This window comes from Numida meleagris, chromosome 1, assembly GCF_002078875.1.
Source record: "Numida meleagris isolate 19003 breed g44 Domestic line chromosome 1, NumMel1.0, whole genome shotgun sequence".
Classification (NCBI taxonomy): domain Eukaryota; kingdom Metazoa; phylum Chordata; class Aves; order Galliformes; family Numididae; genus Numida; species Numida meleagris.
Genome location: NC_034409.1, coordinates 172,231,628 through 172,375,806, shown reverse-complemented (window position 1 = coordinate 172,375,806; position 144,179 = coordinate 172,231,628). Strand labels below are relative to the sequence as shown.

The 144,179-nt window shown below is 37.8% G+C and overlaps 2 protein-coding genes and 1 long non-coding RNA gene across 9 annotated transcripts in view; 1 reads left to right on the top strand and 2 right to left on the bottom strand.

Moving 5' to 3' along the window:
* N4BP2L2 (NEDD4 binding protein 2 like 2) overlaps positions 1 to 20,392 on the bottom strand; it is a 45,143-nt gene extending 24,751 nt beyond the window's left edge. For 3 of the 4 annotated variants that reach the window (XR_002432961.1, XM_021378258.1, XM_021378274.1), the window contains exons 1-5: positions 20,217 to 20,392; positions 16,250 to 17,670; positions 7,477 to 7,601; positions 3,102 to 3,190; positions 2,654 to 2,730 (exon numbers count right to left, since the gene is read on the bottom strand). Coding sequence is in view for 3 of the 4 variants with exons in the window: in XM_021378258.1 (XP_021233933.1) it covers positions 2,654 to 2,730; positions 3,102 to 3,190; positions 7,477 to 7,601; positions 16,250 to 17,670; positions 20,217 to 20,366 (1,862 nt within the window). In the remaining variant the exon portion in view is untranslated. The remainder of the gene's footprint in view (positions 1 to 2,653; positions 2,731 to 3,101; positions 3,191 to 7,476; positions 7,602 to 16,249; positions 17,671 to 20,216) is intronic. The other variant, XM_021378281.1, reaches the window with a different exon arrangement.
* LOC110388668 lies at positions 26,740 to 28,907 on the bottom strand. Its single transcript, XR_002432947.1, has 3 exons — positions 28,826 to 28,907; positions 27,268 to 27,335; positions 26,740 to 27,187 (listed from the first exon to the last, which is right to left on the bottom strand). It is a non-coding gene; the product is annotated as an uncharacterized LOC110388668 (long non-coding RNA).
* On the top strand, positions 29,084 to 134,593 carry PDS5B (PDS5 cohesin associated factor B). 4 transcript variants are annotated; one of them, XM_021378147.1, is made up of 35 exons: positions 29,084 to 29,164; positions 52,755 to 52,880; positions 55,707 to 55,910; positions 60,394 to 60,480; positions 60,570 to 60,667; positions 61,730 to 61,856; positions 68,526 to 68,606; positions 70,352 to 70,492; positions 79,084 to 79,199; positions 80,873 to 80,967; positions 83,032 to 83,177; positions 84,103 to 84,254; positions 86,124 to 86,237; positions 87,737 to 87,818; positions 92,154 to 92,202; positions 93,535 to 93,674; positions 93,753 to 93,868; positions 95,571 to 95,676; positions 97,067 to 97,227; positions 97,856 to 97,979; positions 98,911 to 99,069; positions 100,279 to 100,347; positions 104,821 to 104,957; positions 111,100 to 111,223; positions 114,076 to 114,280; positions 118,674 to 118,788; positions 119,152 to 119,284; positions 120,559 to 120,678; positions 120,983 to 121,045; positions 123,207 to 123,352; positions 125,276 to 125,381; positions 129,092 to 129,534; positions 129,630 to 129,731; positions 132,007 to 132,148; positions 132,782 to 134,593. In XM_021378147.1, the coding sequence occupies exons 2-35, from the start codon at positions 52,773 to 52,775 to the stop codon at positions 132,815 to 132,817; spliced, it is 4,347 nt and encodes a 1,448-aa protein (XP_021233822.1). In that variant the 5' UTR covers positions 29,084 to 29,164; positions 52,755 to 52,772; the 3' UTR covers positions 132,818 to 134,593. The 4 variants fall into 4 exon arrangements, with proteins under 4 accessions (XP_021233822.1, XP_021233832.1, XP_021233813.1 ...); XM_021378157.1 differs by lacking the exon at positions 29,084 to 29,164 and adding an exon at positions 30,419 to 30,551 and having other exon boundaries at positions 125,276 to 125,375; XM_021378138.1 differs by lacking the exon at positions 29,084 to 29,164 and adding an exon at positions 30,419 to 30,551.

Genomic DNA, 144,179 nt, shown 5'->3' with positions numbered 1-144,179 from the left:
TACTGCCTTAAAAAAATCAGCACAAAGTTGAATGAAATCAATACCAAATTGCAGTTCTATGATCATACTGAAGGAAAAATGAACATATTTAATGTGTTTGCATTTCACTTCTGTGTGTATATTCAGCAGGTAAATTTTAAATTAAGAAAATAACTTCTGTCCCTAAATACTGCTTAGACGGGACACCTGTTATTTCCCAGATGTCTGAATGGTGTAGACCACTCTGGCCTCGCGGCTGGCAACCCTGCACTCAGCAGGGGGTTTGAAACACGATGATCTTTGAGGTCCTTTTCAACCCAGGCCATTCTATGATTCTATGAATCAAACGTAACACTTTTTGTTGTTGTTGTTTATGTTCTGCTTCCTACTCAGAAATCATAAAAACTTCCCGAAGGAAGGTAATGTTTTTTTGTCCAATGCTAAATAAGCACTTAAACATCTCTCTTCTACCAATGCACCACTTGTTTGCTCCGATTTGCAGTTTTCTGAATTTCCTAAAAATGACATCTGGAAGGATGAAACCCTTTACATAAAAAGGTCTAAATACCATGTAACATGCCTTGAGCACTGCTACAAGACACACACGTGTGAAGTCAAGATGTTTTCACAAGTTATGTGCAGAAAACTAAAGTAAAAGCAAAAATCACACACAAATGAATCTAAAGACGATATGTACCTCATCAACATGCTGGAGGAAAAAAAGACACTGAAAACACATTTGTCATGTTCTTGACATCAGGAATTCACCTACTGTTGACTTAAGTCTTTTTTTCCTTTCAGTAAGGTTTTTCACAGATTCCTTAAACACTAAGCCATGGCAGAAACAAGTCAATACAGATGTTATCTAGAAGTACACAAGTCTTCTAGAATATCGGCGTATTCTAGCACTGAATAAAAGTTACTAACAATCTCAATCAGACAGTGCCACAAAAAAAAAAAAAAAGAGAGAGAGAAAAAGGAAAAGAAAAAAAGAAGGAAGGGAAAAAAAAAAAGAAAGAAGGATATATCCAAAATACTTAGGCTAGGTAAAGTACAAGCTAGTGTGGTTTTATTCCAAACAGTAGAAACAAAAAGTGAAAACTTAGTGATCCTGTTTAGGAGGGAATTAGACTTCAGACAATTAATAGGGTCTCTGAATTCGTTACTAGGATAGTATTTACCCAGGTAATGCACAAAATGTTGAGCTCAAAATTCATAACGGGAAACCCCCAAACTACAATAACTTCTCTCTGTAATCTATTTCCTAAACACACTAATAGGGAAACAACAACACAAACCTCCAAAACAGAACCCCGCATCACCACTTTCAAAAAACAAAAACTCCCAAAACTCTCAAAAAACAAAATTTGCTGACCATGCAATTCTCTTCAAATACATAAAGCAACTGGATTGGCTAAAAAGGTTCCAGAAAACTCATATAGACAGGTAAAATCACTTCATAGTTCAAGGGCTTTCTTTTCATTTTGTTAATGATAAAAACTTTGGTATTACAATTAACGACTGGACAATAAAATCCACTGGTAACAACAACGTTTCATTTTTTGTTTTTACTTTGTTACCTAGTCAGATCATGAGAAAACACACATTTTCCTGGAAAATTCTAGTATGTCTCATGCAAAGGAAATCTCACACTGAACATCTTAGAAACATCTGACTACTAGAGCAGCTTCCTTCCTAACTCGGCAGTGCTGTATCATAAACTAGAAAAATTTGCTAGAACTCATCCCAAAGAGAGATGACTCCATCTCTAAGAATAAATCAGTGGTAGCTTAGGACCAAAAGAATAGTATTTTAGAAGATTTACTAAGAACACACAATAAAGTCTCAGTCAGTAATATAGGTATTACACACACACGCTTGGTGTTTTGTAGGGGCTATTTTACAAAGCTGAAGCAATGATAAACCAAGTCAGCTGCAGGCAAATAAAATTACGAACAGTAAGAGAACACGAAAATATTAAATTGCATTTCAAACACTGAAAGTCCCCTAAGTTGGGTTGGTACCTCTCAGATTCCTAAAGAAGATCTGCCTGAGACAAAAGAGAAATTAACCAAGAATAATAAACAGCTTTTGAGGCACTCTCATCATCAACAGGTCCGACAACTTATGTCCAAAATTACTACTCTATGTTAGATCCTCTGAAGACTGGGAATGGTTTTACAAAATCCTGAGACAGAATAACCTAAAACACAAACTTCCTTTTTAACCTTTACTGATTAGGAAGGTACTACTGTTCCCTGACAACGAGACATCTAAAGAAAGCAGACATAAGGCACTTCTATTGATGCATTCTTACTACAATGTATAATTTCCTTTTACCTTCTATTTATTGTCTGTTTTGTAGCAACAAATTTCCCAGGATAACTTAAATTTTTCATTACAATAGAAGCACTTTCTACAATAGTTAATCACTGTTTAATTCACTTCCAAGAAAGTTTTAATATTGACTTCTAGGATCAACAAGACAAGATTTTGATATCCACATATGACTAATGTATCTCAAAGTGCATATTTTAAACAAATAGTTAAATTATATGCTCAGTATAAGATATTGGATAAAATATAAACTTCCTATACATATATATTTTCATGGGCAAATATGTTTATTGCTTTCTATATATAAGTACAATGATTTATGTAATATAAACCTTACTTTTCTAGTTCTTCAGGATCAAATTTCCACCAAGTATCTGGCTCACGGAATTCCACTCTGTATCCCTTTTCTAGAGCCTGTAGCAAGCAAAGAAAAATGTCTCATATGAGTAGCATTATTATATAAAATATAAACAGTAATGACCATAACAAGAAGTTCACGGACCACTACAATAACAGATGTAGTTAACTATACATTGGTAGTATGCTGAATTTCACTTGCCCCGAACGTGTCTTAGCTTTTACTCCAGGCTAAGCAGATTAGATCAGGTCCGTCCTAAAACTGTTCTGGACTACTGCCATACCATTTACTGATTCTATCAATATGCGGTCTCTCTTCAGAAACTCGAGTAAGGTAGATGTTTCTGCACACAGCAGACCAGTTTACTGCATATGAAGGTGAACTCTCAGAGCTGCAACAGATGGTATAATTGCACAATAAAACCTACCACTTCCACATATGGTTTCATCTCCCAGGCTTGAGTATTAGTGTTGTCTATTATAACTGGAGATTTTCCCTGCTCCATCGCCTGTTTGGCTGCAACAAAAGAAACTGCATGTAAATAAGCAATTCAAATAAAATGATGCACACAAGAAAGTTTTTGCATTAATCTAGTCTGATTGAAACACACGGTTCTGTGAGAAGTAGAGATGGAAACTGAAAGTAGAATGAGCAAATAGGTAGGAGAAATGAAGCAAGGAACATAATAAAACCAAGGTAGTGATGAATTGATACAAAGGGTTAAATGGGAAGCACTGAAGCAATACAACTAAGCTGCTGAAAGTACGTGTCTTGTTGAGCATTAACAAAGAGAATCCTGGCACGAAACCATATTCAGGTTCCAGCTTTACCAGCAGCACGTGGTACATTCATAACCGGAATCTATGGCTAGGTAGTGCAGTCATTCAACAAAATGTTAAGAAATACATAATCTTCATGCAAAGACATCCAAAATATTAGTGAGATCCATTAAAAAAATTATTCTATTGTGTCCAGACCTGTTGAGGTTTAACATGGCAAACAGCTAAATACCACACAGCCTTTCACCCACTGTCCCCAGTCCCAGTGGGACAGAGGAGAGAAATGAAAAAAGAGCCAGAACTCATAGGTTGAGATAAAAACTGTTTACTAAAACAGAAAAGAAGAGAGAAATAATAGTAATGATAATAATATATATAGGTATACATATACAAAACAAGCGCTGTGCAACACAGCTGCTCACTACACATGACCAATGCCCAGCCAATCCCTGAGCAGTGGCTGCCTCCCCAGCCAGCTCCCCTTAGCGTTACAGTTTCCTCACACTATGTCATGTAGTAGGGAATATCCCTTTGGTTGGTTTAGGTCAGCTGCTCTGGCTGTGTCCCCTCCCAGTCCCTTGTGACTCTCAGCCCCCTCACTGGCAGGACAGTACAAGAAGCTGAATAATGAAAACATTCTTAGCTCTGTGCAGCATTGCTCAGCAATAACTTGAACATCAGTGCGTAACCAGCAGTTTTTCTCCTGAAGCCAAAACACAGCACCACACCAGCCGCTGCAGAGAAAATCAATTCTGTCCTAGCTGCAACCAAGGCAAAATCTAACCCTGAGCTTGAGATCAGGCATTCATTCCTCTGAATCCCTTATCTCCCACAGTCAGTCCAGAAAGCATTCTGAGAGGACTGCTAACTCATGTTACCAGGATTTGTCCCTGGAAAAAAAAAAAAAAAAGTATGCTTAAAAAGGGAGCTGTACAACATAACTAAAACAAATGACTATGACAACCAGCTTCTGCATAATGGTATATAGGAGACTTAGCCAAGCAATTTAAAAACTCAAGTACTATAATCATATCAGCTTGACATCTTACACCTACTTCAGAGAAACTAGGATACCAATTAAGCTATTCTTACCAGAAGTGCAGAAAGAACTCCTAGAAAAAGAGTACCTACAGAGGGTACTGAAGTATCTCACTATTGTGACAAACGTCCTACCTTAATTTTCATTGTTTCAATTTCCTTCACCTTCTAGATTTGAAAAGAAGGCCTCTATCACCTTTTGTGGAAAGGGACACTACATCTTCAGAAAAGGACTGTTTCGTGAACTAGGTTCTTTTTGCAGCCTGAAACTAAGCCAGAGGGAGAAGCAGATCTCTAACTTCAGATTCATGCATTAGGTTCCTCAGTGCCTCTAACAATTACTCTAAAGCATCTTACAATCAAAGTAAGACCTCTGTCAAATCCATAAAACACAAGAATAATTCTTTTGCTGTTTAAAGAAGTATTGAAAAGATGAATTCAATTTAAAAAAAAATCAACTGCTCTGGTACTACACGTTGAAAAAAAAAAAAAAGATTAACTTTTATTTAGTTCTAAGCAGTATTAACAATGTGAGCCACAAACATGTCAGGAATTCCACATTTCAAAGATCTTGCAAGACAAAGAGAAGAATTCAGTCTACCTTTCAAAACACATAAAAAGGGCACAAGAAATAAAAAATGCACCATGGCTTCAAAGTAAAACCCTGAACCTTAGGAAATGCATGATCCAAGGCTGGCTGCGTAGTAATTATTGGACATATGCATTATCATATTGCATTTAACACATGTCTTTGTGCACTATTTCCTCCCCTACCTCTTTCAGCACATGGACTTGTTCCGAAGTTGGATTAGGAGTATGTATCAGATCATCAGCATGACTCAAGCAATCCCCTTTCTTGAGATAATTGTAAGACAAACACTGAGTAAGCCAGGATGACTGTAAATGAAGGAGGACCATCTTTTGGTGAATGTTCTCGAACATTCCAAATGGCCACTACTTTGCCTGATCTTCATTTTCTAGCTGTCAGTTTCAAAAGCCGCAGATATTATTTACAGAAGTGATATGAACTCATACGAGGACAGTGAAAATTTATTTCAAATATGTAAAGTTCTATTACTACTACATTTCCTGAAGAGAACGTTTAAATTGCTAAGTCCGGCATCCAAAATAGCAAGTTAGTTTAACAACTGTGCCTCAGCTTGCCAATAAAAAAAATTCAGAATATAATACCACTAGTGCTCGCAGGGAACTTAATATGATGAACTAGATGACAGAACTGAAATATCTGCAACTCAAAATATGAAGAATAGTGTTGTGAAAGCATTCCCAGGAGAATTAATAATGTCTTGCTAAACAGAATCAAAACCAGTATATATTAACTGACAAGAGAGATCCACAATGAGTACTGGGGATTATTAAGTATATATATACACATCTGTTGTATATGTGCTCATTCAACAAACACTGTTCAGTCTGTACACTGAACGAAGCAAGTATCCAAAGGAAGAAAAAACCAACAAAGTTGTTGTAGAGAACTAGGGATTTATCCTGATTAAATCAATCCATAAAACAAGAAGAAACTAAAGGAAAAGAGGCTGGGAAGCAACCATGTAGATGGAAGGAAGAAAAAAACCTACGTTCTAATGGAGCGCTAAGAATCAGTGGAGAAAGCCATGAAAACTGAACAATATACTGCTCTGGCTTCATTAACCTTGCACAAGTGACAGATTGACATGACAGCCTGGCAGAAGCAAGGGAAAAATCCTGAAAGATGACATTCAGGAAAGATTAATAAAAAGTACAAAGATTAAAGGGAATAGTCAATTTGCCAATGAAGATAACAGGGCCAAAATTTACAAAAGCTTGTGAAGAAAGATTGTATTGAAGTCACAATGGCAAATTAATTCCAGCATTTGCTGTATTTGTGCACTTGATCCTACAACCTATGAATTAAATGCATATGTGCTTTGTTATCAAGGATATGTAATTCACTGTCTTCTAAACATTCAAGAGTTTTAAATCCTGTTCATCTAAATCCCTCATGCAGTCAGTCTATCTTATCAGCTTTTCTGCTCCCCAGACAATTGGCAGCTTCCTCTGAAATACTTCTTATTGCTGCAATGCAATGTCAAAAGTGCTTCTTACAAGTTTTACAATTCCAATAATTGCTAGAAAAAAAATTCTTCACTGTTCATTTGTAACTTTTCCTCAGTGCATCATAAATTTTTTATTAGAGTGAGGATGGAAGAAAAAGGGAGAATATTTGTACTATCCTGCAGATTTTTTTTCCTTTGGTGCTCCATAGCTTTTGATGCAAAGAAGGATTCGTTCCTCTTACACATGAAGGAAGCTTCTGTTTAATCTCTCTGCTGCAATGTCTTAATCTGCATGCACAGGCATAAGAGTTGCTCAGTTTGTCCCATCCTTGGAGCAGATCAAAAATGTACAGATTCTCAGAAAACTACTAGAGAAAGGGCAAGAATCAGCCTGTCTCCTACCCTTCTTACCTCAGGTACCTACTTCTCTACCAGTTAAATTCAATCCTTGACTGCCAGGTGTAATAAGTCCTATTAAAGTGTTAACCTACAGAAGAAAACTAAAGCTTTCCTCAGAAAAACTCTTCCATGAATCTTGGATGAACCTCAGATCAGGAAAGTCTCTGGAAAAAATAAGACACTGCTGATGCCAGCAAAAAACGTTCAATTCCAACATAAGGATGCTAGTCTCAAATGTAACAAATCAGCAGGTCATAGCACAGAGAAGAGAGATTTTGTCCTCAGAATTTGCATCTTCTGCAATTTCAAAATCTAATATAAGTTTATACAGATTAAAATATAACAAACATTTAAAATACAAATACTTACGTATACTCTGACAGTTTTATTTATATATGCACACACCTACACTTATACACACACATTCATGCTCCATCTCATACATACCATTAGCACATGCATGTTACGCTGTACTTCTATTTCCTAAATAGAAGAGTAATTTAATAGAATTTCTTTTATGCATTCAAACCTCTCTTCTGGTTCCAGTCATGGGCATCACCCAGCTGAGCAGCATTATACGTATATCCATCTTGCTGACGGAAGTAATCATCGGTGCTGAGTACAATGCCATCACGACTACAACCAAGCAGAACACTATTGAAAAAAGGGAAATGCAAAATATTACAAGATTTATTTTTCATATTAAACCCCTCCAAAAAACAATATATCTAAAATAAATTTGTGCCCTACTTCTGAGATTCTTGCGAACTTCAAACTGGTTTATACTGGAAACAAATAAATATACTATTAATTCCAATTCAAATTAAAGCAGTACCTTCCCCCCTCTCTACTCCTATATTTGTTGTTTCTCCAACTTAAAAGAAGTTTGTCGCCATCTACTTCATGGCTCTGTCACAATAGGTTCTAAGCACCTCATGGTCATTTATTGTATTCATTAACATTTCCCAAGTCAATTCTTATCTGTAATTATCTCTAGGAACCAATGCGATCACGGGATCTGGATATAACTGAGAAATGAACTGCATGCTTAAACCGTTCTTCTAACCACTGCTCATGCTACCTGCACATACAATATGCGTTGAATAGGAATAGTAAAAGAAAACTTCTAATGCTTACAGCAATTCTAATATTTTCAGGGGAAAATATAAGATCACAATAAAATTTCAGGATTTTCATACTAATGAAAGTCAGGATTACAAAGGAGTATACCCATTCCTCCAATATCCTATACTTTTGATATTCCATTTCTATGTCATCTGCCCCAATCCAGGCCACACAATCTTACTCACACCCACCTTCTCATCAACTCCGGCACTCACTGCATCTACAAGTTACTCAGAAAAAAAGTGATCCTTTTCTCTCTTTTTTTTTTTTTTTTTTTCCCTGTGTCAATTATCAGAAACTTTAGCATTTGTGCTTATTCAAGTGAAGGCCCAAAAAGATGATACAAGAAAAGCAGTCAAGGGAGATCAATACAGACCTCCTCTAGCAGAGCAGCAGTGAGCTGCTTACAGGGATAACCACATCCTGTAGAATTGCAGTTCCAGTCTAATAGGTGACAAGAAATTTAAGATACAGATTTTAATCGTTGTCATTCACACTTCAGGGTTAACAAGGTGATAGGAAAAGCATGTGTTTTACTATTCCTGCATGTATTAAACTTCAAATCGGGAGAAGAACAATCACTTCTTGAACCATTTAAATCACTTGATTAAAGTGGGTTAGCTTGGCTTCCTGAGGAAATGCCATTTTATGGTGACTTTCAACAGAGCATGAGTTTGATGGGTGAAATGAAAGGGGAAGAAATGATCAGACAAATCAAAACCAAACAGTAAGCAACTGAATAAAATGCAGAGATCCAAATTAGAATCCAAAAAGGTAAGAAAGTAAAACGGATTGCAGTGTGAGTTTTACATTTACCCAGTTTTTTAGGCCTGTCATTTCTAAGCAGCACAGATATCTTACCAGAAGTTTATTTCATTTGTGGATCAGAATAACCTAACATTAAAAATTACAGCAGGAAGTTAGATGAGAACAACCTCAACATAAAGAACAGAAGACACTGGGGAAATCCAACCACAGCAAAAAGGAAATCTCAGAAGAAAGTGGTTGTAAAGTTTACTGTTAATATGCTTACTTTTATTCTGTTTTATAATATTTCATATTATTGGTAATGCTTCTGATTATTATATTAGTTACGGCAACGACTAATACTATTACTTATATTACTTACTGCAATGAGTGATGAAAGAATATTGCACAAATCCATTAAACTTTTCTAGAATTCTATATTTGCATTGTCGTGAAATGCAGTACTTAAACCACTGAGAGGCATAACTGAGCTAATTTTTGGAGTTAACTAAAATTCATGCTCAGTATTGCCCAGAAACTCCAACAAATACCTGTGAATCAGAGAAATCAATGACAGCAAAGTTGCAGGGGGGAGTTACCCCCTGGTTGATCCGCAATATCAGAACTCCTTACACACGATCGAATCCACATTAATCCAACCCAGTGAGTAATCTCTATTCTGTCAAACACAAACCGTATTTTCAGAAAATCCTTGGAAACTGGTGTTTAAAGGAAAATCCTATGAAATGGAGATAATCCTCCTTGAAGTCAGATCTACAGTCCAACCCCCATGACTGTTTTTGTTTTCTATAGTGTATTCAAATTTATAAAAATAGCCAGTCATTGCCACAGAGCATCTATACTCCATTGAAACTCTTGGATTCCATTGCCCAATGGAAATTTAGGCAACTACTCAGACTCAAAAACAGGCACTGTACCCAAAGGCTACAAAAAGTAAACTGCACCAGCAGTATGTGTGATGCACTGCTGTTGAGGTGCCAGGAACAAAGGAGAGCTGGCCAAATCCCAAACAACCTAAGGCAACAAATGTACATTAGTTCTAAGTTACCGAGCTTTCCCATAAATAGCTGCAGGGAGCGCTACTTAAGTTTAATTCCCACACAAGGAATTTGCTATGTATTGCCACATCATCAACAACAGACCTTGTAGAGCTCAGAGTTTAAAGACTGTGAATGGCCCAACGTTACATCAGTTAAAGCTAGACATCTTCTTTAAAAACTCAGCTGGAAAAAAATAAATCCAGTTTTACCAATCATCAACAACAAAAAAACTATAAAAAACTTTAGCATAATAATTATTTATATTCCTACACAATTACTGTCCTACAATTAAGTTGTTGTTTATTCTCACCTTTAAAGCACAGAGATTTACAACAATAAAAATAAAATTACTGGGGAACAGAAGAAACTACGAGTAATGCATCTGTGAAGTAACATGATCAAAGATGCCTACAAGCTGTTTTTTCCCTTTTTGCTCTTTCTCTCTTTTCCAGCATACAAGGTAACCTCCAAGTAAAGACCAGTGCTATTTCACAAAGCAGAGTACGATACGACAAAATTACAGGCACTTTGTTGGACATCATTCGATCATTATTTTTGTTTGAGTCTTTGTTTTTAGTAGGATGTGTATTTCACTGGTAGGAGAGCACAAATAAAGCAAATCAAACGGCACCAGTAAATCATACAGCACAGAAAACAGCACTCTTTTTTCATACCAATTCCTGTTTCGTATAAAATATTTAACAGGAACGTGCATTCACTAAGTTACCTTGCCAGGATTTCACACATGGCCCAATTTCCTTATTTTCAGTATTCTATATTTTCCAGCTAATGCTCAGAACAACTGGAACCACCCTCTGCACTCACTTTTTGTGTGCTGAATCCATTTGCATGTATATTAGAGCGTAAGAAAAATCTTCCTCAATAACAGAGATAAGAACTAATAAATGGGACCTGATTCTTCTACTAGCTGAGCAGTGCGAACACAGGCACCCACTGCAGCTCTCAGGAGCCTGGCTATCAGGTTTGTGTGGGGATAAATATGAACTGGTGAATGAACACACAGCAACTAATGGGGCACTCATCTGTATTTTGATTTGCAGAAACTGTTTAGAGTTCTGTAAAATAATTCATTTACTCAAATTCTTCTGTTGTATTTTCTAAACCACAACAGTCCTAGCAATAAAGAAACACTACAAGGAGCCGGGAATCTTGCAAATCCATCAACAGAGTTTATTCTTGAAATATTTTATAACTATTCCTCAATGCTCCAAACACACCACAATTTATGAACCTACGTAACCAGTATAACAGATTTAATACACTAAACTATGTTTACAAGAATAATCCTGAAACTGCATAACCGGGAAGGCAGACTGACTACCAGAGATGCCAGGGTAACGGAATCTTTACCTCAAATCCAACACACAGACCATCTCCAAGTAATGACTTTATGAACTAGAGCTTCAACTATTATGACAATGTTCATAGTCCATTTCATAACTATGGCATTAAGTCATAAGATAACACTTTAGAAGTCTGACAATTGCCTCTTTCAGAATCTGTGGTATTTAAACTTCTAAAATCTTGAACATCAACTTCATAAGGAATCATTTACAAATTTCTAAGATGTATTTGGAAATAAAATTTATCCTAGGCTCACGAACTCAGACAGAAACAACAAAGTACACCTATGCAAAGAATGAATCATTACTATCTAATCACACAGAGATGACTCCACTGCTGTGAAGTGGGGAAGAAAAAAACAAGGAAGAGAAATAATTCTCTAACAGGCAAGTCAAATTACAGATCAGTAAGCATCACCATGTGCACATGCCTGACACGAATAGCAGTATTAACCAACCACTGCAACCCAGCTCTTTTTCACCCTATCCATTCCCTGCAATTGAGCATTCACCTCTGAACCTAACAGGACAGTGTCAATGAAGCAGATATAAAAATTACAGCAGCTCACTTACTTTTTTTAGACATGCTAGTTGATCTAATGGAAGCTATCATTCCTACACACAAAACTCATCTGGAAGTTCAAGTGCTCACATTAACTAGTCAGCAAACCAACGCGTATTTTTTTCCAGCATATGCATATCCGCATACACCCACAAAGCTGCTTTAAATTTATTTTTTTAAAACAGTTCCACACTCTGCATTCCAGTTAGCCTACTTTGATGAATAACTTTACAGTTAAGATGTCTTAAAATCTAACAAATTATTAAAAATAGCTAACTTATCATACAGACAAGAAAAAAACCAGACTGTAATTAAATAGTTTTTAAAGATCTGTAGTACTACTGAGCTACGTAAATGATACTTTTAACACTGTTACAGGCAGTATGTTTAAAGAAACACATAATTAGAAACAAAAGCACAAAAATATTTCTACATTCAGCTATAAATACTTATTTAACTCCCAAGACTCAGAAGTTCTTCACTCCAGGAGCAGTATTCTCTTTCTGGAGTACTCTCCTATATACAGGCCTAATAACAGATTTAATTTCAAATGTATTTCGTAAATGATGCCAATATTAGTTTTTTCAAACTCATTAAGCTCACTTTTATACAAATTCATGTTGATATATTTATAGAGGAATGGAAAATTGGAATTGCTGCCAAGTTCATTTGCAAAGTATCTTAAAAATCAAAGTTTTTTTTTTTTTAACTTTTTCCAATGGCATTTACATTCTAAAATCACATTACCAAGTACTTAAAATTATAGCATGTTTTTGCTACCTGAGCTAAAGATACCATCACTGGGTATCTACCTGGGCAAAATGGTACAGAAAATTTCTAGCTAACTTGTAAAATCACATCCAAAGCAAAGGAAAAAAAAGCATTTTCCAAGCTTTTCTCTGAAGTGCTTTGGATTAAGGAAGCGTTATGTGGCAAAGTACATGCATCTGTTTTTTTTCTTCTACCTTCCCCCCCACACACACACCTCTGCCCAAACTGCAGGACTTTAAAACATCACACGCGCAGAAAATAGAAGTAAAAAGCACTCGTTTTTGTACAAAGCAGAGCAGAAAAAGCAAAGATTCCCACTGCAATAAGTCTACTCCTGAACAAAGCAATTCTGCAGTTGAAGCAATCTGGATCAGCACCAACACTGCATTATGAGAATGCATTTCTCCCAGCACAACCTTAAGAACAGCAAGAGAACAAGAAAACTGGCCTAAAATAGGAAGGACATAGGAAGCACAGTGGTACAAACTGGAATAAGCAACTTACAGCTGTCACCAGAGGAAATAGGGACAAGGCAAAAGAGCTAAGTGCAACAAAGAAATCAGTACAATGAACCTGGGAATGAGACCACACCAGCAGCAGACACTGGGACAAGGTGATCCCAGGGAGAAAAGAGAGGAAGATCAAAGCAAGAAATCCACTCAGAATTTTAGGGCAGAAGCAGAGATATTATACTGTGACTGACTATGCATGTAATAAATCAATGAGATCATGGGAGATCTCCAGTGACCAGGAAAAGGTTAATGCTATGCCTCAATTATTTTGAGGCATAGCATTATTATTATTATTATTTTATTATACTCAATATACTTGAGATGAATAAAGACAAGGGAACTAGGCTGCTCAACCTCACCTAACCTCAGCTTCCAGAAATATCAGAGTGCATCATGTTGGAATCTATTTCCAAACATGTGAAGGAAATTAAGGTTGTTAGGAAGTCAAGGTGGGTTTGCAACAGACAAATCATGGTTCAGTGGCCAGACCAGACTGTGATGAAACAACTGGCTTTGTGGATGAGGTCAGAGCAATGAACGTGATATTCTTTGAATGTGGTAAGGCTTCTGAAATTTCCAATCAGTACCTGCAGAGTAGCAGGGCTGACAGCAAAATCAAGTCTGTGGGCATCTTCACTATTAACCTGGATGATGATGCAGAAAACTTGCAAGATGACACCACACTGGTAGCGAAGACAGACATACTAAACATTAAGGCTTAGTATCCTGGAGGATACAGAGAAATTTGAGCACTGGGCTAAGTGAAGCTCAGCATGGAAAAACGCCAAGCTCTCCATCTGGTGCAAAAGAAACCTATGCATTAGTACAGAATGAAAAGTAACTGGTTGAGCAACCCAGCTGAAAAGATCTACGGATTACAAGTGAATTTCAAACTGAAGATGAACCAATGGTGTACTCTCATCAAAAGAAGAGTAAACCACATGCTACTTTTTTATTAGGGAAAAAGTGGTCAATGGAAGATATCATCTCCCCTCTGTCTCTTGTTTGGCACTGTGTCCAGTTCAGGGCTTCCTGGTTCAAAAGGTATGCTGAAAAACAAGGAAGGGTTGACCAGATGGCATATGACCTACAAACACAAGAGAACCTTTGAGAAAATACACTACTTGGAAGTTTTCAAGATCAGGCTACAAAAAACATGACTGATTTGATCCAATGATGGTGACATTCTTGCTCCAAGCAGAAGGATGGACCAGGTGACCTCCAGAAGTCTCTTCCAAGAAACAAGTCTTTGATGCCAAGCATGTGGGATGACAAAGTCAAAACAAAACACAGACTTCATTAGAAGATTAAGAACAGATGTGACAAGTTTGGGAGCAGGAGGAAATGTGTCTGTACTTACAAATCCACAGTTTGCACAAAAATGCAGACTGGAATTCAAGATTCCTGAGTCTCAATACTGCTTTGCTGTCATTAAATACTTGGGAAACTCACAAGATGCAACTCACTCCCTTCTACTCTTGATCCATAGAGACCATGTCAGTTTTGTGCTTTTCCTATACAGTCATTTTGCTAGCACAAGCAGTAGAGGTTTGTCTGGAGTTCCTAAAGGTGCCCAGACTACCAAGATATCATGGGTACTAATGACAACACAAGGCTACAGTGTCATTACTTGTCCTAGTCTGCACTGCAGAACTCTATGATCTTATATAATTCCGTTTTTCAGTTTCTTCCCTCAGCCCATCCTACCCCTTGAGTACCTGAGACCCCGGAATACGATTTTGTAGAAAGTAACAATTGAAACCAAGCTCTGAACATACAAAATTGCATATAGCTGAATACAATGACAACCAAGTCCCACACAGTTCAAATTCTACGCTCAAATTCAGTGACTATGATTGACCTTGATCTCATAGCGCCTACTTTCCCATCTGTTAAATGAAATTAGTAATTCATCTGACAAGTAGAAGATGAAAAAGCATGAATACAGATTCATAAAAAACTTAAGATACTTAGGATCTTTTAGATAATATGACTGTCATACTTGGAGAAAGACTAAAATGCCATTCACCACAGAAAATATGGGAAAGATAATATTAAATAGTTTCATATTTAAAACTATCCTATTTCTGCACTGAATGAAACAGTATTTTTCCACTTTTTATTACTTTCTACATTGCTTTCATATACTTTATAAACTATTGTAATAATACCCACGTATGAACACTCAGCTTCAAAAATGTAGGTTTGCAAAACAGAACAATCAGTAACTAGAAAATGAGAGTTAAAATATGTGAGTTAGAAATTTCTAGTAGATATTCTTCTATGATAGGGTCCCCTAAATACTAGGAAAAACCAAAAAAGAAAACACACACAATAATGCTACTCCTTCATACAAAAACAAAACAACAAGAAAGAACATAATCACAGAATCTATTTAATAGTCTACTAACATACAAGAGAACATAACCACAAACGAAGCTCAATCAGTAAACACTAATATAGTAACTTCTTTTGTGTGCAAAAGAAACATGTTCTCATTTACTACAGACAGTGCCTTTGTTCTTTATCAGCCTATACACTTTTTACAGTAGGCAAAAAAAAGGTGGAAATCCAAGCTGGAGTTCATATTTGCCTTTAACTCTGTTGGAAACTTCAACAAGTATATTTATAAGGGAAAATAAAACCTTTCTTGTGTGTTCACAAATAAAAAAAAAGGTACAGACATCAGTATGAAAAAAATGAACCGGATTACGCAGTTTCACCAATACACAGAAAAAGATTACATGTTTTCAGAGAAGCAAAATTCTTCTAATGGTCTTTGAAGTTTTTTGCATTACCATAAAAAACTACTACTGCTGCTAGATTTTACCAAAAAATTTTTTTAGACAAAGAAATTTGAGAATAAAAGACCATCACATGCTAGTGCATATGAGAGTTTCAGAATAAGTCACAGAACATTTTAAAATTAACATAAATCAGCTTCTGTTCATCAAAATTCTTACTAATGGAGACAAAAAACAAGCCATCTGATTCTAATATTTACTGTCAGATGTCTTTGCTAAATAAAAAGGACTGCATTTTAATAGCCTAATTTACAAATACCACATCTTGCCAAGTGCTCGCTAATAAACTTTGCAAAAAATTCTTTTTTTTTTTTTTTTGGCCAAGTAAGCTTCCCAAGCTTTAAGTTTTTACTTACCGAGAAAGTGTTGACTTCCCAGAACCAGGTAGGCCTCTTAAGATTATGAGCACTTTCTGTGAACAATCAAACCTCTCCTCAGGTGGGGAAGAAAATCTGTGCATTCCTTCTGCACTGTAAGCTTTTGGTTCTTCCCAATACTCTTCTCTGGTTTCACAGAAACCATTACTTTGGAGTCCACTCTGATCATTATTTCCATTTCTGAAGACCTGAGTACTATGGAAATCAGTATGACCAACAATACTGCTACTCGGATCATGCAATGGACCACGACAGTTGATATCACGATTTCCATGGTAACCATAGCAATTTTCATAAGAAAGTTCATCATTCTGAGAAGGAAAAGCATTTGTTTTTTGCTGTGGGGAATTAAGTATCTGAAAACATGACTGATGGTTCAGTCTAGGAGGAGGAGGCCCCTGAGGTACTATGAAAGACTCCCCTGACTGCCAGGCAGGTCTGAATTCAGGCACAGAATAACTAGACTCCATTTGTCCATTAAAGGCATTTTCAGTTTTCCAGCCACTTGTTTCCATGACAAACTGCTGCTCATTGCTTATTTTCTGACTTCCCTGATCCCCAGAGAAATACTGTTCATTCTCATAAAATGGTTGTGGGCTGTTCAGCAACACACATTGATAATCCTCTTGTGATGTCTGACTGCAGTTATACAGAGAATATTGTTCCTGAGAAGTTTCAGTTTCTTTTTCCTGAAGCATATTTAAATTTTCACTTTCCAGCTGGTGAATTTCTTTGTAGAACTGGTCCAGTTCATCATCCATTCCTGATACAGCAGAAGAAATAGCTTGCACCTTTTTTGTCTCAGTTCCTCTAGTTCTATTTTCATGCATTCCATCTCCCACGCTGTGTTGATACTCATCACAGCTCCCAGACTGCTCCTGCTCATTACTTTCGGCAGGCTTGTAAATCGGTCCAATAAATTCTTTGCTTGTAATAAACTCTTCATCCGACTCATTTCTATTTACTGAGAATGCTTTACAACTATTATTAGTATTATCTTCATTGACATCATTTGTAGTAAGAGGATCTTTCTCTTCTTCATCTTTAGCGTCATTTATTGATACAAATGGAGGACTTATGTTCTGCACAATCACTGAATCAACTGCCTGACTAAATTCTAGATTACCTTCTGGAAGCACTTCATTAGCTGTTCCCAAGACATTCACAGGTATTTTCTCTTGCTTCTGCACTTCATATTCCCCTTCATTATCTGAAACGCACACCGGTATCAAATCATTAGATGCTCTGTCAGGGCCCCCTTCTTCTTGAATGCCTTGGTTGCCACAGTCAGAGAGCTTCTCAAAAGCCCCTTCTGTTGACTTCATCTTTTTAGAACATGGTTCAGCTGTGATTTCATCCTGACACTCCAAGAGCCTTATTCTACTTTCAGCATGAAGCATCTTTGGAAAAAAAAAAAAAAAAAAAGATTAATACATTATCAGCACAAACAATTTTAAAGCAAAGTAAAAAAAAATCAAGTTACTGAGGCCTGTGATGTGCACCTTCAGACTTTCCACTGTCACACTGAACGTGAAGTATTCACTGAGAAGAAGAAAAGCAGGCATAGCAACTTCATTTAAACATCTTTACATGAGAAACACATTAGTGCTGAACCAGTCTTGGAGTCACGTTTTGCATCTTAATTTACAAATCACGCTTGCTTCGTATGAATTTTATATTTGAAAAATAAATTACATCAACAACTTCATTTCTGCACTGACCTCTGTTAATCTGCTAAGTGTTGCAGATCTCTATGACTGGATAATCACGTGCCAAATTTCAAAGCACAAACTAATGCCTGACATCACTACTGCGATGACCAACAAAAATGCAAATACTTCAGACACCAGGATTATTTTCTGTGACAGGAACTGAACTCAGCTAATTCATTTAACACCAATAAAACAGATACCAGGTGACATTTCTAATTTGGTACTGTTTAAATAAGGCTTAAAATTAAATTCACAATCTGACATTATGCTTCTGGTTACGCAACAACTGAAGACCATTGTTAGGTACCAAAAAACACTCAGATGTATATTTTTAAAAATAAATGGAAAAGGTAATCTCAGCACCAAATGAATTACAATCTAAGAACGAGCCAGTAAGTTCCAGAAAGACAGACAGACAGAGGGAGAGCAATTAAAAACAAAGTCAGATAGTGCTGATCAGCGTGACATGCAGTCATCCCATTGCCCCATCCACCACCCATACTTCGCTTTTCCTTTGTGCTATAAAAGTCTATATAAAATGCAATGAAAAGCAATAGTCATCATGTAACAAATTAAGTGCCAAGTAGTATACTTAGCAAGCCCTCCAGTATAACAAATGCAGTATTAAATGAGAAAGTAAGTATTTACCCTACTAGAGAATTTATTCTACTACTCTCTGTCAACTGTGGAATATTCCAACTTTCTAAGAATTAATATTAATCAAATGTTACATGCTCATCATCTCAGACAAGAAACAACTTCTTTTCTCCGTCTGAAGAGGATTTGTAGGTAACATCAGAGGAAGATTTGCAAGAAATATTCATCACTTCAACCTCAGATGTAAAACTGACAGGGTGTTTATCTGGCCACTTTCTCACCTACTGTACAAAGTAAAAAAGAGAGTCCGAAAGTGCTTAAGCCAAGGAGATTTAACTGTTTCTATTTGATTTTGATAATTGGAAGATAGCACTGTTGCCAGAGGGTGGAAAAACAAAGCCATGCATGACAATACTTCCGTGGAATTACTGGAATGCTGCTCTGGGTACCATACTCTCTCCTCTCAAGATACACACATTGCTTTTCACATATCTCCTGCTGCTCAGTTCCTCCTTTTTGCAAATCAGAAAGCAAGCATGATATATATCTCTATCCCCCAACTACTCAAAAATGTTACTTTATCTCCACTCAAAAACAGCGCAACCTGCTGCAAGGAACCTGCTTTAGCAGGGGTGTTGGACTCAATGATCTCCAGAGCTCCTTCTGATCCCTACAATTCTGTGAAAAGTTGCTTTATCCTCATTTCTATATTCATGTCTCCTGTGGGATGTGGCTTAAGCAAAGCATACACATATTTTCATGAGGAATGAAAGGAGCATGTGAGCTACCTGCTGCATGAGAATTTCTCTCATGATGGAGGATACTGCTCTGTGGCCGTCCCACACAAGGAATACTCTCTTTCTAATCTTCAGCAGGCTAGTTCAGAAATCCTTAGGGAAGGAGAATTGCACGTGAAAACATTTCCACCTGCACTCTCAGGTAGGACAGAGCATGCATATATTGAGAAAGTGCAATCTGTGTAACAGTCTTGCCTTTTGAATGGGACAGAATAGAACCACAGATTATCCTGAGTTGGAAGGGCCCCACAAGGACCGTTGAGTCCAGCTCCTGGCTCCACGCAGGAATACCCAAAAACCAGACCATATATCCGAGTGCATCGCCTAAACACTCCCTGAACTCCAGCAGCTTAAGGTCATGACCACTGCCCTGGGAAGCCTGACAGCTCCGTGGCACTGCGGTGAAGATATGGTCGGAGGCGCCGAACCTGAGCCGCACACACGATCCCCTTTGGCAGTGCTTGCAACACCATGTCACCGCTTTAACCTGCCAAACGTCTCCAGCCAGTAACTGACGGCCTTAAGCTCCACGTCTAAATTCACAAACGGAAAAAGAGGACACATGTGGCAGAAGCTGAAGATTAGGGGAAAGCCCGGATCTGCCTGTTTGGGCACGGAGGAGACAACGCTCCGGGCCCTCCACGCTCAGGGACGCAGCGCAGGGCCGGGCCGGGCCGAGAGCGGCAGCGCTCGGGAGGCGAGGGGTGCACCCGCCAGCCAACTACACGCTTCCCTCAGCCCGATCTCACAGCCCCAGCAGCCGGCTCCTAGCTCCCGCGCCCACCTCCCCCCCACTGACCCCTCTCTCCCCCTCAGCCGCATACGGGTGAGGAAACCAACCTCAAGACACGAACGCCCACCAACCCGTCTTCCGCCGCCCCGGCGAGCAGCGCACCCTCGGCCGCCGGTGGGGGAGGGGAGTGGAAGGCGAACCCTGGCTCTCAAAATGGCGCCGGCGCCGCCTCCCCCACTCCCTTCACCGCGGCTCATTCTGGGGCTTGTAGTTCCGTCTCGCAGAGCGTAGGACTACATACATCTCACAGGATGCCCTCGGCGGAGGCTGGGGGTGGAGTCGTTGCTCAGCGGGCGGCGAACAGGAGGGCGGTGTCGCGGGCAGGAGGCGTCGCGGGCTCGCGCCTGAGGGGCTCGCGCCTGAGGGGCTCGCGCCTGAGGGGCTCGCGCCTGAGGGGCTCGCGCCGCGAGCCCCGGCGTGAGGGGAGGCGTGGTGCTCTGGGTCGGTTGCTGTGTGCTGGTGGAGTGACGTTAGGGTTGTCTTTTTACACCCTGTTCCTTCTCCGTGGGGAAGAATTCTCAAAGCCAACGCGGAGCAGTGGATTTTAGGCTGTTTGTTTGTTTTAATTCTCAGTGTGTGAGTAGATGATGGGCTCCGAGCAGTCAGAGCAGCGAGGGCAGGAGATGTCACCATGCCTTCCCAGCTCTGGCTGCACTGCCCTAAAATGGGCAAGTTCGTATTTATATCAAAACATCTAGTGTTTATTCCTGGAAAAAGAAAAAAAACAACTCAGCTACCCCAGGCATAGGGCAAAATTCTTGAATGCTAAAATCTTAGCATCAGTGCTACAGTAGTTGTGTAGGTACCACCTACGTGTTACCAGATGTGGGAAATCTGCGTGCAGCTTCTTGTGAGGAACAAGGGTGGCAGGGCCTTTTCACACCATTCCAGGCTGGAAAAGCATTGTGTGAATTCCTGTGGAAACCGGGAGCAGTTCTATGTTTGGACGTGGTCTTGCTTGTGGCACTGGGGCCTGAGTTTTGTTCCATATTTTGGACAAAAGAGTCAAGAAGACAAATTCTAAAGCTACTTTGAATTAAAGAGAAATTCAGAAGGGATCTCGTCATTTCTACCATGGGATGTTCTTTCAGGAAAGGAAATAGGAAATATCACAAAGAAAAACTGAGAGAAAAAACTGACCTTGGTTACTAAAAAAATGTATAGGTGCAGCATATACAAAGGAGCATGTTATTGCTGTTAGGTGGACTATTTCTAACACAAGTATTTTTGGAAATACTAGGACCTGCATTGCTATATTCTTCTACGCTTTGTATGAGATTATAAAAAAAATAGTTGAGTAGTCCTAAATTTTGGTATTCAAAAAGATTTTGCAACCAAGATTACACAGAATAAGAGTGTCCTTTGACCTTTTGAAGATTGTGCCTGTAGATCCAAGCTCTCAAGCACTTCATGGTGTGTATCTAGTAATTGTCTCAGATGTATTTCATTTGGGGAGTTCTCCCAGTACTCATGTATGTATGTATGTATGTGTTTCCCTGATGATATTACAGCTGCTACAGATCTCAGACTCCTGGATGCTTTCCTGTGCAACCTGCTGTAGGGAACCTGCTTTAGCGGAGAGTTGGACTCAATGATCTCCAGAAATCCCTTCCAACCCCCTACGCCTCTGTGATTCTATGATCTCATAGGGGAAGATGTTATACTTACTTCAGACAAAGCTACAAATGATTCTCTTAGAATTCTGAAGTGCTCTAGATTATTAAAGATCTTCCATCAGAAACATCAGCAGGAGAAGCTGATAGGGGGTTAAAAGTACTGTGCAACTACCTGATCTGTTCAGAACTAACCAGAAGTTCCTTGACATTTATGCCATCATCTTAGTACTAGTTGTTGAAATGTTAGCTTTAAGTGATCTAATAGAAAAGTGAAAAGGGAAAATTCCACATAATATAATTTGGTTTTCCGAGTCTTGTAAGTTTGGGTTGATTTGAGCATTATAGATAGCGTCATTATTTGTACATATAAGGGAAGTGAATAAAGTTCTGTGGGGAAAAAAAATCTGACATTATGTAACTTGAATGTTTAAATTTGTAAATGGAGCATTTTCTCAGAGCAGTTTTTGCATTTTGTTTCTTTAATTAGGAAGATAAGAAGGCAACTGTCTATTTTGGAGGACATCTTGATTACCAGTTATCATGGTTTACCAGTATTACTGGTAGTTTAGATCCATGGCACAGATCACCAAAGTATGTAGTTGCAGTAAAGAGGCTGCTTTCTTCTGTCTGGGTTCAATTTCATGTTATGTAGAAAAACATGTCTTAGAGTGCAATTTCAAGTTACGACTAAATTATGCTAACAGCTACTCTCAGAAGAGGTGCTCCTGCTACTCCCTTCCCATACACAGGCTTGTCTATGTGCTGTTCTGCCTCCTGAAGTGTATTAGCTTCTCTTGTTTGACCACAGAGGGCCACAGTGCTCCTGTGTTGGCTCATCACTGGTGGCTCAAGTCTGTCCAGTGCTGGGGAAGGAATAGGAACACATAACTGGAGAGGGTATTGGGGACCCCTTCCAGCAGCATTCAGTTGTTGAATCAGTTTCACTGTGTTGCTTCATGGATTACTAACTAATGTGACACCCCCAGCACTTCCTTCTAACTGTTGTACTTCAGTAGTGCTACCTGCTGTGACTCCACCTCTTGTGTTAATTTCCAATTTAATCTTGCTTCTCACCTGTTTCTCATTAATCATTTGCACCACATAGTGCTGTGTTACTTCCATCTACCAATGCTGGTCTTTTTTTCCCTTCCCTCCCTTTCTGTTTCATTCAGATTCTTATTCTGTTTTGTGTCACTTTCCTGTGAAAGACTAATGCACTGACTTTATCTTCTCCTGCAAGTCTGAAATGTGGCACCACAGTGGCATCCAGTTGCCAAGGGAAAACTAAAGAAAAAAAATGTACTCAGTTTCTCATCTCCCAGGTGGAGTCAGTCTGCACAGGCAGTGAGACTAGCATGGACGCCTTTAAGTCTTTCCAGACACTGTGTAATGGTCAAGTTTGCATATACTGCAATGGCAGTGGGAATATTCTTCAGACTAGACTAATTTCCAGTTCCTGTTCCATTAAAGGAAGAGCACTAGGTATCTTTAATAAAAAGACATTATACCTTTTGTGTAAGGAAAGACTTCCCTTTAATTTGTTTCTATGAATATTTTAGATAAAACTTCCCAAAATAATTAAGCATAAAGAAAGTGGCTGGCATGAAAAATACTAGTCTAAAAATTAAATGTTGGCACAACAACAAATTTCTGTTTTCTACCCTTTAATAGAAAAGATTAGACAATTTTAAGACAGGACAATCAGACTCAATCTCCAATAACAAGGAAAAAAATAAAGAGAAATACCCCAAAGGCTCTACTTGATTTTTACAGCTAAGGGTTAATACAGAATGATAGCTCAGTCATTTAAATCTTTTGGCATGATCTTGTTATCAGACTTAGCAGAGTCCTCTTTTTTCTTCTCATAACACTATTTTTCTATTAATCACATTTTAATAAGACGTGCATTTGAGTTCAAGTTAACTACTTACAGATATATTTGCCTCTTTCTAAAGAACCTTGCACTTCGCTACAAATTTTCAGAAAAAGCGAGGCTTCAAGATTATTTAGGAAACAGTCTTGCATGAGTCTTTGAATTTAAATCAATCTATAGAGAAATTCTGGTGGACATTAAGGGAATTGGCTTACTCAACAATCTAGAAATATTTTTCATCAAACAGTTTTCTGAAACACTTATATGGCAAACTATACTGATCTGTGAGTATCAGATCAGAGTTTGAGTAGAAATCCAGGAATAGTTTTTGGCTTATTAATTTCCACCAGTAAAGTGTTTTTAATTTTCAAATTTCAACTTGAGAATTAACACAGGAATTCTGTTTTACAGTTTTGATAATGCCCTAGCTGTTTACCCACTGTCTGTAGGAGACAGGAGTACTTTCTGATGCATGTAACATTCCAATAAGTGATGTTTAAGCCATGGACTGGCTAGTATCTATTTTCACTATGATACAAGTAGTTTGTCATTGAATGTTGTTATTTGGTTTCCTTCTAGGTTAAGATGAGCCCTTTTGGACATAAGGAACACTGGAGGAAAAAAGAAAAAGGAATATCTCATTAGTTTATTATGGAGATTCTTACAATCTTTGATTTAATATGTTTTTGTGTTTGTTTTTTTTTTTAAGCTGAAATCTGCAAGATACATTTTTCTTGACAGTAGAATACTTGTTCTGCGAGTTAGATCTCAAGCACTATAGAAAAACAGAACTAGAAGAACTGTGAGTTTTAGCTCTTGTTTCAAAGGACAGTGCTTTAGAAAACATAACAACTGCTGGCCTGTGGCAAAGCTGAGCTTATAAGTTGTGAAATGTTAGGAGAAAGCAGGCCAAGAAAAACATGCTTCCAAACAATTTATATGCATCAAAGTAGAGTAAGAAGAGTTTCTGGGAAGAGACACTTAAGATGAAGATCCAGGCACTGCTTAGGGTACAAGCCTATATAAATAGCATCTCAAATTAAATAAAAATTGGAGGAAATTGAGTATAATGCTTTCAGTGGGCTTAAATTTAGTGGGACATTAAAAGAGGTAGTTTTCAATAGTGGGCAGACAGTGGAATGGTAAAAGGAAAATGTGTGAGTAGGAAAAAATGAGCATTGTTCATAGCAGAATATATATAAGTATTTAATGCTTAATACATTAGTCACTCATGGGAGAAGAACAGATGATAAAATACTATAGAAATGTAGTGCAAAATATTTATGATGTTGATATCCCCACTGTTTTGTAGAATATGTGCTCGTTTTAACTACTCAGTTGTTACTTGAAATTACTTTTATTTGAATACTTGAGGTTTAACAACTGAAATTTTTACCTTTCAGATACAACTTACAGTAAAAGCGTTTACCTCTTGAATATTTACCTCATTTTGTCATACTGAAAGCATTGCTTAAGAATATTTAGGTTATGGACTCTCCCACTTCCCATCCTACATCTCAATTAAGTGTGGAAAGCGTTTAAATCAATTAAAGGTATCTCAGAGGAGAAACTAATTTAATTCACTGACAAACTGAGCTATCACCAGGGAAAGAAAGACTGCTGGTATAGACTCCCAAAATACTAATTCTCTATTGTTAGCAAGGCATTAAGAGAAGAATATATATATATATATATATATATATATTTCTGACTACTGTGGGTTTTTAGGTACTGTCTGTAAGGGCTGATATTAGTTGAAAGCATACATTGTATGAATAGTTGGAATGATCAGTCGTCAGCAAAAAGATTCCATGACGTTTAGTAACAAAACGAAGTTAAGCCACATTTTGTTTTACAAAACAAACAACATCGATAAATAGAGCAACAACAAAAACAACACACTGGTATTAGAAGCCTTAAAGGTTTGTGTATTAATTCTATCACACAGCAAGATGATTAGATTGTTTCACTAAAGCAGAAAAGACGCACTAGTTGGTACAAAAATAAAGCACAATCAAATTCTGACTGCAGTAAAGAGACAGATTCTGTTGGGAACATTAACAATCTAAACGACGTTTTCCACCTGTGTAGTGTAACATGAAACATTTTATTGCCCTCTTTCCAAACATGTCTTTAGAATCCCATCTGAAGAAGAGAGGTCATCGATAAAAATATATCTGCAGTTGAGTTGAGGTGACATGTTTAGGGAGGCTGTAGTAGCTACTATTTTAATAGAAAGACTTCCTTTAAGTCATTTAATCTTAATAGTGCATCACTATAGGTGTAAACTACCGTTACATGAGAAAGAGATGGTGTGAAATGCTTGTGCAGTCATCGTCCTGATAAGTAACATCTCACCTCTACTTTTTTTTTTTTAAATAATAAAATATCACAGACAAATTTCCAACTCTTGTATTTTTATTGGAAAAACAACAAGAGAGATGCAGATAAATCTTTTGGGTAGTCAGACTAGTTAGCATTAATATTAAAGTATTGCTTACTAAACTTCAGAATTAGTACTGCATATTTGTTAAAGATACCTACTCTTATTCAGCTTTTTGAGTTTTGTTTACAAGAGACAATGTTGGCAACAGAACTCACAGACAGTGTGAGTCTAGAATTCCAGTCATCTTAAGTCACTGTTTCCATGTGGCTTACTTAAGACACATGAGATACTAAAATTAGTTGCAAAGTAACGTATGTTCATAGTAATTTCAGTTATTCAATTCAAGAACTGAGAGTAAATGAGCGTTTTTTTTTTCTCTTTGAAACAAATCACTACACTTGCAAGTAGAAAGAGTATATAGACATTAACTCTCCCTCCTACATGGCAAAAACCTTACTGATGCAAAGGGCTTAGTACAAAAACGGAATGTAACCTATTTGAATTGTTTTTCTATTAAAATATTTTGATGCAATCGCTCGAGAGTTGTAGGAGAGAAACAGAAGGGAAAGGTGGCTATGCCTGTGCTGGAAACAAAAGTATCCTTTTTACAAATCTGCTACATTCAGAAAGAGAGTTCAGATAAGCACAATAAAAATGGGGGGGGGGGGGGGGGGGCGAACCCACCTCTAATGTTAGAAAGAGACGTTTAAAATGTCAGTTGGCTTCCATTCAAATTCTCTGTTAGTTCTGCTGGCCCTTTTTCAGACTGGTGATATCTGCATGGAGGGATTTGCTCAACAGTTACTCTGAAGCAATCTGTAGATATGGAAGTTGATAGAACAATTAACTTTTTGCTGTCAAAAGCAGGAGCTCTTGTGTAGCTCCCTCCCTTCTGAAAAAGAATAATAACAATAAAGAAGATTTTTCTCTCTCCATTTTTTCCCCCTTATTATTGTGTCAAGCAATTTTAATATTTCACTGTGACGAATGAGGAGGGATTGTTGAGGTCTACAGAATCGAGTCATTCTAGGGCTGAGTTCCTTGCAACTTTCCTTCATCCCACAGTGGCATGCTGTGCTGAGGTGACTTGAAAGTCTATGCCATTTCTCAGCTGTCAGCTTTCTTCACAAGACCTCCATAGTCCTGTAGGAATAAATTACAGATCTTCATTAAACAAAGCTATGACTGGTTAAGTAGTGCTCGCCTATTCTGTTCTGAAATACCTTTGAAATTGGAATGTCTTCAATGCTCTTCTCTAGTTCAAGTTAATGAGTGAAGGCAATGGAGGGACCTAAAGGCAAAAGTACAGAGATTCACATGTGAGTATGGCTCAGTATTACTATGAGGTAATAGGTATGAGACTCAGTAAAAATGTTTGGTCAATCTTCTGATGGTGATGTTACATTGACAGTTGTTGCTTCTACTCCTATTCACACTGAAAGCCCAATACAAAAAAAAGGGAGGGAGGGAGGGGGATGGCCCAAAGGGGTTTGGGTTTTGATTGTAAGAAGACAGTGCAACACAATCAAATTGTACAGTTGAGGAAGGCTCTGCTTAAGGTAAATGCAGAGTATGGTTCTTGGCCCAGTGCACAGTGGGCTTTGGGAATCTGCTGCCTAAGGAGGCTGGAAAATATGCAGCATCAGCAGGGGGAGAAAGGTAAACAACAGGTCCATAGAGAGGTTCTAAAGGGAATAGATGAGTATATGCCATCCATGCACAAAACAGAGATGTAACATCTCTATTACAGCAACTCTGGATGCTAGAGGTGCACAATGGACAGAGAGTAAGCAAATCTCCCTACATAGTATCTCCTTTGCTGTTATTCTTGTTTTATGCAGGGGAATATGACTATCTCAAATTGTGCATTTAAGTTCCTGCATTTGAAAAAAATGCAGGGATAGTCGAACTGGAAATGCAAGGCATCAGCCAGAGAGGCTCTGGGAGTGCTATGTTGCTGATCATTGTGCCACTGCTGCTTATCAAATTATGGACAAGAAAGACTACTGTTCTGAACCAGAAGGGCATCTTCATGCATATTTTTGTAACTAAGGCACAGAGTGGCCCTAGTCATTGTACTCTGCAGTTTTTTCGTACCGTGTTTTTACAGACAGTTGTGAGAAGAGTATTTGCTCTGAAGGATGGTCTTTGGGATTTCCTTCGTCATCCCTTGAACACCATAATGTGAACAGTACCTTCAACAGGCACACGCTGTGTAGAAGATCTAGTCCTGAGAGCTGTGTGGTGCTGGCTTTCTGTATGTCATGCAGTAAGCAAAACACCTGCTTTGCACAGGTATTTTTAATCTGCCTCAAGTTTGTGTAACATCATACATTTACCCTTACTTTTGTCTGCACTTTCACGTAGTGGCAAACCAGTAAAAGCAAGCCTGCTACCAGTCATACCTGTGATGTGTGACATTCCAGATTGTATATTAGGAAAAAAATCTCAGAAAGAGTGGTGAGGCACTGGCACAGGCTGCCTGGGGAGGTGGTGGAGTCACCGTCCCTGGAGGTGCTCAAGAACTTAGTGGATGTAGCTCTGAGGGACACGGTTAGAGGGCATGGTGCGGTGGGCTGGTGGTTGGACTAGATGACCTTAGAGGTCCCCTCCAACCTTAACGATTCTATGATTCTGACTGTGGGAGAGACTGAGCCCAGCCTCAGGAACACACCGCGCGCTCGTGCAGGTTGCACAGGGTAGCAGTTTTATTTTTGAACTGCACCAAAAGAGGACCGAGTTCTCGTTTTATCCTCCTTCAGGTCGAGTATCGGTCCATACCGCTTTCCAAAAGCACTTTCCGAAGAGCTCCCCGTGCGACAAGCCCAGCTACGTGACAGGAGGAGCACGGAAGAACCTCCTCCCTCGGGCTGCCCGCGCTGCCTCCCGTGCCCGAACCGCGGCCTCGCGGCGCCTCCTGACGGCCCAACGGCCGCGGCACGGCCGCTGTCACCTCCCTGCGCGAACCGGCCCCGGCGCGGCGGGACGAGGCTGAGGGTCGGCGGAGCGGTGTCGGACGGGCTCCCCCGTGAGGGCTGAGAGCGGTACTGCCGCTGAGAGGAGGGAGCCCGGAGCGGAACGGAACGCGCTGCTGGCGGCGGAGTCCCGGTTCTAACAGAAGTAAGAGAGCTAAGAAAGGAGGAAGGAGGCATTTTCTCCAGAAGGCTGCGTTCCGAATGTTAAAGGGGTCGGGATGAAGGCCATACCGTGGCTGGGGAGAGGCCTTTCTGAGCGTGTTACCCCTCCGAGCACTCAGCCCCAGACATCCTGATGGATTGGAGCGTGAGGCGCTGCCCTAAACCCTTCCACATTAAAAATGTCTGCAAACAGAGTGTGGCAGCACAATGGCTGCTTCCAAAGCCAGACACGCTCCTCCATGATTTCAGTGGTCATATGAAAGTTTAGCTCTTCTGGTTTGTGCAAGTGCTGCAGTTAGCAGTCAGTCCCGGCAGGGCCGACAGCCTCTGTCGGGTGATGAGGATGTTAGCTTAAAATGTAAATGAAAAAAAGCCAAGCTGATGACAGTGCGCTGCCCTGGTCAGAAGCTCCAGGGAGCTTAGTTAAGGACTTAGAACACCAGTTAGAGCACCTCAGGGGCAGCAATCCTTAAACATCGGTACCGCACAGCAGACACAGCCCCAGGCCGGTCCCAGTGGCTCTGCTGAGTGCAGCATTCCCGGTTTTGGGATCGGAACACTTTCAGCACTTCTGCTTTCTCCCTGAGCGTCATTCATAAGTGCAGCACTTCATCCGTAGCAGCGGGGAGAACTGTATCACTGTTGGGTTCACGTTTTTCTGTCAGGGCTCCTGTGAAGCTCTTGTGCTCGCTGAAGCCAAACCAAAGGGTTTGGTGAGAGGTGCCGCTGCTTGTTCTGCTCTTTCCCCACAGTGAAAGGACTTGGAAAATACTGATTTCACTAATTTTCATATTACACAGCGATCACCAAATGATGGCTCATCGCAGCCAGCGGAGCTCTCTCCGTTGGGGCCGTGGCTCCATCCCTGCCCGCGGTGCCCCCGTGAGCGCTGCTCCGCCGACCTCAGGGCCCTGGAAATCTCGGGCCGGTTTCCCAAACGCCACTCGCCCGCCTTTAGGCGGGATTCCCGAGCGCCGTGTTGACCGCCTTCGAGGAATCGCCTCGGGCGGCAGAACGGGGCCGGAGCTTCCCCGCTGCCTTCTCCTGCAGGCGGAGCGCGGCGGGGCCGGGGCTGCTCGGCGCGCGCGGGCCGGCGGAGTGGCGGCGGCGGCACCGGCCGGCAGGGGGCGCTGCTGCCCCGCCGCTGCCCGGCTCTGGGCCCGCTCGCTTCCCCCGCGGTTCCATTGGAGCAGCCGGAGACAAGTTGGCGCCATTTTGAAGCCGACAGGGGGACCGGGGCGAGCTGCGGAAGGGGAGGGGGTTAGAGGCGATTGGCTGCGGCGACGGCGGCAGCTCCTCTCCGAGCCCGGAGCAGCGGCAGCGCGGAGCGGACCCGCCTGGGACCAGCGAGGAGAGGCGGTTGCGGCGGGGTAAGGAGCTCGGCTCGGCGGCCGCGCGCACCCCCCACCCCTCCACCGCTCCATTTTCCCTTCTCCGCGGCGGGGGCGGGGGGCGGCAGCTCGGACCGCTCCGCGGGCAGCGCCTGAGGAGGAGCGGGGCGAGGGCTCCCCGCGGCCGAGCCCCCCCATCCCCCTCAGCCCTCCGCGGGGCCGCTCCCCTCCCCCCTTCCCCGTGGCCGCCGTCGCAAATTAAATTTGCCGCCCCATTTCTACCCCCCTCCCCCCCAACCCTCGGGGCGCGGCGGGGCCCTGCGGGGAGGGGGGGGGGGTGACCTTGGCCGGTGTGCCCTGGGGCCCGGGGTCGCCCTCCGGTTCCCCCCACGCCCGCCCCGGGTGACCCGACGGGGGATGGCGGCGGGAGGCCGGCTGTCCCCTCCCTGCCCCTCGTCTCCCGCCCGGGCTGCGCCCGCGGCTCCGGGGCTCGGCGAAGAGCACCCCCCCCCCCGGCTCTTCGGGTCCCCCTCGCCGCCCTCCTCAGCCGCGCGGACCTCGGCTCGGTGGGCACCTACTTGTGCCAGCCCGGTTCTTTCATGCTGGCTGGCTTTTTTTTCCTTTTTTTTTTTTTTTCTTCCTTTTCCCTCCCCCTTTGCATCAAGCTCTGTTAGAAAGCAGTCGAGAGGGAAGTGTGTGTGTGTGTATGGGAGGGGGTTGGCGCTGGCTGTGAGGTGAAAAACTATGAATTTTACATCGGAATCGCCAGATGGAGAATGGTTAATTTATAGGTTGTGCATTGTTTACGTTGAGAGCCTCTGGTCAGGAATCTAGGTCTGTAACTTCATCCCGCTGCAAATAAATCACTATGTCTTCTTCAAAACAAATCAACAATTAATGATGGTGAACAATCCTGGGGGATTGAACTGCAGCGGACCCGCTCCTCCAGAGCTGGGTTTGGCTGTGCGAGCCTTCTCCTGACTTTTCGCTGCCTTCCTGCACGAGCGCTGAGGGCTGCGATTGCCCGGCTAGGCGGTGCTGCCTGCCTTAGCACAACTGCCCAAGTATGTTCGTGTTGCTCTTTGTTTTGTGCTCGACGGGTAGGTGCCGGGCTGTAATTGATTTCTCTTTGCGGGAAATGGAATAGAAGGGGTGATTAACATTCGAGTGGCTTTATAGCTGAAAACGGCTGTCAAATCGCATTGTGGGAAGGGGATAAGATGACATGCATTCCTAAAGGTTTTCCCCCTTTCAAACTATAGGAATACTTTTGTTTTTAGTTGATAGAAATTTTACTTAGTCCCTCTTGAATGCCATATAGATGTACTGTAAGTGCTATATACTTGTGTGAAAAGACATGAAGCAGCAGAATTTATGTTTAGATTACCCTAAAAGAAAGCGGAGAGTGATCGACAGCTCAGGACAGTTTAACTGAGATGTGCGCATCACCTCCATGTGAAAGCATGCGCTGCTGGAGGAAGTAGTTTGGTACTTGTGTGACATCTTGTGTCTGCGTTTGAAGCAGGGTTGTACTTCACTGTGATGTAGGGGGTGATTTCATTTTGTTCTAAGTTCTTATGCATTATTAATTGTCTATGTTTTTCTTGCATTCTCTGTGCTACCTATACAGGCTAGTAGTTTTTGGCGTAACAGCTAAGTAAATTAAAGTGGGAAGTTGTATGTCTATAGCACTTGTACGCTGCTGAATTGTTTTAATGTGTGCCGTATAACTATTGGCTTTGGAGTGTATCTAGCAGGCTTACTTATGGACTTATATTGAGCAAGTCAGCTAAATCGTTATTTAGGTGTAAATAAAGATATTAAAAAAAAAAAAAAAGTTACTGCTAGCATTCAGGAAGGTATTGCCATGAGATGTGGGCATGACAGTGGGCATTATCCAATTCTGGCTTTGAGCAGGAAGCTGTGTTACCTCCTGTAGATCAAAAGAGATGCTTTTTCTTTTGAGATAAGTTGCTCTCTACCAGGCTCTCAAATTATACTTTTCTTTCCTCTCTCGTTCTTTCTTCAGATGCGCAGTTTATATTCATACAGAACAGTAAAAGTTTGTATGAGCATTTCTAGGAGTCTCTTAGTAAGGGATCTTCATTTAAAAGTTGTTGGAGTAAATGGATGCTTCTTTTTGAAGTGTGTGTTTGGAAGAGGTGATACAGGCTACTTGTTGAACATGGATAGGTGGCAGGGGGACAGTGAAAGAGAAATTGTGGAGCTGAGCAGTAAAAGCATGTAAGGTGGAAAATAAAGGAAAATATGATACAAATGGAAGTAATTATTTTTCCCTACCAATTTCATTCAAATTTCCTTTTACTTGAATGTTACTTAGAGGAAGGTATGTATTTGAGCTTTCTTTGTATAGTCTTTTTTCCTTTCCTTCAGACAAATTCCTTTATTAGAACCAAACGATAGCGCTTGGTGTCTGGTACCAACAAGTGGTAGGACAGTGTATCATACTTCCAACAAGTTGTTAAAGTAGTGGTGTTCTCACTTTTAGCGTGAAATACTGATATCGCAAGCTGAAAGAATCCTCAGAAAGACTGAGAGATATTGGAGGCTTTCAGTTGGCTGTGGATCTAGCTGGTAAGGGAGAACTGAGGAAGCCCACTGCTTTTTTAAAAAACTTGAGTGTCACTGTGCTTGGTGGGGAAGTGTTGGGTTGGCTTACCCTGTTTTGTAGTATTCTCTGGTCTAGTTGAACAGCACTGAACAGCATTCTCTGGAAGGAATCATGTGCAAGCTTTTGAAGAACTGCAAAACATATGCTTTAAGCAAAACAGTAAAACCAAAGCAAAACTTCTTTGCTATCGTCTGAAAGTTGAAACTGTACGTATGTAAGCCAAGTACCTATTGCTCTTCCACTGATGATATCTTCAGTTGAATATAGTATCCTAGAAAACCAGACTATCTATTTTGTTTATTCTTAGTTCTGATACATAAAATACATCAGAAGGGAAGTGTGTAAATGGAAATAAACTTAGCAGGTTGGTGGTTTATTTAAAAAAAGAACACTTTAGATTCCATAATACAATGCTATTAATGTGAATAATTACCATGATGCATCTAACTTGAAACAATTCAATGAAACACAACTAATACTTTAACACTGATTCTTAATAAGGGTGGAGAAGTAAACTTCATAGATTATTACTGTCTCTCTCTGCACATACGGCTTTCCAACTTTCTCTGAAGTATGGGGAAATTTATAGTCCTTGGAGTGGATTCTGAAGGTTAGGACCCCCATGACTTGGTCCCCATCAGTGGAATGTGCTCTTTTGCATTTTGTTCCAAGCACTGGAAGACGTTCTGCAGCATTGTCCTTGTTTTGTATTATCTGATATTCAGCTCTGTTATTTCAGCTCATGATAATTTCAGTACTACCGTGCTTCAGAAGATGATTTAGAAAAGAAAAAAGAAAAAAAAAAAACCCTTACCTCATTGGGAACAGATGGACGTGTTTGTACTAATCATCTTGTGTCTGTCACCATTTATATGGTAGTACCGTAACCAGGGATCAGGACCCCATCTGGGGTTTTCTAATTTATACCCTGTTCTTCAGAGATCAATTCCAGACAATCCTAACTCTGTACTTTTTCTCTGACTTAATTAGGAATCCTGGCGGATGCTATTTCTGCTGAAATTAGATGCTTCACTTCCATATTTTTTAACAGACAAAATGAAGTTAGCAGTTAAAAAGTTATTGTCTTAACCACTTTTGTCACCTAAACTGCTTTTCATAGCTCTGTTAAAGAGCGCTAGGTTCCGCTAAAGCCTAATTGTTAATCACTTCCAAAGTTACTGTTGAGTGAGATTTTCCAGCTTTTGTGTAAATCTATCCATCACTTGTCCACAACTTCTTTCAAAGCAGCCTCTAGTTATCTGTGAGGCATCCCCGGTGTATCCGCACTGAAATCAATTCAACATCAAGAATCAGGATTCTGAAAGTCTTAGGAGGAGGAAAAAAACCCAGAACACTGTTATCCGTGCAGAGTGCAAACGTGTTACTCTGAGTGAAGACTTAAAACAAAACCCTTTGAAACTGTGCGTGTAATCTTTGTGCCGCCTTGAGTTTGGCTGTTCGTTTCTGTCAGTGACTGCTTTGTTACTTGGATGCGGAGTTGCGGTGAAGGCAATCGGATTTCTGGGAAATCTTTTTTGGCAGCACGTATGTTAGGGTTTTGCCCTTATCAGAAACAAAGAGTTGAGATGTGTTTCTGTTAGTTAGGACATGGGAGCAGATTACTAATAACAATAATCCGTATTATTTTTTTTAATTGTCCTTAGAGGATTTATTTTTCTCCATCTACCTGCTTAAAATTGGAAAGTTTTTGTTGGGGAAAATAATCAGCCTAGCACTGCCGTATATCTTTAGGTGTGATACTGTCTTGGGTAATTGCTTTGTTTGACAGTTCAGTATAAAACATTGCACATAGTTTGTTATGACTTCCAGTACATAGAAACAAAGTGGATGGAAAAGGCTATAGCTTTTGTAGCATCAGTTTGTGAAAGCTGGTGTATACGATGATGTCTGTGGACTTTCTGTGTGCCACTCACAGCTTTTCAAAGGTCTATGGGAAACGGACAAGTCACGGGCACCTAATTCATGGATTCAATGGATTTTCTTCCTGTTGGGAATATGAACTAGTCAGAATAAGGCTGTAATGTTTTGCTTTCCTGGTTCTTGGAAATGAAGGAAAGAATGAATAACCAAGTACATACCTTTTAGAAGATGTTGAGGGAGTTTTTCAGGGAGATACTAAGAGACAGACGCGTTTCCCTTCACTTTGCTCAGCTTAGATTATGCAGTCCATGGTCCTCTGAAGCATATCCATAATTGAGGAAATTAAGAATGGAGATTTCCATGCATATGGTCTTCTGAAACACATATTCTACACTCATTCGTAATGAGAGTGCTCTGAGAACTTGAAACATTTTGCCTGTCTTCTCCATGTTACAAATGTTGCCCATAGTAAACTCTCCACGGGGTTGTTCATGCAATGTTATATAGGAGTACTTCAGAGTAACATTTTATTTCTTAATGGGTCATTGTCCACTTTGTCTTCTTAATGCATTTCTGTATGTAATGTTAACAATATTCAAATTTATTTTGAAAATGCAAGAGAGAATTTTAATTCATCTTTGTTCTCTTAAGGACGTTATGGTGATCTTTAGTTACATTTAGGAATTTATGTATTTATTTATTTAGTTATGTTTAGGAATATACGGGAAAGCTGGGGAGGGACTTGTTAGAAGAGCACGTAGTGATAGGATGAGGGGAAATAACTTTAAACTGGCAGAGGGTGTAGATTTAGACTAGATATCAGGAAGAAATTCTTTGCTGTACCGGTGGTGAGACGCTGGAACAGGTTGCCCAGTGAGGCTGTGGATGCCCCCTCCCTGGAGGCACTCAAGGCCAGGCTGGATGGGGCTGTGAGCAACCTGATCTAGAGGGAGGTGTTCCTGCCTGTAGCAGGGAGGTTGGAACTAGATGATCTTAAAGGTCTCTTCCAATCCAGAGCATTCTATGAATTTGAGCTGTGTATTAGAGTTGGCTGACATATTTTCCAAAGCTGGAAAATATGAAATGAATTGATAGGGAAGCGTATTGAATGATTAGAGTGATTGAATGTCACTTTGCAGCAGTGGGATTCTTTCTTCCTATCAGTTTATTGTGTTGCCAGAATAAGTGTTTAAACCAAACTTTTCCCTAGTGCTCATTAGCAGCATTTTGATTTCCTGGAAGATGGGCTGTAGACCCTGACTATTTCTGCATGGCTCACCAGAAGCTCTAGTTTCATATTGTTTGATAATATGGCATACTTTGAGAAACTGAGTCGACAACATTCAAACTATACAGGCAAAGTGGTGGACAGCTCTGAAAGTTCATTCTGTTTCTCGGGTTAGTCATCTATAAAATAGGAGTAGTACCTACTTCATTAGGGCATTGCGAAAATAAGTTAATTTTTATTGTCCACTGATGTTACATTGATTGGTCCTATATAGGGGCCCTGTAGGAAACTGAGTCTCTTCAGAGCATGATTTAAATAAAGTGTACTGTGGGGCGCATTAAATGACGAGGAGAAAAACTGAACAGCTTCTTTGCTTTTGGCTGTTAAAGAAATCACGTGGTGGAAAAAGATAGTGAGGGATCAGGTAGGTCACCTCCGTTGTATGCATTCTTTTTAATAGCGTATCAGAAATCTTGATTCTCTTGTTTTCTAACTCTTAAAAACTTACTTTGCAGATGCGTTGTTCTAATACCGGGCTTCCATTATTCCTTTATAAGCCACCTTACTAGAGAAATTTACTGTATGGATGTGCTCTTATGAGTCACTAAACTGTAACCTTTAGCAATGTGTAGCTCATACTAATTAAATTAATGGAATGCTATTAACAGTAATGCTTTATTGTCTGTTAACCAGCGTTTTGTGTGATGAGATGAGTGCTTTCCTGAGGATTCTTGCTAATACTTGTTATTGACAGAAAAACAATGTAACATGCATGATTCTACTTTGTACTGGAGGCCCTGGAAGGGGTTGAGTTCCATGGGATCTGCGTTCTTTTTCTTCTCCCCCTCCCTCCCCTGCTGCTGATCTTTCTGCTGAGATCTCTTTCATAATTTCTGTGCCTAGTTTGTGCTGATACCTACTCAGGCTTCTGATTAATACTTCATTGTCCAGTAAATCCTACTTCCTCTTGTTTGGCAACTCTTTGACTTCTAGCCTCAAGATTCCTAAACTGTGATGCATTTTTTGTTTTTGTTGTTTGTTTTTTTTCCCCTCCCATCAACTGTGGTTCTCAGTTTTTTGCCTTCCCTATGACCCCTGAGCTTTTTATTCTGTTAGTCTGAAGTGGCTTGTTGGTAAATGTAGCTATAACTCACTTCCTATGAAGAAGGCTGGAATAGTACATGAATTTGTTTGTACCAAAGCCAGGATTCAAGTATATCAACATGTATAAATTCCTGAAGCGAGAGTGTGCTGGAGCCAGGCTGTCAGTGGTGTCCAGTAGCAGGACAAGAGGCAGTGGGCACAAACTGGAGCATAGGGGGTTCCCTCTAAGCACCAGGAGCACTTCTTTGCTGTGCAGGTGATGGAGCACTGGCACAGGCTGCCCAGAGGCTGTGGAGTGGAGACCCTGGGGGTCTTCCAGAGCCACCTGGACATTGCTGTGGGCACCCTGGAGCAGGGCTGGGCCGGGGGACCTTCAGGTTCTCTCCAGTGTCAGCCACTCTCTGAATCTGTGAAAACATGAACCCTTAGGACTGTGTAATTAGATAGGGATGAATAACTGTATTAAAAGAAAAATTACAGAATTCAACAGATTATTGGCAAAGAAAGTTTCTTGTTGGTTGAATATAGAGATAGATGTTAAAGCTAGACTTTGCAGATTAAAATGTCAGAAGTCTTCATGGTGATTTTTTTTCTTTAAAGTGATCTTAGTGGTATGGTCATGTGTAATAGCAGATGACTAGAGTCTGTCACTTGAGGTTTCTTCTAGTTCTTTAGTCTTAATAACCCATCGCTAGGGCACTTAGTTCACCTGGCAGAAGTAATTGTTTATTTTGTTGGTATTTTATAAACAAAATTATGGGTTCTTCCGTGGTTTTCGGGGACACAATTATTCTTTCAATCTGTGGCATGCTGTCATGTCAAAGTTCTGTGAAAAGCAAATAAAAATGTTCTGGTTGTCTGGGGGAAGGAGAAACTGAACTGATATAAGCCTTCTGGGTAGGCAACTTGTAAAACATGAGCTGAATGCTGTTCTGGTACTAAGATTCCAGTGTGTAGCCCCAGTCTAAATGCTTGTTTGTAATTCTTATTGATTAGGAATGGGTGCGTGTTACTTAGCACAACATCAGTAGACTGCCCGTGCTTTCTGCTGGGTCTCATGATTCAAATCATCCTGCTACTACTTTCATTTTGTTTGTTTTTTTTTTTTGTTCCTAAGTAATTGTGATTGAATCATTTGTATTAGGGTCCTAAGCATTTTGGTTTATTTTATTAATTATTACATACTAAGTTAAGAATGGGAGGGGGCCTTATTTATTTGTACAAGTTCTGACTTGTTATCAAAGCAATTTTAGATTTGTTGTCCATCTGCAGCATTTCATAAAAAGTTGTTTTGCTTCTGTAGTAGCACTCTGGTATTCTTAACATTTCTGGAAGTACTAAACCTTTAATAGTAAGACTCTAAGGCATTTTGTGTCACTGATGTGGTAAAATAATACCGAGTGCTGTTCCCTCCAAAGGGGTAATGCGGTGATGAAGTTTCATTTGTTCCTAACGTCTATTGTAGCTGTCGTCTGCTTTCTATCATGTTCCCTTCATTTTCCCGCTCTTGCATGTTTTCTTTTCTTCCCTTATGTATAAGTACTAAAAATGTTAGCTTTCTAAGGTAATATACCTGTTATGACTGGTTTGTTATGGTGTTTTGAAAATAGAGTTAATGTAAAAGAAAACACCGCAGCTCCATTCCTTTCCAAGTGCTGGAGGAAGGAAGCCATTCTTGCCTTACTGAATCTTAAAGAAGTTTCCCCACTAAAGCAGGGCTGTACCAAAATCATGTCTATGAACTAGTGGTATTGTGAAATACCAGTTTGCTTAGGCTTGATATCAGTTCTTCACTGTTTTTTTGGAATACCAGTTTAAAGACATAGGCAGGCAATTCTTAGTAGTTCTATGAAAAACGTTTTGCACAGGGAAAGGCTTGTTATTCAAATAGATGTTCACGTGGCCCAGTACATGCATCTCCTTTCTATACTGGTGAAGTTCTGCTGTGCTTGATTCAGATGCTTCTCTTCAGTCTTCACTTATTGATCAGAAAGTTGTTCCAAAACTTGAATTTAAAAAAAACCTACAAGTCCTCTTCTAGTTATCAGTTCTTCTAAGTTATCTCAGCTATTTCTATTTTTTGGGGGGGAGACGGGATGTATTCTAACATTTACAGTGTTTTCTGTCTCTTTTCTGCTTATCTCTTTCTTTTCTTGACTCCTCTTCTGCTATAATCTTGTGATAGAGTGGTTTTTATTGGCACTTGTTTCTGTTTTAATTATCACAGCTATCTTATAGTTGAATGTATATGTGAAGAAAGTTTATACCAGTTTGTTGGATATTGTGGTGTAATTGCATAGCACTGGCATGTAATCTTGTAGTGACTTTCTATGCTTACCTCTCCACTTAACTTTTCTTTTTTTTTTTCCCCTCACAGTGATTTTCTTTCAGGTTTGCAGCATATATTCTTGTTTAGAAGTTCAGATGCAGTCCTTGTACTGAAAAATATTTCTTTTTCCTCTTTTCTTTCACTATTTTACTGAAGAAAACCTGATCCATTTCTGCATTAATTATGCTTTTCAATGTAGTGCTTTCATAATAAATGGTTTTAAGTGTGAGGGAAAAAATGCAGAATGTTTTATTGCAGAATCATAGAATGGCCTGGGTTGAAAAGGACCTCAAAGATCATTGAGTTTCAATGCCCTGCTGAGTGCAGGGTCGCCAACCACTAGACCAGGCTGCCCAGAGCCACGTCCAGCCTGGCCTTGAATGCCTCCAGGGATGGGGCATCCACAACCTCCTTGGGCAACCTGTTCCAGTGTGGCACCACCCTCTGTGTGGAAAAACTTCCTTCTAATATCTAACCTACATCTCCCCTGTCTCAGTTTAAAATCATTCCCCCTTGTCCTGTCGCTATCCACCCTCATGAACAATCGTTCCCCCTCCTGTTTATATGCTCCCTTCAAGTATTGGAAGGCCACAATGAGGTCTCCCCAGAGCCTTCTCTTCTCCAAACTAAACAAGCTCAGTTCCCTCAACCTTTCTTCACAGGAGAGGTGCTCCAGCCCTCTGATCATCTTGGTGGCCCTCCTCTGAACTCATTCCAGGAGCTCCACGTCTTTCTTGTGCTGGGGCCCCCAGGCCTGGACGCAGTACTCCAGATGGGGCCTCACAAGAGCTGAGCGGAGGGGGACAGTCACCTCCCTCTCCCTGCTGGCCACTCCTCTTTTAACGCAGCCCAGAACACAGTTAGCCTTCTGGGCTGCCAGCGCACACTGCTGGCTCATGTCCAGCTTCTTGTCCACCTGGACCCCCAAGTCCCTCTCTGCAGGGCTGCTCTCAAGGAGTTCTTCGCCCAGGTTGTATAAATACCTGTGATTGCCCCAGCCCAAGTGCAGCACAGTGCATTTGGCCTTGCTGAACCTCATTAGGTCAAACAAACTATCCCAGTGTGCTACGATATCTTTCTGAGTTGCATTCATCCCTGTATTTAAAAGTTTCCTTCTAGAATGCAGATTTTTTTTTCCAAACTTAAAAATCTTATTGATCTCAAAGTTATGCATCTGCTCAGTATTCTTTTTTTTTCCAAACTTAAAAATCTTATTGATCTCAAAGTTATGCATCTGCTCAGTATTCTTTTTCCCACTCTGCATTATTACAAGAAAACATAGGGAGTACTGTAACTTAATTTAATAGTGTACCACATCTTAACTTTTAAATACCTTTAGAGAGTTTTGTATATTGCACTGTTTCATGGATTTGAAGATAGTGTCTGTATATAATGCTTTGGTTTGAAAATGGGGTTAAGTTTTACCTGTCCTTCCTTTAAAAAATGGCTATGCAGCTGACCTTAGTCGATTTCAATATTATCTTGATACTTAGTCATTACAATGCAATAGTACTTTCTTGTAAATTTTAGCTATTAAAATGCAGTTTTTCTGATTTTTTTTTTCTTTTGTTTGTTTTGCTTTGTTACAATAGCTATCTTTGTTTGGCTCTTCCTCTGACTTCATTTCTATACTTATCCCTCGAGTGTAACTCCTATTTCCTGAGGACTGTGATTACTTCTTAGAATTTTTAAAAAGTGATTATTTGAAATTGCTTAGTAATGTGAAAATGTTTCTTGCGTTCAAATAGAGAAAAACAGTCTAAAAGTCCAAATTGCTTTGTGCTTCTGGTGTGGATTTTACCCATGATCAAGATGTTGAACTTGTATAAATCTTCAAATCAAATTACATCAGTTTTCCATTTGTCCCTTTCAGAATGGTAGACTTATTTGTTCTGTTTGCCTCTATGAAATACAATCGTTTGTCATCTCTGAACATTGACAGAATCCAATCTTGTGTGATTATACACTGTGATATTGTTTGCCAAACTTAAGTTTTGTCATGTGTATATAGGTTGACAAATAACCTACATCCTAAGTAAATGCAGCACGGACTAGTTTTGGTTATGCAGATGTGTGCATGTGGCTTTCTTGACAGCAGGACAGAAGCTTTTTATTTCGTTCCAGTTTTCCCATGGAGAGCACTGATCTCAGATGCAGTGTTAGTTCATGAGGAGGCTCGTGTGGACAGATTTCACTGGTTCTCAGTACAGTAGACCTCTGGAGTACAGATAGGATGTTATGATATTTTCAGGTGGTGGAAAAGAAGCAGAATTGTCTGTTCTGCAAATTCTCTGTATACTGTTGGTTGACCATGCGAAATGCCTGATGATTTTCAGAACGTTTTTGCTCATTGTCTCCACAGATACTAACAATTCACTGGATTAATCTCCCCATTTTTCCAGGGGTGGAAACAGGATTGCAAGTGTGTGCTAAAGTATTTGAAGCACCAGTATGTCAGATTTCTTATCAGCACAAGAAAGAAAGGCAGGGCATATCAAAGGCATTCCCCTAAAGAAGCCAAGTGAATCGCAAGGTGGTCGCGTATTGAAAACTGAATGTTAAATGAATTTCTTCCCCCAAAATCCGTGGCTTCTGTGTGACCAAAATGGCTTTAATTTCCGTAGTTACTTCAGATGTTGCTCTCAACAGCCACTGGAATAATAATTGTTCCTGTCCGGAATCAGTGATGTGATGCCTTAAGCCGCTAGATACAAGGAATGATAGTCGCTGTTTGGATGGATGCTTGCAGGTTGCACATATATAGCAGCAGAAAGCAATCTACAAGTAAAGCTTATGTGTCGAGATAAGGTATGTGTGAAATGAGTCTTTTTTCACCAATGGTAGATAAAGTAGTCTCGAGTGAGCTTTGTGATCTTGCATAATTCTCCCACACTGTCCTTCATAACAATTAAATTATTATACTTTATTCTCAGATCTCTTCAGTATTTCTAAAAAATCGGCCTTTACACAAACATTCTCACTTCAGCTTAGTGCTGATCACTTTGAGCCTTCTGTATGGGTGAGTTCATCTTTTTTCCTGCAGTTGTAACATTAGCAATAAGGATGCAAGATTTCTCAAGTCAATATATTAACTTTCATTTTAATCATGCTTAGACCAGGCTCTTACTATAGACTCTAGGTACTTTTCTGAATGTGTTCTTTCCTAAATTCTGTTCAAAATGTGCGGAGGCAGAGATTGTTAAGGCATGAACATAATAAAGACGGTTTTGTAGGTTTTATCTCTGGGTGGATCGTATAGCAGCCTTCCAGTACCTGAAGGGAGCCTACGGGAAAACTGGGGAGGGACTTGTTAGAAGAGCATGTAGTGATAGGATGAGGGGAAATAATTTTTAACTGGCAGAGGGTAGATTTAGACTAGATATCAGGAAGAAATTCTTTGCTGTGCCGGTGGTGAGGCACTGGAACAGGTTGCCCAGTGAGGCTGTGGATGCCCCCTCCCTGGAGGCATTCAAGGCCAGGCTGGATGGGGCTGTGAGCAACCTGGTCTAGAGGGAGGTGTCCCTGCCTGTAGCAGGGAGGTTGGAACTAGATGGTACCTTCCAATCCAAACCATTCTATGATTATGAAAATAAATTATCTGTAGAGAATATTTGTATTTTGCAGTTTTCAGAGGCTTGGACAAGTCTTCTTGAGGAACAGAGCACATGCTTTGTTACGAGTAAAAGTACTCCTGTCCTGAATTCCTATTTGTGTTTTATAGGATAGGGAAATCAGCACTTGAGACAGCTCTGTAAGATTTGTGATATATTGGGTTTGTTTTATTTTGAGTTGGATGCATTGTTGGATATGGCTGAACCTTTTAGGAGTCAACCAAAAGCCCTTTACATGGGCTATATCAGCGAAGTTATTCCAAGTTTGTTAAAACTGAGGTGGGTAAAGATACATATGTATGAGTGTGTGTATGAATGGGTACTATCAAAACTTCACAAGAAGTGCTAGCAGTCTTTCTTAACTTCATTTAGTAAAACTTCATGATATTTCAGTGACCTTTAGTACGTGAAAATGTTTCATCATTTGAATGTTAAGGTGGCAAGGTTGTTATCAAAGTCTTTGTTCGTCTCTCAGACTTATTTACCCCATTCCCTCTCCCTCTCTCCTGCTTCTCCTACCCGCAGGAAGTGTTATCTTCCTACAACTCCTCTGCTTCCAAGCTGGTTTAAGTGAGAACTACATTCCCGATTTCCTGACTATAGTGCCATCTTGCCTCTTTGCATTCTTATTTTCCTTTGTTTTAAGGCATTGTATTTTTCTCGAGCAAAATAATTTGTCTACCTGACTGGAAGCTTGTAGCATGTGTTAGGTAAAAATTGCCATGCTCTTGTCCAAACAAATTTAAATTAAAACTGATTTGAGTGGCTTATTGTTCTTGTTTGTTTTTTTTTTTGTTCTATTACCTTTTTTTTGTAATTGCACTGTTACTTCATTGTGACATCACATGCTTTGCATTAAGGGCCACACAGAGGAAACTGGTCAGAGTCTGCTTGTTATACATTTGCCTTTCTTTTAACTTTTCATATAGTAGGCTTGCATAATACGACCCCCTAACACACAGTGAGATTTGATGTTTTCCCAAATACTTGACTGACATATATTGCAGATGTCTGTTTTACTAGCGGATTTTGTTGGCCTACATTCTTTTCCGCTTTATGAACCAAGTATTACACACTTTTGTCTTAGTCCATATCCCTTTGTTTAGCTATGTTTTTGCTTTTTCTTTCTCTGTCAGAAGGTTTTGCTGTGGTTTTCCAATTCATATCTCCTTATCATTTCTTGTCCTGCAACCATGCACACAGATAAGGAGTTGTAATCATAATAAGTACAGTTCATCTACTTCGTCTTGGGTAAGAGCATGAGAAAGCTGAAATCCCACAGAAGAAAGGTGTTTTTTTTTAACTTTTGAAACCTTGCTTTATGTCACTAAAACCCTGTTTTCCTAATTATCTTTAAAAAAACCAAACAGCGATACAAAAACAACACCCTTTGCTTTTTATCACATCTCTACTTCTGAAATCTACGAATTGGCTTGCTTTTGTATCCTGTGGAAGCTGCAAGTGTCCACAACACCACTGGAGAGAGCTGTGTGCTGAGGTAAATCAGTGTGCAATACTGTGTGCTATTCTCTGGGAGGCTTCTTTATCTAACAGATTTTGAAAAATCTTAACTGCAAAATCCCATCTGCAAAAATGGGGACTTACCTGTGATCGTTTGTGTACAAATTGTTTGCAGGTTTTCAACATACTTGTTGAAAGAAGCCATGGTACCAAAGTCTGTATGTTTTTTTTCTTATTTTCTTGAATCCTCCAAATCCTCTGTACATAATGAAAGTACTTCCTCTTGCAGTTATTACCTGCACACCTTTTCATAATTAACTTACTAGGTAAACACTTTGTGGGTGAAGAAATTTAACACTCTCCACTCTGTCTTCTAACATGAGGTTGAAAAACGCAGTGCTTCCTAGCTTAAACAAACATTATTACCTCAGTATTGACTGGCAAAGGATTGCCACTAATGAGAGTTCTGTCATGGAAACTCAGTACTTCTTGTATCACTTTCCTGGTTGGGAGTGTTACTTCTGTCTTACAACATGGTTTGTCATTCCAGAAGAACATTAATTAGTGATTTCTATAAATTCTTCCTGTGTCACTCCTCACTATGTATAGCGCTGCTTTGCAGAAATCAGAACCTAACATCTTCTCAGAACTGTAATACTAGTATCTTGATTTAATAATAGATAAGTAAACAATATAATATATTTCTAAAAGAGATTGCAATGCATTCATGTAGACACATCTCAACAAGTATGAAAATGTAAGGTGAATTTACATGAGCATACTTGGTTCAGTGCTGAAGCTTTCTATTTTACTCGAAGATGAAAAGTATCCAAGATTCAGCCTGGAGTTGTTTTTTATAGCAGGGTTATAGCTCCTTAGAAGAAGATTTATTATGGTAATAGATTTAATATAGTGGCACTTAGATAATGTAGGTGTCTAACACTGAAGTCACTTCTCACCTTGGTCGGTTGTTGTCAATCAGCTCTGCATAGCAGGAATTGAGCAGGATGTAGAAAACTTCCTGTAAATGGCTTAAAACACTACATTATTTGTTTAATGTTAGTAAGCCTGTTAGAGAGAAAGATGTCTGCCTCTTCCATTTGTGCATGTTGTGGGTTAATCTCTTTAGAATACTTTCTATCTTCTCTGCAAATTACAGCTTGACCATTTTCTTCACACATACTGTGTTGCTCAAACGAGGCTACTGCTTTTAAAGCATTTGTAGTGACCTATTTTTATTCATGCAGAGATGATACCTACTGAGGGTGCAAAAATAGAGGAATAGTCAACAGAAATGGCATGCTAACACTGGAAGGGAGCTTTGGAGTGAACTCTGTGTTATGGATTAGGAGATGAAAGAGTTCTGACTTCTCACAACATTCTGCGAAACTGTAGAGAAAATATTCTTGGGATTTGTTTCTGAATCGTTTTCATCTTGTTGATGGAATGGCCTGTGATGGGGAGAGGTCACTATTACATTGTAGAGAATGGGTTGGTGACTACTTACTTTGCTTGAAAGTTATGAAAATGCTACCAACTTCATTATTATTGCCCAGCGGGGCTGTGAACACCTCCTCCCTGGAAGCGTTCAAGGCCAGGCTGGATGGGGCTGTGAGCAACCTGGTCTAGAGGGAGGTGTCCCTGCCTGTAGCAGGGGGTTGGAACAAGGTGATCTTAAAGGTCCCTTCCAACTCAAACCATTCTATGATTGTATTATTATGTTTTTGAGCTCTGAATTTTGAGAGGAGGGAACAGTAAGGCAGTAGACACGCTTGTATGTAGACGAACTTGCTAAAGCTGGATTCACGATTCATCTCTTGGAATAAAAATGTATGAAAATACTTGAAGGATCAAGGTTTAGACACACATGAATCTCTGCGAAAATACTGTTGACACGCGACTTCATGTATGTTAAGGCATAGTTTATTTAATGATTAACACAGTTAATTAAACCACCATAGGCAGTGTGAGCTATCATCCAAACAAAATACAATTAAATTGAATGTGGTTTAAATCCACCTTTTAGATCGTTGACTTAATATTCTGTGATGATATTTATTGACCTTTAAAACATATTGCGAAGGTGCTTAACATGCAGGATATCAATCCAAGTTATTTTGTATGTGTGTAATCTGTTTTGTACTGTTGAACCAGTAGAGTATGTATATTTAGATTATTGATAAAACATAAAATACCGTTGGGAAACAATTTGAATATAAAGTTCCTTAATATTTGTTATCATGGCCAGTAAAATAGCTCAGCTGGAACTGGGTGACTACAGGGTCCTGCTAATCATGTACAAAACTATTTGTATTTCAGTTACTTGAATTTGAACACATTTTGGCAATGTCACTTGTTACTAATGAATTCTGCTGAGAGTAATGAATTGTTCTGTAAACATGCTCTGGCTGGCTTTTATAATTTTGCATTAAGTGTGATCTTTTGATTTAACTTTTTTTTTTAGCACAGGAAACGGATGACTTATCCATCCTGTTTCAGTGTGCAATAAATGCATAAAGGCGTCTTCAATTTTTAATGCTTATTCCATGCTTTAATTCTCCAGTTATCCTTGTACCAAGAATGTGTATTTTGTCAGTTCTGTTTCATTTCTTGCAGTTGTTTCTTATGTATTCCCTTCCTTCCCTCTGTACCTCACAAGGTGAAAATCACTTCTTAACCTGTTAGCGTTTTTTATATGCATCCATTTTACTGTGTGTTCTTCAGACATACAGGCTTCCTCATGGTTTTCTTGATTTCATGTCTTCCCAATCATAGTTGCGGCAGTGCTTCTGTGTTGAAAGAAGCAGCATCCAGCATCTCAACTCCTACTGTACCACTGCTTTCTGCACAAGGAGTGTAGTTCAGATTTGAAATACTAGATTCATTCAGAATATACTTATTTACATTGTAGAGGAACTTTCCAGGACTTAGCTTTATAATAATTCTTAATGTAACCGAAGCCTGATTGAATCATGATATTTATTTTGTATAATTTTTATTATTTATTTATTAGGATTAGCATTTTTTTGATCATACTCATTGAAGTTTGTTTTTATATCGTTTTTTTTCTTGCTGTTTTTGTAATCACATAAGAGAAATGGCACACATTTCTATGGATTAGTTAGGATAAGCTTATATTCTTACTGCTGTGAAGGGTCTCTGTGACAGAAGTGTTAGATGGGCTTAAAATAAAAGGTTTAAATGTATTATTGTGTTATTTGAAAATGCTTGTTGTCCTCCAGTGTATTCCAGAAGAAGACAGTGCATTTAAAAAAAAAAAAAAAAAAAACACAAAAAAACAACTTCTTGAAACTGAATCGGTGGATATCTTCCTGTTGCTCTATGGATTTTCACGCTTAAAGATGTTCCAGATGCTGCCGAACTTAAGGCTGCAGTTCTTAGTTGTCACTATCTTCCTTTTCCTGGCAGAGGTTAACTGTAACAGCTGGCATAAATGGTATCTGAAATCTCTTAAGACTTCCATTCGGATAGAATCAGGTTAAAATCAGCCACAAAAATCCTCGATCCTATTAAGTGTTTGACACAGATTATTTTGATACAGCTAGGTATGCACAGCTATACTGCCAGTCCAGAAGAACACCGGTTTCCAGCAGTGGGATGTTCCAAGCTAATTCATTTTTGTTTAGATAAGGGTTCAAGTGACAGCTGCTGTAAAAGGAGTAGAGTTTAGCATTGAGTTTTCTCATGTTGAATGAGAGGTTTTAATTTTTACTGCTGCTTTTACCTCAAAAATTTTCAGTGAAGCTTAACATCAAGCCTGGAAAACATTTCAGAGTGTTGCAGATTTTAATTATGTGGGAATTTTAAAAAGCGTTATTATTCTTTGTTCCTTATGGCCTTAGTAATAGGCTATTCCATTGATTCTCTTAATTTATGGTCATGTATGATTAGATGTATTAATTATGTGTAAAATGGATTCCTGTTTAGCGTTCCCTATACTTTTGAGATGAATGCGTTGCTATGTACCATATGTAATTGTAGACTTGTCAAGCTTTATTATTTGTTGTAGGTGCAAAATGAGGCATGAATTAAAATTCTCTCTGACCCTGCACCTATGTATGCCTGTTCCTACCAAAAATCCAACTCCTACACCTTGTAATGTATTTTCTGAATCTCAACTTGTAAAGGAAGGGCAACTCCAACCTGCTCGATACTGCCGTGCTCCAGAAGGCTGTGCTGCCCTGCAGTGGTGGAAGTCCAGCATTTGTGAATTTCAGAGGCAGTTCCATGGACAAGGCAAATTGGTCAAAGTGGTTTTAATTTAAAAACTGCTGACCATTCCTTCTGACTACACAGAGTGGTTCATTTTGATAATTTCCAGTTAAACTTGTACTTCATGTGGAGGAAAAGTCTTTCCAGTAATTGCTTTCTTGATGGTGTAGGATGTTGTGGTGGGTTGACCTTGGCTGGCTGCCCACCACGCTGTGCTCACTCCCCTTCCTAAGCAGAACAAGGGGGGAAAATAAGAAGGAAAAACGCATGGTTTGAGATAAAGACGGAGAGATCACTGACTAATTACTGTCATAGGCAAACCAGACTTAACCAAGGGAAGACTAATTTATTGCCAATTATAAATAGGGCAGGATGATGAGAAACACAGACATGTCACCTTCCTCCACTCATACCTTCTTACAGTCTCAGTTTCACTCCTTTGTTCCTGACTCTTCCTCCTCCCTTCCACACCCGCCCATCCAGTGGCCTAAGGGAGATGGGAATGGGGGTTGTGGTCAGATCATAATGCTTTGTGTCTGCTGTTCCTTCCTCTCCTTTTTCATTTGCTCCAACATGGGTCCTTCCCCCCTGACTGCAGTTCTTCCTGAACTATGTGCGCCCTTTTCATGGGGTGCAGTCTGTTCCTGCCATGAACAAACCCACCAACGTGGGTCCCTTGTGGGCTGCAGCTCTGGCCGGGGCCTGCTCCTGCCAGCTGCACATGGAGATGTGCTCCACATGGTGCCTATGGGCTGCAGGGGGACAGCCTGCTCCACCATGAGCCTTGCATGGGCTGCAGGGAGCTTCTGCTCTGCACCTGGAGCACCTCTTGTCCTCCTTCTGCACTGACCTTGGCTGTAGGGCTGCTTCTCTCTTCCTGCTTTCCCCATCCCTTACTCCTCTCATGCAGCAGCAGCTGCGTGGTGGTTTTTACCCTTTCTTAAATGCACTCTTGGAGTGAAGCCATCGGAGTCACTGCTTGGCGTGGCTCTGGCCAGTGGGTCCCATTGGGAGCTGGCTGGAGCTGGCTCTGGCCAACATGGGGGCAGCCATCTCATCTCACAGGGGCCAGTTCTGCAGTCCTCCTCTACCAAAAGCTTTCTGTGTAAATACAAATGTTCCATGTCGGAGCTTGGTTGCCAGTCAAGCTTAGAAGCTTGTTTGTGTGTCAGTGGGACGTGCCAGCCAAACAGTTCAGCTTTGACTATAATGCGCAAGTTTGTCTTCAAATTATTTCATAATGCTCTAAATGGGACTATGTCACCATATTCTAATCAAATTTCAACCAAATTGATCTGATCTGTCAGCTGTCTGCCACTGGAAAGGGAGAGTTTTGATCCCCAGTTCCCTTAATTCCTGTTCTTTCCTCTGAACGGGCTCTGATGCACGTCACATGCTTTTCTAAACCAATTAGGCTTATTTTTTTGAGATGGCAAGTTTGGCTGGTCCAGGAAAGCACCGAAAGCTGTTGGAGCATTCTTAGAGTGAAGGAAGCAAGGCTCCCGTCTGCTGTGATGAGCTGTTAAGATAAACGTTTGCATCATGTATAGCATTCCATCTGGAAGCTGTAATGGGGGATCTACATCAAAGGGCAAGAAGAGTGAACTTGGTCACATCTTCTGTGTTTTTTGAGGCGTTCTAGACTTACTGCCATGACAGCGTATTAAGAAATACAATAGGGATTGGAGTGGTGCTATATGTTCCTGGGAGTATTAGAAAAAATTACTTAATGGAGTTTTGTTCATCCCCCAACTTTCTCATTATCTGCTTTTAGTACAAGTGGAAGTAAGTAGCACTCAGTTCAGCTGCCGTGTAGATATACGTACAGAGAGATGACGAACAGCACTGGCTGCTGTGTAGCTATTGAATTGCATCGCGTGTCATGCCTGTCAAGTGTCCTCAGCTTGTATGTTGAAAAGCGAGGTGACGCTAGTACGTGGCATACATAATAGATGATGTGGGAAGGGAGCTCAGTGGCTTCACCCAAGGATGTACAAGTGAAGGATGAAAAAATAAATAAATCTCACGACGAATTCTTGAAGACCTTTTATACTGAGATACACTTGTCTTTGTTCCTGATTATTATAGCCAAATAACATACATTGATGTTTGAACTGAAAACTTTAACATAAATTAAATTTGAGTTGATAGCTCTTAGCTTTGGCCTTAAATGACCTTTTTCAGTAAAGAAAAGTGGATTATTGCATCATTTAGGTTTTTTTTTTTTTTAAGGCTTAATGTCTTAAGTATTTCTTAAAAGCTGATAACTTTCTGGTGAATTTGTCTGATTATGTTCATTTGACTCATTTTCCCCATTTCCTAAAATAAAAGTTGTACCGTATGCGTTCTTTACAAAGAATTGTTTCATGAAAGCTTACTGAAGGTTAAGCAAAATCTGTAACTTACGTTGTCATCTTGAAATGTGAACCGAAGGATACAAAATGGGTTGGGGTATTTGGGGGGATGGGTGGGTGAGTTTATTTCACATTCCAGTTTCCCTTCAGTGTAGAATGACGTTGATTTAGGCACATAAATCTCAACTGTGGCACGTTACGCTGTCCTCTTATGGAACGTGCTACTATACTGTCTCTCCTTGCGGATTCTGTTCAATTTTGTTGACTCTGAGGAGTTCTATTCAATTTTGTTGAACTCCGAGGAGTTCTATGTTTTATAGATGCAGTTAGTAGGAAGAAAATGCCTGACTTGGATTGCACAGTTCAGGAAGGCAGACACTGAGGGGAAGTATTTTGGACTAATAAAATGGGGTGGGGGCAAGGTAATGGTAGAGAAAAGTTTCCTTTATTTTTATTTTTACATTCTTGACTGTGCTTGCATAGTCTTTTTTTAAAAGCTTAATTATCCCAACATGTGTTAGTTAGTTTTATTCACTGTTGTCTGATTTTATTAATTGCTTTATGTAAATAAAGCTTTCAGTCTTGAAGTAGAAGAGCAATGAGCATCTTCTTCCTCTACTACAGTAGAAGTTTGCATAGTTCAGGATGGATTAGGTGACTAAAGTGATGGAAGCACAAATTAAGGGGCCAAATAGCCGAGTTTGTTTTTATAATTGGAATTTAGGAATAAAATATTGTTGCTTTTTTGCACTTATTGGTTTAAAAGCTTGGGTTTATGGCATAGAGGACAGACTTCCAATGAACTTGCTTTGTTCCTGTACCTACTGCATTCCCTTATAGATTGCTTATCAAGATTATTCTCACTATCTTCTTGGTGCAATATAACTTTTCGAAAATGCAGTATCTGCAAATGAAATTTGGTGATGCATAACACTTCTGAAGCGTTGCTGTTTAGACTTTTCGGGAAATTGTGCTCCATTTAATTGCTGAGAAAACATAAAGTTCACTTTAGATACCTGTGTTCAGAGAGCGTAAGAGTCTGAGGTGGCTAGAGTTTATTGTTAACAAGTGACTGTAACAGTTCAAGCAAGCTGCTTGGTTGTATCTCTAAGTGTGATGATTGAATACATTCAGAAATGAAGGGTTTGGACTTTTCAGTTGTGCGCTTCTTGTAAGTTTTATTGTACTGTAGGAGTCTACATGAATGTCAAAACCATTGCTGCCAGCTGCAAATTAAAAAGGAAAAGTATGTATTTTGTCAATTTTTTTCTGTGCTTATATAGTTCTTATCTGTATAATTTTAGTGGGATTTTTGACCCTTCAAATTTATATAATTGCTTTTAAAAGCAGGACAGAAAAGGTAAGCATAAAGTAGATAATTAATATTGACTATTTTTCCCTCCTCACAGCTGTAAAATTGTGAAATCATGGCTCATTCAAAGACGAGAGCCAACGATGGAAAAATCACATATCCTCCAGGAGTCAAAGAAATCTCCGATAAAATATCTAAAGAAGAGATGGTGAGAAGGCTAAAGGTTAGTAAATACGCTACCAGTGATTCTGTGATGTTTATTGTGTATGTTATTCGATGGTCCTGTTACTGTATTTTCTATCTGAAAGGATTTATTTAGGTTTCCTTTTGGGCAAAACCTTTTCTATGCTTGGAAGGAGCAACTTGTTGACTATTATGCCTTCTGTTGACCACTTTATTGACGTGACTTGTCAAAATATATTTAAAAGATTTAAAAAAAATGGAAATAAATTATATTAATTCCAAATACTTGCTTAAATTTTATTTTATCTCCTATAGTAATTCAGTGCTTCTAGAGATGAAAATACTGGAAAATATGAAGGAATTTTGGAAAGAATACGCATACATCAGAATATGTTCCATAAATATTCTTTTTCTACCCATGTACTTGGACAGAATGGCAGACTTATTAGTGTTATGCAAAGGGGAAGCCTGCCACTTGGGCTTGCCCTGAGAAACAGGAGGAAACAGATCTGGGAGAGGTACCGTGCATATTCTATGATTTGGAAAAGCTTAATTTGGAATTTATTTTCCTAAAATGTAGTTCTAAGTTGCCTGGAACTACTAGTAAATGAACAAAACAATTAAAAACCCCAAAGCACAAGGATTCCTTCCTCCTTCCCCCGCTATTAACCTTTTTGTTCCTTAAGAACTTAATTGATGGTTGTTGTGGTGCATTCTACAACATTTCATAGAGTACGGCATTTATAACGTCTCCTGCTAGGAGTTGCTCATAGGTGAAGATTCTAGTGCCGACAAGTTTTTTTTTCTTTTTTAGCTCATAAAAATGCCTACAGTTCTTACTGATATTTTTTTTCTTGTATCTGCATTCACTGGCTTTGAGTGTCTGGTCCTTGTATTGTCATTTTGTGGGATAAGTGTACTTTGCAAGATGTCATGTTTCTTGTCCAGCTGTTCACGCTGGCTGTGCATTCATGGCTATGCAGGCAGAATGAACCGCATGTCCTCCTTTAACTGAACTGGGTGATCTAGGCTATTGAAAACACCACAAGTGTGTACACCTACGTTATAAACACAGTTGCAGCAGCTAAGGAAAAGAAGTTTACAGACTATTAACCTCCTCGTTTCCCTCTCTGCTGAATTCACAGAAGTATGAGAGAAGAAGCTCTTTTTTGTGAATTTTGTAATTCCAAGCAGGTATTTTGCTACTTGTTGAGACAATCCATTTATCTAAACACAAATTATTTTGAAGTCTGAGAATAAAATATGCAGAGTGAATTTATATATTAGCATAACTTGGCAAGTTGTATGCATTTCTGATCAACCCCTTCTCCAAATTATAGTGAGTTTGGAGAGGAGAAAGGAAAAATAAATGCTCAGAGGTAGGGACTAGTACTGAAAAGGCAAAGAAGGTGAGAAGTGTTTTTTGAAATGGTGAATATCGTGAGGAAAGCATTTCTTCCACAGTTTTTCTTAATCTGTGGGAGCTAAGGGACCATGTCCCAAATCATATAAATTTTAGACCAGTAATCTAATTACATATTTTTCCATAAATTATTTGAAATGAAATGGTAAAGTGTATTATTGTAGGGGGATGTACGAGCCAGAAAAATTGAATGGGTGAAGAAATGTGGGCCACATCTGGAAGGGGAAGCTCCAGGCGTATTAATCAAGGTGGTCTGGGTGCAATTTCAGGCTCAGGAATTCTGTAACTCATTGCTCTGCAAGAAACTGGAAAAGCATGCCAAGAAAACCATCCTGTTTTACTTTGTTTTTCTTTAAATGCTGTGACAGATTTGCTCTGGAGAAGAACTGACTAATTTTCTTTTTACCACTATGGAATTTCATCATTCAGGGAAGAGAAACTGAAGGTTCATTTCTAGAATAGACAAAATCTGTGCTCGTTGCGAGAACTCTTGTGACACTTAAAAATTTATTTGTTACCTTGTTAAATATATAAATTGAATTACTTTCCGTAGAGATGAACACAATTTTTCTTTGCTGTTTCTAAAATTTCTTTAATAGTATGTGAGGGTAGCAATGAGACTCAAATGGTTCATCTCTTGACTTACTTGGAAAGAGGTAATTTTTCTCTAAATGGAATTTGCGTGCATAAATCAATAGTCTTCTGTACTGAAGTCTTCGTTGCCATTCTGGTAACTTGAAGGAGTTAGTAAATTAAAATGACTCTGTGATTCAAATAAAGAAAGAAAAGCATAATTACTTCATTTTGCAATATATTTTTCTCTTCTGTTTTTTATTTATTTTTATTAATAGTTTTTAAATGTAAGTTAGCAGTTATTGTGATTTTTTTTTTTCCCACTGTTTCTGCTATTATTCTGTTTACAGAACAGTTGGTGTTGCAGATGATTTTTTTCTTGAGACATGCTGGATCCTAATAATACTGATGAGCAGTAGAATCCTGCTGGACAATGCGTGCTGCTGGGATGTACTGGATATGCTTCTGCTGAAGCTTTGGGCTCTGCTTCCTCTTGTGGGTAGCACAGAGGATAAACTTGTCTTCAGAATCAGTAGGAGGAAGAAAAAAAGCCCTGAAACTGAAAGAGAATAAAAGGGAAAAATACATTGATGCACAATTTGAATAAGTTTTGCTGTTTTGACTTCTGGTCTACTTGATGACGTATTTGCTCTAAAAATATTTATGAAAGCATACTCCTGGTCTTCTGACAACTCTGAGACTGTCTGTTGGGACAACTGGCAGAGAACTTGACTAGTACTTCTCATACCCTGAAAAATAAGGCACTGGGTTTACTGCTGTTATTCAAACAATTATTTCTGCTTTGCTTCTGGTAGATGTTGCGCGTTTTGTCATCGTGCGTATTGAAGTCTTATTTTCCTTTCTTTATAGATGGTTGTGAAAACTTTCATGGATATGGACCAGGACTCTGAAGAAGAAAAGGAGCTGTACCTAAATCTTGCTTTACATCTCGCTTCAGATTTTTTCCTCAAGCATCCTGATAAAGATGTACGTTTGCTGGTAGCTTGTTGTCTTGCTGATATTTTCAGAATTTATGCCCCTGAAGCTCCATACACTTCACCAGATAAACTAAAGGTAAATGGAATTAATCTGTTTTTTTTCATGCTTAATTTTTAAATTGAATTGGTTATAAATTCTTTTTCTCTGTTTATTTCTGGTTCAGCCTGAGCTATCTGAGGCTTTCACATGATTCTTGAATAAGGATGTTCTGTGAGATCAAAAGCTCATTGGATAAAGTGATATATAGTACATCTTGTACATCTTTCAATAACTCAGAGGGTTTTGGATTTATATTGGAAATAGATGTTCTGTTATACTATCTAAAGGACTCATGGGCACTGGACTGTTACTTCAGGATTAGTCTTCTGTCTATAGCTTTTATTGTGATATCCTTCAAGATAGCTAATGCTTTCACTCTGAAAAACATGTCTGCTGTTTCCAGTTAAACTACGGAGAGATGGTTACTGGATTTCTATCCATCAAAGCTCTACTGAAACATAAGTACTTCTATCTAGAGAATAACTATTTCTGTTGTGAATTGGAAAATGCAGGAATTACAAACATTGCTGATCCCACTAGATGGAGATGGTTGATTGAGAAATGCCAGCTTTGAAAAGGCAATACTGATCTGCCCTGTTGGTTTCAGGACATTTCTGTTTAGGTTGCTTTTCTTGTTTGTTTTTAAACTCTTATTTTAATAGATGTCTAACTTTCTTTCCAGCTTAGAGAATCAATTTCCTTACGCAATCTGAATCTAGACTGATGAAATGACTTATACAGAAAATATTGCAGGGGAAAATAATGCTGAAAACCATCATTTTATCTCCCTGACTTATGAGTATAGTACAGACACACTCTCCCTCTGTGGTAGGATAAAAGAGCTGTTGTGGAGGAAGGTGTGTCTATTACAGTGGGAGAAATCACTGTTTCTGATCTAGTGGTTATGTTGAAAGTGCTTAAGCCAGGTAAACGCTGCCGTTGCAATTGAAGTTGTTGCTTTCTTACCTGACATGCTGGAGGGAGACCTGGGGATTTCTATAAGTTGTATTTTTCCTAATTTTGAATTGTTGCACCTCTGATCATACTTAATTTAGTTACCTTTTTTTATTGATTACATCATCTCCAGCTTCAGACAAACATGAGTTTTCTCTACTGGACTATGTTTGTCTGATGTTAAGGCTCCCAGACTTTCAGTTCAGTTTTGAGTGTGTTTTCCTTTGCTTGCTTGTTAGGGTCACTTTTTTTTCTTCAGAGTTTGGCTAACAAATGATACTAACCCTCCATATGGACTTTCATCTGTCAAATACTACGAAGTTTTACATCTTATTATTGGAAAGATTACATTACTGATCTTTTATTTACAGTGTGATCATGCTGCTAGTACTTAGATCTCTGAATAGACTACGAAATTCCTCTGTCAGCCTCCAGTTCTGTAATCTGTGCAGATTTTAGAATTCAGTCTCCTGATGCAGGTTTCTAAATGCATTTTGAGAAATAGAGACAGGACAAATGGTGGACCTTTGCCTGGGACTGCTGAGGTAGATTATTGCAAACCGGTTTCCGCTGAACACAGCTTTTGTGGTTGCAGGACAAGCTCTGATACATATGTTGAAGAGTTCCCTCCACCTTAAGACAAAGAGGTAAGAGGAAGAACGCTTCCTCTTGGGTTGTATCTTGGCACTATTTTTATCTAGTATTTAACATCATGCCTATAGGGCAGTTTCTAGAATCTTCTTCTAGAAGTATAGCATCCAAGTTGAAGATGGAAAAAGTGCTGAAATGGTTAATTTTTGGAAGGGGAAAACATCAGTTTGAAGTTCTTACTCTTACTTCATATATCTCTTTATCTCACTTGCCCAATGTGTAAGCTACACAGAAAAGGAATCAGAATTTGTGGTTCCCCTCTCTGCATCCTCAGCATAAATCTGTAATACCTCAATGAGTGATGAAAGATCTCTAACAATAGAGATGGAAAATGCCATGAACTGGGTAAAAGCAGAACTGGAATAGGACTGCTCCTCTGGGATGTGAAAACTTTTAATTTAAAGCTGGGGAAAGCCTAGAGCCCAGTTCCCACTTTCTGGGGTGCAGGTATTCTAATCACTGGTTTGTGTCAAAGAAAACTGCTTAGGCTTATGGATGGTATGCTTGACATAGCTGAAATGGAAGTAGTTAAGGGTGTATATAGCAGCAGAGTGTCAAGCATCTGAATGTGTTGTGTGGAGAAAGCTGTGACTCTGATGCGCACTGAAGCCATTGTGTGGTTAATTTGTGTCAAGACAACAATCCACAGAAAACATCTGATATTCTTCCTAAAGTTGAAGCATACGCACTTGTGGTTTTGGAGTTTGGGTTTTAAGGTGTGCTTGCTTTATGAAACCTGATGTGAAGTAGTAGTGACAAATTTGTAGAAGTGTTGTGATTTCTTAGCTGCAGCCAAAGTGAATTTATCCTGTGTTTTACGTATACAAATGCGTGTTCAAATAGTATACTCTGTATGCTCAGAAGAAGGAAAAGCTTTGGGTCATATAACTGGGTACTTAAAATTAACAGATACATTTCAATTTAGCCTACCTTTTAAAACAGGAAATGGTGGGGAAAGAAAGGAATAAATTTATTAGTTTTTCAGACTACACCTTCATTTTTTGTGAAGCATTCAGATAGATTAGACTAATTGCACAGCATTCGTTAGTATATGTATTCATATACAATGCAATCAAAAATCAGGAAAACCTGTTTTGATCTCATTACAGTCTGAGTTACATTTACTGAATGCTGCATACTGAGCTGCAGGATAAAAAATACTTTGTTAAATTAATGCAACTTTTAGAAGTAATGCTTCAAAAAAAAATCATTAAAAAATGATTAAAAAAAAAAGAATAATTATACGTAAAGCATGATCTCTAAAATGAAGTTGTTCTTATATTTGGCATTCTCTTAGCTTCTCCTTTTCTTGTTTGAATCCTAGCCTTCCCTGAGACTCAGTTTATGTCACTGCCAGAATTCTCAGTGCCTTTGGGCCTGTCAGTTCTTCAAATAATAGAGCTCACTGCCCATGGGCTGCTGGTCTAGTATAATGCTTCAGGCACTGCCTTTAAGGGAGGACTTCCTCAGACTGGTCTTTGTCTATGGACTGAATGGTTTTTAGTGGCTGTAGTCCATTAGGTGTACCTCTTGAACTGCATATTCTGGTTTAATTTCAACCACACAGTGCTCTGTGACTGATCTGAAGCGTAAACCAAATGGCACGTCTTCTGATCATCCCTAGTTAGTGCATCAAAGCTACAGTCTTCTTAAATTCCATGAAGCTGCATCTTTGAGCCATGTGCCTGCTGTACTTTTTAAATTATTATTTTATTTACTTTTTTTTTTTTTAGAGTTGATGATGTTCTATATTCTAATTCCTGTTTTTTACCTAGAGCACTAAATGCTTGGCTTATCTATTAAGGCTGGATTTTGTGCTTGTAGCCTTAAAAAGTTGGAACTATATTCTCATCTTCTTCTCATCTTTTTCTCATCTTTTCTCCATCTCATCATTCTTGGTTGGGGGGCAAGGTGGAATGGTCATTCAAAAACCTGACAGAAGAGCTTTCTAGATTTAAGTGGACAGTGTGTGGAAGAGGCTCGTGAGCTTTCCTTATGTATATAGGTATCCTAGTGTGGAAATTATATTATAATTAGCTTGTAGATCACAATTCCTTTCTTCTAAGAAAACTTTTTGTGGTTAACTCTAAGGCTTTCATGTATTTATTATGGCAACTGCATATACTTCATAATTAATTTGTACCCAAATTATTATGAATACACTTGAGGCTGTGAACACTGTCTCTGGATGATGATGACGATATGTACTTCTCAGTCTTTTGATTTAAAACAGTAGCTAGAAATTTCTAGCTATTCATTATTCAAATATAGAAAATAGTTTAAAAGGACACCTTTCTCTGTTTCCATTCTGTTCCTAATTGATTGCTTGTTCCTTACAACCTGCTTGAATTTATTTTGAAAGAAATTTTCTGGTGCTGAAAATAGATAGCAGCAGGAGAAACTTAGTTTATTGTTTTTGTGCATCTTTTCAAGAGATGTGGCCTGTCAAGTCTGGAAAAATGCATGAATTCTGGAGTGTAAATGTATTATAGTACTCTTAGGAAAGCTCCAGTTGGCTACTACTTCATTTCCTCTTTTCTCCTGTTCAAACCCATTGCAGCATAAAGTGAAAACGTAAAATTCATTGGCCTTGTGAATAACATTGACTTCTGTGGCATGTCAGCCAATTGCAGCTTTACTTATCAAATTGACTGTTTTTGTTTGGAAAAGAAAAACCTTTTGCTTCCTCCAAAAAATAAAACTTCCTCAGTTCTTCTTCTAAAGAGTTTGAGGCATTTTAAGATTACTCCTTGAGATGTTGTGGAGATCTTGTTCTTTTTGGATAGTAAAATAGTGTCTCTGTCGTTACTACATATTTTGTAGTGAAGAATAGCATTAGTAATTTCAAAAGGTAGTTATTACAGTTTTAAAAGTTTCATTTCAGTTGATTAAATGTCACTTCTTTTCTTTTCAGGATATATTTATGTTCATAACAAGGCAACTTAAGGGTTTAGAAGATACAAAAAGCCCCCAGTTCAATCGATATTTTTATTTACTTGAGGTAAGCTTGGTAACTTTATATTAAGTTTAAGTGTGATTTTTAAACTTAATCTCTTATTAACTGCTTTATTTTTTCCCTTTTTAACGTAGAACATTGCTTGGGTGAAGTCTTATAACATATGCTTTGAGTTAGAAGACAGCAATGAGATTTTTACACAACTGTACAGGACGCTGTTTTCAGTAATAAAGTAAGTAACGTCACAAATTGTTGCATGGTTGAGATAAGTTGTTTCTAACTTGGATGTTCAATCTGTTGTTAGGCTTTCAGCATTCACAAGCTTAATTTTTTATAATCCCCTCCAATTCAGTCAAACTAGAAGTTAGTTCCACATGCTTTAATTAAACAAGATACACGGCAAATTGTCTTTTTTTTTTTCCAAGAAATTTGTATACATTGTCTGTTATTGCATTTATTTTACCCTTTTCTTGAAACTGAAGGTAAATGGTACAATATGCAGTTCTAGGAGAACTGGAGGATTCTTGCTATAAAAATGTGATACAGGGGATAGTGAACACTGGAAGGAACAATTGGAGATCATCTAGTCCAGCCCTCCCTGCTCAGCAGGGTCACCCAGCCCAGGCTGTCTTCAAGGATGGAGGGTCTGTGGCTTCTTGGTGCAATCTGCTAATAGTGTTCATTCACACTATCAGGCAATAAATCAAATATCATATGTTGAAATGGTCTTACTGTTTAAATAGTATTCAACTTGTTCCCATTGCTTCTTGTCCTGTCACTGGACACCACTAAGATGAGTCTGGTTTTGTCATCTTGACTTCCCAAATCAGGTATTTAAATACAACAGGTTCTCCCTGAGCCCTTTCTTCTTGAGGCTGAAAAAAAAGAATTGGCCTCTCCTTTTATGAGAGCTGTTCCAGTCTGTAATCATGTTTCTGGCCCTTTGTTGGACTGACTCCAGTGTATCTATGCCTCAGCGCTGGACATAGTGCTCCAGATGTGGACTCAACAGTGCTGAGGGGAAAAACTTCTGTCTTATTCTTGTGGTGGGGACCGATACAGTCCTTCTTAGTATAGTTGTAAACAAAGAGGGCATGAGATTTGAGAACACTATGAAAACAGCTATAAGCAGCCCAAAAACTTCAGTAGATTGGCTTCTCAGAAATCTTGTGATTTGATTATTATTATTATTCCATGGGTTGTTTTCTTTTTGGCATTATTTTGGAGAATATTCTGATTGAAACTTTGTGCTGTATGTGAATAGTACACTAAGAGTTCTTGTTTTTAATTTCAGCAATGGACATAACCAAAAAGTACACATGCACATGGTTGATCTAATGAGCTCTATCATTTGTGAGGGGGATACTGTGTCACAGGAACTTTTGGATACAGTGTTAGTTAATCTAGTGCCAGCGCATAAGGTAAGAGTTACTAGTGGTCAAACTTGTTTTGTAATCATTCTTAAGATTTGTCCTGTATCCGCACATTTAGATTTTTGTTGAGGGAATAGCTGAAACAAATATGTTCCTATCATTTACTTTATTTCTTTTGGTAAACCAATTTTAATAACTATAAAATTTAGTGTCATTTTTATTGCTTTGATTCATGTGGTATAAAGCAAAGTAATAGCAGTCAAAGTCATTTTAAAGCGTTAATGTCATATGAATTTATGTGTAGTTTATGATACATGGCCAGTGCTGCCAGACGTTTATATGGAAGGTGCATATGTCCTTTGGAAAGCTTTTAATTCGTGTAATGCTGTATCAACGGTTCAAAACATTCTGCTGCCCTAAGCAGGGGAAGAGAAGTTAATGTTGACTTGGTGTTGTTGGAAGCACATTGGCATATTTTTGATGTAGTCATAGAAATAACCATGTTCAGAAACAGTGGCTGTATAAACTTAATGAGTAGTGGTAGTTGTTTTTAAATAAAAATAATTGAAAATGAATTGTACAGTTAACTGTGAAAAGCTTCAACTTTGTTAGCATGCGTCATAACACTAAAAAGCAAGGAATGCTGTCCTTCTATTCCGAAAACTAGCCAGGTCGTACTGAAATCTGTTGGGTTACAGTCAAGAAGACTTGAAAGATTCTGAAAACTTCTGGTAAATTATGTAGTAAATATGTACTTAGCTGGATTTGGGATAGTTTTGAGTGTCACCTGACAACTTTTTTTTTTTCCTGCAAAGTAAGTTCAATAAAAAGACGAATTTTTTTTAATTGTCGCTTCTAAAAAGCATTAAAGTTGAGTGAGTTGAGTGGATGTGAAATGAGAAATGGTGATATATCTGAAGAATCTGAATAGACTTTCGTAAGATGCTCAATGTTCTGTGCCTTGAAATCAATTTCAGTAAATAAGCAGCACATTATTTTTCTGTTGACAATGAAAGACTAAATATTTAGCATAGGCCAGTCTTGGTGTTTTTTTTTTGTTTTGTTTTGTTTGTTTCAACTGGAGAAGTTTTCTAGCTGTGTCTTTCAGGGAGTACATTTGTGCCAGAACCTGAAAGAAAGTGGTGTGCCTAAAACTCAGATTCACAAAATAAAATCTTGGAATACAAGAAACAGAAGCAGGAGTATGCAAATTATTTCAATTTGCATTTTTTCAGTTGTTATACCTTTGTGATGTGTTTCATGGTGTGACGTGTGTTGAACTTATTTGACTGCACTGTTTTTATTAAACTGATTTTTAAACAGGATAATTTGTATGCTGTTAGTTTGGCTTTAGCATTGAAACAGTTTTGTTTCATAGCGGATTTAAAGTTATTGCCTGGGAATGTTTTAATAGGATAAGGCATTTGGGATTCTGTATTTTCTTTAGCCTCTGATTAAAACTTTGGCTGTTTGGATGGGATACTAGTTCATAGGTTGCTTTTTAACTGAAGCAGTTTTGTAACTATAGTCCATGTTCTGAATGCTTTAAACTTTGCTTTAATTCTTTAACCTTTTTTTCATGTTAATGGAAAGAAGTTTCTTGTATTTGTTTCATCTCTGTATCTGTATATAATGTTAACGTAAAATTTTGGAGTTTATGTAGTAGCTACAGAAAATGGTTAGCTGGAAGTGTGTAAGAAATTCAAGCGAGAATCTTTCCACTTGTTTCCATTAAAGAAATCTCAAAGGGATTAGGTTTCAGGCCCACCATAGGTAAGAGCTTTGACTGATCTGTCTTTTGGGCTGTATGGGTTATAGGAGAGGGAGATTCAAAACCAGATTGACCACCAAAAATGACACAATGGCAAGTGTTTGTATAATGGTAAGTAGTAAATCCTTATCTAGTTGGATTCCCTGGGAACCGAAAGAATATTTTTGATGGAGTGAATGAAGAATAGATTTGTTACTAACCCAGATTCGAAAATGATTAGATAAGGGATTGTTGTGTATAAGACAGCTATGCTGATGGCAAATGACACGGGCAAACTCTGTATTTTTGATACAGTTGGGAGGGTGGTTGTGCACATGAGGGGCTGGGGAGTGAATTGAACGATTGTACTGTGGGAAATGATACTGGTAGTATGACTTCTGGTGTATAGACAGTTCCGTTGGGTAGCACTAGGTTGAAGACTTGAGCTTAATCTGTGTATTTTATCGAAGGGGCCTTCTGTGTGTTTTGGGAAGAGAAAGTTCGCACAGCTCCTGTAGTTATCAACCCTGGATGCTAAGGTCCAGTGGCTGGGTTTTGATACTAAAAGTACCCGAGTGTTTTTATGAGTTACAGTAATTAAATTACTAATTTACTAAAGGTTGCTTCATTTACTGGTACTTCTTAAAATCAAGGCCAGTGTTTTTCCTAAGAGAAGTGCTGAATATGGGCCATAGTTCTGTGTAGCAAGTCTGGTAAACGGTGGTGCTAGCAGGATAACTGCAAAAATTCAGGCAAAGGAGCACATGGAGAATGTGACATACTATCAAATGTCTGTCTGCCATATTAGTAATCACTGAAGTAGTCTAAGGTGTTCTATCTCACTTGAGCAAATATCAGAAAATAACACAATTTGTTGAACCATTGCCCAACTCTTCTTTGGCTCTTCTTTCTACAAACGCCATTGAAATTCTTTTGGCAGGATCGCATTAAGAGGGAATGAAGTAAATAGTGAAATAAACCAGAAAATATTGGAACCAAGGGAGAAGTAGTCAATATAAAAACGCAGGACAAATTAACAGTTTTCTCTTTTCAGTGCCATTTTCAGTTTCTAAAGCATTTATATTAGCGCCTGTAAGCAGTTCTGGGTTTGTGCAGTGTTAGCAGGCAAATTGTACTTCATTTTCTTGAGTGTTTAACAGTGTCACATTCTCAGCCTCAGGAGTGCTACAGGGAGTCCCACACTGCACGTATGACATGATTAACGTGGTTATCTTCTCAGAAAAGTGATATTGACAATTAAATTCCTAACTGTCTCTATTAGAAACTTGCTTAATAATTAGTACGATCTATCTTGGCAACACCTCAGCTGAGCTTTTTCTGTATTGTCAGCTGCCCTTAAAAACCTGTCTCCTCCTCCTCCCTCAGAAGGACTAGAGGGTCCGTTTAAATCTGCTTTGTGAAGTACTCTTCGATACAGCTTCTACTGTTGTACCCTTGATAATGGGAATAAAATCAAACACCCTTTTCAAATTATAAGAACAAGTATTTTTTTATAATGTATTTCTTTAGGAATATTTGCTCTAGATATACAGTATTAACTATAGGAGTAAAATTAAGATGTTATGAATGTAAGGACTGGAATGATGCTAACTGCACTTCCTTCTTGAGGAGAAAGATAAGGGGCCTGCATTAGTTTTCTCCTTTTAAAGTATGAGTACAAATTGTTTCATTATAAATTGCTTTGAGCTGTGTTAAATTGGATACGATGAGGCAACTGGAAGAAGTGACTGAGGAAAAAAAAAAAATCAGTGGGTATGTATTTCTACCACTGCTGACCCCATTGTACCTACACAACTGGTTTTTGCCAGACTTTCCTGGAGAGTCTTGCCTATATAACCACAAAAAGGTCCCTGCCTTTCTCACACAGTGCTGTGTGAGAGGCTACTGCCTTCTTCCGTCTGTGGTAGAAGTTAGATGTTCTGGAGAGGAACAGATATGAAAAATGGAGTGACAAAAGTTTTTATGCTTAGGGAAGATGGTGATGGCATATAAGAGTTTAGGTAAGGGAAAGAAGGAGTTTAAGTTAGATCTTACCTTATAGCGTCTCTCCTTTGTGAGAAGGTTAAACCTTCATGAGAATGTTGAAGTACCTTTATGGTTATTAAATTAGTTAAGAAGAGAGGCTTCTTTTGGAAGAGATCTTTCAACCAATTTTGTTTTGGCCTGGATTGCTCATGTTTTAATTTCAGCTAAGGTAATGCTGCTTTTTCCTGGTTTTGCTTATATCCTGAAGCTGGAAGAGGGAGGAGAAAACTTCTTCCTGTGCTTTTAAGACAATTTTGACATTTATTTTCAAAAAAGACAGCTTCTAGACATTTGAGGACTGTGACTATCAGCAGAGTTAAGTTCATGAGGCATGGGGGAAAAAATTACTTCCTTAACAAAAAACTTTCCTTAGCCTGTTTGCAGCTTTATTTTTTTTAGATACAATGGAGTGTAATGTGAGTAACTTACTCAGGGTTGGAAACTGCTACTTCAGGCACTTATCTCAGCAAACGTTATGCTGTTGGGAGATCTTTTGTCTGATATTTAATGGCTTAATTATGAAAGATCTCTCTTCTTTTAGACTTTCTTTCCTAAGGCTGCTTGCAAGAATTTCTGTTAATTTTTAAAAAATTTTAGTTATTAGCAGTTGTGCAAATGAGTTATGGCAGCTTTCTTAATATCAGCTGCTGCGTGAAAGATACAAGCTGAAAATGTAATTAGTATAAATCAAAACAGATCTGCCTGTTGGAACTTTGCTGTTCAGATCTGTTTTGCATGTAGATGAAATCCTGCTCAGGATATAGTGTTCACTTTTGTCCAGGTGAAAGCTGCTGTCTTGGCTTTGGTGCTGGTGAGCTGTGGAAATCAAGAAGGATTGGAACAGTAACTGCCAGTGGCATACAGTTCTTACTGTGACTATTTATGCATTTTATTTCCTTAAGAGTCACAATTCTGATAAAATAATAGAAAGCAGGTACTACAGGTTGCAATACTTTTTTTTTTTTTTCATATAAGAACCTTCTCTTTTTCTGACACTTGGAATAGTCACACAGTTTTGTAAAAAGACTGCCAGTGTTGAGCCTTATGTCCCCTTTTCATATAAGGGCTGGGGAAGAATTGCAAGGATGATAATTAAGACACGGTGATTATTTTTCTTCAGGGAAAGAAGTACTCAAAATAATTTTAAATTGAAAGGAAAAAAGATTGTGATGAAGCTTTTCATTTTTCAGTGTTTGGAAACCTCTGAGTTGTCTCGTTTTGAGGCCAGTGTTAGGAATATGAAGCAAATTGTTCTGAGAATCCTGATCATTTTGGGGTATTTCTAACATGTCTCAAAGAAGAGACTTAATCTGCAGTAACTGTGACAATAAGCTTTGGCTTTTCTTTGGTTACCTTTTCACTGATATACCTGAAGATACCACCACTACTTTAGAGAATCATAAGAATATTAAACAAGCAGGATGCTTAATAGCAAGGAGTACTTGATTGCTGAACTGCTTCTGTTACAGCATGGCTTTAATTTCATATCTCTTCTGTTCCTAGTGTGATGTGATAGCAATGTTGCAGTCTTCCTGTAGTTGATTTGTTTCTGGAAAAGTGAGGAAGTAGTGTGGGTTTTATTTCTCATTGATATTCACAAGAAGGTAGGGTGCACTGCAGGCTGGGTTTTGGTGATTTCTTTTTGTTAGCGTTTTCTGTAAGAATTCTAGTACCTTTCCAGTACTGGCATTTTTGTTCACCTTTTTCTACTGGATCTGAGTAAAGTAAATGCTTCAGGTGTGATCTTCCTAGTCTTCTGACTTCAGTCACTCCATTTAATTGTCAGTAGGCGAATCAAGGCCTCTGTTTTATTTTCACAGGAAATGTTAATCTCTTCCCACTGCTGTCTAGAAACCTGCATTTCTGTACAGCTTTTTGAATTACAGTCCTAATACTCTCAATCTCTTTGTAAAATCTTTTTCATTCATAGCTACACATTACTGCACATATACATTACCTGTATATGTCTGGGTGTGGCAGTGCACCTTGTTTGCTATTCATTACGCTAAAATAACGTTTACTTCTGTATAGATGAGGTACATAACAAAATTACCCTTTAAACTGTTTTCTACTGAATAGACTATTCTGTTTTTTTTAATTTTAAATAGCAAAAACATCAAAATTGACTGTATTTTTATATAAACTTTTAATAGTTAAAAGTCTCTATACTTTTTGGTATTGAGTACTTTAGTGTGTCAGTGAAGTTTGCGGTGGGTGTCACAAGAGCCGGGTTGCGTTTTGTTCTGAAAATTTTTTGAAAATAATTGTGATATAAAAATTGGAGAAAGGACACAGCAAGTGTGCATAGTGTGTGGTGGGGCAGGAAGGAAATGATGGCAGAGCAATAGCCTGACTAAAGAAATGGAGGAGGAGGAATGCGTGGGCTTTTGTTTCTGGTTTTTAATTTGTTAATTTTTTGTTAGCTTGTCATCTTTACACCCATAAGTTAAAGTTGTATATTTTTTTCTTGTCTCAGGCCAAAATACCAAGCCTCTCTGGGAGGTACTTTAGAGAGACTATGATAATAGCTGATAGGTGGCTACTTGATTCGAGCGCAAAATTCTGCTTTATATTACATTCTTGTTAAGAGTCTTGCATCAGTATTGCCTCTAAATGCTTTGAAGTTGCTTCATATTGCTTTTCTAATTTTTGGCAAAGCTGATAGCAACAGTAAAATGCAAGAACTGACATTGTTGAGCATTCGGGCTTACAAGGGGCAACTGAAAAGTAAGCTCTGATTTACAAGAAAGGGTTTTCTAAGCTTTGTTTGGGCGTGTTTTGGTTTGACTGTATTATCTTTGTAACTGAAAATATAAAAAGATGCTATTTAATACATTCATTGATGCGTGGTAAATCAAAACTCTTCTGTTTGTTTTTTAAGACTAACTCACGTACTTAAAAATTTTTGTTTAATTTTGCAGAATTTAAACAAACAAGCCTATGATTTGGCAAAGGCTTTGCTTAAGAGGACAGCACAAGCAATTGAACCGTACATTACTAATGTAAGTGAAGACTGCAAACAAGTATGGAAATAAATAAATTTTCAAACAGTAAGCTGTGTTATGAAAAGAATGGATTGCCTATAGTCAAATAGGACTGGGTAACTTCAGAAGCTCGTAATTGCTCTTCGAGATAATTGTTATGTTTTTGAAACACTCTCCCGTGGAGTTTATTTCTTTACCATATAGAAACTCCTTAAGTCTTTAACAATTTTGTTTTCTAAAATTGAGCTAATAGTTTACATTCTGCTGTCTTGGGGGTCCTTGCTTTTAATCCTTAACCTGACCAGAAGGTGCAATAGAATCAGAGAATCATTAAGGTTGGAAAAAACCTCTAAGATCATCTAGTCCAACTGTCAGCCCATCTCCAACGTGCCCACTGAACCATGTCTCTCAGTGCCACATCTCCACATTTATTGAATACCTCCAGGAGCAATCACCTCCTTGGGCAGCCTGTTACAATGCATTGCCGTTCTTTCTGAGAAGTTTTTCCTAATATCCAACCTGAGCCTAACTAAAGGCTCTTGTTCTATTGCTGTTACCTGGGAGAAGAGGCCGATCCCCACCTTGCTACAACCTCCTTTTAGGGAGTTGTAGAGTGATTGAGTATCCCTTGGGCCTCTTCTTCTCCAGACTAAACAATTCCAGTTCCCTCAGGTTCCCTGGAACTTGTGTGCCGGACTCTTTGCCAGCTAATGTACTTATATGTTCTTATTGTTCTTGCAGCAAAGCATGGATTTTTTTTTTTTTTTTTGCTTGTTTGTTTTTGGTGGCTGTTCTGTTTTTTTTTGTAATTTTGTTTTTTGGTGGTTTTTTTTGGAGAGGAGATAAGACTATTTAGAAGCTATCAGAAGTGAAGACTGTAGAACTTCAGTGTCTCCTTAGGGAAAGAGGAGGAAACAGAATCTAAGAATAGGTAGTAAAGAGGAAAACTGATTAGTGGGTTGGAGTATAGTAAAGTTGAATGTAGTAAAAACAAAACAACAAAGAAAAACAGCAACAAAGAACATCAATAGACATTGCACATGAAGAGTAAAGACAGGAAGAAAAGGTCATATGTAAGTCTTCTCTGAATTAAGTTACACAATAGGAGAAGAAATAATGCTTTTTTTTTTTTAAGTAGTTAAGGATTTAGCAAGTTTCATGGCAGCTATCCAAAACCTCAAGAGCTTGAAAATGGTGGAAAATCTTGAATGCTTTTTGTTACTTTCTTTTATCACCTGTGGTACTTGGGGATTGAGTATGTTCTAAGATTTAAAAATCTTATCTTCAGTGAAAACTCTTGCTCCAACCCCATTAGTCAAACCTCCAGTTTCAGAGGAGATTGCATAGGAATGTTTTTCTCATGTTCAGCTGCAAGGTTTCTTAAATTATTTGTAGCCTTACTGTAGTAAACGAAACATTACTTCTTGTGTTTTTCCTTTAAGTGTAATTTTGAATTTTAAGAGGTCTTCTATAAAGTTCTACTATAAAGTCCTGATCTGTTCTCTGCTGCACCCTCCTATCCAACATGCTCCTCCCCCCCTTTTTTTAACTGTAAAACTACAGCATAGATTTAGCAGTGGACAGGCTTGGGATTTAGAAAATCATTTACGTGTGCGTGTGTGTAGGTATGGGTGTGTGTATATATATGTGTATTTATGTGTATGTGTGCATATACATATATAAGTACATATATACATAAGTGTGTATATGTATATTACATATATGTACACTTTTAGTGATGCATACTCTGTTTTACTTCCTAGTTCTTCAATCAGGTTCTGATGCTTGGAAAAACATCCATTAGTGACCTGTCAGAGCACGTGTTTGACTTGATTCTGGAGTTATACAATATTGACAGTCACCTCTTGCTTTCTGTGCTACCCCAGCTTGAATTCAAACTTAAGGTAAGCATTTCTCATACTTTCTATCTTGAAACATGTATGTGCTTTTCACTGTTATTATGACTTTTGTACTGACATGGTCATCACATTTATTTTGCCTATTTCTTTATGTAAAACACATCTTCTCTGCATTGCTTAAAAACTCGTAAAAGCACTTGAGTGCAGTTTAACTTCAGTGTTTCAAGCTAAAACACAGGTGTGCATGTTTTTCAGGCTTGTATCATTCAAGCAACAACTTCATTTTAAAATAATTGTTTGTGAATTACTTGAGAATCCGATTGGTTTTGTTCCTTGGTTTACTGTAACGTTTATTGTGAAGGGCTTCAATGTGTTGAATGTATCTTGTGCTGCTGGCTGTGCAGGGAAACTACGTCTGTTTGGAATAGCCAAGTCTGTCAGGGCTAAGTTGAACCCCATGCTAATGGAAACTGATGCAGTGACTATTTCCATCAAATAGAAGGTCTTTCGCAGGTGGAAACAGAAATATGTCTTGTATTCATTGCTGCAGTGAATGAACCTCTGATTTATTCAAGCTCAGTTCTTCTATCTGAAAAAAAAGCTTGTTTGCACTGTATCTATGTTTGATTGGTTTTAGATTTTTTTCTTCTTGCTTATCTACCATTTTCAGAGCGTCTCTATGACTTGGAGAAACTCAGTATAGCAGCTGGTGCTCCATTTATTCTATTCTATTCTTATTCATGTTGTTGTTCCATGAGGTTCCTATGGAAGAACAGGGTGCATTTGATTAGGTTTAGTATTACCAACTTTGAAACTAATTTCTCACCAAACTTAAAGGTTAGCGAGCGGTAGGCAACTTTTTACATTTGGATGTATTTTAATTATTAAAGATGAGTTCTAGATTTGTAGAGCCTGTGGTCAGTTCATTTATTGGATGCGACTTGATCACATCTATTATTTTTTCACTAATCTTTCCTGATCAGGCGCACTACGTTGTTGTATGAGTTATTTTTAGTGGTTATATCCTTCCCATTAATTCACTTGTCTGGGGAAAAAAAAGTAGGTCTCAGTTTACTTGTTGCTGTCTGGCTTAAAGTAGATCTTTTGCAGCCTTTAATGCCTATTCCTAGAGATGGAGAACACTTATTGTTCTAGTTCCAATAAAAACACAGTTTGTGCAACTGACGCTGCTACTCAAAAGATTTCATCTTAAGTGCTGCTACATCCTTGTTGGTTTTTTCATAGGCGTAATTGCAGTCATCTTTCCATTTTAGGTCCATTTAAAACTGCAGCTTCTTGAATCATCTTTGTGCTCCTCGTGTGCTACACTTTACGTTGACTCGCATATTCCTTTATTTCAATTCATGCCTCTTGTTTATATCCCATTTTACTGTTTGAATACGTAAGTTTATTAGCAAAAATTTTTTTTAATTCCTCCGGGAGCTTTCTCTGGTCTGTTCCTTCCAAAATCAACTGGATGATTTTGGTTCTCAGCCTTTCCCTGGTTTCTTCATCTCCCTTAATCAGAAGGACATTTCTTCATGTCTGCATTTCTGCTCTTTGTTTAGGGCGTCTGTCTTAGGTCATAAACATGTATTTTCTTGCTTTCTATTTCCTCAATCTTTAGTCTAGTTTTTCCTTTCGGCCCAAAGCCCTGAGGGTAAGGTGGTTGACACTTTTAGCACTGGGCATTACAAAAGCTAGAATGTTTCCAATATGTAAATTTTAATAGCTACCTTGTTACTTCTCGTATTCCTTGATCTCTTGTTAAACTCCAGTGCTGTTGGTGATTCTCTCCAGCGTGTGGCAGGGCTACTGTATGAGTCGTTTTGTTGCTTCGAGCGTCTTTAGATTACAAGGGTAAAGTTATATGCTTGGTCTCTCCTATTGGTTGTCAAATCTAATTTGACCCATCTTTTATAGTAAAAATAAATAAAAATCCAAACCCATAAAACTTCTCTTGTGGAATAGTATAATCCTGTTTTAAATGAGTTGAGAAGTCTTCCTGTGGTTAAAAGAGTACTCTGAAGACGAATGTTCTGACATATTAATGAACTATAGTCAGCTTGTCTGAGATCAGCACTAGTTCTTTCCTTCTGCAGTCTTGCAAGTGCCAGTATAAGTACTTTCTGCTCCAACAACAGCTGTGGCTTTATGCTAAACAGTGGGAGCTAGTGTCAAGCACTTTGAATTCAGGTCCAAATAAACTGCATATTAGTGCATTGAGAAGAGTATGATTTCAGTAGAAACTCGAGTGCCTTATGGTGCAAGGCAGCTAATGTTGTGCTGATTTGAATGGAAAGAAATTGGACAAGAATATCTCCGTTAGCTTAATGAAGCCTTGGATCAAATGGATGGTAAAGGAGAGAAATATGCTAAGCTGTCTCTAATGAAATATAGGAGAGGGGAGTTGTCTTTTTGGATAAAGGTCAATTAAATTTAGTAGTGCAACTTAAGTGAGCTTCGCATATTATTAAAAGCTTGTCTGGATGGTTTTGGTTTTTCTGAATTTGGTGCATAGTGTGTAGTTTAAGAGATCTGCAATATGAGCTTATACGCTATGGACTCTCTACTAGCTATTTAAATAGAAGCTTGTGGAGTGTATTTAGGTCATGCATAGTTTTGCATAAACATCTAATTTTTGTTCACTGAGGTTGTTTGCTACTGCTTTTGGATATACAATTGTGATAATAGAAGTTAAATACTACAGATGATTCTCAAGTGGTGATGATGTAATGTGACAGTTACTGTTTTCCAAGATGTCATATTGCATCTCTGATGCTGGAGGTTTGTATTACTCTTAAAGTGGAAGACACTGAAAGAAAGCTCTGACTGTCTTAATGATTGCATTGTCAATTTTGAGGAGTGAAGAAGTCAGGATGATCTCATTTTCAGGTGTTGAGTGAATGGAAATAAGGAATGTGTGAGGCTCTTCTCAAAGATAAACTGGGTAGTTGCTCTCTGTTTAGAAAACATATGCATTTGCTTTATAATTGGCTTCCGAAGTGGTGAGTTAGAAATTTTTGGCCACATGGAGTAGACCTATTGTAGACTTCCTCTGAGCTAGACACCAAGTGTTCCTGTCAGAGAGATGCTTTGAAAAATATTACCAGATACAACCTTAGTGAGTTCTGCACGTATTTAAACAGTACTCAGTATTTTTGATCATTTCAGTGAAACATTGTTTGAAAAGAACTAACGTACTTTTGTCTTTGTAGTTTGTCTTTTTATTGTATAACTGTTGCTTGTAAGTTATTTTGACTTGTCTAAAAATTCTTTTTACTAGTATAGAGTGATAAATGACTCATTTTGTAGAGATGCTAAACATTTATTTCTAAAATAAAGCGTCCAGGCCTGGGACCCCCAGTACAAGAAAGATGCAGAGCTCTTGGAATGAGTTCAGAGGAGGGCCACCAAGATGATCAGAGGGCTGGAGCACCTCTCCTGTGAAGAAAGGTTGAGGGAACTGGGCTTGTTTAGCTTGGAGAAGAGAAGGCTCCGGGGAGACCTCATTGTGGCCTTCCAATACTTGAAGGGAGCGTATAAACAGGAGGGGGAACGATTGTTCACGAGGGTGGATAGCGATAGGACAAGGGCGAATGGTTTTAAACTGAGACAGGAAAGTTTTAGGTTAGATATTAGGAGGAATTTTTTCACTCAGAGAGTGGTGCCGCACTGGAACAGGTTGCCCAAGGAGGTTGTGGATGCCCCGTCCCTGGAGGCATTCAAGGCCAGGCTGGATGTGGCTCTGGGCAGCCTGGTCTAGTGGTTGGTGACCCTGCACTCAGCAGGGGGGTTGAAACTAGATGGTCTTTGAGGTCCTTTTCAACCCAGGCCATTCTGTGATTCTATGAAAATTTGCTGGCCCTATCATATGAAGCCTAGAGAGCAATGGAGATCAGCTCAGTAGGGCATAGGCCTTTAAAATGAATTGGTAATAGTAATTAGTCATCTATATAAGGAAAGAATGATTTTACATGGGCTTACCAAAGGCAGATTCTATAGTACTTGATTACTGGCAACTTAAGGAAAAGAATCTTCAAACTTTTGGGATGTCATTTGACAACAAATTGGGAAATTATTAGCTGACCTGGTTTAACTCTCTGAAATGCAACACCAGCTAAACGAGAGAAGACAGGTCCTTGGAAGAATGATAATGCTGTTCAGAGCTTCAATTTGAGAAATGCTGTGTCTTTGTTCTAATGATGTGCTTAATTTGCTTCTTGTTATTTCTGGCTTAAAGAGGAATATGCATTAGTTCGTTCATCCTTCCTTTCTATTTTAGATGCATCAGGGAGGCTGTTGATTGAGTTCAGGAGGCATGTGATTACTGAAGAATCTTGTCCCATGAAAGGGATGTCCAAGGGACGGACTGAGATGTAAGAAGTCCTTTGGAAGTGCAGCTGTTTTGTGATTGCAAGGGCTGCTGTATTCCCTTCCATAAATTCTAGTTAGAGTGAAGTAAGAAAAAAAGATGCTGTTGATCTTGACTGTTCCTATTTTAAGGCCTTTCCCCAGTCCTCAAAGGACTGTGAAAGGTTTGGATACTCTTGACTAGTTCTTTCAGGGCTAGGTCACTTATTTCCTATTGGCGTTTGGATACCCTCACAGTACTGGTGTTGGGCATTTCTCTGAGATGGAGATCTTGTTTTTCTAGTCTGATTTTTCCTGATGTCAGCAACTTTTCCACTAGTTGTACATTCTGTACGTGAACCTGAATTTCTCTGTAGTATCTGATTTCTTTGCTTCTAACAGTTCTGTAGTATATTTTGGAAATGATGGTTGTTTAATCACAATGACAAAGTGGGCTTCACTGAGCAATGTCCACTGCCACTTGTTGAGACTGAGAACAAGGCAGTCCAACCAACTGATAGGGTCTTGAGGGATTGAACAACATGTCTGTGACTTGTTACCTGGCAGGTTCCAAGTGTCTTGCACTCCATCTCCCTGAACTTCCTTGCCAGTCTTTGTGGCAGGAATCCTGTTGGTTCCTTCATGAGACTGGGGTCTTACAGAAATTCTAGGCTGTTTCTTTTCAACGTGGAAAAATTTAAGGGCTTTTCTGTTGATAAACAAATTTTTGGAACTTGTGATAGAGCATAGGCCCTCCAGTAACTCTGTGCGTATGTAATATTTTGAAGGTAAACAGGGTGGCCACCTAGTGTTCAAGCACCTTGCATCTTTGGTACAACTACTGGCCTTTTGGTCAAGATGACAGGTAACTCTTAATTGCTGTGAGATTCATACATGCTGACTTAGATATAAATAATTATATTAATAATTATTAATAATAAAGAATGAAAGATTGCCTGGTACTAAGTGGTGCTTTTTGAGATGTGTAGCTTGTGTTCTTCATTCCATCAGTTGCTTTTTCTGTCTTATCTATCCCAAGAATGTTTTAAGTACTTTTGAAGATAATTGAAATGCGTGTCACTTACAAAATAAAAACAGACAAACTGTTTACCCATTTGGATCTGACTGGGATGGAGTTAATGTTCTTTGCAGTAGTTTTAATGGTGCTGTACTTTGTGGATTAAACGATGTTGCTAATACTCTAATGTATTGGCTTTTGCTGAACAGTGCTCACAGAGGTACCGGCTTTCTCTTCCTCCAGGAAGGAGGCTGCACTGGGGCAAGAGGATGGGAAGGGGACATGCTCAGCAATGAAAGCTCAGGGAAAGGAGAAGGAAGGGAGAACCATTGTGCTTGTAGTATTTATCTTCTCAAAAAAACGTTATGCATGCTGAGACAACTTTCCAGGAGTAGGCTGGATATCTGCCTGCCTATTGAAAGAAGTGAATAAATTCCCCTCCTTTGCTTTACTTGTGCACACATCTTCTCTCCCTATTAAATTATCACTGTCTCAATTTCAAGTCTTCTCAATATCCATTTTCTCCCCTTTCCCTCTCTGTATAGGATGAGGGAAGGTGAAAGTTTGGGTAGGTGGCTCTTGGCCTAATGTTTTTTCTTCCTTGAGGTGATCGTGGTGTGGAGGATAGGCTGGCCTGACCTTGGTGACTCCTCCAGCATAGATGGATCATCCACCTCATCATGACCCTGTTCTTCCAATTCCTGAGTCTCATATGTGGTGTCTAAGGGCATCTGGAAAGCCAAAGTAGACGAGTAGATGAGAAGGAGCCCTGAGCTTGTGTCCATTCACCTCTGTCCCCGTCAAGTTACTACCTTCTGGCTGATGAGGAAAGGGTATAGGATCCCCTTTGTCAGGCTGCTGCTAGCAAAGGTTTCCCATGGTTTTTCTGTTTGAACAGGAAAGGAGTATTGCTAACTTCTAATGCTTGGAGAGTAGTGTCAAAAATCATGGTTGCCTTTTGTTTGTGATTAATTTTATTTTTTTTTAACCTTATTTTGGAGAAGAAATTGTGGGTCCAACAGGAGGACACTCATTGAAATTCATCTAATTTACCTCTTTAATGAGGATCAGTCGTTAATGTCTGATTTTGGCATTTAAAAAGTGGTGTGTTTAGAGATCCATTGATACAGAAGCATTATTGGTCCAGGTGAGAACAGAAGCATTATTGGTCCAGGTGAGAACAGAGATTAGACTGTATTGTTGTGTAGGTCAACTTGTAACTAAAACTGATTTCATTCACATTTGATATTTGAATTTGATATCTGAAATCTTTATTACTGAAATTGAATATTCATTTAATATTCAGGAGAATGAAAAGCTGAACAGGGTATTTAGGAAATAAACATAATGGATTATAGGTCTTCATTTTCCTATTCTATCAAATCAATGTTACTTAATGAATAAAATTTGTAAAATGTTGACTTCTATTACTTCAGAAAGAAAGACAGTTCTGGACACAGTTAAATTTTTGATAAGTTTCAGGTAATGTATTCTTCTACTCCTAAGAGCAGCAGTACTGCCTATTCTTTTGGACTTGCTAGTCATAACAGTCTGACCAAATTCAGCTGCTGTTAGTGACAGACCATAGTATGCAGGCAGATGAACAGCTGCCTGTGGCTTGTAAGCAGGATGTAAGGAATTGGAAATATGTGTTCAGTGTTGATTCCTATTGGAGAACCATTAGGGAACGCTATCAAGATTAGAGTACTGGGTCGTACCTAAGAAAAAAATGTGTGAAGTCCTGTGACACACTGCATACTAGAGTGGAGAAGGATTATGGTTTTTCAAGAGCTTGTGTTACTGACTTATTTTCAGTAGAAGTACTAGTAGAGATTGAAGTAGAATAAATGAGACTGTAACAACAATGGGTTCATTTAATAGCAAATAAGAATTTGAGAATTGAGAATAAGAATTTATGTAACGTATGCTTATGTACTGAAACTAGGAAGAAAAAGAAGGTGCTATTAACTGCAGTCTAAGAGGAGGTTGTATGTGATTGGTAAATAGTCAATTTGAATTGGATAAATTAGTCAAATGCAGATAAAATGTGTTAGTATTAAATACTAAGGTGTGTTCAAAAGCATTATAGTTTCATGTCATGTAGTAATACAACAGTGTCAGAGATTTCTTCATCCTTAACTTATCTTTCTCTGGTATTAAAGGATTTTAAATATCCTTTTACTGTTCTTAGGGAGCTGAGTTAAAGGATGTACTGGAGAACTTTTCTGCCCATTTATGGTACTGAAGCCGATAGGAGAACAGTTGGTTTTTAAGAGTGGTGTGTTACAGAACTCTCACAACTACACTGGGCTCTTCTTTTTTGTTCAAATTCAAATTGTGATGTTGAACTAATAAACTTCAAAGATGACAGAGAAGAATGGTGTTTGAGAAGATCCGTATCTGTTACAGTAAAGAAAAGTGAAATTATAAGGGGTGAATATCAACTTGTTCATAGCAACTTGGCTGTGGTGCTTTGTTTTCGAAGAAGTGTTGCAGACAGTTTTTTATTTTTTTTTGTAATAAATGAGGAACTGTAAATATGTGCCAATTGCACAAGTATTAGCACACATTTCCAAGGTATGTTTTAAGCTTCAAATGCTGTGTATTGTATTAAACAAGTGTGATTTAAAAAAAAAGCACTACTGGAAATTTATCAAATAAGGTCTTGTTTTATCTTTGCTAACGTTAGTTCTTAAGTATTAAGAAAAGCATCTTTTTTAACTTAGCATCTTTAAATACAGATCCAGATACTGTGTATGAAACATCTTAGGTACTTAATTTGATATGCTCTAGAAACCTACACTCTCAAAACTTTGTAATGAAACTGTTTGAGAGAACAGTTCTAGATCAGGAGAACTGTTCTAGATAACTAGAGAAATAGAATGAGGTTTGTGGCCTTCGTGCTTGATTGATTTTTGTATATGTTTGTATAGGCACGTTATCAGACTTCCTAGCAGCATCACCTGTAATGGAGGGTTTGAAAGATGTATGACTGTGTTTTTCACCACATTTTGTTCAGTATGGCTTTTTCCTCTGTATTGGTTTTTGTTTTTGCTGCCTTCATTGTTTTGTCTTTTCCCAGCATCAATGAATGTTTTTTCTCAAGATATATATTTGCATTAAAAAAAAAAAGACTTTTTTCTTGTTGGGAGGAGTAGTGGCAGAGGTGTGTATTGGTATAAAAACAGTGTGAAACAGTACTTTATGTTTTTGGGTGTGTTTGTGGTGTTGGTTGGCTTTTTTTATAAATGTGTTCTTTTTCCAGAGCAATGACAATGAAGAACGCCTGCAGGTTGTAAAACTTCTAGCAAAAATGTTTGGGGCAAAGGATTCAGAGTTGGCATCTCAGAACAAACCCCTCTGGCAGTGCTACTTGGGGAGGTATGCTATATTAGTTCCCCTCCCAGGAGACAGAAAACATTCAGTGAATTGTAATTCAATATTTTTAAACAGCCTCCTATCCTCCTCCTCTCCCTGCCTTTTTTTTTCTCCTCTCAAATGATACAGTTAACTGTGCACCTCTCTGCTGTGTCTGAAATCTGGCAGATAATGTTCGGGAGGTTGTTTTATATACATCCTGCATTTTTGATTCTGCAGATTGGACACTTAGAAGTCATCACTTTTTAATTTAATTTTTTTGCAACTATCTGTACTGCCGTTGCCAATAAAAAGAAACAATTATTTTTATTTGCATTTCTTTACAAATGACAGTATGCAATGATGGATTAATTTTAAAACAATATCAAAGGATGTTTGCAGTATTGGATGTTACCAGATCTGTTTTTGAGGTTTTTGTGTACAGTATTTCTTTACTGGCTTCAATTCAATAGTCTTTTGTTTTTGAAATGTTCTGCCAGTTTGAAATAGGAAATAAAGCTGGAACTTGTAGTCAGAAAGAAGTCAGGTGTGTCTGCTGTGGTGAAAATGTTTTTGAGTAAATAAGGATCAATTCCATAAATCAGTAACAGATGCAGTAATAATTTTGCATTCAATCATATCAAACCCAGAATGTCCTCAGTGAAATGCTGTTTCTAAGAGGATAGGAAATTTAATTGAGGGAAGGCTTCATGCTTGAAAGTATGTAACGATTTAAAACATGTAATTTAAAAATATAATTTAAAAATAACAGATCAAATTGGATTCCAAATGAAATAATACATTGTGCTGTAATATGAAACAGTGTAATCATATTTTTCATAATAACTCTTTTCAGCTAGTTATGAACCACAGAAGTGTATTTTCTTTTTTCAAGGATTTTAAATAAGTTTCTCTAGTAACAGCTATTGTAACCATTCTTAAATATCTTCATTTAGAAAACATAACTAGCTTTTAGTAAAATAGACATATCAAATAAATATGTTTTTAGAAAAATAAGCATTTCTACAGAAATAGTGTTCTAAAACTTGATTTTTAAGTTGCTTAAAACCAGAGATTTTGATGGCCTGAAAACGCGTTTTATTTTTCAGAAGAAGGTAGCCCTTATGCGAATAGTTTTGTTTATATCATTACTTATATCAAACTTAAGCATGAGAAAATGCTAGTTTTCTAGCATCAAATTTAGTTCAGTTTTTCAAAAGCAAATCTTACTGGAGAGTGGATTGTTCTTAGAAGGAATTTCTACTAGGTTAGATGTCCGTTGATTTGTAAAGAGGAGAGGAACATCACCATATTACAACATTTTTCAGGTGCTGATTCACAGTTCCAGATTAAGTAGCTGGAAGGTTAGAGAAATTATATTTAAAATGTAAGATATCTTTCAGTAAATAACTGTCGTCTGCCTGTGAGTTTTTCATGTGTACCAGGAGAGGGTATTTCCCTTCCTCTTTACAACAGGAATCAATACATATCAAGGCATAAGGCTTATCTCTTAAGTTAAGGACAATCAAATGAATGCTGGGAAATTAGACCTGTTCTATGCACGTAACTGTGCGTGGGAAGTGTAAAAATCTTTTCAGGGAGTACTGGAGATTGTGCAGAAATAAGCAATGAGTGATTTTTTTAATGATTTTTTTGTTGTTGCTGTTGTTGTGATGCGTTGTCTTGCTTCAAAATAGGTTTAATGATATCCATGTACCTATTCGTCTTGAATGTGTGAAATTTGCAAGTCACTGCCTTATGAACCATCCTGACCTAGCAAAAGACTTAACAGGTACCTGACTTAAAATTATATTTTAATGTTATAGTAAGTCTTGTGGAGAAGTCTGGAAGGTTAGTTGTAATCCTAAGTAACATTCTCTGGCATTACGGAGGGTATAATTGGGGCTGGATTTCCCACTGGCAGAGTCTCTCATCTTCAGTGCTGCCTCTGAGGATAAGGAGATTGTGCATGAAGAGTGCCTTAACCAAAGGGAGAGTACCCTCCCTGTCTTAGAGTAGTTACATTCCTAACTGCTACTGAAATTAAGCACCGTGGGATCAGGCAAAAGCAGCCTGGCCAACGAACCAGTCACGGCATTTATTAAGGCGCTGAGTGCAGACTTAAGTTCCACAAAGCAAAAATGTGTAAATATTATGTAGCCGCTATCTAAAGTATCAAAACAGTCCTTGGAACTGTAACCACAGCCATTGGTTTCTGCTCCTCCATATCAAACGCAGCTGGTAATTCAAGATCCCTGTAGGAACAAAGCAAGTGACATGGATAGAAGCATTTAGTATTTGTCTCTCCATATGTCTTAGTGAATAAAAGTGCAATTAAAGAGAATGGATTGCTTTTTTCAAAGCTTGTGAAGATCGCATCTTCCCCGATCGCTAAACTCCCACTTTGGAGGTATGTTTGACCATCTCCCCTAAGGAGGAAATTCAAGGGGCTGCTAGTTGCGTGGGATTTCCCTCCTGTCTGCTGAGCACTTGTCAATTTAGGCAAATACGTGCAAGCTAAAGTCACGTCATAGTTATTGTATTGTTAAGCTAGGACTTCTCTCCAGTGGGAATGGTAAAGATTCTCGGAAGTATATTTTCAAGGTGTTTTTTCTTTTCTTTTTTTATATTGCTGAAAGACGTTGTGCCCCCTCTAATGGTATCCTCTGAGAAATGTAACGTAGCTTGCCCCTCTCTCTTCCCACAGTGCTTATCACAGTCAAATTGTAAAAAAATTTCTCTCACTCACTGGTGTTGTAGACAATAATTGTGCAATGGAAATCTTCTTCAATTGTTTTAGTTTGTTTTCATGTGGAACAATTTTTTCAAAAAGCTATTTATTTTTAAAATTTCATAATTTTAGTTGCAAAGCTTTATTTCTTATGCGCTTTTTTGACACTTGTGCTGATTACCAGCAATGTTAAGGGTGAGTATTTCAGATGAGACTCAGAAATTATCGTTGTTCATTGAACAGTAATAAGGGTGCAGTAACCTCTGATTATTTAGAGTGAACTTTGAATTTTCAGTGTTTCTTCATGCTCTTAGTGTTTCACTGATGTATGCTGTGTACAGAGATCTTAATGCCTTCTGTGTGCGTTTTCCTACCATGTGTGCTTCTAAGTTAACCTAGAATACATACTTGTAAAGATAAATTAAGTTTGCCATCTGTTTTGTGCTTCTCTAAAATGATAGAAGTTCCTAAAACATTTAACACTTACCAGCAGAAATCATCGAAAGTTTATAGGAAAAGATTAACAGTAGTAACAAATAAGTAGCTACGTGCCAAAATAATCTACAAAAATTGCTTTAAGATGAGTAAATTAGGATTTGTCTGAATCAACATCTAGCTTATTTGAGCGTGCTTTTTTGATCATTGCTTACTGTGCTTCCATGATTCACACTGTGGAGTGTTCCTAGATCATATGAGCTAGATTCAATTTGGAAAGTACACAAATTGCATTCAGGAGTGCAAGTAATGTGCTCTGTAAGTTAAGGGGTGTATAGGAGTCTGCAGGAAGAAAGTAGCCTCTAGCCTGAATTAAGACTTTAAAATGCGTATAGTGTGGATATCAAGTTCCTAGCACTGACTCCTCAGCTTATAGAGATCCAATTCTCTTGGACTATAATAGTTGCTAATGTAGATATAATAAATATTTAATACACTAAGCAAATGAAAAGTTTATTACAGACATTCCAGTGAAGATTAAGGAAAATTAGTGGTTTCTTACTGTCAGTGCTCCAAACTGAAGAAATCCATGGTTTTCTGATTCTATCGATTGGGTAGCCTCTAGAGAAATAAAAGTAGCTGAAGCTATGTACTTAAAATAAAGTACTTATTATATTTTTATTTCCCCAGAATATCTTAAAGTAAGGTCACATGATCCTGAAGAGGCGATAAGGCATGATGTTATAGTATCCATAGTCACTGCTGCTAAAAAAGATCTTCTGCTTGTCAATGATCACCTGCTTAATTTTGTCAGAGAACGAACACTGGACAAGCGGGTAAGACATAATTAGTACCAATAGTGTCTTCTATTCTCTTGCATCTTACTGTAATTGGCTTTGTTTCTTAAAGGTAGCACTTCTAAAAATGCTGAACTATTTTAAAATGTCTAATGAAAACTCATATAAAGCAAAAATTTTTGAAGCAGTGTATTTAATGAGGCATCTTTTGCCCCTGCTGAACTGCAACATTTTTCATTGTGCTGCATTATTATGATAGCTGTTTCAACATGTAGTATCTTTTGATCACACTATGTTGTTCCAGTTGTCTAGTTTTCATAATTTTAGAATAAAATCAGACCCTTCTATAACATTGACATATTTCATAAGAGATTTTGAGAGCAAATTTCAAAATGTGTAGCAGATTACTGATGCAAATTGTTTTTCCGTTGGAGATAGCTGGATTGCTGAATTTTAATTGGATCATTGGAAGATTGTGAGTGTAGTAGCTTTCAAATGCAAATAGCCTTGAAATTTAGTTGAGCTATGTCTGGTTATTTGGCAAAACTTAGGAGATTTGCCACTTATGTTAAAGCAAGGTAAACAAGGCTGTTAAACGCAAAGTTAAAATTATCACTTGACTTTTTTTCATTCGGTGACACGCTTTCCCCTGCTGCAGACATAATACAATCTCAAGTAATCAATCTCCCTTTGTGAGAAAAGGTGTTGGCTTGAATTTCTAATAATTCTAAATTCAAGAGGTATACTTGTATAGTAGTTGCCTATGTTGATATGTTTAGCAAAATAGACGTAGTGTAGTGTTTGTCCTAATGAAAAAATATTGTGCTTATTACTCAAACTTTTTTAAAAAAATTGAACTATTTTATTTGGAGGAAGAATAGGAAATACCTACCAGGAAGTTCCGCAGTTTTTTCAGGTTTGAATTATATACTCCTAAATTGTGGCACTATTTCTTTTTCTCAAGTGGAGAGTGAGGAAAGAAGCTATGATGGGACTTGCACAGATATACAAGAAATACTCGTTACAGTCAGAAGCAGGAAAAGAAGCTGCAAAACAGATATCGTGGATCAAAGATAAACTTCTGCATATATATTATCAAAACAGTATCGATGACCGGTAAGTCAGCCTTTGGGGAGCTGGGTATTTTTTGTATAGGTGTGGTAACTTCTTCTCAATTTGTTTGTCCTCTGAGCTTACGTGTTAACAAGATGCTCATTCTGTTTTGAATGAGTGCACAATCTTCTGTGGCTGCAGTCAAATTTTCATAAAATCATAGAATGGAAAGGATCTTAAAGATCATTTAGTTACAGCCCTCCTGCCATGGGCAGGGTAGCCAGCCACTAAGTCAGGCTGCCCATGGCCCCATCCAGCCTGGCCTTGAATGCCTCCAAGGATGGAGCATCCACAACTTCTTTGAACAACCTGTTCCAGTGCCTCATCACTTTCAGAGTAAAGAACTTCTTCTTAACATCTAACCAAGATTTCCCCTCTTTTAGTTTAAAGCCATTGCCCCTTGCCTTGTCAGTATTAGACAGCATAAAACGTTTGTCCTCCACCTGCTTATAAACTCCCTTGAAGTACTGGAGGGACACAGTGAAATCTCCCCAGAGCCTTCTCTTCTTGAAGCTAAACAAGACCAGCTCCCTCAACCTTTCTTCATAGGAGAGGTGCTCCAGGCCTTTGATCATCTTATTGGTCCTCCTCTGGACCCACAGTGGGAGCTAGTTTGAGAGCTAGTCTGCCTTGACTAATCATCGTGGTCTTGTTGGCTTTGCAGATGGAGCTTTGGTCTTCTCACCATAATCAAATACAAATAACATTGCAGAACTGTACAAACCTTTGTAAAAATTTGTACTCTCAAGAAATGTTGTCTGCAAATTTAGCAGTTATTTCTTGGTACCATGAAAATACGAGGAATTGTCTTGAACATCAGATCCAGTCTCATTCACGGTTTAAGAAAATTTCAGTCTCTTTAAACTAGCTGAGCTTGGATTTTGACCACCTGATCCCATTGGAAGACTCTAATAACTTAAGTTTGCCCGTAAGGATGAAGATTTTGTTCTCATTTTCAGATTAAATGTACATGATTGAAACATGGGCGTGTTTTCTTCTTCTCACAGTCTTTCTTGGGAAACTGGTGGACCTAAACTTTGTTTCCTCCTGTTTCTAAATAAGGATCTTCCATGTTTTAGCAGGAACGTTCATTAATTTCTTCATGAATGTACTTGAAATTTCTCTATGGAATCAACAGAAATGGGATTAACTCTTCCTTTCAGGAAGGGGCCAGGGAGTAGTAGGGGAAAAGCCAATTCCTTCTGACTTTTCTCTCGTGTAACTAGTGACAGGTCAAGAGGGAGTGGCCTCAAGTTGCACCGGGGAGATTCAGGTTGGACGTTAGGAAATATTACTTCTCTGAGAGAGCAGAGCAGTCAGGCACTGGAGTGGGCTGCCCAGGGAGGTGTTGGAGTCACCAACCCTGGGGGTTTTCAAGGAACATACAGACGTGTTGATGGATGTGGGTTAGTGAGAACTAACTGGTGATAGGTGGATGGTTGGACTGGCTGATCTTATAGGTCTTTTCCAACCTTGGTGATTCTGTGATTCTAGTATCTGAGTTCTCCTTCTGGGCTTTGTGATAATGTCTAATAATCAACATGATTTTTTTTTTCTTTACTTTAAGCCCTGTTCATTGAATCAGTTCAAGAATTGACCATGGTACAAATCCTTTAGGTGATAATTGTGACATCCTTTGACTTCTATCTAGATGAATTCATGTGATTTTGATAATGTCATCTCCTAAACGTTTTTCTGCTAACATCAATATTATGACTTCCATAGATATCTTGTTGTTTAGTTTATGCTGAGTTTTACTGAAAGTTAAGTGACTTTACCTTTAGACTTTTGAATCTTTATATGCCACAACTTATTTCTAGAGAATTTTTGAATGAACTACTTAACAATTTAAAGTCAATTTCTTGCTTTCAGATTACTTGTTGAACGCATCTTTGCTCAGTACATGGTCCCTCACAACTTGGAAACAAATGAGCGAATGAAATGTTTGTATTACCTTTACGCAACACTGGATTCAAATGCTGTGAAGTATGTTCTTTTTACTTAATACAATATAATTTTTAATACGGTTGTTATTGTAAATTAGTTCTGAAGTGTAATGACCAGCCTAAGCCAGTAGACAAAAGCAGTTCACGAACTATTAGTAAATGGAATGTAGCAATACCGTGTGCTCCTTCAAATGAAAGTTTGAAAAAAACTGATAGAGTGGTTTTTCAGGTGTAGTACATTTTAACCATAGACAGCTTGAAAAAATAGTAGTACCAAAGAGCTGCCAAGGAGCTTGTGTGCATTCTAGCCCTTTTATGTCTGGAATGAGATAGCATAGATTAGCAGCACTGACTAGCGCTAGATCTCTTTTGACAACTTTGGAATTAATACGCTCCTCATTTTAGCAGCCAAGCTGACTTAAGAGTGGGAATAAATTACTTGCTTGCCTCTTCTCCTTCAGTATGCATTTTACTTACAATTATGTTTAGAGAAGACAATTATTTGCCTTCTCCAACTTAAAATCTGTGCATGTATATGAAATAGACTAATGACAGTTTGCTGTTTGATTGAATTTCCTTTGTTTTACTTAGTTTTTCATTTAGTACTACCCTGTTGCTTGAGAATTGAGTGTATTTTTTCACATATAGGAGATTGTCATAGAACAGCTAAAAAACAACCGCAGCATTCAAATACTAGGTGTTTCAATACCCTGCACTTGGTGTATAAAGTATTCAAAGATACTGCAATGTTGTAACACTAAAATTAAAAGCAGTATGTTAAAAAATTACTGTTGTAGTAATTTCTGGTATGGGCTAAATAAAACGTGGATCAAGATTTTTTCATTACTTGTTATTTCAGGCAACGAATAACTTCTGAATCCTACAGTCTTCATATGCTGCAGGGTGTATTTAAAAATGTAGTATATTCAGTTAGTTAAATGGGACTAACTTTTACTTCTGGATTCTGGAAGTTTTTAAATTGAAATGGTGATTTAATTTTTTTTTTTAGATGGCTTTTTTTTCCTGGGAAGTGTGCTAATTTTCAGTTTTGTAGTCTCTCCCTAGTGCATCCCTTACAAGTCTAATCATGCCTGCTTTTCACAATTTGGACACCTAGTAGAATTGGGATTGGGAATTGTTTTGATGATAAAAATCTTAAATATCTGCTTTAGCCTGCTTCTTTGAATGTTTTTAGAATTACTTTGGGCTTGTACAAATAAGTTCTTTACAAGGCAGATATCAGTTATTACCCCCTTTTAAAGGCAGTGTAGCTAAGTGTTTGAAATGAAGCTTGTTTCAAAATCATTCTTTGTTCCCGTATAATATGGTCAATTAAATTTTCCGTATCAGTCTGTTAGGAAACACTGTTTGTTCACACAGTGATAAAATTTCAGGTGACAAGTACTTTCCTGAGTCTGACACTGAGAAAAATGTGAAGGCTCTTGTTAGACAGTTATGCTATTTATTGAATAGAAGACTTAGAAGGTGGGAAAAAAAGGAGGTTTTTTTTACTTTCTCTTTCCTATTTTTTTTTTTCAGAGCATTGAATGAAATGTGGAAATGTCAGAATCTGCTACGACATCAAGTAAAAGATTTGGTTGACCTAATAAAACAACCAAAAGTAAGTTCAATTTGTCTTTATTCCACAGTGAATATGTGTTACTTAAAACAATAAGCTGTCTTTAATTACATTAATGCCAGTGTTTCTCAAGATTATTTTTAATGACAGAAAATATTTTGGTTCTATTAGACTACACTTGCAGTAAGAAATGTGGATGCGTTTGGTCAGTAAGTGTGAAGAGGGAGAGGTTTTTAAGTTGTTTAAAGATTTTGCCAGAGATTTGATGCTAAAATACACGAGTTTGAGTTACGTCTTGCCAGGATTGTTCTGATTCCTGAAAGAGAAGAAAAACAGCATATGATTTTTAACTACCAACTTGAGCAATTAAGAAAAAATATCTGAACATTCTGATTTCTTATCTCATGAAAGTTAGCAACATTTAAGAAATACATTTTATCCCAATAGGTTCTTTGTTTCTCTTCTATCTTGGAAACTTCTTAAATGTTATGTTGGAAATGTAAGACTACAATTGAAATCTTTGTTTAGAAATTTGTGCAGTAGGAAAAATAAACAGTCCTAGGAGGTTTAGAATATTCTCAAGGTAAAATTTAGATCAGTTTTAGTTGTATGTACATGTTCTCATTTGAAAAAAAAAAAAAAAAATGTTAAGATGAAATTCTGAGACTGATTTAGAATGTGAGTGTAGCAACTTTAATGGTAAAAGTTTTTTTAATTTAGGGCTTTTAAAAATAAAATTAAAAAATTGAAGTGTTGCTGTGCTCATATTCGTATATTTAGGTATTTTAAATGTTCTCTATGCGTATTTACTAAAACATAATTGCAGTTTTATGACTGAATTATCAATTTGCTGAAATTACCTGAACAGGATGAGAGGGTAGCTGTGTTTACACAAGTGTAGTTGGATTATTTAGTGTCTACTTGTGCATACTACTGTCTTGCACATAAGAGACCTATCGAAATCATACTGCTTCAGTCCTTTTGTAGTTAAGCTGATTGCAGTGAAATTCATGATTTTGACTGAGTGCATTTAAAGCATGCTATAATGTTGTATTGAACTCTAAATGCAGTAACTGCTAATACAATAATACTTTGTCACGTTTCAGTGACGACTGAAATAATTTTAGTCTACCTTTTATATTTTAATGTAATTTAAATAAACTTAGGCATAATCCAAAACTTGAGCTTGCTTAATATTTTCTGCGTTTCAATTGAAAGTGTTAGGGGCAACAACACAGCACTGAGTGATGGAATATTGCTGCATTTGGTTTGTTGTCAACTAACCTACAATTTTAATTATTCTGATGTTCAGAAATAAAAGTGAACAAATAACACTTAGCAAAACCCTCTTAGGCTCTGCATCAGACACTTCTCTTTCCAGCTTCATGATCTCCAGTCACCTTGCTGCATGCTATGGTAGTGGTGTAGCTGTTCCTTTTGCTGTCAGTCATACCTTCTCCTTGTTTCTCCTCTCCACCCCTGCTCTGGCAACTCTTAGCCTTGCACCTGTCCCCCTCTCACATTTCTCTTGCTCAGATCTCTTCTGCCCTGCTGTCCTTACTGCCCTGTTTCTTATCCCTAGCAGGTACCACACTTTCCTTAATATGTTTCCACAGAGGTACTGTGGGCTCCTCTATCTAGTTTTGGCGCATGGGTTGGTTTTGCTGAGTGTGGAGCTGGCTGGAACCAGCTGTAACTGGCGTTGTCAGTCACTCACCTCCCAGGTCACTCCTGCAGCTGTTTGCCAATTATGCCCAATAAAGATGCTCAGCTGTTTTTAGTAAAACTTTTTTTTTTATTTTAATGGAAATTGTCATTCAGAAGTCTAGCAACTCTTGTATTTCGCAAAATGAAACTGAAATGAAGTAGTAATCTTTTAGAAGATAACTTAATACATACATACATACATTTTTCACTTTGGTCTAATCTCTACCTTAATTAGTTACAGTAGCTTAATTGTTGACTTTTCTCCATGTGGCAAGTGTAGGTATTGCAAGAGCTCTCAGATATCCTGGGATAGGACAAGAAGCAGTGTGGAAAAAATGGCCAATGGGAAATTCTGAATAGATAGTAAGGAGGGGAAAAAAAAAATAAGACACTAAGGATGATAAAATATGGGAACAAATTGTCCAGACAGGCTGTGAAATCTTCATCCTTGTAATACTTAAAACATGGCAAGATGAGATCTGGAGCAAAACCTAATCTAAGTTGGCCTTCTGGGTAGACAACTCAACCAGGTGACCTACAGTTGTCCCTTCCAACCTAAATTATTCTGTGATTATGGATCTTTGAATTTTCCAGTCCGCTGTTTTTCCCCCATCTTAGGAAATCATTCTGACATCTAGTGAAACTCTTCAGAGTTTTTCCTTCCCCAGCCCCCAGGGGCTTTTTTCTTTTATTGCCCACTGCAGGCTTTCCTCAGCACAAGCTCTATTGTTTAACAAGTATGATTGAGGAGACTGAAAGTGTTATGATGAGCAGAAATGGGAAGCTTCCTAACTTTTCTAAAACGGAACAGACATCAATCCTGTCTTTAAGCAGAGATACTTTTCTGAAGAACAAAGGCATAACTCAGACCCCTTCTAATTTCTCCTCTAGTAATTATACAGTTAAATTTGCTTGTTCACATATGGAAAAGAGGGTGAATACTGTTTTGTCTGTATCAGAAGCATAAATTTCATTTGCCATAGATACGCTGCTGTTCCGATGCTTCTGTATCATGAATACAAGGGTGTGTAGATAACATGCCACTGTAGATCTTCTAAGAAGAAATGTTCTTGATCATCAACCCATCATTATTCAGTAGGGTTATACTTCTAGAAGTTAAAAGAATCCTTCTGAGTCAGGCTGTCTCATATTTGTATGAGTGATCTGTATTTTGTACAATTTAAAGGCTGTTTTAATGAGAGCTTCAGCCCGTAGTATTAGAAGACCAACTCGGTACTGGAAAATCAAACAATCAAAGGAACTCCACAATAAAGGGTGGTGTTTTTTTTTTTTTTGGTTGTTGATGTTGATGTTGTTTTGTTTTGTTTTCTGATTTGCCAGAGGAGCACATTATAGAGATTCTGTATCAGGAGAAATCTGTAAACCAGAATTGATTTCTGGGGTTCCCTCTGCCACCATCCATTTCTAGTCTGAATGTGCCAGTTCAGCACTGAGACGGAAAAGCCCTGAAAGCAACAGCATTCTTCTGACATTTAAAAGTGGCAGGAAGTTCTCTACAAATATTTAATGCCTGGAAGGGTGTCCACATCGTAAGACAGAGATGATATTCACTGGTAACACTGCTAATCTTAATCTCACACTCTATTTTTGTTATGCTTCAATCTTTCCAAGATTGGCACAATTCTCAAACATCACAAGAGTTACTGCAAATTGCCTGATCAATTATTATTTTTTTTCCACAATAACACTGGAACTCAAAAGCCTATTTTCTTTTGTAGTACCTAGTTTTCTTCAGAACAGACATTTCCTCTGAAAATTTAAGATACTTTTCCTGGAAATGGACACTTCCAAGTGTTAGCCAGAGTTATTGTAACAAATAGCAGCTGTGTTACCTCCAAAGCTGACTAGCTTATTTGAACCCCGTTTGAAATCTATATGTGAATTTCACTAAGAAAGTAGAAATTGGATATCTCTGGATGTGACTTTCACCTCTGTCTTGATGGTTTCCCTCTCTGCTCTGTAAAAATGTTGGGTCTTCCATAAGAAAACATTAGTGTCTTGCAACACTGTGGCTTAGTGATGACATGAACCTGATGAAAAGAGCCACCATCGGTCTTTATTTGCGTCATTTTAAGTGCTTCAATATGAAGAATTTTTTGTCTTCTAAGCAGAGATTCCTTTCTGAGTTGATTTGTTATTGTTGCCTGTTTATAATTTTTAGGCTTGTCTGTTATAAAGGAAGTTCTCTAAAAGTCAGTTGTAGCAGTGGTGGTGGCTAAGCGCTATTCTTTTTAACATTAAATACTTTTCAGTGAAAAATCTTAGAGTGGCTGTGTTCCCATTAAAATGATAGGCCTCTGAGAACAAATGGAATAGTTCTAGCCCTTGGTAGATGCTACTTATGTATATTTATGAATAGTTCTGTAGATTTAGTAAGCTGTGCCACTAAGAATGCTCTTTCAGAAGTCACTGGACAAAAGAGCGGTTTGCTTTATGGTTTGGAAACTGATGTGCTCTTGGCTCCATTGCTCTAAGCTTGAATTTTCATTCAGGCTCCAATTTTTATCCTTGTTAGGATTTCAGAGTTACTTGAAAACACTTACTACATAGCAATGAAATATTTGTTTGTTTACTGTTGCTAATTCCATTTTCAAACAAATATATTGTTTAAAAATTTTACTTATTATGTTTTTCTTTTGTGACTTGCAGACAGATGCCAGCAGTAAAGCTATATTCTCAAAAGTGATGGTAATAACAAGTAAGTCAATTGAAGTATTTACTGTAAGCAGAATTACATACTGTAGAAAGTATTCTTGAAGCTTATCACTTGACATTTTGGCTACATTTATAACTGTTTTAGATTAATTTTCAATGTGGATGGCATAGTGTTATTGTGTCCTTTAGCATTTATTATATATTAACTGATGTTGATTAACCTACTAAATTACATATTGGCTTACCCGTTTTTGAGATGTGAGTATTGTAAGAGTTGTTGGGAGAATGAAAAAGAGTCTGGGTTTTGGTAGCTGGGGAGGCACTTTGAAGGTGGAAGAACTTCTCTGTAATTGAAACTCTTGGGGAAAGTGGGGGAGAAGGCAGGAGAACAAAAGAAGCAATGCTTTTTTTTTCCCCCTGGCCTGCTGTGTCGGTAACATTACAACCAGTGAGAAAAAGTTAATTTACAATTCTCAAATTTTGGTTTTAAAACAAACTTTAAGAAGAAAAAAAGCTAACTGTTCTTTTGGCAAAAAAAAAAAAAAAAAAAAAAAAAGATAGTCGGAATCATGCTGCTTTGCTGGCCATGTCCAAAATCCTTTTTTCTTTACAAATATAGAAGCTGATCAGATTGTAGTAGTTCTGATTGCTTTAGTTCTATATTTCATTTTCAAAAAATAATTAAGAAAAACATACAGTAAAACAAATGTTTAGTACAACTTGTTTTGAACTAATGATCCTATAGTTACGTACCATTTTCTGTGTCAACTTTGCTTAACATCTACTGTACCAAAACCATGAAACATTTGAAGTAGTATATGAATACTTTGTCAATAAATTGTCTTGTTAAAATATGAAATGTAAATATAAGATTAGTACATGGCTTAAGAAATGCATTTTGTACAGTTGATTAAAACATTGTAAGTCATTGTGAAGTTTAGCTTTAAAGGAGTAATTTAGCAAAAATGCCCTTTTGAGGTTTTTTCACTTTTATCAGTGTATCTATATACAAAGTGTACTTCTCTGTGGATTGTAGGCTTTGCATTGTTGCTGTGGTTAGTTTCAGCTGTTACTAACAGGACCAAGTACACTTGCTTCAAGGTACACTGTGTTCATGTAAGATGAATGTAAGAAGTGAAAAGAAAAACAAGTGAAGGGAGAAGAAAGCAACAGACAGAAGAGGTCTATGGGTTTAGAAGTTTTTGAAAATTGGTGTCCTCATAGATATGTTTCCACATTAAGATGTTTTGTTGCTTTTTCTTCTCGGTTAAATTAAATACACGCAGAAATTCTGTTGGTGAGACATTTCAAACTTGTGTAACTTACAGTCCTAATATTTATTAAAATAAATAGTATTTTTCTTGTGTGCTTTAAGGAAACCTTCCTGATCCAGGGAAAGCTCAAGATTTCATGAAGAAATTCACACAAGTTCTAGAAGATGATGAGAAAATAAGAAGTCAATTAGAAATGCTTGTTAGCCCAACATGTTCGTGCAAACAGGCTGAGGGATGTGTGGTAAGAATAGCTCTTAGCATACATAGCTCTTTTGGGAAATAAATTGGTCATAAACGTAACTGAAACTTTATATTGCAGAGGGAAATTACAAAGAAGTTGGGCAACCCAAAACAACCAACAAACCCTTTCTTGGAGATGATTAAGTTTCTTCTTGAGAGAATTGCTCCTGTGCACATTGATACTGAATCCATCAGGTAATTTTTTTGTGCATGTTGTGGACTGCAGATCACATAATTTGAAATTCTAATTTCTAAATTTGCCTTTAAGCACAAGCAATAATGGATTCAGTATGGGAGGGGAATTTTTACGGCCTACTGACCAGCTGTATTTTCTTATATTTTTCCTTGCTAAGGGATTTTTGTCTCCTTATTCAGAGTGTAACTACACAATTGTTTGTCATTCATCACAGCTGGGATAAACTGTCAGCAAAAATGGATTTGCTACTCATGGGGGAAGTTTGGTTAGTGAGTGACTGCCTTATTTAAAAGGAAATTTCTGTCCATGGCTATTGAAAAACTTGATTACAAATTTCCATCCAGAATATTAGCTCGTAGTAACGTAGACTGAGTGATTTAACTGAGGAAATAAAGATTGTGGTGATGAGGCACCAAGTGTTTAGGGAGGAGTAAGCCAGTGAAATTATGCTGGTGAAAAAAGTAATTGCTGAAATGATTATTTAACAGATGTATTTGTGATATGTGGTAGTGTATTAGAGAAAACTAGTTCTAAATAGTGGAAAATTCTTATCTGCTAATTCCAACTGTAGCAACTGACTTAAAGTACTTGGGCTTTTCAATTTATTCTTGTCACATACGCAATGTAATGGTGTCTCTGAGATTTCATTTAAAAAATCTTTCAGAAACACAATTTTTTCTTTTGATCTTGGATTAAGAACAGCTAGATTTTTAGTGTCAAATTTGGAAGTACATTAAAAACATCACGGAAGCAACATGAAGTGTATGCTTAAAGTAATATTCAAGTGTAGTAAGTTGTAATGTTTGTTTCAGTGTGTACATACTGACTGACCCCCATAAAGTAAATAAGGAGAGAAGGAGAGTAAGTTTAAAAAAAAAAAAAAAGAAGAAAAAAGAAAAATAGGTATTTTTAGTTTTGCTACAGAGTTGATCTTCTTCCATCTTTGTAAATTTTTCACTAAATTCTTCCTTAATTTTTGAGACTGTCAAGCTGTTTGTCTTCCTACATGTAGTTATTTTTGTCCAATTAGGTGCATAAAAAAATGAGAGTCTTAGTAGGAGATCTGTTTGTTGGTTTGCTCTCAGTGATTATAAATATCCCTTACAGAATTTACTGAAGGAGTATTCTGAATATTGTTCAATCCATGGCAGGGAAGCTGCCTGTAGCACTCACTAACAGGATCATTTGGATAATCACCGTTTACCTTCCTAGGGTACTGTGTAAGAAAAAACAAGCATTACTGTCAAGGAGAAATATGCAGGAAATAAGTCTGTTAAATTTCTCATCAACTTCCTGAACAGCTGTTTAATAGCTGTTTACTTACTACTGTTATTGATGGTTATTGTGCATCAATTTTTAAGAATTCATAGGAACTTGTAAACTCATCATAATTGTTACCTGAATTTGTTACTTTAATGCTCAAATTGTTTGTTTACTTGGATCATCCTTCCGGAGTAATTTATGTATACTGCTTAAATCATGATAGATAAATTTTTTTTTTTTTTTTTTTAACTTAATGGTTAGTGGGAGATGAGGACAGTTGGATTATGTATGTAGTTGTCTTGCATTTATTTTATAATTGGCTTATGTTTTATGGGTCTTAAGTTTATTTAATAAAGTGTATATCTTGAACTTATGAAAGCAGTCAAACAGAATGGAATTGCAGTAAACGCAAGTCTGTGATTTTGTTTTTCTTTTCAGTGCCCTTATCAAGCAAGTAAACAAATCTATAGATGGAACAGCTGATGATGAAGATGAGGGTGTTCCTACTGACCAGGCAATCAGAGCAGGTCTTGAATTGCTTAAGGCAAGTGTACTCTTGATCGTCAATGAGTATTTGGAAGAGTACTGGTTTAGTTTTGATTCTGTTTGCTCTGATATATAAGTTTATAACCTCTGAATATAAGGTTATTTTAGAAATGATTTAGAAGCTTTTCTAGAAGTCAAAAGTTATATTTGTGATATCAACTGCTGATTTTTTGGATTACTAGAGCGTGAATTCAGTGGTTTGTGAATATCATTTATAGTACTTCTAGAACTATACTTGTATATGAGTATAATACTGTCCTTCTGAGTTCCAAATACATTGGGATCTTACCTATTTTTACTATTTGTAATCTTTCTCGAGGCTCAGTTAACATAGCAAACCCGGTCGAACATGAACCTCCCTGATGCAATGTGAGGCCATTCCCTCTAGTCTTATTGCTAGTTGTGCAGGAGAAGAGGCGGACCCCCACCTCACCACAACCTCTTTTCAGATAGTTGTAGAGAGTGATAAGGTCTCCCCTGAGCCTCCTCTTCTCCAGACTTAAACAATTCCCTTTCCCTCAGTTGCCCCCCATCAGACTTGTGCTCCAAACCCCTCACAGCTTTGTTGCCCTCCTCTGGACATGCTCCGGGGCCTCAATGTCTTTCTCGTAGTGAGGGGCCCAAAACTATAAGCAGTACTTTAGGTGCAGCCTCATCAGAGCTGAGTACAGGAGGAGGATCACCTCCCTGTTCCTGTTGGCAACACTATTTCTGATACAAGCCAGGATGCCGTTGGTCTTCTTGGCTACCTGGGCACACTGCTGGCTCATGATTAACTGAGCATCAACCAATACTCTCAGGTCCCGTTATTCCATGCAGTCTTCCAGCCACTCTGCCTCAAGCCTGTAGCATTGCTTGGGGTTCTTGCAGTCAAAGTGTAAGACCTGGTACTTGGTCTTGTTGAACTTCATCCCACTGGCCTCAGCCCAGCAATCCAGCCTGTCCAGATCTCTCTGTAGGGCCTTGCTACCCACTGGCAGATTGACACTTCCTGCCATCTTGGTATCATCTACAAACTTACTGAGGGTGCTCTAAATTCCCTCGTCCAAAAACTATGTTTCTCTTAAGACCAGCTTCTGCTCTAACTCAGTACTTGGTAACATAGATGTAGCCCCTGAAAGGTATATGCTTGCAGCAACAGGAGAGGAAATAACTGAGTCTGTGAAATGCAGTAACACTGATAAGATCATGTATAAAGACAAAGAGATTTAAGAGATGTTTAAAGAAAAAAAATAGAAAAAAAGAAATGTCAAATGTCAAAACAGGCAGCGTATTAGAAATATTCCAAGATAGTAGCCAAAAAGTGATTCTTGAAGGAGCATTCTGTCTAAGTGGAGCTTTAAAAAAATATTAACGTGTTTGTTGTTTTTGTTTGTTTGTTTTGACAGGTACTTTCATTTACACATCCTATCTCATTTCATTCAGCTGAAACTTTTGAATCTCTTCTGGCTTGCTTGAAAATGGATGATGAAAAAGTGGCAGAAGCTGCATTACAAATTTTCAAAAATACAGGAAGCAAAATTGAAGAAGACTTCCCTCATATAAGATCGTAAGTTGTGTATGTTATTATGAGTAGTGTTTTTAATTACATGTGATTATAGACATTCTCATTCTAACTTCAAATGGTATGGTATTTTACTGCATTATTTTGGAAGAAGGTATTACTTCAGATAAAACAGGAAAGATTTAAATGACTTTAAAATGGAGTAACTTTTTGAAGTGTATAAGTAAAACAAATATATGCAAAGAAGTGTTAGCTAGTAATACTATAATTTCTGTAATTGCCCTTCAGAATCACTTACACTTTTTTCTAAATTAAGTATATAGCAATGTAAAAATGTTCTTTGCAATTTAATATCTACAGAGTGAGGATGTGTAGCCTAGAGCATTTAGTAGTTTGTGCTTCTATTAAAAAAAAAAAAGATCTGTCAGTTTTCTCAAATGAATACTTGTATTACCTTGTATGCAGAGATAAAAAGTTTGTTTTGCCACGTGAGATTTTATCAACAGAAACCACTGTGGTGGTCTCTTTCTTTGAGAAAATTGCCAAAACCAGGAGAATTTGCATTATTACCGAGGTGTTATGTTCTATATATATATATGGGTTTTTTGTTAGTTTGATGTTTTTTGAAGTTATCCATTTTTGAGGAGGTACGTGTCTCTTTCTTTCTTTTAAGTGCTTTGCTTCCAGTGTTGCATCATAAAGCTAAAAAAGGACCTCCTCGTCAAGCCAAGTATGCTATTCACTGCATCAATGCAATATTTTCCAGCAAAGAAACACAGTTTGCACAGATATTTGAGGTAAAAATGAAAATATTTGTTTCTTTTTATTAATCTTTTATGGTACATGTGTGAATTAAGAGATGCAGTGGCAATTCATATGGCAAATTAGTTATACCAAACTTAAACAAGATATTTTTCCCCTATTTTCTCTCTCCCTTTGATCTCATATAATTTGACATAAAAATGGTAGTAGAAGATGATTTTATTTTTTATTTAAGCATCTGATGATCCATCATGATACTGGAACAGGTTGCCTACAGAAAAGTTATGGATGGCCTTCTCCTAGAGCTGCTGAAGGCCAGGTTGAATGGGGCCTTGGGCAGCCTGATGTAGTGGGTGGTGTCCCTGCCCATGGCATGGAGGTTGAAACTAGTTCAGTCTTTAGAAGTTCCTTCTATGATCATATTTAGGGTTGTTTATTTTAATAGGCTATGGAGTAAAACTGAACCGTAAACTGTTCTTGGAAAGAGGACCTATACAGCACCCCTCAGTGCAGTTGGGATTGACCCAGAGTAGTCAAACGGTTACAGAAACTATGAAAAACTGAATTAGGGTGGAGATTACTTAAATAGATGTCATAGTTAAAACTGCGAATGTTCTTTCTAATTAATGCCAATCAATCTTACCTTGAAGAGTGAATCAAACCACTACTGAAATTACCATCTTGAAATGTATTATGCTCACCTCTTCAATAGGAGATGACTTTTTAAATTCATTGATACTCAATCAGTTCTGGTTGGGCTACCGTTTCTTACGCCACCCATTTTGTCTTTTTCTTGATTTTTTTCTTCCAATTTATAGGAGATCTGTTGGTGAACGTAACTTTAAATAACAAATATTTATTTTAAAAAATTGTATTTCTGCAATAGGAATGTCTCTTCCCCCACCCTGATCTAAATAAGACACAGATTATATAAGTAATACTTGAATTTTGTTGTCTTCATTCTAGCCACTGCATAAAAGTCTGGATCCAAGCAATTTTGAGCATCTCATTACGCCATTGGTTACTATTGGCCATATAGCCATGCTAGCACCCGATCAGTTTGCCGCCCCTTTGAAATCTTTGGTTGCCACTTTTATTGTTAAAGACTTGCTAATGAATGATAGGGTAAGTATTTTTAAAATTTTGTTCTGAGATTCTCCTCCTGTTGTAGGATGCTCATCAAATAGATGTGATCTTTTGATCCTGCTTTTTGTAGATGGTTACCCTTGGATTTCCACATTCACTGTGTGACCCAGTTGAATATCCACAGTATAGGAAAGGAAGGAGTACTAATTTGGTAGCCCTTAAAAAAAAAAAAAAGTGTATAGGATAGCATTTGAGATTACACGTCTGGCCTCTTTTTAAAAGTAGGAATATTGATATTTACTTCAGTCACTCTTATCTTAACTGAGCAAGTTGTATTTTTTATTTTTAGGGAAGCGTGTGTATTGGCTTTAGGCAGCAAGCTTTCTCAAAGGAGCCGCAGAGATGAAGTGCTATGTACTGACCTCAACCCCTTTCTCTGTCTCCCTACGCTGTTCAGTTGGGGTGGAGGCAAGAGGATAGAATATTTAAGATTGAAGTTGAACCTGGAAAGAAGCAGGATTGTGGGAGGAGGGTGGTTTTGGTTTGCTTTTATTTCTCATTGCCCGACTTTGATTTTTAGTTGGCAGTAAATTAAATTAATCTTCCCAAAGCCGAGTCTCTTTTGCCCATTATGATAATTGATGAGTGATCTCCCTATCCTATCTCAATGCACAAATTGTTCTATCAGGTTTTCTCCCCCATCCTGCTGAGGAGGAGAAATAAGAGAACCAAGAGAGCAGCTGGGTGGGCACCTGGCGGCCAGCCGAGGTTAAACCACTATAGTATGATGCATTTGAAATTAAGATGAACTGAGACTCTTATGTTAATCTGCATGAGACTTCAGTATTAACAGTAATCACAAAGTGAACAAATAACTTGTGTGTTGTCAGCCATGTTTAGGGAGAAATTTACCGTCTAAAATTATGCGTGTGGGATTCCAGTCTACTGGATATGAAAAATAGAAATTATTTTCAAAGCAGTATCGATTACATTCTTAAGTAGTAACATTCAGGTAGTAGGAAGACAACAAAAGCCATTTTACACAAGTGATAAATTTGCTGGTATTTGAATAGCAACACAAGAACATTATCCCACTTCTGTAGTGGTTATTTCTATAAAATACGTAAGGTGTAAAGCTAACCAGTTAGTGCTGCTGTATTGTTTTCAGAAGCAAACAGGAAAGAGGAGATTACAGCAGGTTTCACTGAAGAGTAACAGTAGTGTAATAAAATCTAAAATTTGGTTTAGCTTCCAGGAAAAAAGACAACAAAACTTTGGGTCCCAGATGAAGAAGTGTCTCCTGAAACACTTGTCAAAGTAAGTAGAGTTTTCTATAATTGCGTGTTATAGATAATAAAATTAAATGTCTGGATTCCTGCAGCCATCAACTCTGCTTACTTGTCACTTTTGATAAAGCAAAAAGGAGTAGCTATGTCTAAATTAATGGCTTTGTAAGAAAAAACATTTTTGGATTGATAGAAGAAAATAATTTGGTTTGGGAAGCATCTACTTCTTTTATAAAATGAATACACTTCATATGCACTTAATTGACTTTTTACTGTCATTTATTATATCCTTATGTAAGCATTGCCCATGAAATCTATTTCAGATGTTATCACAAATGAAGTTAGTTTGCTTTTTTTTCCTGTTTAGCAGGAATTAAATATCAGAAAGACATTTCCCCCCCCTTTTTTTTTTTGGAATTTTTAGGACATTTCAAGAGACTCCTAGTGGTGTTTTGGAATATGGAAAAAGTTGTTCTTGAACTTGTCGTTTTTCTCAAATGAGTACATGAGTTACATTGCATGTGGAGAAGAGTAATATGTATTAAAGAAAATATTCTTTTTAACTTGTGTTTAAAAATATAATCTGAAGCATGTTCTTTCTCTGATATAAATTAATTATTGCCATTTCTGTTCTTGGTAGTAGTTCATTTTTCACTAAAACAGGCTTACACTGTAGAAAGTACATCTTATGCCTTTGTTTTTAAATGCCCTTCCTTCAGATCAGGGAGAGATTATAGTTTAACATTTTCTTTTGTAATTAGAAAGATGCATGTACTTTGTACCATGCTGTTTTCAGGTTAATTAGAGAGGTGATTTAATTTCCAGTGCCTTTTGAATGAAGTTGCTCTGGTGGTTTTAAGAAACTCTCTGCTTTCTCTGTTGAAGTCGTTAAACTCTTTGCACCTTAATGCTTCTGGGTCTGCTAGTTTAGTAAGTTCTTTGGTTTCCAACTGGAAATGTTCAGTTACGTTTGGAGCTGATTTGTTAGCATTCTACTCATTCAATTACAGCAAAGGTACTTTTCTTATGCATGCAATGCCGTAGTTCCATAGTGCACTCCAAAACCTGCTATTTTAAAATAGACGTGATTTCACTTCAGTGATTATGCGTACAAATTACAGTAGTCAACATTGCTTGATATATACATTTTTGAAGAGATTTGTGAAGCTTTCAAATGTGCTTTTTGTTGATAAAACTTTTCATACAGCTTGACTACTTGGAAGTGAAATTGGCTTGTAGAAAATCTTAGGGCAACTTGGAGTTGAAGCCAAGCTTAAAAGCTGTGAGAAGCATTTATTGGCAAGTGAAAACAGGTTATTGTGAACATTGATCTGCAAATTTAATTAACGTTTATTACCACAGCAAAACCTGTATTTAATGAAGAGTGCAGGTCACGCCATTGGTTTATAAATGAATCTCTGACTGTATTTTACTTTGGTTTTAAAAGCCTTTCTCCCCTTTTGTAATGTAATTGTGTAATACATCTAATGACTATCTTAGTGCTAGCAAGATTAATTGTGAATATTTCAATGTTCCATGCAGCTAGATGGAGACTTACGTAGTAGCAGTAGTATTTCTTGTTTCTTTCTGTATATCTTACAGTATTGGGTTTCTAATCCTATTTCTCCTAAGCCTATTTCTAGCTGAGTTTTATGTAGGCAGAGCTCCATTTTTTGTTACTGTGCAAACCTTGAAGTTCTGTGATATTTCTGTGATATTTGTGGCTCCAGAAACTGGAGTAGAAGAAATTTGAGCAACCTGTTGTTGTTGTACCATTGATATAGTAGGGAGACAGTGTTTCTAGGATTGTTTTCTAGGATTGCTACATGGGATGGGAGCCTATTATATTTTTATAGTAGAGATATGATGGTAACCTAGATCAGCGAAAAAGGCTATGCTTTACTGTTGATTTTTTTGGTTAATGCTTATTTGCTGCTGCTTGTTTATGTAAAACTAGTTATTAATTTCAGTTCCCTTATATGATAAACCAGTGATATATCATCTCTGGGGAAAAAAGTAATCACATCCTGTTGTTTCTGATTGCACTTAAAATACACCTAATTCACGTTGTGCTGTCTTATCTAGTACTAGGGAGTAATTTGTTACCTTTGATGTGGTTCTTACCCATGTGGTGTTTTGACTTCTCTGATGCTTTCATGCTACATATAATCTAAGCCTTAACTTTTGATATCAGAGGAGAATTCTAGGCTCACGGAACATAAAGTGAAACAAGAGATTCAGAGTAAATATAATGAAAGAACTGTTCAGAGTTGGGCAGGCTGCCAAGAGGCTGTGCAATCTCCATTCTTGGAGGATTTCAACGCCAAACTGAATAAAACTAACGTCATAGCTGATCTTCCTTTAAGTAGAAGATTGGGCTGGGGACAATCTGAAATTCCTTCCAACCTGAACTATTTTTTGATAGTTATCCTATTTGGTTGCAAAAATAAAATTCAGAACATGAAGGTGGTCCAAACTCATGTTTAAGTATTCAGGTACCTTGATGCAGTGAGTGAGGATTTTCATGTCCCATACTAATTTTATTGGAATATTTAATTCTGAAGCATTGGTGTAATGTCATCAAAACATCGTTAACACCAGCAGAGAAATAAGGAAGGAAGAGGAGACAAAGGAAAATTTTGAAGGACCTGGGATTAGGGCTTGCTACATGGTAGCATGACTAGAGTAGTTTAAAAACTTGGGGGAGGGAGCTGTGGAGAGGAAGAGAGAAGCAAAGGTTAAAATAAAAATCGGTCAGGAGCTGACCAGAGATGTAGGGGCACAAGACAACATGTGGCTGTTCCCTGACTAAATTTGTATGGACAGTAGTCTGGTGTTAAAGCATTTGTGCAGTTCTAGGAGTGAAGATTCATATACAGCACTTACTTGAAGACCAAATAGAATGTAATGTTTCTGTCTTCTCAACAAATGGGAGGCAGTAATGATATAGGTACTGGTTGTGACATGAAACAATTGAATAGATAGCAGCAGCAGCTGTTTTTGCAGTCTATTGTTATTGTTGACGTCATCATCTTCTAGTGGATATCTATAAGCTGCTTCAGTGGAAGACCAGTTGAGGGGTAGAGCAAGACTGAATTTCATTTCTGTTCTACAAGCTTGATTTGTGGTCTTACTTCTACTCACCAGCCTGCCTCCTGCTGGTGTTTCCAATGTACTTAATTCTATTGGTGGAATAGATGGGCTGTGGTGCTAAAAATAAACTTGTAAAGACAACAGTGACAGAATTTAAAGATCTGAAGGGACCATTGTGTTCAGTTTTACATGAAGGAAGTCAACTATATTATGAACTTCATTCAGTAATATTTTGAATATTAAGTTGATAGAACCCCTTTTCCCTGAAAGACAAAATTCTAAGTTACTGTGTACAATCGCATTTATATTAAAAGGAGAGTAATTGGATTTAGCATGTAGTAGGTTCCTGCCGATCCTTGCTTCATATTTAGTTCTTTTATATTCATATTTAGATTTTTCTGGAGCTCATGAATTCTGTGTTTTGGATTTCTTCCCCCCCCCCCAAGGATGTCTACTTGTTTTAGATGAACATTTTCATTTTGCTGTAAGAAGATATTCCTCTTTCTGTTTTCGTTGCTGTCTCTGTTCTCATGCAGAAGGAAAATTAAATACAGAGGGATTCAGATAATAAAACAAATTCAATCTCTGAATTCATGCTTTACTTCCACTAAAGAAATCTAAAATTATTCAGTGTTTCATGATAGCTGCTAGATTCTGCATACTCTCGGAAGCTTGCCTCAAAAGACTTGATGTTTCCATTGGCAAAGGACAAGTTATCTTAACTAACAGGCTTTGAGGCTTTTCTTTAAATAGCTATGAAAAAAATATTCTTTTCTGGGGGCAGTTATCTTAATACAGGTTAATACTGTACTGGTTGAAATGTCTATGAAGTGGTTTTTAATTTACATTTCTTAAATAGTTTTATATTCAAATACTACATATGTAAGGACTTTGTAGGGATTATTTAAGCATAGGAATTCTATGAGGATAGAAATATGTTTCACATTTAGATCCAGTAGCATTTTCTTAAGTATAGATTGTTTTGCCGTGCACATGATGTTTAGTAGATAAGGTACTTAATAGATAAGGTAAATTAAGACAATGTTTTCACAGGACAGAATGTGATTTCATAGTGAAAGAAACTGCTCAAACTTTAACTAAATGTTGTATTACTTCAATTTGCTGTAATAAATGCCTAAGATTTTCAGTGAAAAGTTGCTTTTTTTTAATCTTTATTTTTATCTGTCTTGACAAACTTATGTTCTTTTAGTAGTAAAAAGCACTTGAGAAAACGCGAGTTAAACTGATAGATTTATTTTAAATTGTTATGATTTCATAATATGTTTATAAGATATATAATAGTGGGCACATTATATTTATAAATATATTAAATACAAGCAAAATATTTTATAATTATTTTTAAAATGAGACATATGATGTGATTTGACATTTGCATATTAAAATCTTTCAGATCCAGGCCATCAAGATGATGGTTCGATGGTTGCTAGGAATGAAGAACAACCACAGTAAATCAGGAACTTCTACTCTAAGGTTGCTAACAACAATATTACACAGTGATGGAGATTTGACAGAGCAGGGGAAAATTAGGTATGTAACAAATGGTAACGTTTTGATGTCCCTGATGATGCAGTAGGTAGAGTACATGAATTTTAGTCGAAGTAGTGCTTAAACTGTTCTGTTACTGTATAAGAATCTTTATATGATTCGTTTTTTAAGAACTCAATGGTAAGCTTGGCTGAATTCCTACAGAAGTTTGCTGAGTCTTTGTTTTAACTCTCTAGGTACAGCTGTATTTTAATGTTTTTTTTCTGTTTTATCTTCTTCTGTAAAAGGGCCATTACTCAGACTGCAAGAATAAACTGAGTAACTTCCTCTATACCGCTGATAATGGGTTTTAAATTGTCTGTGTAGCTTACTGTTGCTGAGGTACCAGTTGTTGTGTATGCTCAAAATCCATAGGCAGCCTTTCTCATAAAACATATTTACCAGCATATTGCCAGTGTATTGTTTCCAGCATGTTGCCAGAAACCAGGTGGGAATAGCTAGTGCATAAAGCACTTCTGTTTGAAGGCAGACTTTATTCCCTGGAGGCCGCTAAAGGTGAAACAAAGTTGGAAATGTGTAAAGAAGATTAATTCTTCTAAATATTTTAAATATTTTCTCTTTTAGATGGCTTTTAGACAACTAATTTGTTTTGCTGGGTATTTTCTTGATCCTCTGCTGTAGAAGAAGTGACAAGTTTTCAGGCATTATTCTTTTCCAAATATTGAAAACTTGTGTCTACAGAAGCCCTTAAATGTATGCATGGATTGTGCCAGTAAGAGTAAAAAGATTTTAATTTTGGGACAGAATTAAATGTTATACAGCCATCATGCAAATTTAGGCCTATGTTGCGTGTGTAAAACTGAAAACCTGAGAGTTTTCTGGTATGTTATCTTTGTAGTAATGTGCAGGCTTTCTTAAAATTCCTCTTAAGTAGTTGTTTTATCATTTTAAATTCTGTAATATGACCGTTTGTGGCAGTTACAAGGGAACTAAGTAACACCATTAGCTTTTCAGCATAACTGCATGGAGCTCGTTGGCTTATCCAGTCCAGTAGCTTTGTGAAAAGGGGTCCAAGAAAACTAGTTATTACAGAGTGGTCCATTCTGACAAACAGAAAATCAGGCAAAAATGGCAGGAGACCTTTGTGAATGAACAGAGAACTCCTGACAAAACTCAGACTTAAAGGAGGTATGCAGAAGGTGGAAGAAGGGAGGGGTAACCTAGAAGGGATACAGAGTTGCTGTCTGAGCACGTGGAGACAAAATTAGGACAATCAAAGCCCAACTGGAATTAAATCTGATGAGGGATGTCAAAGACAACAAGGAGGGCTTGTACATAGGTGACAAAAGGAAGACTAGGGAAGGTGTGCACCCACTGCTGAATGGGGCAGGAGCCTTGGTGACACAGGATGTGAAAAGGCTGCGGTATCAAATGTCTTCTTCATCTTAGCCTTTACTAGCAAGGCCAGCCTCAGGAATCTCAGGCTCTGGAGAGCAGGGGAATGTCTGGAGAAAACTAAAGCCAATTCTTGGTGGAAAAGAATTAGTCAGGGAATACTTACGTCATCTAGAAAAACATAAGTCCATGACCCCTTACTGGAGGACCCTAAAAAGTTGACTGCAGGCCAGGCAGACTCACCTTCATCCTTGGAGAGTGATGGGGCAACTAATTCTAGAAACCATTTCTAGGTACATGAAAGTCATCAAAAGTAGTTAGCATGGATTCAACAATGGATAGTCATGCTTGACCAACTTGATAATCTTCTTTGATAAAATGACAGTTTTGGTAGACAAGAGGAGAACAGTGGATATAATCTGCCTTGACTTCAGGAAGGCTTTAAATTCTTGTCTCCATTAAGATCCTCATAAAGAAGATGATAAAGCATGGGCTGGATGAGTAGATAATGAGATGGACTTAAAACTGTCTGAAGGGTCAAGCCCAAAGCATAGTGATCAGTGGCACAAAGTCTTAGCTGAAGGCCAATGACTTGGTGTACCCAGTCAGTGTACCCAAAAGGTCTGCCTCTTTAACACCTTCGTTAATGCTCTGGATCATGGGACAGAGTGTACCTTTGACAAGTTTGCTGGTGACACAAAACTGAGAGGAGTGGCTGATGTGCCAAAGAGACATGATGCCATCTAGAAGAATGGAAGCAGGGCTGGATAAATGGTCTGACAGGAACCTCACAAAGTTCAACAATGGGAATTGCAAAGTCCTGCACTTGGGAAGAAATAATCCCATGCACCAGTACGTGTGAAAGCTGCCTAGCTGGAAAGCAGAAAGTGACCTGGGAGTCATGTCCAGTTGAACATGAGCCAGCTGTGTGCCTTGGTGGCAAGAAAGGCAGTCAGCATCCTGGGCTGGAGTGTTGCCAGCAAACTGACAGATAATTTTTCTCTACATCAGCACTGCTGAGGCCCCACCTGGAGTACTGTTTTCAGTGATAGCTAGTGCCAGGACTAGAGACAATGGGCATGAACTGCAACACAGGAGGTTCTGTTCATTCACAAGGATCTATTTTTTCCACTTGTGCAGGTTGGTCAAAGAGGCGGTGGAGTCTCCCTCACTGTAGATACTCAAAAGCTGTCTAGATATGTTCTGGGCAACCCACTGGGTGCCCCTGCTTGAGCAGGAATGGTCAGCTAGCTGACCTATAGAGGTTCCCTCCAACCTCAGCTGTTCTGTGGTACCCAGTACAGCACTTTGGAAAGTTCTAAGGTGCAAGGAGCACAGTTCTGCATTGAGTCTACTTCTGTGACCTGTATCACCTACACTAAAAAGTACCCTCATAAACTTAGGCAGAGGAGATGACGCTTCAGACACAGTAGTTCTACATAGAGCTTCCTAATATCTGGCTGATACTTCCAGACCTTTATTCCTCACCCCTGGAAAATACAATGGCAGTGTATATTGGGTCCCTGCTGTGGAAATCTGATACTTCTTCCACATTGCTGTAGGCTTTGAAAAGGGTAAAATTGTTTATTCAGTGCAGAATCTTGCCTTCTAAACTGTACTAAATCTGCTTTCTGTGTAGAGTCAATTTTTGTATTTGTGGCTTGCATTTGTCTTTTAAATAATAATGTGTAATTTGCTAAAGATAATTGAATTACATGAAAGTGGCTGAGTTCAGGACACATTTGACCTCTTGTAGACTGAAAGTCATGTTGCAATCATTTTTATTGCCATTCGCTTTGGTGTTATGAAGTGTTCTAATCTTATTGTTCCACATCATTAGAAGGTTGTACTAAAGATTCTGGAACAAGTATTTCTTAATCAACCATAAAAATGACTCCATTCTCATCCCTTTTTAAATCTACACAGCTATACTTTTTCAGTGACCATGTAAAGGTATGGGATTTATTAAATTTCAAAGCACGATTCAGCCTAGAGTATGGTGTGAAGACAAGGGCTCACTTGGAAAAGAAACAAACAAATCCTGACTCTTCGTCTTTCTCACTTTGGCATAGAGGGATTGTTGACTTTGTTGGATTGCTTTTAATTACTTTGAAATGTTAGCATAGGTAAATTAAATTCAGTAGTGTCAGGAATAGTTTGTTTAATATTGAATTTTGTCAATAAATGCTGTCTCAGTGGTGCTTTCCAAGTATTTATTTTTGATTATTTATTAATTACAAACACTTCTACAAATTCAAAATTCAATATGGTACTGATTTTCAACTTCTGATTAGTAAAAACAGCCAAGCTGGATATCACATGCCTTATTTGTAGTAGAATTTTAATCTATACAGGGCATAACATAAGAGTATCAGAGGATACTAGCTATTGCTGTAAGTATTGATACCACATATGAATCTGCATCGAGACTTTTGGAAAGGCAATCTGTATTTTCCTTACGCTGATGCTTACCAAGAAGAAAAAAAACCAAACAAACATTAATCTTTGGCTTTTAGAACTTCATGGTTCTACCTTATATAATAATAACCTGCTACACCATCTGACACACCAGGTTGTCAGAGGCTGTTTTTAGAAGCAACATTTTATTCTGTGGGAAATGGAAGATGCTTACAAAATTGGACACTGGCATTTATACCCTGTGGAGGAAAAGGAAAATCTTAACTACCAGTTTGGGAAGTGAGAGGTGATTATACACTAAATGTGTTTTGAAGACACGTTTATTTGGGTTAACTTTGTGCATCCCAACACAGTATTTTGCACTTGATAATGTCTTTCCACATGGTTGCGTTTCTGTTCTGATTCCAAATATCTGATCTTCAGCAACACTAATAGCACTGCAGAAAACAAATGTCCAGGTCCCCTTTTAGCTCTTAGGGAGTTTCTGATACGGCAAGGGCACCTGTAGTGTTAATTTTCAAAATGTCTAGAAGTAATTGAAAACTAATTTTTAATTTCAGCCTTAATTGAGTATGTTGGGTTAATACAGATCAGAAAATGTTTGGTTAAGACAGTTTGATAAAAGATAAATCCTTTATTAAGGGTTTCTTTTTAGTATAATCCTCTTGGGAAATAGGACAGATCTAATCTTCATCTTTAATCATAAAAATGCATAACTGACACTGTCCTCTTTCTCCTTCCTGCAGCATGCTCGCATTCTTATAGGTATTTCTGGGATACAAGAACATGTTACATATACTCCACAAAGTTTTAGCCAAGTTGTATGTGAAATATTTTTTGATTCAATTTTCAGAATTAAATGCTATCACTGCCAAAGCTAAGGAAGACTAAAAGTTCTAAATTTCATCCTTTCTATGGCTCATTCATTCTGTACCAGTAAGTTATTGCTCAGTTGTCACTGGTGAGCAAAAATCGAATTTTTATTGAATTCACTTCTCACAGTAGATGCAATTTAAAATGAAATCTAACATTTGAGGACTAGACATTACCATGTTAATCTTCCTGTCCTATTTGAAGTCTATTTGAAGTTTTGTCCTGTCATCTGGTCGCTCATGATATATTTGATTTTTCCATAAAATACTGAAGTGTGTATAAGATCTGATTAGATAATGTGAAAGTTTAAGCTCTTTAGGTATATTTTTTTCCTGTGGATTCTGTTTAACTGTGGCTTTCAATCTTATTCTTTAAAGGCTATGTACAGTTTTCATGGTAATAATACACTTAGGAGTACAGTGCTTGCTGTTACTAAGAATAAAGGGCAAATGGTTAAGAAATTAAATGATATTAGTCCTGCTTGAATGAGTGATTATTTTTAATTTGGAATACAAGTTGATTCTTGCTCCAAAATATCAAAGGAAAAGTCTGCACTTACTACTACTGGATATAATTCTTTAGCGGGGATTTTAAGTGAGACATAAAACTTTTTATTTTACTGCTTGATCCAAAGAAAGGCAGTTGTAATGTAGTTTTTCTGAGATAAAATTTCTAAGAGTAAAAGCCAAACTAAGTTTATTAATGGACTTGTTAAGTGGGTATCAATTTGCAAAGATTACGTGAAGATGCTTTTGATATTCTGAGGACCTTTGTAAACGTAGTTACAGTCTGTAGAAAAAATATCTTCATCTTTCAATATGAAAAACAGCCAATACTTGGAGTATTTTGCTAGGTAGGAGTACAGTTTGCATGTGCAAGTCAAGTAATTGTACTTTCAACATGTTAAAAATATTTTTGGTTGTTACATCCTTTTTGCTATTGTCTTAAAAATACAATTCACTTGGTCACCTATGAAGTATCTAATTAAAATAAATTTGTGTGGAGGGGCAGCGTGGATTTTGAGCTGTGTATCATTACAAGAAAATTTGGCAACTTTGGGGATTGGAAACGGGCTGTGTCTTTGGCAGGAGCCCCCTGCTGAAGGAAAACGAGCATGCTGAACAGAAGTATGTTAGAGATCTAATGAGGTCTCTGAAAGACAGCCTGGACTGTGCTGGTCCAGCACACAACTAAAACAGATTTACATCTGTGTTGAAATTTTAGGAAGTTCCAAGAAATATTTTCATTGCAAAGCTGGGACAAGGGAATAGGTATGTGGTGACAGACTTTAAAATCTGGAGAAGTGGAAACAACTTCTGATGATCAGTTACTTGTGCTGTTGTGTAGGAACTGGGGCTGGGTGGAGGCCAAGTCCATGGAAACTTTTCCTTCTTTTTAAAATATCTGTCTTTCAGCAATGCTAATTCACTGAAATTTAATTAAGTCAAATAATTCTGCATTCTTTTATTAATACATAACCTATGTGCTTGTTTTTCAGTAAACCTGATATGTCTCGATTGAGGTTGGCTGCAGGTAGTGCTATTGTGAAGCTGGCACAAGAGCCTTGTTACCATGAAATCATCACCTTAGAACAGTACCAGCTGTGTGCACTAGCCATAAACGTAAGGAAGTTGGGTGTGATGTGTGGGATATTGGCAAATATGTATGTGTGTATGTTGTTTATTGCATATACTTCTGCTAATCTGTTTTTATGCAAAACCATCAGCTTTGACATGAATTTCATAATCCTGAAAACTGATTTTGAATGAGAATTAGCTATGTTGGACTGCAGTGACAACATAGATCTTTGTTTCTTGATACTTGAGTAGAATGCATTTGGAACATGGAGATCTGTAAAGGTCATTGGTATCTTTTAAATTGCAGAAGAGTTAGGAGAATGAGATATAGGGAGTTGTCATCCTGAATTTCTGCCTTCGAGACTGAAGTAGCAGAAGGGAAATAACTTTCAAATTATAAGTGAAGATTTCCAATTCCTCTCCATTCCTGTTCTTAATGCTTTGTAAATTTTACAGTACTTGATTGATCTTCACATTTGTTTACCAAAACTTAGAGTGTAAGCTCTTTCAGGACAGGAATTCTACATTTACTGAGGCACCTAATGGATTATGAATACTTATTAATAACTTTTCTAGACCTTTGTGAGGTTTTCTGCAATTTTCATCTTCCTTTCAGGCTGAGTTCAGATTCTCAGGTACAGAGTGACTTCTACACTACTATATCACACTATCTGTATGGGAGATAATACAATCTGTATATGTGTTTTTCAAATATTTGCAGATATATATGCACACATATGATTATGCTAAGTACTAAAATTAATTTACTGTTGGAAGATACATAAGGTGTTAGAACAACATCTAGTCCTTTTTGTCACTATCAAGTCTAGCCACAGATTAAGGCACTCGGATGACATCGAGGCCAACTCTGGTATTCTTTAACTTACAGCAAATTTTCTTTAAGTGGGCAGATCAGGAAGCAGATAAAACAAAAGGGAAAGCTTAATTTTTAAGGTTTATTATGGTTGCACGTTTTACTATATTTCTGTGCTTGGTATTTAATGGATCTTTTTTTCCTGAGAGAATGCCACATTCTCTAATGTGGAATTAACTAGAGTGTAGAATACATAATTAAATGCCGTTGTCCATTGCTTTAAGGTTGTAGTGGTAAACAGGAACTTTATGATGGTTAAGTGCACGTAGTTGTGGTCATTTTAAAATAAGTTATGTATGTGTATTTCCAAGCCTGTAACCTCACTTGCAACTAAGTTCTTTGTTTTACAGAACAAACTGACATGTCAACAAAGCTTCATGTTGAAAGAGAGTAGACAATAGTGTTGAGTACCTCAGTATTCAAAAGATTTTCAGATCAGATTTAAGATTTTCAGATTAGCTGTTGAAAATGCAGTTTTAGTTGTATTTAGAATAAATTTTTGTTGTTATTTAAATTACATTTAAAAAAATCAAAAAAGAACCACTAGCAAGAAAAAAAAAGCTAAAAACAAAACAGCAAACAAACTTGCTCAGATTCTTTCATAATCTCAGTTTGAGGGCATTTTAATTGTTTAAGCAAGTCTGTCAGTTATCACAAGTCAGGGTCATTTCTGAGGTCATTTCTGCAGCTTTGCAAATACTTTTAAAAAAAAAAAGAAAACAGAACTGGAATTAAATTCAGAGAGTAAGTAGATAAAATTGGGCTTATGTACGATTTGTAGTGGTATGCTGGGAAAAAACAAAGGTAAACTTGGCTGAGTTTGGTTCCTCTTCCTCACAATGTATTAGCGTACTGAGCTGAATTTATGGTTATTCTTGATGTTGGCAGATGAAGGAGTAAAAATCATTTCAATTTGTATCTCACAATGGCATCAGTAACAATGAACTATGCCTTCCATTAACTCTAATCTAAGGAGGATTTCCTTTTCTATACCAACTATGTAGAAGTCTTGTCTAAGGTTTTTGAAGACTTTGGACATAAGTAATGTTAACGAGCAGGAGAAGAGGGCTCCATCTTCTCAGCCTTCTGCTCAGGGGTGGATTTACTGTGAAGGGAGGCCATGTACAAATGCAGCAGACCTTGAGTATATCTTACAGATGGAGTTTGCAGTTTTGGTTGCTGCAGCTTCATCAATCATCTCTGGCATTTCAGGGGGTTCATAATGGGTCTGTAGAGAAAGACCATAGCATCAAGTCCAGAGGGAAAATAGGGCTTGAGGAATTTCTTCTGGATTTAGTTTTTGTTTAGGGTGTTGTTCTTGGCCTTGAATGGTGTCCAGAAATTTCATAAAGAGAATTTTATAGTTAATATCTCCTCTGGAAATACGTTGTTTAATAAATCATAAGAGTACACTTGCTCCCCTTGTTATTCTCCTACTTTGTGTTCATTGACAACTGTTGGTCACAAATTATTCTCTTCTGTGGTCGGTCATGGTTCATAGGTTACATTATGATGGAAACGTTTGGTAATCTCTTAAGCATGTGACCTTTAATTCTGTTAAATATTACTCTATTTCCAGTGCTAATGGCTTGATGAAAATTTGTGAAATTGCAATAATAAAATCAATACAGTGGTTACTGGTGGCTAAGGAGTATTTCAGTGCGGACCTTTATCTTTGGCCCCACAAACTGAGTGGTCCCATTATAAGCAATTTCCGTGCCTCTGTGCTATGCAGAGTCAGGCCTTGGATCATCCCGAGTATGGCATCTTTCTCCAGTCTGAGACTTAACTTCCTTCCTTGCCTTCAGGGAAACTTCAACTGATGAATTAAATTTCATTGTTTTGAATTGATATATTAAAAAAAAAAAAAAAAGAAAAAAAGCATTTCTGCAGTTCTTACATTTCTGTGGTGACAGGATCTGAACTTGATTTTGACATTTACCCAGCCTTCTGTGTTTTATTTCACATTTTATATTAATTTTAGAAAGGCTCACTGTTTGCTTTTTTGTTTTGTTTTTAATAGGATGAATGTTACCAAGTGAGGCAAATATTTGCTCAGAAACTTCACAAAGGGCTTTCTAGACTACGGCTGCCACTAGAATATATGGCTATTTGTGCACTGTGTGCAAAAGATCCAGTGAAAGAGAGAAGAGCTCATGCTAGGCAGTGCCTTGTGAAGAACATAAATGTCAGAAGGGAGTATCTGAAGCAACATGCAGCAGTTAGTGGTAAGAGAATAGAAGTCACTTTGTGGTTCAAGTGCTAGAATTCAAAGATTAATGTTAATACACTATGAAAATGTTGTTTTCTGTTGTAATGCACAGAATGGCTGTACATTTTTATAAGTTTTACTTACAGGTCTCTAATGAAAACTGAAAAGAGTCCAGATTTTCTTCTGCATTTCAGCAGGCACAACTGAGATCTTTCAATTTCTTTAAAAGTTTTGTTAATGCTTATGCCGAAGTATATTAGAAGTGAAGCGGTTCTTCAAAGGCAGATGTGTACTGTTTGAACGTAATGGTTAAATATGTTTTAATTGATGTAGCAATAATTAATTTTGCTGAGGTAATTAATAATCTGCAACCTTAGCGACATTTTAAATGCCGCACTAAATTAACAGTCTTTGAGCTGCTGTACCAAGTAGCTTCTTACCTTGTCGTATGGTGGCAAAGGGCTGTATTTGTAGATGCTTCAGGATGAGTTCATCTAATTCTTTTCTTCCCAGTAACAGCAGTCTGATCATAGCAATACTTTTAAAGTTATCGCAGACTAATGTTAGCTATTTTTCTCTTAAAATCATTCCTTGTCCCTTGTGACTATACAGATGACCGTACTGTTTGTGGGTGTTTGGCTACACTGGTATATAGATGTATGATAACATCGACCTTTCTGTAGAGCTCATGACATTTTGAGGAAGTGTCTTTGAAAGTTTTATTTCTTTAGGGGATTACTGATTGTTCTTGGCTCTGACATTTGTGAAATGATTTGGATTTTTTTGTCTAGGGGTACACCTGTTTTGTGAATCTGTTCTCATGGATGCTTTCAGATAATGGATTTCATTGTGCATTTATGAATCACAGATTTTTTTTAGCCATGTCAGTCTGTGTGCTTCAGTCCCATTAGACTTAGAATAAGTCTGCAGAAAAATCCTTATGTGTATTGTTAATTAGTCTTGGCCGGGGGCGGGGGGGCGAAGCCAGTACTCTTTCTTTCTCCTCAATAATAAAGAAAACTCCAGTCAGCAAAAGCCTTTAAGTTATCCTAGGATTATTCCTCTTGGAAGCTGAAAAATCATTTCAGTTATGTAGGAGGAAAGTATAATAATTCTCATATAATGAAACATAATTGCTGATTTCCTAGTTGTACTAAAATAGTTACTGAAAAGTTACTATGGAAAAGTCTTTAAAAGAAATGAAGTGAAGCCTTGATGTGTGAGATTTCTTGAATTCAGTAGGAGCTCAAAGTGTGCCTGGCAGTTTCTTTTGCTGAAAAAACTTACCTTGAGTGATTCCACTGAATGGATTTTTACTGTAATCCATGAGAACTTCTAATTAGCTGTAGCATGCAGGATTTTTTGGTGGAGTACAATGCTGATTCTGTGATACTCAGATTTACCAGTCTGAGATTATAACAAATGAAAAGTCTTGCACTGTGTATTTCTTATGAAATCATTACTGCAGCATCATGTAGATGAAGCACACTTCTGGTAAGATCATACTGTTTAGGTGCGTATGTCTCACACTTCTTACTGGCCATGCAGTAATTCTTGCTAGTAATGACCCTAGTACATACTTTGAAAAGCATCCACAAAAAGCTACAGATGAGAATCTGCTTCTTTTGTTAATGTATTTAGTTTTGTGGATCTACAAAGTGCTGATTTTGTGATACGCTTTTTCTTGAAAACTTGATAAAAGGCGATGAGGGAATTGGGAAATATGGGGGGTATTTCAGCATTTGTTAAAAAGTTGGTAAATTTCTGTATGCCTTGCCTAAGGGAAATGTACAAAGGACTGGTAGCAGACAGAAAATTACTGCTTTACTCCATGCTGGTAGTTGCACTGAGGTCTCTATGTTCTCTAAATGGTGTTCAGAGAGGAGGCTGCTTAAGATGAGACTCATTTTACTGTGTATCTACATATTACCAGTTCAATCTGTGTAGAGACTTGTCTTGCATTGGAATCTTTACTTTCTACAGTTGGGCTTGTACTTGTGACGCAGTAAGTAGAAAAGTTGCAGGAGTAAAGCTTGATTTTTTTTTTTTTAAAGTTTCTTTCTTAACTGCTCATGGATGCGTCATGTGGATCTGGGGCACGTTCTTTTTTCTAATGCTTATAGTTTATGTCCATGAAGCCATCCTGCCTTTCAGGTAGTCTTTCTTTTCTCTTTAGAGGTGAAAGAAGATTGTGTTAATACTATTTTTGTAATGATAAGGGTTAAATATCATGTGTTTCAATATATCCTTTTTTTAAATGAATCTGTTTCAGTTTGTTTCGCAGACTCAGTTGAAGCTATTGCTGTAGTTATGAGGTGTACAAGTCAAGAAGTTATTGAAACTGTGTTACTGGGTTCTTAATGAGCCTTCTATTGAAGTTCAAAATTAATAGAAATCCAAAGTTGATTTGCCTAGGACATGTCTATGGCAAGCCAGTTTTGCTAGTGTTCTGAAATCATAATTCTGTTTTTTCTTCCCTGTCACCTCTTTATTTTTCTTATTTAGCTGATGACTGAAATGCAGGACAGTGCTTGAAGAAGTGGAGGATGTTTTTAAAGTTAATATTTGACTGTCACTTGGAACACATTGAAATCTACTTTGCAAAGTACACTGGATTTCAATTACATAAATATACCTTAAAATACAAAGAAATGGGTGGCTTTATATTTTCTCAAACCTCATTATGGCTTATGCACTTTGTAGTAATTACTCTCAGTTTTTAACTGGATCAGTTGCAACAGCCATGGAAAGGTATCCTTGGAAACTGGCAGCACTGTCTTCTGTGGGCCTTCATAAATTTGAATGCTTTCCTTGCCACTGTGACCAAATCCAAATATTTTATGAAGCCTGTGAAGCATCTCCCTTTATGCCCACCATTACAAATGGGATAGATTGAGTAAGACTTGACTTCTGCATAGCAATTACTTACTTAGTGTACAGTAATGGTGTATTTGATATGCATGCTGTTTTTCAAGCACATTTCATGAATCTGAGTATTGGAGGTTTAAAGAAAAAAAGACAATGTTTTAGTATATTTTTAAATAGCTTTCAAATAGGATTATACACAGTTATATAGTATATAATGCTTATAATATAAGTCTGGACTTTTTATTCACAACCTAATTTGAGATAGTTAAAGCTTACTGAAGGAAGATTTTCCAGATATGGTCACGTCTTTCATGACCTTCTTCTTGCTCAAAAATGTGATTAGAGATTTTCAAAAATAGAGCCAGGAATTTCCCCCCTTTCTTCATATATTCATTCAAACATTTATTCGTAGATGTGTTTATACTATGTATCTGTGAGATACTATGTATCTCAAGCTCTGAGAAGCTTTTGCCATAGTAATACACATAATACTAGCATGTCTTGCCTATCGTCCTGCCTGTTGCACAGGACACAGCTTTAATAACTTAAATGTGCTGTGTATCCTTCAGTTGTTCAGTCATTACGCTGGAGAAGGCAGTGTTTTTTGCAATGTCTTTCTGTTGTTGTTACCCTTTTTCATTCTGTTTATCAAACTTTTGAAATGCTGAAACTCTCTCTTCATGGTTAGCTCAGGAAATTTTTTACCTTATGGAATGTGTACTTTGTGATTGTGAATGTCAGAGGGTCTTTGGCAGCAGTCCTTATTTTTTTTTGACCTCCTGAGGAAAGTCGGTCCATCTGACTGTTGTGATGTAGAAGTCTTCTGTAGTCCTTGCTTAGCATTGGTTACAAGTCTTACAAGATGCTAGAAAAAGTTTTGAATGCTGTGCATGTCATAGTTCAGTTGAGTTGCTCTGCTCAAGGGGGAAACCTTTCAGACTGAGTCCACTACTTTGTTGTGATACCTTTCAGGTTACCTCCTAACCCTTCTGTAAGAGATGAGGTAGGCTGTAGGTTTGGAGAACACTGTGGCAATTAGACTGCAAACTCTTATTTTCACTTGTTTTTGGAAGAAGAATGCTTTTTTTCTATTCTCTTGACAGCAAGATTCTACTGCAGTATATAAGAAGGAGTAATAGGTTACTCTGCAGTTGTGCTGGTCTCAGATGTTACAGTTAACATGGATTCTGTGATTGATCATCTGCTTTTCAGAGTCTTTCTGAATAATGGTTTTGAACCAAGAAGAGGATTTTGGGGTAGAGGGAACTGTAGCTATTTTCAAGATAGCTAGGGAATATCCAGCCCTGAAACATGGTGAAAATCTCAATTTTTGTATGTATGAAACATCTACACATCAACAATTAGATGGATATTAACAAAAACATCATAAGGAAATGATAGATGCACGTGGCATGTACTTATGCTTTGTATTAGTGTATGCTGCTTTTAAATTTTGCTCTTTCCTTTGCAGTAGGAAATATACTAGGAAAACGTATTTCTTGAGATGCAGTATTTTAATGGATCTTTCTTTTGCTTTTCAGAGAAACTGTTGTCGCTTCTACCAGAGTATGTTGTTCCTTATACAATACATCTTCTAGCTCATGACCCAGATTATGTCAAAGTCCAGGACATCGAACAACTAAAGGATATTAAAGAGTAGGACTATCTTTAATATTGTTATTCCTAAGGATTTTAGTATTCTAATTTTATTCTAAGTAAAATTTTAATTTAATGAGGTACTCTAATACATTGTTCAGTACATGTAACAATGGCAGTTATTACTGTGAAACACTGTGGAAAAATAGTATATGTGCTTGTTTAGTGCTCTTTGATGTCTTACAGAAGAACCTGCACCTTCTGCTCATCCTGACCTTCATTTCTTCTTTCTAATGAATTGGTTTCCCGGAGTTAAGACTACTTAGATTTGTAATACTAGTAAAACTTGTGTAAACCACTTTCTGAGTGTGACTTTTTGACAGTAGTGTCTTTATTCATGAGGAGTACTGCCTTTCTCCTTAGGTGTTTGTGGTTCATACTGGAAATATTGATGGCTAAAAATGAGAACAACAGTCATGCATTTATCAGAAAAATGGTAGAAAATATTAAGCAGACTAAAGATGCTCAAGGACCAGATGATGCAAAAATGAATGAGGTGAGTGACACTTTTTGATTGGAAAATGTGTTTAATTTTGACATGGTTCTGGAAATCAGTTACTTTTGTTTCCACACCAACTTGAAAATGTCTTTTGATATAGTTGTATAGAGGATTTATGTTGTTTAATGGAGTGATTAAATTATTGCAGTTTAGATGTCAGACATTGTGACAGGTGTCCTGTGTTTCAGTAGAATGTAATAGTTTGGTATCATTCTGTTTCAATCTCAGTAACTATTAAATGCTACCTTTAGATGTATGTAAGCTAAAAGTTTTACTCTTTTAAATCATCCCATAATGCAAAGGAGTAAGAAAAATACATTCATGAGATGTCTCTAGTTTGTATTATATAGTGAATGGATCAAACCCTCATCTTGTTCTTGAGATTTTTGCATCACGTAGTATGAGGGCTGCACTAAAAGTAATGCCTCGTATTTTATGATGTTGGCCCATGATGGCAGAGGCAGATGTTGGTGGTGTGGCAATAGAGGTTGGGCCTTCCCACCAATACGCCATTAGATTTTGTTGCCATGTGACAGATGGCAGCAGAGGGGGCATTCTGACAGAATGGCGTCTGACACTGAAGTGCATCTGAAGCAAAGGTGCGTCATTGAATTCCTCCATGCATAAAAAATGGCAGCCACTGACATTCACTGACACTTGCTGAATGTTTATGGAGACCCAGCAGTGGATGTGAGCACAGCGAGGCAGTGCGTGGTGCATTTCAGCAGTGGTGATGGCAACATGGAGGACAAGCCACGTTCCGGATGGCCATGCAGATTTTTATGAGTGTGGCATGCAGGCTCTCGTTCATGTTGGACAAAATGCATGGCTAATGGAAGTTACTGTGCTTAAAAAGCAGTGTTTTGAAGTTGAGAATTTGTTCTGTCAAATAGTGTTACTGTGCTCTTTGTATCTGTTGTAGTTTCCATGGAAATAAATAGGAGGCATTACTTTTGGAGTAACCCTCATGCGTGAATTTGTCACTTTACTTTTCCCAAAGGCATTTGGTTTAACTTTGTCTTTGAAACCATGATGTATGTTAAAGCGTGGAAAGATCACGGACACTAGCGTTCTTTAACTGCTGGGTGTACAGTCCTTTTCTGCTTCTGTACTTTAGTATTTGGCGATAATGTTTAATGTGGATGCTACTGGTAAATATTCTTTTCAGCTTGGACCTTTTGCAATTCTCTGCTCAAAAGAATATTTTTGCCAGACTTTGTAATGGCCTTCTGATTTTTTCATTTTTACTTTTTATTATTTATTACTTACAGAAACTCTACACAGTCTGTGATGTAGCAATGAATATAATTATGTCAAAGAGTACAACGTACAGTTTGGAATCCCCTAAAGATCCTGTACTTCCAGCACGATATTTTACTCAACCTGACAAGGTAGACCTTGGAGTTTAATTTTTCTTGAGATAAGTCTAATTAAATCTTCAGTAGCTGTAATGCAAGAGTTCTGTAGATCTTGTGGACTTCTCCATATTATAGTTAGATGGAGATATGTTGATGTTTTTGTAAGTATTTCTGTACACAGATTTTTGCCTTTTTACTTTTCTCAGGCAATGTTATAGTTCAGGTTTAAAATTTCAAAAGTATAAATGATGTAAAGAAAATCTCTTCTAGTACTACTTCCAAAATATATATGTCTTGTTCATTGATTTTTTTTTCTGTTTTTATTCCTTCTTTATAGAATTTTAGTAACACCAAAAATTATCTTCCTCCAGAAATGAAGTCATTTTTCACTCCTGGAAAGGTGTGTGTCTGTTTATTTATTCTTTTTTAAGAAAATTGATCTGTCTACCTTAAATAACAAAAAGCCCAAAAGTTAATAACGATTTTATATTTTGTAAAGGAAAAGAAAAATTATGGTTTTCATCTGGATTAATGTATCTTGTTCCTGATTACAGGAAAACAATTATCTGCTACCTTCCTAAAGAAGTGCAGCATCTTCATTAGCCTTAGCTTTGTTAATGAAGCACTTGCTGCGAGCCAGCTACTTTTTAGTAGAGTATGAATGCAAGTTAGGAAAAAATATGTATAGGATATCTTTATTTTCGAAGATGAAAGGCAGTGTTTACTGATCTGAATGTATAAGCACTGAATTGAGTGTTTGAATATTTGAACTCCGTGAATTAGAGATTCACTTTTTACTGGAGATAAGAGTTCAAAAAAGGAAGTTTCATCTTTAGATTTCAGATAGTCAGTTTTAAGTTCTGTCATCCAGTGTTTGACAGAGAATTCATAAACTTGTGTCCCAAGCTTATTATTATAAGTTTGTTACGACAACATTAAAGGACAAGTAACGTGATTTATGCTACCATGAAAAATCAAAGAGCGGTTGAGGTTGGAAGGGACCTCTAAAGGTCATCTGGTCCCAAAGCCCCTGTTCTCTCAGCCTTGTCTCAACTGAGAAACGATCTTGACTCTTCATTATCTTAGTGACCCTTTGTGGGACTTTCCAGTAGCTCTGTATCTCACAAGCAGCCTAATTTGAAATTGTTTTTCTACGTGAGGTTTTATATTTGAATTTCTAGAGCCAGGTACTCGAGCTCCTTTTTTTCAATAGTTCTGGAACTTTGTAAAAAGCAGCCACCAAATTTTTGATTCACTAAAAATTTTCAGTTGCTTTTTCATTATGAAAACAACATGATAGGAGAGTTGGTCTAGGGAGTATTGCCTTTTGGAGGCGGAATACTAACTTGTGTGGATGTTAGGTGGATCTAAGCAGGAAACGGTATTCGAGGGCAGCAGGGTCTTCATTGTAGGCTCTGTGATGAGGGTAGAAATGTTAGTGCAGGTTCTGCTAATAAGTCTCTCCTTAGTAGTTAGTCCACTTTCAGTTTGAACATCTCTGTGCTTTTGTACTTTTTCTGTGTTCACTTATAAATTAATGTTAAGCTGTAAATTTAGGTGTAAATTTTTGTACTGGATCTGGTTCTTCATGGTTTATTATTTTTTGGGGAGGATATACAGTTTTTTTTTCATGCTCAGTGCAGAGTGACGTATGAAATGAAGCCTGGCTATAAAAATTAGTATCTGTGGCATATATCTCTGGAAAAACGAATGCTCAAGGCTGCTATGATGTGCATGTTAAACAGCGTGGCTTTCTTTTAGGCTGTCACCAGCTAGAATCTAATGCTGAAATAGGGAATTGATCATCCTAGATGTTGTGAAATCTGGGGAATTGTCTTTAATCGTTCTCCACTTTTGTAGGCAGGTGTTTGGCATAAAGGTCTGTTCTCTTTAGGTGTAACTGAACCCTTTCAACTTTCTCAAAAGTTATTATGAGCTGGAGGTACTTGGCATATCTGAAAGATAATCCTCTGAAGTAACCTGAAGCTCACCATAGCCTGGAAATTTTGGCTCCTATTAAAAGCCTAACAATTTCCAAATCTGTGTATGAATCATCACAGTCTTCTCTGGAATGTTTGCTTTTGAGGCCCTCGTTTGTTCCCAGTTGAAGCTAGTGTGGTTTGCTGTTACAACTAAGCCAGTTTAATGGTTTATTTGCTGGAAGTGCTGTCCTACTGCTATTTCTGTTTTGCCAGTTTCGATGCTTATCTAATCCAAACGGTGCGCTGCTTCAGGCAGTTACATCAGCAGGAAGCAAACTTCACAAGAAGTGCTGAAGTGGCTTACTGCAAGGTCAGCTGACCACCCAGCACTACCAGTGAGAAGAGGACAGAGTTATAAATGTTGAGAAAATAATGTTGGTTTTGGTGGCAGCTAATTATTTGATTGCAACTCTATCAACTTCCTTCTCATATCGTAACTTTCATATTGTTAATGTTTATTGTTTTGCGTTGTAATCAAGATTCTGATTGCAGAAAGTGAAATGTGTGAATATTTTTAGTACATGTTAATAATATCTAAATGCTTAGTTTAAAATAAAGGAAATATATTTTTGGTTTCAGCCCAAAGCAGCCAATGTTCTTGGAGCAGTTAACAAGCCTCTTTCGTCAGCAGGCAAGCAGTCTCAATCCAAATCTTCACGAATGGAAACTGTAAGCAATGCCAGCAGCAGTTCAAATCCAAGCTCTCCAGGAAGGATCAAAGGGAGGTTGGTAGACAACAAAGAAGCTTTGATATTTCAAGTATTTGTAATGGAAACTTTGAATGTTTCTATAATACATCTTAAGAGAGAAACAGAATTACTTCATTTTGAAGTGGAGTTATAATGGCGCATTGCATAATGGGAACCACAAATTGAGATTTTCAACAACAGAAATAAATTTTCACTTAAAAAAAGAAAAAGAGAAATGAAGAAAAAAGAAAAGCATTCAAGAACAATCATTGAAAAGAGAATCAAATCACATCTACAGTTCGTTGAGGAAGGGAAAGAGGTTCTCATACATCTGTATGTACATCTGCAGATCCTAGGAACTTTGCAGCCTGCTGTAATGTTAACGTGTCATAGACAGAGAGAATTGGTAGGCCAGTGTTGTGATGTAGCGTAACTTCCTTCTCTGTGAATTTGTGCTGGACTTAGCAGAGAAATGTTTCTGGGATTTAGATTCTGTGATAAAGGGAACGGCGTACTGAAATATTAGAGAATTTGTTCTGTAGTTAGCTAGCTATCTGTAAAATTAATACATTATTTTTTATTGATTTTCTAGGTTACAGACTCGGTATCTTTTGTTTAACTGAAGGTCACATCATTAATTTGTTTCTCAGTGAAATTTAGAGATTGCATGGTCCCCACTATTAATCTTTTCTCACATTGATTCACGACTGAGAGAAAGTTATGTTTTGAACTAAGACTTCTCAGTTGATTTTTCTGTGAATATTTAATATATACTATTAGTTTGAAAAGTAGAGCAGAGCTACACAACAAATACTTCACCACTCCATGGAAATTACACAGACTTGTAAGAAATAAGTCATACAAGTTCATATGCAGAAATATATATTATTGGCTAAAGGCAGATTAGAATCCATTTTCTTCATATTCAGTGAAGTGAATCTGAGACTACATCCAGTCTATTAAAAAAAAAAAAAAAAAGCTACACTAGCTGCCTAACCTATTCTGTCATCTTCATGGTCTCCCCAGCTCACTTAAGTAAAATCAATTAGCATTTTGAGTGGCGATACCAAAGAAGAAAAGTCCACTAGAAGTGATGGTAATATTCATTATGCATGGTATTTCCCATTCAGTTTTACTGAATATATTCACGCAAGCTTGCATCCATTAAGTTTATATATCAAAACTGTCAGAAGTTATTGCAGTTTTTCTACTTGTAGAAGAATGTCTTTCACAGTCTAGGCAGCGCCCAATACAGGGAGTTTGTGTATTTAACATGCCACTTGTCTTTTTAATGCATAGAGTATTTATTTACTGTTAAAACTCTGCACTGTTATTTAAAAGATAAAATTAAAATTGCTTTTTCCAGCTTCAGGGCAGATAAAAAGAAATTACTCTTGCAGTTTGGCTTTTGTGTATTACCTTCTATCAGTGGGTCTCGGTGTTTTACACATGTAGGAAGTATCATTGCCCACTTTTACATATGTAGAAACTGAAATAAAAATGGAATTGCTTTTACATATATGCTGCCATAAATAACTAAAGAAAGCTGAGGGGTGAGCTGTCTCTGAAATTTAAATCTGCTGTTCTGCAGCACAAAGCTCACAGTAAGAAGGTGCTTCAGTTGGTCTGTGGGGATCTTAGGTATGTAAAGGGTATGCAAATGTAAACATTCACAGATCTCTTACACCTCAGTAAGGCTTTTCTGTTTCAAAAAGATCAGATGTGTTTTTTTTTTTTAACTGAGATGATCATGTCAACTTGTGATTGACCCCTTGTCCCGAGACTTGGATTTTCTTGTTTGTGGTGTCTCATGATAGCTGTAATAGCCAGGTTCTTTCTGCTAGATTGTTCGTGGTTTAGGAACAGATTCCTTCTGAAGGTTGTTCTTAATGTACATATTATTAAATTATTACCTGCTGTATTATAATAATGAGGAGAACAAATGTTTATTGATTCTAGGCTTGATAGTACTGAAATGGACCACAGTGAAAATGAAGACTTCACATTGAGTTCACCATTACCAGGGAAGAAAACTGACAAAAGGGACGACTCTGATCTTGTAAGGGTGAGCCATTTGGTTGCATTACAGATGTTTCATTTTCAGTCACCAAGACTTTAAAATAACAATGAATGTGCTGATACTTAATATCATTCTAACATGGAACTAAAGTAATGTTTTCAACTGCTGAACATGTGCTTAGAGATGAAAAATGGAATGAAAAAAAAAATTCAGTTTGGCTGACTGCATTACCTTTGCATCATACTGACAACTTGAGTAAGCTTTCAAGATTGCCTGTTACGATTTGCAGGATTTTGAAAGGAGTAGATTGTGCTAGAGCTAGGTTGGTGACAATTGGTCCATGATTTGTTTGATGTTCGGAATTCATTGATGAAGTACTTGAAAAATTGGTCAAGTTGATCGCTTGCTTGGACTTCTGTTTCCCAGGATGGTGTAGTTTTTTGCGTGTGCCCGATGGTTAGTGAAAATATGACTTTGTAAGAATTAATTGGATTAACTTCAGAATGTTAAACTAGACAGGAATTCTGGGGGAGCACATTAACCTGCCTGAGATTTCATATTGCCTTTTGAGGTTGTAAAAATCCTTTCTGTAAATGGTTTGTTTGCTTTGTAGCTAGCAAAGTGGTAATACATCAATTACGGTGCTGATGTATTATAATTCTTACCTTTTTTGGTGTTGTACTGTTACTGATGCGAAGGCACGTTCTTCTTTCCCAGACAACTGTGTTGTTTTTCAAAAGCTATAGGGAATAGCAACTGCCTAGTCTCAAGCTATCTTGAATAGCGAGAGGGCATCATGATTTCACATTGGATTTAGAAATTCAAGGAGGAGTTATCTGAATAGCCATATGGATTCTGTTTTCTTGCATGTAATTTGTACAGCAGTGAAGTCGGGAAAAATCAGGAAAAATTGATGGTTCTGAACGATAGAAATCACACGCAGAAGTTGTAGCATGATTTTAAATGTCTGCGCACACTGTGATCTGCCTTAGGCTTTAGGGCAGTCAGCTAGCTAACTGGTAGTTATAGACCAGTACAGTCTCACAGGATTTAAAATAGTCCTAATGCTCAACAAGCACACTGCCAAACTGTTCTGAGAGAGCATTAAACTCCAATGGGTAGCAGAATGGTGTCATTGCTATGCTGATTTACCACGTCAACATAATTCAGAAGATATTACACATATGTCTCTCTGAAAGAGATTTTAGTGAATGACCATTAATCAATACCTTTGAAGGCAGTAGGCTTCTCCTTACCAATTCTTACTGATGGGCTTGTGTATTTTTGTAAATCAGTGATTCTCAAGGCTCCTAATGAGAACACAGGAACTGATTTGGACTCCCACTCAGTTTTAGGATTTTAATGTGTTTACTGCAAGAATTAGCAGGCTGAATATTCAGTCTCAAGCAATTTTTACATATATCAGAATGCAGGAAAAAAAAATGAAGAAAATTTGAATTCTATTAACAGTTCAAATGAAAAGAAATTCATATATCATTAGTAAACTATTTTTTGTTCCTTAATAACCTTTGGCAGTCTGTCATAGTTGTAGTAATTTAAGTTATGCATGACAAATAATAATACGAATGAGATCGAATCTATTACAACTTCATGTTCTAGAATCTATTAAGGATATGCTATATCTGATGTCACTGCTACTTTAGTTTTTTGGACTCTCTGTTCTCCTTCTGGGTCAGTTTGTTGCATTTCTCTGAATTGCTTGGGACACAGAAAGCTACTGACTAGTAAAAATATCTTGAATTTTTATTTGTCAAGAAGTGCAGATAACCATCCTATGCTGTAGTATTTTGTAGGTGAAGCAAACAGGCAACATAACAAAACGAGAAAAATAATGAATCTTTTGTCCAAAAAAAACCCACAACCCAACTCTTAAGCACAATGTTTCATAGTATAACCATTAAATTTTATTTCTTACGTTCGACTTTCAGCTTTAAATTTTTCAGACCAATATTGCCATATATACATTCATTATACTAAAAAGTCTAAATGGCATAATGTGAACTAATACATTTATGCTAGTATGGAACTTCATTTATTTTAATTACAAAACTATTTCAGCAGCTCAATTCAGATAAGGGAAAGCAAGGTAATAGTTGAAGTTTTTTTTAATGGATAAGTAACTTTTTAAACAGCTTGGTTTGGTATGTTGCATCAGCTGGAAATCTGAAGGGCCTGACATGCAGTAGTTGAGAGGCTATAGGTTGAATTGGTAACTGAGAAAAATCAGTACAGTTCGATATTTCAAATACTTCTAAGGGCATTTATATCTCATTTTGAATATATAATAAAACTGCTTAAGGTAACAGATTCAGAATTCATTTTTGTTTCTTTGGAGCTAGGGAGCGGACAATAACAAGAAGCAGAATTTTAACTGGGGACCAGAAAATCCAGGTTTTAAATATGTCACTATTCAGGATACTCATCCAGATTACAGCTTAGAACAGTACACGAGTTCTAAGGCTGTGGGACACTTTTGAGACACAGCTAAAATTGTACTTACCTGGTGAAAGCATCTGCAGTCTGACAGATGTGCACAATCACTGCAGAAGCAAGTAGAACAGCCAATAAGATCAGGTTTTATCACTAAAATAATGAACTGGCTTAAGATGTCATCATCGTTCAAATATATTTTTCTTCTAGTATAATTCCTTGTCCTTCAATTTCTGTTACTACTTTTCCTCATCTCTCTTGTGACTATTCTTTCTATTGTTCTTGACCAGGGGATGGCTAAAGTGGACAGAGACATGTTTGAGTGCTGACTTCTATCTTATGGCACAAGGGTGATGTGAGGGGAAATAATGTAGTTTGGTTTTAAGTGGCATAATCATCACTATATAGATTAAGTTCCAATGGGACAAACACCAATAAGCGAGTGTTTGCATGTGTTAAAATACAATAACTTTAGTTTGAAATAAACATAGGTTTGAAACTGTGAAATACAGTAAATATTTGGACATCTGTACCATTTCTCAGTTAAAAAAAAAAAAAAGGTTGTAGTTCTCATGAAATATGTGGGTTCTTCTTTTCAGGGGGTGGGGGTTGATGAGGCCAACCTTCTGAACCTATTAGCTGCATATGGAAGTCCTACACAGATGAGCCATGAACAGTGCACTTCGGAGAGCTAGAGCTGCAGGGGTCAAGGAATTTTGTTCTTAAAGCTTATGATTCAGAAAGGGTTCTGCCTTTCTTTCAATATTTTATATTGCTGAGCTGAACTGATGTTGAGTCTCAGTACAGCTGTGGTAGCAGTGCTTTGGCAGCTACTGCTAATTCTTGTGCTTTCTTCTTTGAATATGAATCCAAGTTGCTTGCCTCTCCTGTATCTAATGCCTTGCCACTGCCAGCATGGAAACCAGGTATAAGCACCCTGCAGCTCACAACGGAGTTTAAGCCTCAAATTGACCATTGCCATCCTATCATTATATTTTCCTATTGACAAAACTGCAGTTGTGAATGTTCAAACCAATTGTGTGTGCCACAGATGAGGATACAAATGACGAAGATGGTATACACTTCTGTGATTGAGTTGCTTTATGTTTAAAATAATCTTTATTGTGGCAATTTTTGTGTGTATATATATATTGTGCAAAGGTTTGGAAATGGATGTTGTACAGACTCTTGGTAGGATGCGATGCAACTTGAAGACTCTTTGCCTAGTTGGGTTAGAGTTCTTCAGCTTTTGCACATGTGACAGTTTAATACATTAATTTAAAGATGTAATCTTACCTTTTCAGTCAGAGATTGAGAAGCCTAGAGGAAGGAAGAAACCAGCTATCACAGACTCAGAAGAGAAACTAAGCATAGATGACCTAAATAAACTGGGACAAGACCAGAAGCTTAGAGGTAGTCAGCGGGGAAGGAAGAGACCTGCAGTTGTTTCAGAGTCTGACGAAACACAATGGCAAGAGGAAAAAAGGCTAAAAGAAGATGTAATAGAAAGCGAAGATGAACAGAACAGTCCACCAAAGAAAGGGAGAAGAGGACGCCCTCCCAAACCAAATAATGGGGGAACACCAAAGGAAGAACCGGCAGCAAAGTCATCAAAAAGGAGCAAAAAAAAACAAACGTCAGCAGTGGCAGTAGAGGAGGAGGAAGAGGAAGAAGAAAGGCAAACTGAAAACATTGAACAGAAGCCAAAAGGCAGGCAAAACAGGTCGACGAAAAGAACGCAGCAGAGGTAAGACTCTCTTCTTGTAAGCTGCATCTTTTTTTTTTATCGTTCGACATCAGTTATAATTTGATACTTTGCAATTTGGGTCTTCCTCAAAACAGAGCAGAGCCATCTGAATCTAGTACAGTTGAATCAGCACAGTCTGCGCCACAGAACAGACGAGGAAGGTCATCAAAAACACCACCATCACAGCAAAAAAAAGTGTAAGTGGTGAATATTTTCTGAATTTGTTTAGTAAAAATTAAAAATATGCCTTTGTGCCCCCAAGCAATCATTTGCTGAAAATATTTCAGACTACTTTAACTTTCAGTTATGAAAATAAATTGCTGTTATTATTTCTAAAATGTTTTCCCCAGCTACTTCTCCTAGAGCATCTCAAAATAGAGCGAATTCGTAGCGAATAGGCTACGAGTAAATTGAATGTGCTCAGGTAGCGTACGTGTAGCATTGCTCTTCTAGGAGAAAGGACAATACAACAGATGAGGACCTTGAGGATAGGCTTTATAAAGACTGCAAGGAACAAAAGCATTATTGTTTGTTTTAGATAGGGAGGAAGAATCAAATTGTTACTATTGTGAAATGATATTGTGAAGAGTAAATATATTCTGATTCTTCTTAAATTAATTTTCATTGACTTTCTAATTTGTGACCTCTTTATTGTAAGATAATGTATTAACCACTTGAATAACTTTCAAATGAATAAAATGTGCTATGGTCTATGGAGAACAGTTATTGAAAATTCTAAGGTGTGTGTTGAGCTACAAAATAAACTCTGACTAGTTTCATTTTCTTGTGCTTGCTGTAAAAACTACTGGTATCTCTGCCTTTTCTTTACATGCAATATATGTAAAGCTGAGGTGTACAAGTGGACAGGAAAATAAAAACTGGAATGTTTATGTGGAACAGATTTGCAACGTACTTTTCCAGAACCTGGTAGTAAATTCCTTAGGGTGCTACTTATACACATCTTCATTCTGGCCTTGTATTATTATTCTGTTGCCAGTATTTTTTTTCTAGCTTCTGAGCTTCTGTCGATTCTCCTCTGGCAGGATCCAGATCTGCCTGTCCTATTTGCCTGTCCTCATCAGTCTGTTTTTTCTATACGTGAAATCCTTGCTGAGCAAGTCTGTATCCTCCATTGAAATTCCAGTTTCACACCTAATCTCATGTTCTGGCATTTTGCACTCACAGTATCCTAATTTTTGTTTTCCTGCCTCTTTTCACCCATATGTGGAAAGATGAAGCTAGCCTGTGAATAATTCTGCTTCCTTTTTGATTGTGTTGCTTCTGTCCGTCTTAGGCCTCAATTAAGCTATTTATTTTTTTCAGAGGTTGCCATGTTGCTTGGTTGGTGCTCAAACTCCCACTGTACTTTAATTATGTGTAATTCGTTGATTTTATTCTGAACTGTGGTTCTTATTACTTAAAATTCCCTTCATGTGTGGTTTGAAGCTGTCGGAGGACAGTTGTTTTGGACCTCTATCACCCCACTGAGGACTGAAGTGTATTGGCTGTCTGGAAGGGAGTTTCTAGTTTAATTTCATCCAAAAAGTCACCTAGTTTGGGTGCTTTAAGACAATTGCACAAACAAACCAAAGAGTAGCAAGTAGGATGCTTCAGTGATTTAATTCCAAATTATGCTAACTGCACAAACCAAAATGGTAATGTAGGTGCGGCCTTTAGTTTTAGACATATCTAGTCTCCAGTTCTCATTTTCTTTTTAAGGCAGGCAGAGCATGAGGGAACTAATTCTCATTTTCAGCATATGCTTAGGTTTTTTGGGGGGTGGTTTTTTTTTTTTTTTTTTGGCTTGTGGTTCAGCTCTAATGACTAACAAAGAAAATTTAAGTTATTGTTGACTTGATTGTTCTTGATTATCCTGATTAGGGTGATATTATCACTGATTATCCCTAGCTCTTAGTATGAGCTACTTTGGAAGCTTTAGGTCCACTACAGCGTTACCTTTGTAAATAACAATATGTGGGGTTCTTCAAGGACTGTAAAATAATATGCACACAGTTATTCAAATTCTGAGGTGTATAAACTACTAAAGAAATAGGATGCATCTATTTGTTTGTGGGACACAACAGTAGGAATAAAAATACCAAGTATTTGATCTCTGGCTGTTTGGCTTTTCCTGGTTACTGTTGCGTCAGCCTTCCTTGTCCTGTGTCTGGTGCTGAAGAGCAATACCTGTATTGTTTATAGATGGGGAAAAAAAAATTGTTCACCACTGTATTTCTGGCATTTTATTCTGAAAGAAATTGGCTTCCAATTGCTGTCGCTCAGATTCCTATTAATATGTCTACTGTTCTTTGTACAGATGAACTAGAAAAGCATATAAGGTAGAAATATTGCATAGATTGAAATTTTAAGGCTGCTGTTCTGATCACAAGGAATGTTAGTTCTCTTGCAAAGTTGGTGCATCTGCAGACTCTGATAGCATGAAACTGATCTTTATTTTTCTTCTGATTTTAGCCGTGCAGGACGTTCCAAACAAGCAGCTAGTAAGGAGAATGAATCCAGTGAAGAGATGGATGTATTTCAGAGTAGTTCACCTGTCAGTGATGATGTTCCCCAGGAAGAAGTAATGGAAGAAGAGGAAGTTTCCACAATCAATGTAAGAAATGCCTTCTGTTTTGGGTGCTTTTTTTTTTTTTTTTTTTTTTTTGAGTCTGTAGCATTGTCTTTGTACTGATGTGTTCGGAGACTGACTTCCCCTGTTCCTATAACTTAACCTTCCTTCTTTAAAATGAACAAGGTGGTGGTCAAATGTCAGCGTTGTGTAGCGGCACTGCAATGTAGTTTCTGAGAGTATCTGCATTTCTTACACAGAAAATGTCAGTTTTTGTCAAGAACTGTAAGTTTACTGTTCTGCATAGCTTTTGTTATCTATTGATCTGCATAGAGCTTCATGGGAATTTCCGGGTAACTCATTCCTATTCTCGTCAGCTAGATTATAATAGTGAGTAATGTAACTGCTTAGTTTTTTTTTTAAAAAAAAAAAGCTTAGTTTTTAAAGTTTGAAGAATTCAGTGTTGGCAACATAAATAAAGTTCTGTTGTCATTGATCAAGGCTTGTACCTGTGATAAAAGGAGTAATGAACAATAAATACTGTAGGCAGTTACTTACGCAGTATTGTGAGAGAAAGCATTTTCTAAGTGCATTTCCATTATAGACTATATTTATTCTTGATTTTTTCAGAACTTACTCTTTCTGTAAAAATATTTAAAATACTTTTTCCCCAAACAGGTGCGTCGCAGAACTTCCAAAAGGGAAAGGCGATGAGTGAGCATGTAGTTGTCAGCCTTCCAGGTGAAAGCTTTGAAGAATGCTTTTAATATAAAGCTTGAGACTGAACAAAGCTGTTAGTGCACAAATGGGGTTGCTAAAAAAAAAAAAAAGACAAAACCTATTTTACTCTTACTGCCCCTGCATTTGCAGTCCCTAGGTCACAAGCTTTAGCCACACACACGTTGATATCATTAACTGTGGATTTTTGTGAAGTGTAATGTGCGCTGGCTTTGTAGACATATGAACTAAAGAAGAAAACTGTAAATAGTTTTTTTAATGTTTCTGACTTCTAAAGTGCTTGTATAGCTTTTATCTGCAGCTTTAAACTGACAGTGCCCCACTGTTTATTGGATCTATTGATTTAAAAATGATCTCAAGCAATATCTGTCAGTGTTTGTATTTGTACTCTTGTTGACATTTAACTGTGAAAAAAATCAGTTGAACAAATAGTGCTACTTTCTTTTTGCCACTATTTGTTGAGAAGAAGAAATGTAATGATGTTTATTTGCTTCGTGAATCTGACCTAGTGTATACCTGTAGGCACCTCCCTACCATCAGAGGTGCTAAATCACTTTCTTTTACGGTTGAACAATGTTGGATAGAATAACACAAGAGATGCAAATTGTGAAAGAAGTTGTTTGACTTGTTTTACACCTCAGTATTGATGCCAGACTTTTCTGGACTTCTAGTGGCATTGAAAAATTCAAAAAAGATTTAAAATATTATAATTTTAAAAGCGTGTTATTAAATAATGTACTGAAACCCCACCCATTTTATCTTCCCCTATCAGTTTTTATTAATCTACTGTATCAATAAAATTCTGTAACTGAGTTTTTAATAGTCTAGTATGTTAATGTGTATAGATATTTCCTTCTGAACATGATGTTCACAAAGAGCAAATTATTACTACATTATAATATGAAATCTGATATATAAACATTAGTGAAAATACAGTTCTTATTACAATGTAAAGTTAATCACAAAAAAAATTTTATTGATGCAGTGTGTCTTTATAAAGCTGTTCTTGAGAGCCAAGTGTTTTGTATTTTATAGTGAAGTTGCATGTTTATGAAAAATGTGCTGAAAATGGGATGTAATGTTTTTTTTTGAAACTCGTATCTAGCAGTAGTATATGATAGGTTGCCTCATGAGAGAGCCTTCTATTGAGAGTTTATTGTACTTTTTTCTTTTTTTTTTGTGAGCCAAATTTTTTTGGTATGAAGAGCTACGTTTTTGTTGAATGATTGCAGTCAAGCTGTTGATGATTGCAGTCAAGGTATTCAAGATTTGAATGAAGCTCCGTTTTTATTATATGCTACGGTAGAGAAGTTGTATTTGTATTTTTAGGAATAACCCGGGGAGAAAAAAAGAAATCGAAACAAAATTCTTAAGTCGATATCCTGTATGCAGTTCTACAGTTTACAAACTGTGTCTTTGAAAACCAAAATGTATAGGTTATTATACTATGTTTTGCCAAGCACATATGATAATGTCATGTGCTGTTCTTTCTCTGGTTCCTTACAGTTGGCAACATGTGAAAAAAATCGATTTCTAACTTAAGAAAATTTATCCCATTGAATAATGGAGCATTTTCATATAATCCATCAAGAAATACTTCATAGTTGCAAGGTGACCTGTAAACATTGGAGGAATTAATACTGAAACACAGATTCAACAATTTGTGAACTTAAAATATCACTAGTAAAGAAACTTTTAGCCTTTTTTAATGTATTTTTTGTTACTGATGGAAAAAGGTGTTTTTAAAGTAGATGATTCTGCCTCTGCTTAATTTTCCTCTCCCCCTGCCCCAGTATTCAGCTTTCAACATTTATACCTATTGGTATGGGGGAAATGCTGCCTAAAAAGGCAGTTAGGTTTGGTTTGAATTGACTTCAAAATAGTTAGCACAACTGAACTGGCTTACTTAGGCTTCAGCAGTGCAAATGCAAGTTGTTTTGTTGTGTTTTTTTTCCTTTATGGTATAAAATGATTGAAAGCTAGCTTTATATTTTCCTCTTTGACAGAATTGCACTGAAAACATTTATGGAAGATGTATCTTTGAGTCCATTTTATACAAAAATATGAAAAATTGATGTTGAAACTGCTGCAGACTCTTGAGGCTTTATGTGCATAAACATGGTTAGGTTAAACTTCATCAAATATTGATGCACATTACTGATCATAATGCTTAATGTAAATTTAACTATAGTTTTGCAATTTAAATGTTGATTTCTTGGGTTATAATGTGTAATTCATTATTACTTGAGAAACAGGCACAGCAAATATTTTATTCTTAGATTCAAGCCTCTTCTAAGTTCACTCTCATCTCATAAAGAAAATGAATATTTTATGTACTAACATTTTGAGATCTGCGTACAGTAGCTACAGTAGAGTATAATTATATATAAAAGATAAATTGCTAACATTCAGTTAGCATGCTCTTCTACAATGATAATGTTAAGTTTATAAAGTGTACTGTATTACATTAAAAGATCAAATTGAACTCACTATAACAAGTTCCAGTATGAAATTTTTATGAGATTGCTGAAGTATCTTGCTGTACTTTGCAGCAAATTAAGCTTATTTGTGTTACATTTCTTTTCAGTGCTGCAGTGCAACAGGAAACTTTCAGTGATCTGTAGTTCATATGTAAAAAGCAAACAGTGACTGTAATCTTTGATACTAGTGTTTAATTTGCTATGATTTCAGAAGCATGGTTTTTTTTTTACTTTTTACCAACTCAGATTATTAATATTTAGCACTAGCTAATCCACTAATAGGAAGGAAATATGAAAAATTGCTTGAAAGTTGTAGTGTAAGTACACCTCTTCCACCTAGGATACTCTAGATTCCTATATGGATTATATTTGACTCTGCCAATTGACTTTTATTTTCTGGCAAAACGGAACCCTTTTTCAAATATTTTCATGTTTACTGTTTTGACATTTCGATCTATGTGAACACAACCAGAATTTACAAAAAAGCATTCATATTAAAGACACTTCCACTGAATATGCATATGTTCAATTTGTGACTAACGTGCAAAAATCTAGACTTGAAGATTAAATAATACTTCATTCTGACAGAGCATTTGTCATTTGATGTTCTCAAGAAAACCCACTTCATATACAGGTGTGAATGCAATTGTATTGCTATTACATTTTTCATGTGTAGATTTGTCACATCATTGAAGTCTACTTTTGTGAACACATACAGTAGGCCTTGCATCCTGCAAGTTTACATCCCCGTGTTTGTGGGATCAGTTTATCCTGTGCAAATACAAGTGCAAAAACAAGTACATGTAGATGTTTGAATGTTCTAACACTTCTATATCCAGAAGGCATGTGGTAGGGGAGCACACATGTATCTTAAAACACGTGTACCCCAATATACAAAAGTCTGAGTTTGTATATGGAATTTTTTTAAAAAGCCTATCTGTTTAATAGTATATATACGTATTTTGTAGAGATTGATACATCTCTACCTCATCAAGGTAGGTACGGTATGTATTATATAAAGAATTTTTAAAAGAAATACATTTGGATGTATTTCATGCTTACAAGCCAGTGTGTCCATGAACACGTGATTAACACAAGCGCGTGATGGCATCCTGCTGTAGACTGATGGCTCTTTGCTCCTACGTTTATGGGGACCAAAATGGTAAAATTTACCTAACCAACATCTTTTGTCCAGACCTCCAGCAGGAGGAGCAGAAGAACCTGAATGCATTTTGTTTCCTGTCATGCTTACAGGTTGCTACTCCAGTCTTTGCATCTTTGTTGGATGTTGCCTTCACAAGAAGATGCTTACTAATTTAGATGCAACTACCTAATGCTGGCAGAAGTGACTTATAATATATAGATAAATAAGTTCCTGCTGTGTTGAGAGGTTTTTTTCAACGTATTTAGGACACTCACCTCGTTGTGTACATTACACCTTCCGGAGCTCTGTTGCTAGTGGAAAATTAAGAAGCCAGTTTCTGGTAATGGGAGTAGAAAAAAAAAACACAACAATTTGCTTTGAAATTGTTGAAATTCTGCTGTCTAGAAGATCTGACCTCTGCACAGAGTTTGCCAAGTGCCATTATGTTTGTACAGGCAGGATGAACATAAAATAAACATCTTACGGTGTATGTATGGAGCAACTAAGTTTCGCACTTGCATTTTTTCCAGTGCCTCACTACAGTCATGATCTGGTTTTCAGCAGCACATTAATTTCTGTAATGATAATGTGTATTCTTTACAGATAGCAGCATCATATCTACATATGAAGGAAGGAAGAGCTCTCAGGTACTGATTTCCAGTCCCACAGATTGATATTTCAGTACTCGTGTGAGAAGTTTGGAATTCGTTTTAACATAGACAGTTTCTTCGAAGGATGGCTGATGTCTCATGCAGTGATTTATATGGCTAGCCGTGCTTCTGATGCCTTGCATACACAGATACAAAGGAATGCGGCATTTTGAAAATCAAAGCAGTATTATTGAGTACATTTCCTGCTTACTCAGAAGTAATTTTATTGAAAATAAATGAACTGTTTGTGTGCCACAACTTTGTTACTTGTTTCTGACCAGATCCAGAGAATTGAAGGTTTAAGATTCTGTTAAGGCTCTGTAAGACTCAGTGTTGTTGAATTTTTTTTATTTCCTTTAGATAGGAGACAGTCACTCAAATTACGACACGTGGTGAAAAGGTGAACTCAGTAACAGTCTTATTAGTAGTAATTTCTGTTATAATGCAAAAGAATGTGTTAGCGTGAAACATTCTTCCACTAAGAACCTTGTCTTTAATACACTGAGAAGAGAGAATGCCAAACAGCTTTCTCCTAAAGTCACGACAGCTTGAAGTACTCTGATGGGAAACAGCTTTGGGTTGGGTTTTTCTTGACAGATATATTTCAAGCTTACAGGTTTCTGTGTTTCCTGTAGTACGTTTATATTCAGCATAATTCTTGTAAACTAAAGATATTTTGAAGAAGAGAAGAGTTTTTAATCCATACTTAATAAAAAAAATCAAGGTGTTAATTTTAAGTAGCGAGTTTTATTTTTTTATAGCCATATCTACAGATGCAGTACTGTATTACATGAATCTGATGTATCCCAACATTTCTCTGGAGCCTTTGACCTACAACATACTGAAAGGTAATGAAAACTGCCCTTGTATTTTCCTGAAAAGGCAGTTGCTGTTGTCCTTCCGTAGACATTACTTTAAAAGGTAAGAGCTGGAAGAGGAAGGGAGAGGAAGATGATTGTTCTGTTTACCTTCTGCTTATCTTCTGCTATATTCTATATGGATTGGGTGAGTGAAAAACAATGGTGTGTGGAGGTGTGCTGAGTGAAAAACAGGATGTTAGAAATGAGTTATTAATTTGGCACAGAGATGAGTAAAGGGTAGGGAATGACACGATGATGTGATGGAAAGGTAGTTAGTTACTCAATACCAGGTGACCAGCGGTAGGAGTCTTCTATTCAAAATGAAAGCCTACATGAGGGAAGCCAAGTTGGTGAGTTTTCTTGTTTTCGTTGTGTTGGGTTTTTGGTTTGCTTGTTTGTTTTTCTAACTTATTGTTCAAGAGAGAAGAACTGAGGATGTGTTGCTTTCTTTGGTTTGGAGGAAGAGGTTGCAGTGCTGAAACACAGATAAAAGCACCTAAGAATTGAGGCTAGTGCCCAAATTTCATTTGTAAGGGATGTGGAATAATTATGAACAGAAGGGATTCTAACCTCTGTAGATATGAATGTAAGGTAACGTATCATCCATCTGAATGCAGCACTGAAAGGCAAGACAGGTAAAGACAAGCAGTTCAAAACAGGAGCTCTGAGAGCTGCCTAATAGTGCACCTGTAAACACTTCAACTGCAGATAGCACTAATCGGTAATGGTGTCTCCCACACTGCCTCTCATTAAATCTTCCAACTTGAGCTGTTTTCTTCAGAGCTTTACGCAAAACCTCAATGATCCAGTCTTCCTTAGTCATTGCATCTTAGCAGCCTCCTCACATTTACCTCATGTACGTAATGCCTTCCCCTAGGAGTCGTGTCATAGCCCATCACTGCTACTTCAGTGCCCCTTCAGTGGGCCCCAGCAAGCTGGGGGTCTGAAGCTGTATTTCTTGTTTGAGACATCTTCTGGCTCACTGGTTGTGAACCAACCGCAAATGCCATGCTGTTTGTTTCACAGACATCAAAATGTGAAACGAAAGCAGCCATCAGACTATTACCCACCTGCAGCATATACTGGAAAACATGCATGAGAGTTCTGTAGCTCTGATGAAGCAAGCTGCTCCCAGGGTTACTTCACAATGTGAAACTGTCTTCCAATATCTGGCCAGCATTATCCAAAGAAAGGTCAGGTAAGGACTACGTAAGTAGCCAAGTTGGATTTATATTCTGTTCTGTATGACAGCTGCTCTGAAAGTAATGCTTCCTATTTCATAATGTTGGGCCATTACATCAGAGGTGGTGTTATGGCAGTAGAGGTTGAACCTTCGCACCAATATTCCATTACATCTTGTTGCCGCAATGCCGTTATTGTCATCCCTATTCTCAGCAGGAAAAAGTAGTTGTCAGTACTGAAGCTACCCCTGCTCAGGCTCCACCACCTTATTTAAATTCAAGATGGATGAGGACTTCTAAGCAGTTGCTAAGTAGCTGAGTCGTCCCATTGTACTACAAAGGGACTAAAAAATAAGTGCTCCGCAGTTGAAATTCTTGGGAGGAATGAAGGAAAACTGGGGGGCTTCTCACAGCTGGTCCCCCATCTGAACCTCTGGATTCCATGGTCTTGGTCCTCAGATGTGAAGTTCCTCTTCGTAGCCGTTACCTCTACGAGAGATGGGCAGATACTGGCCCTCACATCACTCTGTTGTCTGTAGGCCTTATTTCTCAATTCTTGTTCATCCATTTCAAAAGCAGCGGGAGTTTTGTCTGAGCCAAGGAAATTGCTTCAAGTCTTTTTCTTCTGAGCCTTTTGTTTTTAGGTCTAATTTGTACATCACGGTCACAGAACACACTTTGATTTTTATCTGCAAAGCCTGAGACTTCAGGACATTTTTATGCTCTTTGCTTCTCCTGCACTTCTTCCCCCCCCTCCCCCACACCCAGAATAAGAAAGACATTGAGAAACCCTTGTGAGTTCAGTGGAGGGCCACTGGGATGGTCAGGGCCTGGAGCGCAGCCCTGTAAGGGAGGCTGGTGGTGATGGGCTCCTTCAGCCCAGCTCTGGGGAGCTCAGCAACAGCCTGATGGTACCTCAGGGAGGTTAAAAAGATGGGCCCAGACTCCTTACAGCAATGCATGGTGGCAAGAAGAGAGATGAAAGAGACTGAAAATGGATATGAGTACTGCTGCAAGACGATACTGAGATCAGTCAAGCAGCAGAACAAGTTGCTCAAGAAGATCATACATTTTCCCTCTTGGAGATGTCCAGGAACCAGCTGTGCAAAGCTGAGCAGCCTGGCTGACCCTGCTTTGAACTGAGGTTGAGCTAGAGATCTCCTGAGGTGCCTTGCAGCCTGACTTACCCCTGTGAACACTTTCTTGTGGCAGTATAGCTCATGCGGTGGGCATCCTGAAATGGGGAAACCTTCCTTGACTTGGTAAATTTAGGTCACTCTATTGTAGTGTATAATTTTTGTTCCTTATTCCACCTGCCATTTAGCATCACAGTAGATGAATGTTAGCATGGTTTAAAAGCTAACAGACTGGTTCACATTAAATATAATCACAAGTATGAAAAATGAAATGTGGGTTCAAAAGAGCTTATTGTGTGTATATGCATTTAGAGTTAAGTAGATACAGATATATAAAAACGTGTACCTGCACACATGCAGATAGCTTGAAATCAGATTTTTACTTCTAGGTCACTTTTAGTTATCAGTACTAGGAACATATGCACTATTGCATTAGTGTAGTATGTTTTATAATGCGTTGTGTAGTACGCTCAAAGCCCTGCATGGCTGTGGATATAAATTATGGTTCTACCCCAGTGAGTACTGAATTAAAATCTCAGTGTACTGTGGTGGGCTTTGGATCGGAATAGGTGAAGAAGTATGTTAGCATAAATCAGGTTTGCTTAATGAATTGTAAAGTGGTTTGATACAGCAAGATGGATGTTCCTTGGGGACAACTGGCAACAACTGAAGGCAGCTTCGGGTTGCTGGATATACATGTTTGTGGAAATGTAGCAACTCCTGGGATCTGCTTTGAGATCCTCTGATGTTTGAGTTTCTTCTGGTGCTGGTGGGGGACTCACCTTTTGGGGAGTGTCCGGGTGCTGCAGCCTCCAATGCAGTCCAGCCTGTTCCTAAAGAAAGAGAACTCCTAGCTCCTGTTCCAGCTGGCTCCTGGCTGGTGTGGCCGCAGGTACAGGGCAACCTGTACAAGCAGTTCCACAGGGCACAGACCCCAGCAGCTGCTGTGGCAACTGTTCATGCAGTGTCTGTGGGTCTCAGATTGGTCTGGGGTCCCAAAGGAAAGTGCAGCTCTGGGGCTGAGGGACACTGAGGATCTCTCAGCAGGGCTGGGAAGATGGACATTTACCTGCAAGAGGTGGGTTCCCTGGAGGGTCTGTGTTGCCAGGCTGCAGAGCTATAGGAGGAGGGCAGCAGCTGCAGAACATTAGGGATGTCCAGAACAACCAACTAGACCTTCTACAGGACCCTGAAGGTACAAGAACCTTGAACCCCCTCCCACCCAGCTGCAATCAAGAAGGTGCTGGGAAAACATGTCGGGTGGGAAATGAAACTCAACTACAGCAAAGGGCAGGGACTGGTGACTTCTGGCCCCAGGAGCATGGCTCCTGCTCCACTTGCAGATCTGTCTCTAGGGCAGATTGTATCTGGCAGTGGGTGAGGGGCAGGAAGTTCCCTTCAGGGCAACTTGGACACCTAGCCCCATGATACTACTGGGAGAAAACAATGAACGGCAGCAGGGGGATTCTCCATCTGCTACCCTGCCTTGAATCTAGGGGGGTTTGCTTCCTGCTGGGGGCTCTGGTCCTGCTCTTCCACATGGGCACTGACGGTGTGACCAGGGAGACCTGGAACATGTTAAGTGTGACTGCATGGCTCTGGGGGTCAGAGCCAAGCACTTGGGTTCTCGCTTCTTTATCTCCTTGATCCTGCTGGTGTTGCTGCTGCTTAAAGAGGAGTGAATGGGATTATTATTTTTTTTTTAATGAGCATGGGACCCTCTTTGAGGACTGCTGGGAAGAGAGAGCTGGCCAGGTGGGACTGTCTTTGCCAGCAGGCTGGCCAACTTGGTAAGAGCTTCCAGCTAGGAGAGACAGAGGAGGGAAATGCTTAACCCTTCATCAAGTGAGGAAGTAACAGACCAGACTGACAATCAAAGGGAATCAACAACAAAAAAAACGGGACTAAAGGGGACCAACCTCTAGAATCTGTACATGGATAAGAAAATGCCTATAGCAGAACTTCACAGGCAAAGCTCCCATAGCTCTTCTGGGAAATTAGCATGGTTAGGTGCATCTCTGAAGTGTCTGAAGTGGGCATTTGTGCAGTTGTAGGACAACTGCCTCACTGGGATCATAGGGATATGATGAAGTAGCTCATGGGACTAAGCATAACCGTGGATGGATACAAACTCTTAAGGAAGGTCAGACCAGGAAGGTGAGGATGGGCGGTTTCCGTGTGTGTGAAAGCAGCAGAGGTGCATGCAGCAGGATAGATGAGGAGCTAAGAGCTTACGGGTCAGAATTAACAGACAGACTGACAGGGGTGACACTGCTGTGGGTGTCTGCTTGCAAGACATCCTCATCAAGAATACCTGAATACTGTGTTCAGTTGTGGGCTTCTTACTACAAGAAAGGTATTGAATTGCTGGAACGTGTTCAGAGAAGAGCAATGAAGCTGGTAAAGTGACTAGAAAGCAAGACCAATGAGAAGTGGATGTGGGAACTGGGGTCATTTAGACTGGAGAAGAGGAGACTGAGAGGAGACGTCATCACTCTCTACAACTACTTGAAAAGAGAATACAGTGAGGTGGGTATTGGTCTCTTCTCAGGTGACAAGCATTAGGATGTGAGGAAATAGCCTCAAGTTGTGCCAAGGGAGGTTTCGACTGGATATTAGAAAAAATTTCTTAATGGAGAAGGTGAGTCAAGTGCTGGAACAGGCTGCCCAGGGAAGTGGTGGAGTTCTCATTCCTGAAGTATTTAAGATGTGTGGATGTGGCACTAAAGGATGTGGCTTAGTGGTGGACTTGGTAGTGTTAGGTTGATGGTTGGACACGATGATCTGGAAGGTGTTTTCCAACCTAAATGATTCTATGATTCTAAGTACTAGCTAAGGCCTTCAGATAACTGGCAGAAGCCTTATATTCTGAGGCTGTGGTTCTTGGGGGGAACTTTAAGCACCAGAGGCCCTTTCCAACCTCAGCTGTTTTGTGATTCTTTATTACATACTCCCTTCTAGGAAACATGATGAACACACTGTTCCTGGGAGAGAAGAACTACAGAATTCCTTAAGGAGTTGGGCATTTGCTGCAGTTGAAGACATTTGGATGACTTTGTGTCATTGTGCAGGGACCAAGGAGTATGGATATCTCAAGTTTAGCCACACCTCATCTGCCATATACTTTCCTTTTGACAGGTATTGGTAGTGTTTCAGTCACTGCACTGTGCACGGCTGCTTGTAGCAAAAAACAAAAACAGGTTATAATCTTCCTTTTCTATCATGGGAAGACAAAGTTTTAGTTTCTGCATTTTGAACTATGTTGCCTTCTCTCCAGAAGTCTTGTTCTCCCTCTTAATTGGCCAAATCAACAAGTAATGGTCAATCAAAAGTATATCAAGAAAATCCCCTAGCTTTGGGAGAAGTTTAACTCCTCCGGCAGGGACTACATACTCTGCCTTACTTGAGGAAAATTTTAAATGGTAGAAAGTGCGATGGAGAGAGATGGTCCTTCACAGCTCTGTTTCCTTTAAAGTTGGCTGCTCTTTTTTCACCTCAGACAGCTGAGATCTTTTGCTTAGGATCATGAGCACCATATGAGACTGAGGCATCTCCAGTGACCAGAGATGTAACAGAAGTAGGCTGAGCCACCACTTTATTTTCTGAACGCAAGAAATACTTTCTTCATTGAAAACTGTGTCCCATACCCCTTCAATCTATGCTCTTGCTAGGCACCATCAACTTATTAAATAAACCAAAATTCCTTAGCAGTTCTATACCTTGTGCTCCTCTATGCTCCTGTCTTTTTGTTCCATGTTGCGTAGTCCTTTGTGTTCCTGATTTTTCTTCTAAGTAAATACACATTTTCAAAGGCTCTTCACAAAGAAGTCTGTGCAGATTACTTTATAGATGACTGAATGTGGCCAGCAATGAAAATGAAGCCAACT

Excerpts from the sequence above, each read along its gene's own strand:
- PDS5B (XM_021378147.1), top strand. The coding sequence starts at position 52,773 with ATGGCTCATTCAAAGACGAGAGCCAACGATGGAAAAATCACATATCCT. Across the intron at positions 79,200-80,872 it reads TGGCAGTGCTACTTGGGGAG|GTTTAATGATATCCATGTAC; the intron begins GTATGCTATATT and ends GCTTCAAAATAG. Across the intron at positions 120,679-120,982 it reads ATTTTACTCAACCTGACAAG|AATTTTAGTAACACCAAAAA; the intron begins GTAGACCTTGGA and ends CCTTCTTTATAG.